The sequence below is a fragment of the Aethalodelphis obliquidens genome, unplaced genomic scaffold (assembly GCF_003676395.1).
Source record: "Aethalodelphis obliquidens isolate GAN/ISIS:26980383/991018 unplaced genomic scaffold, ASM367639v1 scaffold36, whole genome shotgun sequence".
Taxonomy (NCBI): domain Eukaryota; kingdom Metazoa; phylum Chordata; class Mammalia; order Artiodactyla; family Delphinidae; genus Aethalodelphis; species Aethalodelphis obliquidens.
Window position 1 is genome coordinate 11,388,709 of NW_020837980.1, and position 144,179 is coordinate 11,532,887.

Below are 144,179 nucleotides of genomic sequence, written 5' to 3' on the forward strand. Positions count from 1 at the left end.
CTCAGCTTCGGATTTGGCCCCGCCTTTGCGTGTAGGTTGCCTGAGGGCGTCTGTTCTTCGCTCAGACAGGACGGGGTTAAAGGAGCAGCTGCTTCGGGGGCTCTGGCTCATTCAGGCCGGGGGAGGGAGGGGTACGGAGTGTGGGTTGAGCCTGCGGCGGCAGAGGCCAGCATGACGTTGCACCAGCCTGAGGCGCGCCGTGCATTCTCCTGGGGGAGTTGTCCCTGGATCCCGGGACCCTGGCAGTGGCGGGCTGCATAGGCTTTCAGGAGGGGAGGTATGGAGAGTGACCTGTGCTTGCACACAGGCTTCTTGGTGGCGGCAGCAGCAGCCTTAGCGTCTCATGCCCGTCTCTGGGGTCCGTGCTTTTAGCTGCGGCTCGCGCCCGTCTCTGGAGCTCCTTTAAGCAGCGCTCTTAATCCCCTCTCCTCGCGCACCAGGAAACAAAGCGAAGAAAAAGTCTCTTGTCTCTTCAGAAGCTCCAGACTTTTCCCGGACTCCCTCCCTGCTAGCCGTGTTGCACTAACCCCCTTCAGGCTGTGTTCACACGGCCAACCCCAGGCCTCTCCCTGGGATCCGACCTCTGCAGCCCGAGCCTCAGCTCCCAGCCCCGCCCACCCCAGCGGGTGAGCAGACAAGCCTCTCGGGCTGGTGAGTGCTGGTCGGCACCGATCCTCTGTGCCGGAACCTCTCCGCTTTGCCCTCCGCACCCCTGTTGCTGTGCTCTCCTTCGCGGCTCCGAAGCTTTCCCCCTCTGCCACCCGCAGTCTCCGCCCGCAAAGGGGCTTCCTAGTGTGCGGAAGGAAACCTTTCCTCCTTCACAGCTCCCTCCCACTGGTGCAGGTCCCGTCCCTATTCTTTTGTCTCTGTTTTTACTTTTGCCCTACCCAGCTACGTGGGGGAGTTACTTGCCTTTTGGGAGGTCTGAGGTCTTCTGCCAGCGTTCAGTAGGTGTTCTGTAGGAGCTGTTCCACATGTAGATATATTTCTGATGTATTTATGGGGAGGAAGGTGATCTCCACTTCTTACTCTTCTGCCATCTTGAAGCTCCACCTTCCAAATTTTGATTCTTATTGAAACCTGGGAACATAAGAATTCAAAAAGGGTTGACTTTGTTCTGTTTGTGAAATAAACTATATATTTTGAAATAAAACTTTGTTTATTGGTAAGTAAACATTTCAACTGAGCATTCTGAAACAAATTTTATTTGTCATATTTAGCATGTGGCAAAACAGCATGTGTTTCTAGAAAGCATGACTTTTAGGCAACAGAGCTATTGCAAATGTACCCAAATTTAGAAAGAAATACCCTTTTTCGGAAACCACCTTCTATGTTTTGTCTCACGAGATAATCCTGAGACACAATAAAGGATATGAGAACAAAGGGAATAAACTGTCTATCTTGACCTAATTGGGCATGCAGAAAATATTTGAGATTTGTATTCAAAACTTTCCTTCCTTAAATAGGATAATATATTATTTTTGACAGGTGTTCCAAAATTGTAGCTGCATTCAAACACCAGGAAATTCATCTGCAGTTCTTGGGCTATGTGACAAGGGACAGGACTGTTCCATGATGCTCCAGTACTTTTTAATCTTGTCGGTGGTCAGCAGTTTCATCTATTCTTTATCTGCCATCCCTGGATATATGGTTCTCCTGAGGTACAAGAATTATTTTCTTTATTTAGATTTATTTCTGGTTATTTAGTAAGGGAGCTTTTTCTAAGAAAGCCACTTAAGTCCACAGTATCTAAGAACCTGGTGCTCTATATATACCAGTTATTAAGATTTTCCCATTAAGCATTGTTGAATTTTACCAAATTTTAAAGTTAGCAATAAAAATGTTTATCTGTTGGTATTTCCCTCCCTATCTTTCCTACCTTATTTCTTAGAGTTAAATTAGTGAACCTCTCATTGTTTAACACAAGAAGAGACACATTTATATTTTAGGGTAAACCATATGAAATGATCATTTTCCTAGGTACAGAGTGGTTGCCTAGCTGTCATTTCTTATAGTTCAACCTATAGGACAGCAGAGTTTAAAGCTGTAGGAAGTCTCAGTTTCACCAATTACTACCCACAGGGCAAAAGGCAGGTCAATTGATCTTTCTGAGCTCCTTTTATCTTTAATTAAAAAATGGATATATAATGAATGCTCAACTGTCTTATAAGGCTACTGTGAGACGCAAACATTGAAGGGCTTACTGAAAATAGGAAATTGCAGAGCTAGGATTCAGACTTAGGTTTATTACATGTATTTTTCCAATTACAGCAGCTTCATGCCTTGTAAACAATTCTAAACATGCCTAGTAAGCAAAGTGCATTGTTTTCTCTTTTCTTCATCTTGAAGCAGAGTTAAGTTGATCATAATTCTCAGTTCATAGTTTATCCTAGGTGAGGTAAGGTTTCCCTCTTGTTTTATTTCACTTTATTTTAATTTTTTTTCATTCCATTCCCCACTTCCTATTACCACCAACATCTATATTAATATGATAGACATATGTTCTTAAATACGTATTTTCCTTTGTAAAATATTAAGTTTTTTGTGTGTTGTGTTTTATATTCACACAAATAGTGTTGTGCCATAAATTTGTTTTGGTTCAAAAGGCACATGGATACATAAATTCACCAAGTACTGCTAGTACTTATGAGTTATTCTCGTACCATCAATGCATGGGAATTTCTACTTCCTTATAGCCTCACCAACACTTAGAATTATTGAACTTTCTGACTTTGACTCTTCCAATGGGTGTAAAATGGTAGCTCACTGATGTTTTAATACGTGATTTCCTAATTCAATGAGTTTAAGAATTTCTTCAAACTTTTTTCTAGCTATTAATGCTTCTGCCTCAAGATGCTTATTCATTATTTTTGCCCATTTTCATTATAATTCCTATACTTTTCTTGGTGAATTATAGACATTAATGTAATATTGTTTACTCGCTACAATTATCTTTTCCTGGTCTCTCATCTTTCCTTTGAATTTTTTCATAGTATTTTTTATGAAATTAAATCCTAAATTTTGTTGTAGTGAAATCTAACAATTTTCTTGCCTTAGGGTTTGTGTATTGGGGAGTCACATTTCAAAAGGGTTCCCATATTCCTAATTTATAAAAGTATTCCCCTAAATTTTATCCTACCAGCTATACAGCTTTACCTAGTTCTTTAAGTCATCACAAGTCTATCTTTATGTGTGGCTCAAGAGAGAGAGATATTCAGTGTTATTTTTCTCCAGAAAATAAAGTAGCTTTCCCAGCATCATAGCACAAATGAGAGGTCTTTATTCCATTGATTTGTGGTGTCATCTTTATCGTATTTAAAGTTTTTATATAACATGGGCCATTTTCATTCTTATTCTGTTCCACAGTTTATTTGTTCTCATACCAGTGACATTGCATATGTTCATGTCTTATACAGTAGCTCTTCCTCACCCACCCAACACTTTCACCTTCACTCTTCCTTTATTCTTTTCTTCCTAAATTGATTTAGCTATCAATGCATGGATCTTTATACTCACATATGAATTTGATTGTATGGATTCTATATATTAATTGGAGAAACTCTGACATCAAATATTTGTGAACATGGAATATTTTTTCATTTATTTAAAATTTCCTTTATAGATACTACACACACACACACACACACACACACACACATATAATATGTATATACACACACAAAATGTTACCATGTACAATTGCAAATATATATGTACCCATATATATCCAAGCATACATATATGGACATGTACTTATTTGTAATTTAACATGGTGTTATTTTCTTTTATATTTTCTGGTTGGTTATTGTTGGTTTAGAGGAATGCTGTTGAGTTTTTAAAGTTTACTTTTTATCCAGCAACTTTTCTTATTTTTCTAATAACTTGTTGATTTTGTTAGGTTTTCTATGTAGAAATATGTGCACATATGGAGAGTTTTATCTCTTCACTTCCAAACCTTACACATCTTAGGTTTTAAAAATTTTCTTACAGCATCAGGTTGGACCTCCAAAACTGTGTTAAACTATTTGGTGATAGTGAGTATTCTTGTTCTTTTCTAATTTTAATGGAAACCATGTAAAATTTTTCCATTAAATATGATGCTTGCTATAGATTTTTAGTATGAGTTTTCATCTAGTTTCTGAGTTTTTAATAATAGAATCAGTATTCAACTATCAATATATTTTTCTTCATCTAGGAAAAAATTTACATATAATCTTCCAACTCAGTACTTTTAGTGTAGTGGAAAAAAGTGATAGTTTTTTTCTACATTGAACTGCTTGCATATCTAAGAAAAACCACACTTAATCACAATATATTTTTATATATGATTTGATTTAGATAATAATTTATTTAAAATTATTATATCTATGTTGATAAGTAAAACGTACCTTTTATTTTCTATTCTTTTTTGTTTGTTATTTTTGGAATCTTTCTAGGCCCACAAAATAAATTAACAAATTTTCTATTTTTAAACTTCTGGAACAACTTGCATTAAATATCTGTTTGTTGAAAGTTTTATGAATTCACCTGTAAAACTATTTGTACTTTGGGCTTATTTGGTCAGTGATACTTGGTTATTATTTTCATTTATTTAATGTTAGTGTCTATTCACATTTTCCATATCTGCTTATACCAGTTGTATACTTGTTAGTGTATGGTGTTTATAATATTCTTTTATCATTCTGATATTCTCTGATATATATATATATATATCAGAGAATATATATATATATATATTTCTTTTTTAAAGAACCAGTTTTTGGCTTTGATAATCTTTATTTCATCTATTTCTGCTCTTTATTTTATTTATTTAAAAAATTTTTTCCTTTTGGGCTTGCTCTGTTTTTCTTTATTCAACTATTTGAGTTTAACACTTAGATAATTTGCTCATTTTGATTAATGTAAATAAAATCATACATTTCCTTGCAAGTATTGCTTTAGTTATATCTGAACTAGTATTTTCCATGAAGCTTACTTCCAACTCTTTTGTAATATCTTTTATGTTTGCTCCACCACACAAAAATTTATTTATGTGTTATATAATTTCCATATCTATGAGAAATTTCTATAGGTATCCTTTATTATTGTTATTTCATTTTCACGTTCAGAGAATATAATCTGACAGATGTGGGGTTTGGGGGGAAATATTGAGGCTTTCTTTGGGGCATAATGCATGTTCAATTTTTGAGTGTTTCATGTGTTTCTGAAAAGAAAGTGTAACTTCTGTATTTTGGATATACAGTTTCCATATTTCTTGGATTGAAGTTAATCACTGTGTTATCTAAATTTTGTAGATCTATGCTTGTTTTTGGTCTGCTTAATTCAACAGTTTTTTGAGGATGGATGTTAAAATCTTTTAAAATTGCTGATGTACTTCTTCCTATAATTCTGTCAGTTTTTTAATTTATATATTTGGAGGCTATATTGTAGGATGTAAATGTGTCTTTATCATTATACTTCTATTATTAGCAGCACTTAATTTTCTTCTTTATCTTTTAGTCATTTCTTTCAGGCAATTCTATTTTGTCTCTTATTAAAATTGCAGTACTGGCTTTCTTTTGGTTCACTGCTTCCTGTTACACCTTTTTCCTTCCCTTTCTTTTCAATCTTCAATCTTCTATGTCACTTTATAGACAATATGCTAGATCGGATTTTGTAATTTCAGATTGGTGAGTTTAACCCACTTAGATTTATTGTAATTAATGTGATAGGGCTCTTTTGCCACTTTATTTCATATATTCTATTTATTTGACTTTTTGCTTCTGTTTTTGCTTTCCATTGTATTTATTGGATTTTCTTCTGCTGCTTTAAAAGTCAAATCTTTCCAATGGCTAGCCTGATTATTGAAATTCTTAGCTACATTTCTGTTTTACTTATCAATTTCAAAACTTTTCAGTAATAATATCTACTTTCTATTAAGATGAATACTTAATCATGCTCTCATATCTCTTCATATCTTTACTCTCTTCCTCCAGCTCTTGCCAAGATCACATTGTTGGATTTAACACCTGAATTTTTAGGGATATACTTATCCTTTTCTCTATTTTTGTGGAATCTTCCTGGATCTCCTACCATGATGGTAGAGGGATGCAACATCTATGCTACTCTGCCAGTTTTTAAGAACTATTTTAATTTCTCTCAGCATTTTCCCATAATTTGAATTTTAATTTTTCTTTCTTATTTCTGGATTCTAGAATTAATGTTGTTATCAATGTCAAATAGTGACAGCATTTGGAGAACAGTTTAAACTGTTTACAATTTCTTAGCTATAAGGATTTCATACTTTTGTGAGATCATAAGGTGGTATATTAGAAATAGAGGAGAAAGAAAAATTCTTCAGTGAAATTTAAATGCCCTATTTTCTGTATTAAATGGTAACTGTGGGAGCAAGAGGGTCATGCTAGGTCTCCTGGCTTTTCTTACTTCCTTCTCAGTAAAATCCTTGATGCTGTCTAAATAACCTACGTGTTAGATAGATAATGACCAGATCAACTGTATTTCAGTCTATGACGCTGAAGAGTTATTTGAATTGGTAAAATACTTATGCCAAGAAAATGCCAATAATATGATGTTTTTGCTAAAAATGTACTACGTCCTTTTGTGAAGAAAGCTGCTTTCATTTTCTCAGCTTTGAGTTAATCAAAGAAGGGAAGGGAATACAGAGGAACTCTCCAAGTGAATTCTTGGAGCAGGTAGCCATGCTGCTGATGAAGTGAGTGGAGCACAAAAAGTGCCATTGGGGAATTATAGTCTTCATTTCTACTCATAGGAATTTCAGGCAACAGTGAAAACATCAGGGAATTTCTGGAGAGAATGGAGGAATCTATGCCACTCTTGAAAAGATACCAAGTCACTTAAAATATGTTTGCTTTGGATTTTTTTCATCACTTTCCTTTGAAAATTTTTATTCTGGCTTTCTTTTCTCCTTACATTTATTTTTTTAAATTCTTGGCTTTTCTGTATTTTGTTAATAGAAATAATTTAAATACACCTAGGGTTGTACTGTTCTTGTTTTAGGCTAAAGTTTTAACCGTCAGAATCAAGAAATACTATTCAAGAAGAGGATACTGGGGTAGAAATCAACTGATATGAAACATTTTCTTCCTTGATAACTTTATGATAGAAATGAATGAGCAAAAAGTGATGGATAAAATGCCAAGGACCAGAGGTGGGGCTCCTGTGAAGGTTATGAACTGGATAATCAGGCCTTGAATAACTAAGACCTGAGCAGGCAGGAAAATTTTCTAAGGCTCAGTGTGTTACTAGCACACAAAGAGTTCTTTTAAGAAACTGTGGTAGATTTTAAATGTCTACTTTTTAAATTTATGAATTCATTTATTTTTTAGGTGTATCAAGCCTGAAGAGAAGTCTCTTGGTGTGGGATTACATGCATTTTGCACAAGGGTATTAGGTAAAAATAGTTATTTTTCCCAACATCACATCAGACCACTATTAAATACTAAGTAGATGAAATCACTCCCTCAGAGTAACAGTCTAGCAAATATCCCTTCTGCTTGTAAACAGCACTTTGTAATTAGTGTGAGAATGAAGAACAAAAAGAAATAGAGAACTTCTCTTTTTTATTTGAAAAAGACCTATCTGACCTTAATTCTACTTTTCATCAATGCAATTTGAAAAGCAAAGGAACAGGAAATGCTTTGTTAAAGTATAATGTGCATGTGATTGGCCCAAAACATTGCAGAAAAAAAATGTAAAGAATCATTAATTCAGTGTTTTTCTCTACTGATGATTTTTATTTTGCATTTATCCTTCCGATTACTTATTTTTTATAATCTAAAAACTTTACAGTAACAGTAACTTCCAGTTTCTAAAAGTAAAATTTAAAGCAATACATGTATATTTTGTTAAACTTTATTTGTTCTACGAATAAAGTTAAAATGTTTCCAAACAAAATATATCTTCTTCCCTTGCTAATGGATTCTTCTTTCTCCCTTTTAATTGTAGCTGGAATTCCCGCACCTATATATTTTGGAGCTTTAGTGGACTCCACATGTTTACACTGGGGTACTTTGAAATGTGGTGAGTCAGGGGCATGTAGGATATATGATTCCACCAACTTCAGGTAAAGATAATTTTTTAAATTGCTTTCTAAGCATAGGCAGTGTGTAAAACGGTACCATTCATATCTAACATTTTCTTTGTCAAGGGACTAGATTACTTTTGCCTTTGTTTCCAGAATAGATAGTGGTACTGTATCTCCAATTCTTATTTATATACTAGAATTTTATTTCCTCAATATTTTCAAAGTACTTGATAAATATAAGCATGGGTGGCTTTCAAAAGCTTGTTCCTTAAATTGGTTGCAATCAATATATTGTTGAAGGTCATGGCTGTACAAAAGCTACCTATCTAAATTATATTACTCTCAAGTATCCCCATTTAATCCTACATCATTTCAACATCTTACTAGGTTAAATCCTTACTTCCTTTCACTATCCACTTCTGATCTCTAAAATGGTATTTTTTCTCCCTTATTAAATTTCACTGGCACAATATTCTTCATGTCTCTTAAAGCTTTATTTTTTTTTTAATAACAGACCTGATTTTGAACAAACCTCATATGATAATATTAACCTGTTTTTTAACAAAACTCTTCCATTTTTCTCTTTTTATGTTCACATTCTTTTCCATTTAGAGACCTGGATTTTGTTTAAATTTATATTAATTTCTCCTTATGGGGCAGTAAGAAAACTCATTTTCTAAAAATGATTTAGCATTATTTAAAATAGTCTAAGGTCTTCTCTTGATCAGTAAAAGGATATATGTCAAGAACTGTGAAGAGAGCAGACAGAATGTGATTCATGTTTTCATCAGTTCCCCTTTCCCCTAAAGTTCCACAGGGGTAATATGGAGGTGGGCACAGATACATACTGTGCATGCAATGGGTTTGCATCACAATTGAGGAAAGCCAAGGATCCCTAGTGTAGGTTGGCCTCATCCTGCTGCTTTGATTCCTGTTTATAGTAGCTTTGATTAAATGATATTTCAGACAAAATTATTATATTTGGTACCATCCTCTGTCAGTCAGGTGAATTAGAGTGACCAGTGAAGTGTACTCATGAGAAAATTCATCAGAAACTAATACAATGTAGAAACAAGAGTTACATGTTGATGGACAATTCTTCATGGGTTCCTTGAATTTTGGCATATCTTGTCAGCAGAAGCTTTTGTTCTGAACTATCTTTTCAAAGATGTTTGAACAGTAAGTGACCTTGGAAGATAAAAATGGTCTTTTCCTCTGGAGCAGAGTTTTCTGTCCAGGATGATAAAGGTAACATCCCCCTCTGGGGCAAATGTTGGCAGATTTGCTTGCAACCCATTTAAATGATAGGGATTTCCTAAACTCAGGATTGCTTAGCTGTGACCTGAACGCAGTGTGTGCACAACATCCACCTGGGTCTCCTGTGTCCCCACTTCGGGACTTGGGGGGTGAAAACTAACCTGAACATGAAGCTTGTGCTGATTGCTGTAAAAAAGTCCTTTGTCTCTGACCAAGGAGGCTTGTATCTTCTGCCAGTTTCCATGCAGCTATGGCAGGCTAACTTGTTAGCTTAAAATCCAGGTAAGATCTAGGACTCTTTTACAATTCTTGAGAACAAAATACTGATTAACTTAAAAATTGGCCAAAAATGTAAGGATGATTACTTACATTTATTACCATCTAATGAAAAGTGGGGAAAGGATTAAGGAAAATTTGATGGAAGTAAGGCATAGGAAAATAAAAACACACAAAATAATTGAAAATAAAGCCTAAATATACCAGGTTTCACAATAAGTGTAAACCAATTGAACTCGCTTCTTAAAAGATAATGCCTTTCATATTGAAATTTTCCAAATTCCAGCTACATGTTGTTTACAAGAGAGAGCCTAAAAATATAATGCAAAGAAAGGTTGAAGATAAAGGTCAGAAAATGTATACCAGACAAATATTAAATCAAGCTTCTGTGGTTATATTAATGACTGTAAGACAAAGTAGAATTTAAAGTGAAAAGAATTAATAGAATTAAAGAAGGATATTACTTAATAATAAAAAAAGCACTTCACCAAAAATATATAACAATCATGAATCCATATAAATCTGTCAACATAAACTCAAATATATAAAACAAAAATTCACAAAATTACAAGAAGAAATCTACAATTAGGAAAATTTCAACACACTTCTACAAGTGAATATAAAATACAGATGAAAAATTAGTGAGAATATAGAAGATTGAACCATCCAATTGCGCAAAAATTATCTATTGGTAGATATATCGTGATTTTTTTTTTTTTTTTTATTTGCGGTACGCGGGCCTCTCACTGTTGTGGCCTCTCCCGTTGTGGAGCACAGGCTCCCGACGTGCAGGCTCAGCGGCCATGGCTCACAGGCCCAGCCACTCCGCGGCATGTGGGATCTTCCTGGACCAGGGCACGAACCCGTGTCCCCTGCATCGGCAGGTGGACTCTCAACCACTGCGCCACCAGAGAAGCCCTATCGTGATTTTTTTTAACCCAACTAACAGCAACCATGGGAAAATAATGCAAACCTCATTGTAAAAGAGATTTAAAAAGAAACCCTTTTGCACGTTATTGCTGTGATTCTAAGGAGGGAATAAGATACAGATACATCCAAGAACTAGACCGAGTGATCTACTCCCTCTGTGATTATTCCCAGTATCACTATGAAAAGAACTAGGAAAGGCCTAAGAACCTGGGGGACAGGGAAAAGCAAAGGGAGAATGATCAAATTTGGAGGAGTAAATACAGAGAAATAGAACAGCAAAGAAAACCAAAATAATCAAAGAACAACAACAAAATACTCAAGAAGAGCTTGTAAACTGAAATGTTAAAATACATGAATAAATCCAACAGTAAGAAAGACAAGCACATAAACTACCAATTGAAACATGATTGATTCCAGATTAAATTTAATCTAATATAAGAATCTGACAAAGACTTTAAAATAAGTATGTTTAACCAGCTCGATAGGTTTAAAAATAATAAATTGATGGCATAATACCCATTAAAAAATGAATAAGAAATTATGAAAAAATTCTAGCAGAAATAAGAATATCAAAAAGAACTCTTGGAAATATTAGAGATTAAATGGATAGCAGTGAAATAAAAAGAATCCTAAATACATAATAAATTTCAAGTCAACATAAGATAAGAATTGGTGAAATGGAAGAGAGTACAGAAGAATTTATCTAGAATGTAAATCAATGATTTGAACTGATTCAACAAAAATGAACTACATAAGTAATGTTAAAGACCAATTAGCAATTAAAGGATATATCTCAGAAATTTTCTAGAACAGAGAATAGAGGAAATGGCAGAGATAAATTAAAGAACTAATGGCTTAGAATTCGTTAGAATTTAACAGAGTCATACATTTTCAGATCAAAAGTGCACTTCAAATGCCTAATGGAATAAATTAAATAGACATATCACAGTGAAATTACAAATGCTCAAGATAAAGAAAAAACATAAACACTACCCAGAGAAATAAACATGTGGCTTATAAAGAAATAACAATTAGACCAATAGCAGATAGGTCATCAACAACCATGGATCCTAATATCTTTATGGTCCTTATTGCGCTGGGTTTGGGTTGAAACAAAAACACAAACCAGAGAGCAAGAAATTATCAAATGTGACTACATATAAAATTTTTAAAAATGTTTGCAACAGAAAACACCATAGACAGTGAAGAATGATAGAACACAAACTGGAAGCATCTGGAACTCTCATACACTGCTGGCGGTGAATAAAAACTATTGAAAAGAACCTTTGGGCAATATTTACTAAGCTGCATCCTCTAAGATGCTTACACATAGTTTAGAGAAACTCTTGCTCACATGCACAAGGAGACATGGCAACAAAGGTTTGTTGCAGTTTTGTTGATATTTAAAAAATTTTGAACAAAAGCGTCCCACAGGAAAATGGATAATAAGCCGTGGTGTGTTTGCTACCGAACTCAGGTTCGGCTGCTAGCCACTCAAAAGCCAATACACTGAGAGGCAGTGTCAGTAGAAAAGAAAGGTGCTTTAGTCAGAAAAGCTGCCAATCTGGGGAGAAGGTGGACTCGTGTCCAGAGACCAACTCCGAAGATTCTGCTTAGCCATGACAGTTTTTAAAGGAAAAAGTGTTTGGGGGGAGGGGGAGGGTGGGAAGAATCTCAGTGAATCATGGAGGCAGGAGATTGTTCTGCATCATTCCCACCCAGTGCAGACTGGCTGACTCTATCTTCGGATGTTATCTTGCCTGAATGATCTGCCTGCAGGATTGCTAAGCGAGCTGTTGGGAGCAGAGAGCTAACCATTCTTTATCTATTTAATTCTTCACTCTTACTTCTTTTTAACTAGGAAAAGAATCAACAGGCTAGGCAAAGCATGGTGTGCGTTAAAGAAAGCGTTAAGTCAGGAGTTAGTTTCAATTGTTTAGTGATTTCATTCCTATAATTAGGGTTTTAAAGTTAGAGGGGGACAGAAATGGATAAACAGGAAACGGGCAGAAGAGTTGCTTTCATGTTCATACATCACAGCGTTGTTCAACAGTTAAAAATAAATGATGTAGAACTACATGTATGAGCCTAGTTTTAAAATGGTGGGCTGATAGAAAAACTTCCAAAATAAAAATATAGTATTATGCCAATTATTTAAAATGTAAAAATATATACAATAATTGTATAAATTACGAATGGATACATGCATACTTTGTAAAGCTATAAAAATAAACTAGGAACAAAATCCATAAAATTCAACATAGTGTTACACCTGGGATGGGTTAGAATGTAGTAGGATCACAGGAATTAAATATTTTCTTTTAACCTGGTCTGAAACAAAAATGGCAAAATTTAATCATTTAAAAAACCTGGATGGTGAGTACAAATATGCTTAACTCTTTTTTTCCTGAATTCTTGAAATGTTTCCTAATAAAAGAAAATTTTAGAAGTAGAACATGAATATAAGAAGCAGAAGTTAATAAATAGACTACACACCATAGAGGTAACCCCAAAAAAGCTGTGTTTTCTAAAAGATTGAAATATAATAATAACAATAATCTGGAAAGGCAAATAAAGAAAGAGAAGAGGCATAAATAAACACTATTAGGAACTAAAAAGGAACTGTAAGTACAGATACTTAGGAATTTTATACATAATAATTTGGAAACACGTTAAATAGTTTTCTAGATTAATATGTATTATCAAATTTTACTATAAATATATAGAAAACATGAATATTTTCATAGCCATTTAAAAAATTTGAATCAGTCAAAAATTCTCATCTTCCAAAGACATCAAGTCCAGAAGCTTTTAAGGCAAGTATTACAAACCTTCAATGAACTGATGATTCCTGCATTATACAAGTTATTCCTAGAAACGGAAAAAGAGGGAAAATTTCCCAATTCATTTTACGAAGCTAGTGCAACCTTGATATTGACATTAGACAAGTTCAGTATAAGGAAAAAAGTATAAGCTGATTTTACTTGTAAATATACATGCAAAAAATTATCAAATTGAATCCAAAAAGATATAAAAACTAACAAATAGAGTTTGTTATAGAATTATAATAATAATCTTGGATATTCTGCTAATTACGTACAGAAAAATGATTTAGTGATATTTTACAAATTCACAACTAAAACTCTGAGCAAACTCAAAAGAGGAGAAAGAAACTTCCTTAACCTGATTAAGATCATCTAAGAAAACACAGGAGTAAATATTATAATTAGTGGTGATTTTTGGAAGCATTCTTATTAAATATTGAAATAAAACTGCTATCCCTGTCAGTATTAAATTTAAGTTGAGGAGTCTATTCAATGTAAAAAGATAAAATAAAAACAGTAACAGAAGATTAGCAAAGAGGGAAATAAATTTCGATCGTCTGGATAAAAAAATCCCAAAACTCATTTTAACAAAATTAGAATTCATAAGTGAGTTCATGAGGTTAATTCATTAGGTTGACGTGCAAAACAATTAGCTGCTGCTCTCCTTATGAGAGTAAAATATTAATAATTAACAATATGCAAAACTATCTTTATAAGTTTTAATATGTTTTAACTTTTTTTGATAGATACATCTACCTTGGATTGCCAGCAGTGCTAAGAGGATCAAGCTATATTCCAGCCTTTTTAATCCTCATTATTTTGAGGAAGTATCGTCTGCCAGAGGAAAATGCCTCTTCAGAAACTATGCTTGAGGCCAAGTTTACAGGGAAGGAAAATGAGGGCAAAGAGACGGACCAAAATTCCAAAGTTTTGAATGATGATGAATTGAAAACTAAACTATAATGCTCTTTTATATCATGCTTCGCAGAATTGGAGAACACACTACAACTTAATTGTTTTTAAAATCAATAGAGGTACTTACTGCAGGTAATATTTCCTTGTCTTTAAGAACCTCAACATTTTTCTTTACTCAAGGTAAAAAAATGTTCACTGATGGTATTTCTGAAGGAACAGTGGCATTTGAGATTTTCCTCAGAGGGACATTTATAAACAACCTTCAAAGTAGGATATTAGAACCAGCTTTATTTTTATGTTAACTTGTTAAAACAGCAATTTCTCTTTTCACTTATGCAAAATAAGGGCATATTTCCCAAATCTTTTCCACATGATGCTAAAAATTTCCTATTATGAAAATCTATTTAATTCCATTGAATTTCTGCTTTGATATCAGGATTATTTCAAGACTGAAATTCTTATCTTCTTATGTGAATATTTAAGTATTTTATTCAAATTTATCACTTCATGTGAAAGAAGAGTAAATCTTTTAAATCTATTTTGGAATTGTTCTTTACCTCTTCCTATTCATTCCAGACATGATTCTTTTAAAATAGATTACTCACTAATATGCCATCACTTGATTTCAATTCATTCCCTGCTTTTTGACTCATGTCATATATTTGCTCATTTTGTTCAGAGTACTGACAAACTTAATCAGGTAATTAAAAATCATGTAGCAAAGATTGTTGGATTTTTTTTTCAGCAATTCAATGGCAACTGAACTCTCTCTTAAAAACAAATGTCTAAGTCAAAGTGTGAAAAGTCAATATTAGAAAATCACTAGTCCTTTTTTTTCAGTATTTTTAAATTAATTAATTTATTTATTTTTGGTTGCGTTGGGTCTTTGTTGCTGTGCATGGGATTTCTCTAGTTGCGTCGAGCAGGGGCTACTCTTGGTTGCGGTGCGCGGGCTTCCCATTGCAGTGGCTTCTCTTGCTGCAGAGCATGGGCTCTAGGTGCGTGGGCTTCAGTAATAGTGGCACGTGGGCTCAGTAGTTATGGCTGGCGGGCTCTAAAGCGCAGGCACAGTAGTTGTGGTGCATGGGCTTAGTTGCTCCGCGGCATGTGGGATCTTCCCGGACCAGGGCTCGAACCCGTATCCCTTGCATTGGCAGGCGGATTCTTCCCACCAAGGAAGTCCCGAAAGACACTAGTCCTTAAAGGCTGTTTGTATTGCCAGATGTTATCCAAAAAATCAGTTTCCCAGATTCAGGAGGCCTCCTTAGTCTAATGTTTATGTCACCCAACGTGTCCTAAGTTAGAACACAAACACAAATTTTCTTTATGTCTTCTTAGAGAATGAAGTGTTTAAAAAGTAGCTTCTGTTATGGAACTGAGGTTAAGAAAATTCAAGATGTACATTTAAAACTAGATCTACCCTTATTATTATTTTGTAGCTTAGGGATACAATAAAAGTATGAAAGGATTTTAGAGACACAAGAGGCCTTATGGGTGATATGGAGTTTCTGGTTCAAGAGAATAGAATGAACAGCCATGTTTATCTACTTATTCTCCCTCCCGCTGAAAGGACAGTCAATATAGATGCAATGATAGAACTCCCTTAAGGGTGAGGAAGATGTGGAGAGGGAGGATTGGAGAAGTGGGTGTCAATATACTCTGATTATTTATGTGTCATATGAAGGGAATGGGAGTGTCTCCAGGGATAGAACAGGGTGGCAGGAGCTGTCATTCAGGATGCACTTAGAAGGAGCCTGGGATGTAGGTAGGAACCTCTGAGTTGAAAGTTCAAAGAATACAAGTTAGACAGAAAATAGACCACAAGCTAGACAGGAAATAGGCCAGTTAGCTGAGGGACTGTCTATGTATACTTTGCAGACCAATATGATTTCCTGAGAATTGGATGCATCATTTAAGGAGAAAGCAACAGAGAGGACTGGGTAGAACAGGTTTGGGGGGGAAGATTTAAGAGTTCAGTTCTCTGCTCACGAAGTCTGAGACTTCATCAAGACTGTGATTCAAGACAGGAACAGTGTTGACACTGGAGAGAGGAGCTAAAACCATTGGAAGTGAGGAGTTCCAACTCAGGGGACGTGTGGCAGATGAGGGACAGTTCTGTGTTAGGGTCAGATGACATGAAACTTGGAGCTGCTTTATTTGGGAAGGGAGGAAATGGGGAGAATGCTCTGGAAGCTAAAAGAGGAGCAAGAACTCACCCTATATCCAGAGAGTTGTGAGAAAAAGTCAACAGTTACCACATGAGATGCTTTTGGGGGAAGCATTGTCCTCAGGAGAAACCCAGATTTTGGTGAGGCTGCAGCCGTGAAGAGAATGCTGGTTTATGAGTTTGAGAATATGGACAGTTTTGGAGATGAGGGACTCTGAGTTCCAGGGGACAAACTGAAAGGGGGCAGATTTCAAAATTGGAGTCTGAGAGAAAAAGTTGATAATTAGAGGTATATGGAAATTAGAGAATGAAAATTAGAAGAAGGGGAATGAGAGATCATCTGGAATTCCGGGACTTTTTAGGTAACTGACGTAATGAGGTTAGTCCTGATAGATTTCAAGACAGATAGTGTTGGTGAGACTGTGAGTGTCAAAATTAGGAGGGGTCATGACTGGGCTTCCTCATGACCCCTTGTCATGGAGGCAAACTGGAGAATCAAAATCTTACTTGAGTACCTGTGGGTCTTTCTTGACCTCTATTGATGGGTTTAAGTTGATCAGAGAAAGCTGAGTCTTAACTCTGTGCACAGTTCACCCACTTGAATACCCTCAGTGGAGCAGGGTAGGCCCAGAGAGACATGATTTTGGACCCAGTGTCTTGGGCTCACTCTTATCGCCTGCTGGGAATGATGGCATTTTAGTCTAGGGTTCTCTCTTGACACTTCTTGGTGGAGGAAAGAAAATCAGAGAAAGTGAGTATTGGAGTGCTCTGTGACCTCTCCTGACCTCTGTTGTTCAAGTCCATGAGGCCTAGGGAAGTCAGTTATTATTCTGAGCATTTGTCCTCCCTCAGGATAGGGTAGAAGTAAAGGCACAGCAGACGGAAGTAGAGGAGAGAAACAGCAGGAAAACCGGTAGTGGGAAGTCTAGGATCGTTCATTGTCTTATTTAATACTGTGAGGAGTCTAGGTTTATGGAATTAGAAATGGTTTAATATATTATTTATAATTCTCAATATAACTGATATTTATGGGAACTTTAAAAATAAGTACATAGAAAAACCACAAAAATTGGGAAAAAACATAAAGGGAAGGAGAGGAATTCTTCATATTTTATAGCATGGAGTTAAAATATATTTTAAGCTTAATAAATTCAGATAAAATTGGCAAACACATCTTATCAGAACTGCTGAGAAGTGGTTGTCTGTGTAGCGTTGGAAGCAGGAAGAAAAGCAAAGAACAATGCATTTGCCTTTCATTTTTGCCCCTTTTGTACTCTGATTTCTTTTCTCTTTTGCATGTAAAATACTGAAAAAAATTTCATAAAGAATACACATCAGCAAAAACAATAATAATAAAGGAAATAAAACAGGGCATTTTATAGAAAGGGAAGAACTGAGTCCTCCAATTGTGAGATTTTCAAAGGTTCTACAATGGGTGTTCATTTATTTACTTATTAGTTTAGTTTATTTTTTAACATCTTTATTGGAGTATAATTGCTTTACAATATTGTGTCAGTTGCTGCTGTATCACAAAGTGAATCAGCTATACATATACATATGTCCCCATATCTCCTCCCTCTTGCATCTCCCTCCCACCCTCCCTATCCCACCCCTCTAGGTGGACACAAAGCACTGAGCTGATCCCCCTGTGCTATGTGGCTGCTTCCCACTAGCTATCTATTTTACATTTGGTAGTGTATATATGTCCATGTCACTCTCTCACTTCGTCCAATGGATGTTTATTGAGCAACTTTTTTCTTGTTTCTGTCCTTTGTTCTAGAGGATATGTGTCTTGGTGTGTGTATGTAAGGAAGGTGGTGATGAACTAAGTTGTAGGCCTTAAAATTCAAGTGGGTGTCATTTTATTAGGGTGAATAAATATATACAGAAAACAATGACAGAATGACAAATAACAGCACAAGGTAATTTCAAACCCTATGGACATATGGTGAGTCACTAAGTAATCAGAGATTTTTGCAAAAACTTCCCATTCTGTTTTTGGGAAACATTGCAGAAGCATGCTAATTGGTAAGGGATTTCTTTCCAAAAGAAGAAGACAAAGCTTTCTAGGAAGACATTTTGCCCTTTTTCCTTCTTCCTTCTGGAACTGAAGATATTAGGCCTCAAGGAGGAGCAAGAAGCCGTCTTGCCACCAAGAGGCAAAAGCATAGGGATGAAAGATGATGAAACACGGTGTAGCAGGAAGACAGTGAGAGCCCGGCCACCAGCAGTGGAAGGGCTGAGTTTTGCGGGCTTTTAAGTTTACCAAATGTGAGAGGAAGGCCTATAAAAAATTTCAAAATGATGAATACATAATAAAATTAAAAGTGATAATTTGCTTAGAATGAGAACAAAAAATCACAAGTTCCATATGATATGCTTTCAGACATGATCATGATTTCTTTTTTTAAAAAAGCACTACTGCAAACATTAGAGTTAAGTGGGATATTTAATTTTAATAAAGCTTTCCTGCTGACGTTGGGAGTGAGAAGGAAATGGCTACTATTGCCATTTCTATTCAACATTATGTCCTAGCCACAGAAATGGGAAGAAAAAGAATTAAAATTTGTAAGGATAAGAAACAAAGAAACAAAAAGTAAAACTATCAGTGACACGTTTGTATTGCAGAAAATCCACAAGTTACTATAGATGAGCTATCAACGTGATTAAGTGAATTTTAAGAAAGTTCACTGGTTACAAGGGCAGTCCACAAAATCAAATGCAGCTGTTCATATATCAATAGCAATTAGGAAATGATATTAGTAAAGCATATTATTTAGTGTAGCATCAAAAAAACACAAAAAACAAAAAATAAAACCACATTGAAATCCTAGCAATAAATCTTATTGTGTCTAAGACCTCTATCCCCAATACTGCAAAGCAGTATTCAAAGAAATTAAGACCTACATCATGTTCATTTATTGAGAGATTTAATATTTTAAGGATGTCGGTTCTCCCAAATTTTATCTATAAGTTCAGTGAAATCTCAGACAAAATCCCAGTCGTTTTTGAAATGTGGATATTGACAAGATTAATTTGGCCTTTACATGGAAATGTAAAGGGCCAAGAAGAAATCAAAGCAATCTTGAAGGGTAAAGTTGGAGAAGCCCACCACCAGATGTTAAGACCTATAAAGCTAAAGGAATTAAGCCAGTGTGATATTGACAACCAGTCTCCCATCCCTGGTGCCACTCTCTTCCTTGCAGAGACTTTCTTCACCCCACACAGAGTCCAACACCGTGTGCTGCTGGGCTGCTCTTTTCCTACCTGGAAACCCTTCTCACCCTTTTCGGGTTCCAACACCTCACATCCAGCCTTCACTCTGCTCTCCCCCACAGTGATGTCTTCTGCACCCTATTCAGGTCTGACACCCATGGCAGGGTGCCCCATGTGTGATGTCCCCCTTATACTCCTGTGATGGTCGGTGCTGTGTGTCAACTTGGCTGGGACATAGTATCCAGATATTTGGTCAAACATTATTCTAGATATTTCTGTGAAGGTCTTTTTTAGATGAAATTAACATTTAAATCAGTAGACTTTGAGTAAAGCAGATTACCTTCCGTAGTGTGGGTGGGCCTCACCCAATCAGTCAAAAGCCTTAATAAAAAAAGACTGGCTTCCCCTGAGGAAGAAGAAATTCTCCCAGCAGACTGCCTCTGGACTAAAACTGCAACACCAACCCTTCCCTGGGTCTCTAGGCTACCCCCCTACTATCTATCTATCTATATCTATCTATATCTATCTATCTATCTACCTGTGTATCTATATCTATCTATATCTATCTATCTATCTATCTATCTATCATCTATCTCCTCTTGGTTTTGTTTCTCTGGAAAACCCGACTAATAGACCCTTCCTTGGATTCTGACACCTATGCTAGACTACCCCTCTTATGGACACTCTCCTAACACTGCTTGGACTCCTGGGCTTTTACACCCACTCAGGTCCCTGTAGTTCCCCTTAAACAGCTTTCCTCCACCTGCATCTACCTACATACCTACTTTCTTGGCCCCATCTAATGGCTCAGGATTGAATTATTCTGGAAGGAAAAGGACAAGACAAAGAAAGAGAAAGAAAAGAGAAGACCAGGAAAGGAAGGAGGGGAAGAAAACAATTGAATATTTGATAAATTTTAGAAAGTGAATATTATGTTGGATGTTATGTATCCAGAGAGTAGATGCATATTGCTAAGTGTATTTTACACTAAGTTCACCTATGTCTAGGTCGAGATTAATAAGTGCTATTACACAACATTGTAGCCTTGAAATTTATGTTGATTTCCTATTACCTCCTGCTCTAGGATGAATAGAAACAAAGAGCTTCTTTTATTGATTGTATATTTAAAATGCTTTTCCATTTGTTCAACCACATAGTAGGCATAAGAAATCTTGGAAGTGATTTTTTTAAATTTATGAACCATGTATCTAATTTTAAAATTTATTACTCGAGAGATTTGTGGATCCAACAAACAACTGCCTGAGATTATTTTTATATTTTTAAACAAGGCACTTACTTTCCTTTTAACTGTTCTCAAATTTATAGCCTGTTATATGTGTATATGACTTATATATGTGACTCATACAGGACAGAAATTATAGAAATGGCCCAAGTACTCAGAGCTTTATTATAAACAAAGCTACTGAAGTAAAGCCTGGTGTGTGATAAAAACAAAATATGAAACTTTTCTTGCAATCAGCCCTAAGAAAAATTCAAGCAAATGTTACTTTAAAATCAAATGGAATAAAATAAAAAGGAAATCACAAGACTCTTCAAGCCCTCAGATGTCTGTAATTCCTATGTGTATGGCTGTTAGCATAACTGATACCATCTTGAGCACTGTTTCTCCTGTCCTTCTGCTGACTCTACACAGGACTGTACTGTACAGTAACTCACTTCTCTGTCATGAGGGGATTCATGGTTAATAGGCACTGTTTACTAATCATTAGGAACAGGTAGCCTTTAGTCCCCAGTGATGGAAACCTTCCCTGACGTATTCTCAGCATCCACAAGACTAGTTACCCATTCATAAATCTTGACTTAGGAATGCCCGTCCTCTTTCCAAGCAACTACCCCTTTCCCTAGGTCAACTAAAATCGTCCCAGTGGCCCCTTGGCAGTGTGAGTGCAGCTGTGAACCCTTCTGGATTGTTGTCTGCCCAATCCTATCGTGTGAATGTTACCCTATAATAAACTGATCCATTAATTATATCGAGCTGCCTGCCTTGTTTTTCGGTTTCAAAATGCCTTCTCAGTTCAGTGGGCATTTTTCATTCCTTCCATCCTCCAACACTGTTGAAGTCAATTTCTGAATAAAATAATAACTTAACATATCCTAATGATATATCAAGCTTGATAGATTCAAAAGACATCCTTCACGAATTCAGAAAGATACATGCACCCCAACATCCAGAGCAGCATTATTCTCAATAGCCAGAATATGGAAACAACTTAAGTGTTTATGAATGAATGAATAAAGAAGAGGTGGTGTGTGTATATATACACACACACACATACATACACACACACATATACACAATGGAATATTTTTCGACCATAAAACGAAAATGAAATCTTGCCATTTGTGACAACATGGATGGGCCTGGAAGGTATATTATGCTTAGTGAAGTAAATCAGAGAGAGATAAATATTGTATGTTTTTTCTTATGTGAGGAATCTAAGAATAAAACAAGTGAATGAATATAACAAAACAGAAACAGGCTCACAGATACAGAGAACAAACTGGTGGTTACCACAGGAGAGAGAGGCGGGGGGAGGAGCAAAATAGGGGAAGGGGATTAAGAGATACAAACTGTCAGTTATAAAATAAATAAGTCATGGGGATGTAGAGCACAGGGAATATAATATTTTATAATAACTTTGTATGGTATGTAATCTATAAAAATATCAAATCACTGTGTTGTTCACCTGAAAGTAATATAATATTGTAAGTCAACTATACTTCAACAAAAATATACATCCTTCACCAGTATCATTTTTGATAACTAAATGAAATGACAGCAATAGAAATTATGAAGGGAGGGGAAGAGAGAGAGAGATTCTTCCCAAAGTAAAGATATACTATGCTGAGTTTCTTAGAATGGTTAGTATGGGGGAAGACATATTTAAGTGGCTTTAATATGTGTGGAAAACCTCATTCTTTTCATAGCTCTGCATGTTTCCTTAAGACCTGGGAGAAAAATCCCTTGCAGACCCAGCATAGTACACACCTAATAACGTCTAGCAACTTCGCCACATTGGAAATATTCTTGTAGTCATCCCAAACATCAGATGTATTTGCAAGATTACACCTTTTCTTCCACCTTTATTCTTAATGGCATTATTTGTTATTTTCTTATCAGTTGTCTGGAGACTTTATATTAATGAACAGATCATAAGAATATGGGAGATATTGCTGGGTGAACATCACTAGAACTCTTTATGCACAGGTGCTAGGGATAAATCTTTGGGTAAAAAATCCAGCATAACAAAACCAGACTCACTGTTTTAAAAAAATTTCCAGTCAGTCTTAAAACATTCAACTGAGAAGATAGAAGGAACTCAATAGAAACAAAATAAAAGACTTCTTGCCTGATGACTTGGCCCTGTGGAATGAGTGAGTTTAGGAAAGGTCTATTTCAGAATGATAGCTGTACTTAGAATTGTTTACCAAATAGATAATTTCCTAGTTATTGGAGAATCTATTGACTAGCATCAGGTGAGGGAAAGGAAGAGAGGTACTCTCATATAATTCAAATAGGTCTTGAAAATTCCTAAAGTTAACTGAAACACACTTTCCTTTACATCAAGGGAATAAAAGTGAGACTTCTGGTTTCAGCTCAGACATTCAGAGAGCAGGAAACAGTATTGCATCCATACTCTTATAATAAGAAAAAGCTGGAAAAAATGTAAATTACAACTTTTCTTGAACCCATCAGTGAGCTGAGGTTAGTGGATAAACAGCTAACTGGATAGCTAGAGTCAGGATCCCACAGGGAGAAGCAGGATTTGAACATTTACTGACTTGGGGCAGAAACCACTTAATACCAAATAAGTCAGTACAAGATTCAGATGGAAATTTTTAATGAGTTGCTAAAGACCAAGTGTGGGTTGGCATGAGAAAGTGAAGCCCCTGAAGGTGGCCAACAGAAGGAGGTTCACACCTCTTGCAGCTGATTCCTCCAGAACCTCCACCAGCCATTCGGGGGAGGTTAGAGAGGACACCAGGGGTGCCAGCTGGGGCAGAACAGCAGCTCCTTTTCCCATTCTGCTCAGACCAGTCTCCCTTTTCTCCTCTAAGGAATGGAAGCTTTTCTCTTCAGTGGGGATGATCAACAAAAACTGTAGCTTGAGGGTGCTGGTGAAAACTCCTGCAGCTGGGAAGGAAAGCAGGAAGAAAAGCTCCACTCCTGGGAGAGGGGCACGTCACCCGCAAACGCTGGTTTACCCAGTCTGCCTGTCTCCCTCCTCCATACCCACGTCCACCCATGGTAACAAGCATACAGAGACTTCCCTGGTGGCACAGTGGTTAAGAATCCGCCTGCCAATGCAGGGGACACGGGTTTGAGCCCTGGTCCTGGAAGATCCCACATGCCGCGGAGCAACTAAGCCCGTGCGCACAACTACTGAGCGCATGCACAGCAACTACTGAAGCCCACGCGCCCGGAGCCCTGCTCTGCAACGAGAAGCACCGCAGTGAGAAGCCGGCGCACCGCAATGAAGAGTAGCACACAACTAGAGAAAGCCCGCGAGCAGCAACGAAGACCCAACACAGCCAAAACTAAATAAATAAATTAAAATATATATATATATATATATATTAAAAAAACCCAAGCATACAGTAAAAATAAAAGTGGGATATATTGGGGACAGCAGCAAGAGACAGATTGTTTGTGGGTAACAGGGCAAAGGGAGAACCAAATCCACATGGGGAGTAGACCCTAAATAAAAGGTTTCCCTAGAGGAATTTGAAGCCCTTGATGCACTGAGGGTAACCACAGCAACAACAAACTTCAAACCCAGCCCCACTCCTGATAGAAACCCCATGCTACAGGCCTAGTAGAAGGAAAGATGTGCTCATCTCCAAGTAGGAAAAATATTTACCTCTGTGTCAACTGTCCTATACTACATTTATGATCTTCAACAAAAAATTATGACATAAAAAGGTAATAAAAAACACAGTCTGAATAGGCAAAGCAATCATCCAAACCAAACTCAGATATAAAACAGAGTACAGACGTATTATTAGAATCATTAAACAAATGAAGGGTTTTTAAAGATGAATGTGACTTGAACATTTTTACAGAGGGTTTAAAAGCATAGAATCATTATTGGTAAGATCAGTCTTAAACAAAATGGGGAATAGACAAAAGATTTTTGGTGCTAATCATCTCACTTTTCTGTTACCTTTGCTCTTGCTTTCTGAATATCTTGTTTTCCATTTCCACTCCTTTTAAAAACCAATTGCTTTAAAATGATTAGAATCTCACTTCTACTGTGAAGTACCTGATAAATATATGATCTCTTCCAATTTAAACAAAGTCTCAATTCAAAGGTATAAGCTTCTAAGGATAGAACTTGAAACAGCCTTGAGTTTAACAATGGAGACTGGTTGGGAGTCAGAGGTGTGTCTGTGGGTTTTTGTTGTTGTTGTTTTTTAGTGATAATTTTTAAATTTCTACCTTTCAACTACTTCTACCAACACTCCCTTTACAAAATATTTTAGTCTTATAAACTATGACAGTCAGGTTTGGAGTTGGTGTTGGGGAAATCACACTGCTTGTCTAATCATCTTCTTGGTTTCCAGGTGGTGAGCAAGTCTACTTAGGAAGGGTAGAAGGCACACAAGAGGAGAGTGACAATGGCCACTGCCAAATTTGTTGTGATAAATTCTCAATACTTTTTTTTGGAGGGGGTAAAATCTCCAGAAATATATATGTTGGAATTGAAACAGAGAGACTAGCATGGTCCCTATGAATGAGATACATGAACACTTTTTGATTCTATTATAGTATTGATTACAGTGTATATTATCCTACATTTATATGCCTATCCTCCACCTCATTTGTGGGCTCCCAAAGGGCCAAGATTCTATTTCATAAATGTTTTTATCTCATGCTTAGCATGTAGATGGCAGTCAAAAACGACTTTTTTGACATTTAAAAAAATTTTTTTTGTTGAAAGATATTAAAGAAAATCTTCAAAACATCAGAAATCATCACTCCCTATCCAATGACTTAATACAGCTATTTTTATTTTTGCACATTGTTTTTAGTTCTTATTTATAACATTCACGTGACTGGCATTTTTGGAGTTCATTCACTCATTTATTCTTTCAAAAATAATTGATAAAGCACCTATTTGTCTGGCACCAAGCTAGATCCTGGGAATAAAATAAGTAGGTAAAATGAGTTCACTTCCTACTTTCCTAGAGCTTATGACTGGCGGGGGAGACAGACAGTTATTAAATAATCATAATAAATGTAAAATTACCATTTTGATAAGAGCTGCATTACTACAAATATACTGGAAAATTTCTCACCAATTAAGAAGTCTGAGACATTGAAGGAATGGTGATTAAGCTTAGATCTGAATTCTGAGAAGCAGTTACATGATAAAAAAGAGTATTTCAGGAGAGAGAAATATCATGATCAAAGACCCCATTGCATGAAAATGGAAGGGAGTGTGAAGACATGGTGTAAATAAGGAGACCTGAGTCTGGATACTCAAGTCTTTCTTCAGAGCAGGAAAGCATTCTTCCACTACATCTCTGATTAATGCTTCTTTTCCAACTCTGATTTCTTCCTCAAAAATAGATTTCTTAGGTTGGTGCTTTAGTTTGTCCTCTAAGTCACCTACCTTTCTTTTACAAATTGTTTCTTTACGTTTTTCTTCCACATTTTCACAGATTTTTCAAATGTATCTTCTTTATCATGGATTTGGGGTTTTGGCCATTGTCTTCTTTCAATTTTATCCAATGCATATTTTAACTACATCTTGCATTATTTTGCTTCCTTGAAAATTTTACTTATCATATTCTTATCTCTGTTGAATTTTTCCCCCTAGGATCTGTATTCATGTTTAATAAATGCCATTGAATTAAATATTAATATTTATTTTGGATTCCTGGGTTCTGAAGTAGATCAAATAATCTACTGTATATGTGTTAATGTTCCTTTCCTTCACTGCACATATCACATATAAATATAAATTTATTCTTTTAATTTATAGAACTTTATAACATTTTATACTTTAATCTGGTTAATGTTCTTCTTCCCCTTTGAAGTGTAAGCTCATCAAGAAAAAACAAGGGAGAAGACTCAAATCAATAGAATTAGAAATGAAAAAGGAGAAATAACAACTGACACTGCAGAAATACAAAGGATCATGAGAGATTACTGCAAGCAACTATATGCCAATAAAATAGACAACCTGGAAGAAATGGACAAATTCTTAGAAATGCACAACCTTCCGAGACTGAACCAGGAAGAATTGGAAATATGAACAGACCAATCACAAGCACTGAAATTGAAACTGTGATTAAAAATCTTCCAACAAACAAAAGCCCAGGACCAGATGGCTTCACAGGCGAATTCTATCAAACATTTAGAGAAGAGTTAACACCTATCCTTCTCAAACTCTTCCAAAACATAGCAGAGGGAGGAACACTCCCAAACTCATTCTACGAGGCCACCATCACCCTGATACCAAAACCAGACAAAGATGTCCCAAAGAAAGAAAACTACAGGCCAATATCACTGATGAACACAGATGCAAAAATCCTCAACAAAATACTAGCAAACAGAATCCAGCAGCACATTGAAAGGATCACATACCATGATCAAGTGGGGTTTATCCCAGGAATGCAAGGATTCTTCAATATATGAAAATCAATCAATGTGATACACCATATTAACAAACTGAAGGAGAAAAACCATATGATCATCTCAATCGATGCAGAGAAAGCTTTCAACAAAATTCAACACCCATTTATGATAAAAACCCTGCAGAAAGTAGGCATAGAGGAAACTTTCCTCAACATAATAAAGGCCATATATGACAAACCCACAGCCAACATCGTCCTCAATGGTGAAAAACTGAAAGCATTTCCACTAAGATCAAGAACAAGACAAGGTTGCCACTCTCACTGCTATTATTCAACATAGATTTGGAAGTTTTAGCCACAGCAACCAGAGAAGAAAAAGAAATAAAAGGAATCCAAATCAGAAAAGGAGAAGTAAAGCTGTCACTGTCTGCAGATGACATGATACTATACGTAGAGAATCTTAAACATGCTACCAGAAAACTACTAGAGCTAATCAATGAATTTGGTACAGTAGCAGGATACAAAATTAATGCACAGAAATCTCTTGCATTCCTACACACTAATGATGAAAAATCTGAAAGTGAAATTAAGGAAACACTCCCATTTACCATTGCAACAAAAAGAATAAAATATCTAGGAATAAACCTACCTAAGGAGACAAAAGACCTCTATGCAGAAAATTATAAGACACTGGGGAAAGAAATTAAAGATGATACAAATAGATGGAGAGATATACCATGTTCTTGGATTGGTAGAATCAACATTGTGAAAATGACTCTACTACCCAAAGCAATCTCCAGATTCAATGCAATCCCTATCAAACCACCACTGGCATTTTTCACAGAACTAGAACAAAAGGTTTCAAAATTTTTATGGAAACACAAAAGGCCCCGAATAGCCAAAGCAATTGTGAGAAAGAAAAAGGGAGCTGGAGGAATCAGGCTCCCTCACTTCAGACTATACTACAAAGCGACAGTAATCAAGACACTATGGTATTGGCACAAAAACAGAAAGATAGATCAATGGAACAGGATAGAAAGCCCAGAGATAAACCCACACACATATGGTCACCTTATCTTTGATAAAGGAGGCAAGAATATACAGTGGAGAAAAGCCTTTATCTTTGATAAAGGAGGCAAGAATATACAGTGGAGAAAAGCCTCTTCAGTAAGTGGTGCTGGGATAACTGGACAGCTACATGTAAAAGAATGAAATTAGAACACTCCCTAACACCATACACAAAAATAAACTCAAAATGGATTAAAGACCTAAATATAAGGCCAGACACTCTAAAACTCTTAGAGGAAAACATAGGCAGAACACTCTATGACATAAATCACAGCAAGATCCTTTTTGATCCACCTCCTAGAGAAATGGAAATAACAACAAAAATAAACAAATGGGACATAATGAAACTTACAAGCTTTAGCACAGCAAAGGAAACCATACACAAGACAAAAAGACAACCTTCAGAATGGGAGAAAATATTTGCAAATGAAGCAAGTGACAAAGGATTAATCTCCAAAATTTACTAGCAGCTCATGCAGCTCAATATCAAAGAAACAACCCAAATCAAAAATCGGCAGAAGACCTAAATAGACCTTTCTCCAAAGAACATATACAGATTGCCAACAAACACATGAAAGAATGCTCAACATCATTAATCATTAGAGAAATGCAAATCAAAACTACAATGAAATATCATCTCACACCGTCAGAACGGCCATCATCAAAAAATCTACAAACGGGGAGGAGCTTCAAGATGGCGGAAAAGTAAGACGCTGAGCTCACCTTCCTCTCCTCAAATACATCAGAAATACAAATACATGTGGAACAACTCCTACAGAACACCTACTGAACGCTGGCAGAAGACCTCAGACCTCCCATAAGGTAAGAAACCCCCCACGTACCTGGGTAGGGCAAAAGAAAAAAGAATAAACAGAGACAAAAGGATAGGGACGGTACCTGCACCAGTGGGAGGGAGCCGAGAAGGAGGAAAGATTTCCACACACTAGGAAGCCCCTTCGCGGGCGGAGACTGCGGGTGGCAGAGGGGGAACTTTCGGGGCCGCGGAGGAGAGCGCAGCAACAGGGGTGCGGAGTGCAAAGCGGAGAGATTCCCGCACAGAGGATCGGTGCTGACCGGCACTCACCAGCCCGAGAGGCTTGTCTGCTCACCCGCCGGGGCGGGCGGGGCTGCGAGCTGAGGCTCGGGCTTCGGTCGCAGCGCCGGGAGAGGACTGGGGTTGGCGGCGTGAACACAGCCTGAAGGGGTTAGTGCGCCACAGCTAGCCGGGAGGGAGTCCGGGAAAAGTCTGGACCTCCCGAAGAGGCAAGAGACTTTGTCTTCCCTCTTTGTTTCCTGGTGCGCGAGGAGAGGGGATTAAGAGCGCTGCTTAAAGGAGCTCCAGAGACGGGCGTGGCCGTGGCTAAAAGCGCGGACCCCAGAGACGGGCATGAGACGCTAAGGCTGCTGCTGCCGCCACCAAGAAGCCTGTGTGCGAGCACAGGTCACTATCCACACCGCCCCTCCCGAGAGCCTGTGCAGCCCGGCACTGCCAGGGTCCCGGGATCCAGGGAAAACTTCCCCGGGAGAACGCACAGCGCGCCTCAGGCTGGTACAACGTCACGCCGGCCTCTGCCGCCTCAGGCTCGCCTCGCATCCGTGCCCCGCCCTCCCACCGGCCTGAGTGAGCCAGAGCCCCCAGTCAGCGGCTCATTTAACCCAGTCCTGTCTGAGTGATAGAACAGACGCCCTCTGGCGACCTACACGCACAGGCGGGGCCAAATCCAAAGCTGAGCCCCTGGGAGCTGTGAGAACAAAGAAGAGAAAGGGAAATCTCTCCCAGCAGCCTCAGGAGCAGCGGATTAAAGCTCCACAATCAACTTGATGTACCTGCCTCTGTGGAATACATGAATAGACAACGAATCATCCCAAATCGAGGAGGTGGGCTTTGGAAGCAAAGATATATATATTTTTCCCCTTTTCCTGTGTGAGTGTGTATGTGTATGCTTCTGTGTGTGATTTTTTCAGTATAGCTTTGCTTTTACCATTTGTCCTAGGGTTCTAGCCATCCGTTTTTGTTTTTGTTACTTTAAAAAATTTTTTTCTTAATAATTATCTTTTATTTTAATAACTTTATTTTATTTCACTTTATTTTATCTTCTTTCTTCCTTCCTTCCTTTCTTTCTCTCTCTTTCTCTCTCTCTCTCTCTTTCTTTCTTTCATATTTTCTCCCTTTTATTCTGAGCTGTGTGGATGAAAGGCTCTTGGTGCTGCAGCCAGGAGTCAGTGCTGTGCCTCAGAGGTGGGAGAGCCAACTTCAGGACACTGGTCCACAAGGAACCTCCTGGCTCCATGTAATATCAAACAGCGAAAATCTCCCAGAGATCTCCATCTCAACACCAGCACCCAGCTTCACTCAACGACCAGCAAGCTACAGTGCTGGACACCTTATGCCAAACAACTAGCAGGACAGGAACACAACCGCATCCATTAGCAGAGAGTCTGCCTAAAATCATAATAAGTCCACAGACACCCCCAAAACACACCACCAGACATGGACCTGCCCACCAGAGAGACAAGATCCAGCCTCATCCAACAGAACACAGGCACTATTCCCCTCCACCAGGAACCCTACACAACCCACTGAACAAATCTTAGCCGCTGGGGACAGGCACAAAAAACAATGGGAACTACGAACCTGCAGCCTGAGAAAAGGAGACCCCAAACACAGTACGTTAAGCAAAATGAGAAGACAGAAAAACACACAGCAGATGAAGGAGCAAGGTAAAAACCCACCAGACCTAACAAATGAAGAGGAAATAGGCAGTCTGCCTGAAAAAGAATTCAGAATAATGATAGTAAAGATGGTCCAAAATCTTGGATATAGAATAGTCAAAATGCAAGAAACATTTAACAAGGACCTAGAAGAACTAAAGAGCAATCAAACAATGATGAATAACACAATAAATGAAATTTAAAATTCTCTAGAAGGGATCAATAGCAGAATAACTGAGGTAGAAGAACGGATAAGTGACCTGGAAGATAAAGTAGTGAAAATAACTACTGCAGAGCAGAATAAAGAAGAAAGAATGAAAAGAACTGAGGACAGTCTCAGAGAACTCTGGGACATTAAATGCACCAATATTCGAATTATAGGGGTTCCAGAATAAGAAGAGAAAAAGAAAGGGAATGAGAAAATATTTGAAGAGATTATAGTTGAAAACTTCCCTAGTATGGGAAAGGAAATAGTTGGTCAAGTCCAGGAAGCACAGAGAGTCTCATACAGGATAAATCCAAGGAGAAACACGCCAAGACACATATTAATCAAACCACCAAAAATTAAATACAAAGAAAAAATATTAAAAGCAGCAAGGGAAAAACAACAAATAACACACAAGGGAATCCCCATAAGGTTAACAGCTGATCTTTCAGCAGACACTCTGCAAGCCAGAAGGGACTGGCAGGACATATTTAAAGTGATGAAGGAGAAAATCCTACAACCAAGATTACTCTACTCAGCAAGGATCTCATTCAGATTTGATGGAGAAATTGAAACCTTTACAGAGAAGCAAAGGATAAGAGAATTCAGCACTACCAAACCAGCTTTACAACAAATGCTAAAGGAACTTCTCTAGGCAGGAAACACAAGAGAAGGGAAAGACCTGCAATAACAAAGCCAAAACAATTAAGAAACTGGGAATAGGAACATGCATATTGATAATTACCTTAAATATAAATGGATTAAATGCTCCAACCAAAAGACATAGATTGGCTGAATGGATACAAAAACAAGACCCTTATATATGCTGGAGAGGGTGTGGGGGAAAGGGAACCCTCTTGCACTGTTAGTGGGAATGTAAATTGATACAGCCACTATGGAGAACAGTATGGAGGTTCCTCAAAAAACTAAAAATAGAACTACCATACGACCCAGCAATCCCACTACTGGGCATATAGCCTGAGAAAACCATAATTCAAAAAGAGTCATGTACCACAATGTTCATTGCAGCTCTATTTACAATAGCCAGGACATGGAAGCAACCTAAGTGTCCATCAACAGATGAATGGATAAAGAAGATGTACCAAATATATACAATGGAATATTAGTCAGCCATAAAAAGAAACGAAATTGAGTTATTTGTAGTGAGGTGGATGGACCTAGAGTCTGTCATACAGAGTGAAGTAAGTCAGAAAGAGGAAAACAAATGCTGTATGCTAACACATATATTTGGAATCTAAAAAAAAAAAAAAAATGGTCCTGAAGAACGTAGGGGCAAGATGGGAATAAAGACACAGACCTACTAAAGAATGGACTTGAGGATATGGGGAGGGGGAAGGGTAAGCTGGGACAAAGTGAGAGATTGGCATGGACATATATACACTAGCAAACGTAAAATAGATAGCCAGTGGGAAGCAGCCGCATAGCACAGGGAGATCAGCTCAGTGCTTTGTGACCACCTAGAGGGGTGGGATAAGGAAGATGGGAGGGAGGGAGACGCAAGAGGGAAGAGATATGGGGACATATGTATATGTATAATTGATTCCCTTTGTTATAAAAACAGAAACTAACACACCATTGTAAAGCGCTCCATGAGATAGTGTAATTCTTTGTTTTTGTTTACTGTTATATTTCATTTTACCTGTCAGATTTTTGACATTCGATAATTGGTAAAGAAATAAATATTCAAGATAGTGCCTTTATTTTCTTTGCAATGTTTTAAAACACAGCTCTGTAATTTTCTGTCTTTTTTTTTAATGATACAAGATCCCATCAGACCTGTCACATAGTAACCAGCTGTGGGTGATTTTTCCAAATTTCTGCTTTTGTGATTAATGAATCTTTTCTCAGGTTTACTGTTTGAGAATAGGTTAATATATATAACTTCCAGTGTAATTCCGAGATTGTAGCAAGCATTCATGTTGTGTGACTTTGGTATACTGAGGAACATCTTCTCCTGTCATGTGGCTTGTTTTTTTGTGTCTCTTTATCAAGGGCTCTATGTGAATTTTTTTTTAAAGGAGATGTCCTGGCTGTATCACAAATGTTTTGAATCAGAATCTCATGTGGGTGTATGATTGTGGTTTCTTTTAAAAAAGTGTTTCACAGTTGATTCTGATGACCCGCTTTTTTTTTTTTTTTTTTTGCTATTCAGAATAAAAACTACAACTTCTAGCATTCCCTATAATAAAGCTGCCATCACTAGCAAATGCAGTATTCAAATATTTGTTCTCATTCACTCTACTTCTTATCCTACTTGTGAGGGTGTGAAAGATCTCTGTGCACCAAACAGAAACACACAAAAAGCCATGCAATTGAGAGAGGGTTGGTAAATGATTTGGTGCAGACTCCATTTCTGCCAGAGAGCAGACAAACAAAATGAAGACACATCTTTTAAATGGGCTTTGCTTTCTCAGGTTAATGTCAGCGTTTCTTAATCCATATCCATGGGCTTGAAAGAAACTTAACACATTCTGTAATATGTTGTCTGACAGTTGCAGCTTGGAAATTTTCTATTCTATTTCTTCAGCAGTATTTTAATGAGAGGTTGGAAGAAGATGTATCAAGTGCTGCTAGTCAAATTAGAAATTAATAAGGTCTGGGAAATATATGACTTAACACATGAATGACAGATGTCGCGATAGCATAAGCCCTCCATCATACTAGACTTTAGGCTTGAGTAACATAGTCCAAACTGGTTTTGGTTCTTGTTTTAAAAAGAAAGGTATTAAGCTTTTCTTCTTATTTAGACTATTAATTTCTCTCTTCCTTTTTCACCTCTACCTATCTTCTAGTCACCGGTTTTATTGCGTTACAATTACCTGAGCAAATACATTTTCTTCTATTACATATTAACCATACCTTTCACTTTAAATTTGTATAGATCATATATTCTAATCTTAACCACAAATGCATAGCCACACCCTAACAATGAGTACTCCCATTTTTTCCCATTTATAGTTTGTTTCATTGTCATAAATTCATAGGTGATTCATTGTTCCATCATTAGTATAGAATGTGAAAATTGTCAGTGAAGGGACCAGGAACTGCTCAGAAATAACATCCTACTCAATTAATACAATGTTAGTTGAAAACACAGCAGCAGAAGAATTTTTTTCTCCCCTTAAATATGTGTTTCACGGTCCACTGCAGTATCACTACTTAACGGTTCTAAGTTCGCTTCGTTCACGGATTTTCTTTCATTTTCTGATGTCTTGATATCTTTTCCTTGATATTTTTTCTTCATAACAGAAATTAATACAACATATAAAACAAGAGCTGGGAGTTTTAAGCCTGTAGTCAAGCCAAAGAAAGTATTTCTGTGAAAAGAGAAAAAAAGTCAGTTTTTACTTGGAAAACACTTTACAGTGTTGCTCTGCAGTATGCAGAAGGCCTTTAAAAAATGATGTTTGAAATCTTACATAAAAACATTGAAGTAGCAATTTCAGTGATTCTTTTGATTGGCGCATAAGAAGTTTGTGATTATTTTTAAAGGACTATTAACCCACAGAAACTAAGGATGGTTCACGATCTGCCCAAGTGCTATCCGTAAAATAAGGTATATTTGGAATGTTTAACTTTCTCAGAGACAGATTAGTTCATGTGTAATGAGAACAGATTATAAAGGAAATGAACTGACTGTGAGATAATCAGATTGAATCCATTTATATTGAACCAGGAGCCAGTGTTTACCTTATAGGCTTGCTGTCTACGAAGCCCTGCCCTGTGGTCTACTGAAAATTTTTCACAAAGCCAAATAAAATTACCTAGTACACATGGTCTAGTCCAAGGATTCTCAGCTTTGATTGAACATAAGAATCACCTAAGGAGATTTTAAAACTCCCATTCCCCAGGCCACACCCCCTGACCAATTAAATCAAAATTGAAATAAGTATTTCAAAATAGAAATTAGCATTTTGGGGGAATTCCCTGGTGGTCCAGTGGTTAGGACTCCATGTTTTTACTGCTAAAGGTGCGGGTTCAATCCCTGGTTGGGGAACTAAGATCCTGCAAGCTGCATGGCACAGCCAAAAAAAAAAAAAAAGGAAAAAAATAAATTAATATTTTTTAAAGCTCCTCAGGTGATTATAATGAGCAGGAAAGATTGATGACCACTTACCTGGTACGTTGAGAAGCAGTCGCCTCATAACATTATTAACTAATAACATTATTAACTAAATGTTGAGAAGCTTTATGCAAAAGATACTTTGAACAATTATTAGGTTTAACTGAATGGAATTAATTCTATAACCTTGAGTTGTTTACAAAGTTTATTAAATGGTAGCTGTAATTCCTAATATTATTATTACACTGAAAATATCTCATTCTTTAGTAATTAACATAGTCAAAGGAAAAAATCAATTAATGAAATATATTTATGACAACTTACCCATATAATGTGGAATTGTATATCCGACAAGACCCTTGCTTCCCATAGTTGTTGACAGACCACTTCATACAAGCTCTATCAATCAGAGCCCCAAAATATATAGGAGCTGGAATTCCTCCTGCAACATAAGATGAGAAGATGTCAACCCAAGGAACATATTTCAAAGGAAAAAGTGATATTCCACACTGATATATTTGGATTATGTAGAAATTAAAAATTTTGAAAAAAAAAATTTTGGAGCACTTGTCCATTGATTTGGCCTAACTCTACTCAAGAATCAAGATTATGAGGAATCTCCAAAGCTCAAATCACATACAATAGCGTAGACATCTTTTATCTACCCTCACCATGCCAACACATGTAGGGAAGAAGGAAGATTATATGCCTGTACATTGTTCTTCTTATAATGCCAATTAACTTAAGCCTGGTTGGTAAAAAGGAGAATGTTGTCAGTAAAACATAGAAGTTATATTGGTTCATATGTAATTTTTCTTAGGCAAGGAAGGACAGCTAGAATAGTAGAGTTATAACTTCACAGGGAAAGGGAAAATCTCTCAGTTCAATTGCTGCAAAGGCAAGAGATTTTTCAACTCTATTTTTAAGTAAATTAAAAGGTGGGGGCTTCCCTGGTGGCACAGTGGTTGAGAATCTGCCTGCTAATGCAGGGGACACAGGTTCGAGCCCTGGTCTGGGAGGATCCAATATGCCACGGAGCAACTAGGCCCGTGAGCCGCAACTACTGAGCCTGCGCGTCTGGAACCTGTGCTCCACAACAAGAGAGGCCGTGATAGCGAGAGGCCCGTGCACTGCGATGAAGAGTGGCCCCCGCTTGCCACAACTAGAGAAAGCCCTCACACAGAAACGAAGACCCAACACAGCAAAAATTAATTAATTAATTAATAAACTCCTACCCCCAACATCTAAAAAAAAAATCTTAAAAAAAAAAAAAGGTGAATGCCAACACTAGGACTTCCTCCCCAGAGAAACACAGGCCCAGCTTCACTGAGTGCTAGGCTCCTGGTAGGCTGTGCTTTTTTTTTTGGCCTCAGGGCTCCACTCCCACCTTCTTGGAGTCATGAAGCATTTTCTCTCCATTGATTGTGTTCTTTTTTTTTTTTTTTTTTTTGCAGTACGCGGGCCTCTCACTGTTGTGGCCTCTCCCATTGTGGAGCACAGGCTCTGGACGTGCAGGCTCAGTGGCCATGGCTCACGGGTCCAGCCACCCTGCGGCACACGGGATCCAACCGGACCGGGGCACGAACCCGTGTCCCCTGCATCGGCAGGCGGACTCTCAACCACTGTGCCACCAGGGAAGCCCGATTGTATTCATTTTTAATACCTCCTGAAGCAGCCTGGGCTGTCCAAGGGCCTGTGGTGCTGAATTTTGCTTCTGTTGATGTTCTGATCATAATGATGCCTAGGTCTCTTCAGTGGCCTGTACCTAACCCAGTTTTTATTTGTAGTGTATGATTTTGCAGAATTTGAGGATTTTCAGGAACACACATGTTGTCTTATAGCAGAAGTGCCCATGTGCTTTTACTGCTATTTTAATAAACTCTGACATTGACTCCTAATTCTAAGCATTAGTAACTTGACCAGATTTTATAGATATGCTAATTTTCAAATTTTATATTGTTACATAAAAATGGTAGTGATTCATAGTTTACAGTTTTGCCAATTTCATTTACTTTTAATCAGTCTCAATTTTCTGAGAGTGAGAAATCTTAGAATGTCAATGAACTGGTGTCTGAGACGAATATATCTGAGGAAAACTGTTACTGAGAAACTGGATTAGGAATTCACAGGTTTCTACAAATCTAAGCCATTCCTTTGAAAAATGAAAACTATGTACCAACAATTTATTTTTCTTATATAAAAATAACACTGGTTTGATCAAACTTAATGAATTAAATGTTTCAGGTAACAAAGTTGGTCTTATATTATTGAAAATTTAAAACTTCAGATAACTTGTTTTCCAAATACCTGTTTCAGTTTAATATACCTTCCACAATTTACATTGTATTCAGACAGTTGTTTGTGACTGGACATTTGGTCCTCAGTATGTATTTCTCCCCTAGATGAGTTAGATTCCATTGGGCCATATACTGGATGTATCAAAATAGGATGCTCAAAATCAGAATAGCAAAATCCTTTTTTTCTATTTTACGTCTCTAGAGGAACTTCTTCTATTCTCAATCTCATTTCAGCATATCAGAAGGAATACTAGCTCCCCAAATTCTCTTTCTATCTGCTAACTTCTATAGCTTAGATTCTAGGAGTGAGGCATCTCCATTGGATCTAGAGGAACTGCCAGGATTGGACAGAGAGCTACAAAAGACAAGGTAGAAACTTTAATGCACATAGCTAACTGAAAGAAGGCAGTCTGAAAAACTACTTACGGTATGATTCCAACTATATGATCCTCTTCCATAAAGTTTGCACTATTCCTGCCAGCTGGAAATAACTATCCTCTTTAGAACTCTTAGCACTTTGTAGCTCACTCACAGCCCTTATCCTACAGTACCTCCATCTTCTCCTTCTCTCCCATACCTTTTATATTTTCTCCTTTTACCTTTGAGGATCTGTGATTTTCTCCCAAATATACTTGTTGGACACCTGCTCCATTGTAACTTGGCCATAGTTATGCTTCTTTCTTTTGCTTGCAAGAGTCCCAAGGATTGACGCCCTCCCATTTCCTTTTCTTTCAGCCATCGGTGGTTGCCTCCCGGCCATGATCAGTTGCCTACCCCAATTCCTAGAGCAATCATGTCCTTTTCCTACTTCCCAGGAATAAGCATATAATGTTAACAGGTCTTAAAAAGCAGTAGCACAGGGGTTAGGTTAGAAGTTGTTAAGCTACCAACAGGAAACTGTATGGTATAAATGGCAAATGGCAACAAAGGGAAAAGGATAATTTTCTAAATCTTGTACTAATCACCTCATCTGAATATTTAGAAATAGGCCTTTAGCCTCTAGATTCTATAGTATTACTATTTGACAGCAACAACAAAACACAACTTCCTGAGCTTTCTTTCATTCAGAGCACTCCCTATTCTAAGATGCTCAGTTCTAGAATTTTAGTTCCCATGAAACCAAGCAGAACCCTGTGGGCCCCTGCAAGTACAAAGTTCCCTCCATGTCCCCTGCCTCTTGTTTGTAGAAAAGATGAAGTCTCCCAGGCCTTCCTGAGTCACAAAAGAGCAAGCTCAAGCAGTTAATGATTAGGACAGCAGAGTCACAGAATCTTTCCAGTGTCTCATGTACATCCCTGAGTTGTGTTGCAGATACCATAACTGCCACCAAAGAGAAAAAGCTAACCGCCTAATGACCAGCCTGTAGCCATGCCATAAGCTGCTCCATCTATGGCTAGCACAATTCCAAGAACTGGCTTCAGATAATGGGATTAACATTATTGCTCATGATAATCTATATTTTGTGGGCATCAAAATAATTGTAGTTTACTCTGCCTGTATATGTAGGTGGGCATCTAAAATTATCAGCAAAAAGATACTACAGATCCATGTCGACATCTTCCACTTTAAGAATACAATGCCCTATGTCGGCATGAAATTATAGAAGATGGACTTTCATCCCTAATCCCATGGAATGGAATGATGTCTGACAAGCAGCTCTTTTGCTCCTTTTCTGTTTGTCTATTTCTGTTCCCCTTAAACCTTAATTATAAAAATCAGATCACTAGGTAACATTTAACCTAACTCCTGACTTGTGCTCTACTTAATGCACACCATGCGTTGCCTAACCTGTTGATTCTTTTCCTAGATTAAAAGAAGTAGGAATGAAGAATTAAGTAATTAAAAATGATTGACTCTCTATCCCCAGTGCCCCCTTGGCAAACTTGCAAGCAGACCACATGGGCAAGATAGCATCCAAAGGAAGATCAGGAGTAGTCAGCAAGTCTGCATGAAGTGAAAAAATGATGAGGAATCTGACCTCCTACCTTAATAATTAACTGAGATTATTTCCCCTTTTTCCCTTTAAAAACTATCATGGCTGAGCAGAATCTTCAGAGATGGTTTTGGGATGAGTCTGCCTTCTCCCTAGATTGCTGGCTTTTCTGATTAAAGCAACTTTCCTTTCTACCAACACTTGCCTCTCAAATATTGGCTTTTGAACAGGGAACAGCCAGACCTGAGTTCAGTAACATCCATTCCCTTCTGCATTTTAAATTTCTATTAAAGGTTATCTGCCCCAGCCTTAGAGAACTAGTCTGAGGGACTGTGAAAGTCCTCATCTGTTGTTTTGCACAATCTCCCAGGTCTCCTGAGCTGTTTTGGGCATTACGCCCCTCAGCATAGAAGGAAGGTCCTGCACTCTGCATATGGGAAGAAATATTCCTAAGTCTTAAATTAAATTCTTGGAGACCACTGATCTTTGTTTTAGAAAGAATATAATACAACTATGATGATGCCTTTTTCTTACAGATTGATTCTAAATAGAACTGACAATGAAGTTCTCTTTTAGGTCATTTAGTTCTCCTTTATCTCATTATTTTTCATTTACCACAAACATTAAAATGATATTTTACTTATACCTTTTTAAAGAAACTTTCTGATAATTGGAAATCAGTTACATTCAGTCTTTGAGCTTTGACATGAAAATTTATACCTGGAATTTATCATCTACATATTTATCATACCTAGTGTTCGAATAGTTAGTGAATGGAAACCCATGGCAAGTGATTTCAGTTCAGGTTCAACATTTCTGAAATAAGATAAAGGCAAAGCAACATTAAGCATCTCTAAAATACCAGATTGAGCTAAATATTAAAGCATTTCTCAGTGTTGTTCTTCATGATCTAATGAAAATCCTCAAGTGAAGAGCAGATATTATTTAAAGTTATATTTTCAGTTGTTTTAGAAGGCAAACATCTGAATGATATTAACAGTTCTTATTTCTTTACTTATTCAATGTGTTACAATTTCAAGACAGTTTTACAAACATTTCCACATTTGATCCTTAGAAAATCCTGAGATAGTGGTTGGAATAGACTTTATGATATCTATGAAGACAGTGATTTCATGTGATCTATTCAGTTGACACCTGCCATATGAGAGAGCAAATACTTTTATGTAGGTCTTGGTCTGAGCAGAACTCTTTTTACTACTTCATTTCTATCATTGCTCTTAACAGAAAAGTTGACTAATATGATTCATAAACTACATAATATAACCAGGAAGGTCAAAAAAGATATCTGTATTCTACTGTCTAGTGTATTTAAATGTCATTTTAAAGGTAGCAAATACACTTGTATCCTCTCACAATTTAACTCACTTTTGCATTTAGAAAGTTATTTCCACAATTCCATATTTCTGTGTTCAATGAGCTGATGATATAACCAACTCTGTAATAACCTAATACATATCAAGCAAAATAAATTATCTGACTGTAGTGGCAAGATGGGGGAGGGTGACTGAGGCTCAGAAGTTCTGTTTTTACCGAAATATTGAATTAACTGATACAAAGGTTTATTTTTTTTCTTGAATGACTGTATGTGTTCAGAGATAAGTAAATTTAGTCATTCAACAAACATTTGCCATGTGCCTCCTAGGAGACTCTATGCTAGTCTTTGTTATTGATATAAAGAGATAAATCATGTTTATAGTAACTAAATGCCTTAGATAAGTCATTCAGCCTCTCTTAGCCTCAGTTTCCTTATCTGCTAAGTAGTCTTATCTTGGGTGTTGTGAGGATACAATGTAATAAGCTAGCCCTCTAAACCTCAATTTTCTTTACACAAAATTGCCCTTTAAGCCTTGTAGGAGAGCTACCCTTGAGTGAGATTCTCAAAAGTATTCAAGAAAGCTTATAAAAGTAAACAGGATAAAAAATTAAACATAGCATAATAAAAATTAAACACAGCAGAGTTATGTATTAAGAAAGAAAATGAATGGAAAGGGTTTTTCCTCTGCTTTTGCAAAAGGCAGGGACACTTCCACTAGCCGAGCTGAGGACACAAAACACTATCCTTGAGGGCAGTGAAGCCATGCCAGTAAGTAGATGAGGTCATGTTATTCAAAGAGGTGAGTTCTTCCCTGAGGAAATTGTCATGAGGGAATCAGCCATGACAGTTAACTAGTCCAGTTAGCTGTCTCTCTCAAATATCAGATTTCTTAAAAGGGCTTTTGGGAAGAGAGAGAATGCAGTTTGTTCCTGGTTGAATTTTCTGTGACAAGTGCCTGAAGTGTCACTTTTCATTGCAGTTGATTTTTTAAAGGGTGTATTTGGCTTACAAGCTGGATGCAATAGAGGCAAAATTGAGATGTTTGTTATCAACTTGTATTTTTACCCAGGGAGAGGGCTAGTGTGTAGGAGAATTGAGCGGACTTGGGGATAGTGATAATATCTTCCTGAAAGGGAACTTGAAATCTTAGACAACTCAGTGGAAATGATAGACTTATGTGATATAATGACACACAACACACATACACACATATACAGTGACAATCACACTCCTACATTCACATGGATGCACACTTACAGACCCTCATGCTCATACTTACATGCACACTCTCAACACACACACACACACACACACACACACACACACATTTTTATCATGTAAAGTATTGGTCACTGCAGCATGAGTCCTACCTCAATCTGATAGTGATCAGCTCTGTATTTTGATCAACATTTCTCAGGATGGATTCTCCACAAAAAGCACCTCCTATCGTAGCCTTCTGTTTCCTCTGATTCTGTTCTTGCCTCCCAAAGACATATTTTCCACCCAACAGCCAGTGATCTTCTAATTGGATAAGATAGTTGTATAATTCTACTGCTCAGATCTCTCTGCTGGCTTCTTAATACAATGAGAGTAAACTCCAAAGTCTTTATTGTGACCCATAGGGTCTGTGCTCTCTGCACCATGCCTGCTCTCTCATTGTATTTCTTACCTCTTTCTTCTTCGTACAGTCCTCCTGGTCTTGTACATGTCAAGTATGTTCCACCTCAGGACTTTTACCTCCACTGCTACCTTCCCTGGATTGCTCTTCACCTGTTCATATCTGCATGATTTGTACCCTCAATCTTTATTCAGGTCTCATCAAATGACTTTCAATGGAAGGTATCTGAATTAGTACTGCTTCTCCACCCCCTCTTCTTTCTTTGCTTTTCTTTTTTCCTTTCTTTTTTCCTCATCAGGTTATTCTCATCTATGGTCTCCCCTTTCCCACACTGGGGGAACATCAAGTCAGGCTGTGGTGACAGTGGAATGGGGATCCTAAAGCAGACCCTGCCATTGCAATTTACAGAGACAGAGGGTAATTAAAACCCTAGTTAGTGAAGATGCAGTGCGCCTCCTTCCTCACCAGAATTTAGTGACGGAGGGCTCTGCCAAGGGCCTGAGCAATGTACTGTAGACTTGGCTGTTAGGCTTCTTAATGTTTAATTTTTTTGGATACATGGTGATTAGCTAATTGCATTTTACTGGAGATGCAGGCCGTTGACCTAGTGAGGCTGGAGGTTCAGATGCTCATGGAATGTCGTGGTCTAGTTTGGTGATCCATCTCTTTCAATGGCTCAGACAGGTGATTGAATAAAATCCCCAGAAATGCACTTGGTAGACTAACCACACTTTGTAGAAGTGAAGTAGGTTGTTTATCATGCACATCCAGATCATAGCTTTAGCCTCAATTATTCTATAATATGTGGATTTCTTCAAAACTTAACTATTCTTGCAGAGAGGGTGGCTTTTACTAAGAGGAAAGGGGCTCTTATGATGAGTCGTCTTCTATAACTCCTGTCCAATTTTTAAAGATTCACAGAGTTGGTTGAGCTTTCAAATTCTTGGGAGGGAACAGTCTGAAACTACCATTTCTTTAAAACAGTGTTGTAAAAAAATGCTTTTGAAATTATTTCGAAAAAAGTTTTTGAAATTAATTATTCTTGCAGAAAAGTTGCAAGAATAGTACAAGAATTCCTTCCTTATTCCTGTCATCTGTATTTCCAAGCATTAAAATTTTATTACCTTTTCTATATTTTTACTCTGATTTTTTCTTCCTAATGCTTAACACTTCTTTTTTTTGTGTATTTACATGCTTATTTATTTATTGTTTCTTCTCCTACACCCATCCACTCTCCCATCCCTCAACCCAATGAAAGCTAGTGAAAGGAAAGCCCTTATCACTTTTGTTCACAGTTCCATCCGTGGCCCCTAGAACCGTGCCTAACATATATACTGAATGTGTAAATATCAACACTCCTGCTTAGTCTAGTTTTAATAATAGCCTTATGATGTAAGCATTGGGGAATCATTAATAGACTGAAGTTTATATTTTTATTCCACAGTCTGCCTCACAAAAGTTCTCTTTCAATAAAATCGAAGAGAAATCAATAATGTTGATGTGAGAAATCAATAAATGTTGATGTGAGAAATCAATAAATGTTTTTGATAAATGGTAATGTTGATCTTACCACTTTCTTATTAAGATAAAATTATCATCAATGTTGTAACAGTTTTCTCTAAAATTCTCGTTCTCCTCATGAAAAATTTTAAATTAAGAAGCCAAGACTTGTTGAGATGCAAGCTAATTTGGAGTTTTGAGACAACTTCCTGTAATTTAATGAATCTGTAATTTGGCAAATATGGAAAGCTTCTCCTTTTGAGTAGACAGTATTTTATGGTAAGGTAGAGCTTTATCTGTGGAATAAATTAGTATAAATAATTTGACAAGATTTAAGGGTCATTGTGGAATTTAAACAACTGTAGTCTCAGTTTATAGCTTTATACTCATTTTAAAAAACATTAATATATTTGTTTTCTTTCCCTTCTAAGTCATGCTGTTGGCTGACCGTGAACCTGTTGCTAACTACTTATGTCTTAAAAGTATAACTAGAGGTTAACCCAGATCACCATATTTACACATATATATTTTAATACCTACATGCAAGTCTTTACATGCTTTCACTTTTAGGTGATTGAATGATTAACTTCACCAACAGGCCTTGTATTACCTACTCCCTTCCTAACCCTGCAGTCTTACCTTGTGCCATCTGTCTCACTCAGTATGTTCCAACCAACTGGCTTCTGTTCACTCCTCAAACACATCAGTTCTTTCCTGCCTTGAAGCATTGGCATATAGCCCCTCTCCCTGTAAAGTTCTTCACTTGCTAACTTTAACATACCCTCTAGACCTTTAGATTGTGTCACTGTTTTTGAGAAGTATTTTCTGAGTCCTCTTCCTCACAGCTCCTCACCTCAATCCTAAATTTGTTTTTCCTTTTTATTCCCTTTAATAGCACTCTTTTTTTCTTAGTAGTACTAACGACAGTTTGTAATTATGTGTTTATTTTTAAGCTTATTTGCCTTACATAAGTCTTTCCTGTTATACTCTAAACTGTATGAGAACAGGTACTTTATCTGTTTTATTCATCATGGAGTATTCTTCACCAAGTGTGGTCTAAATGTTTGTCTAATCAGTGGAGAAAAGAATGAATATTGCTCATGTATTTTTCTTTTCTCTACGAGGGTATTTGAGAGACTAGGTCAAAAGCCATTCTTTTAACTAGGATTAAAAACTTTGGAATATCATAGACTGTTTATATTATGTGATCTGGTTCCCCAATTTTTTTTTTCAATGGAATCAATAGGTGATTCACTCTGACAGGCCCAACAGGGTATAAGGCATCTCAAAATGAGAAGTTCTTTTAGAATAACAACGGGGATTCTTTCACATTGAGGCAGTTGTCGATCAGTCTCTGTCTTAAAATTCTCATTAAGAGGAGAAAGTACAGAATCTAGATTTTGTAGTGGCAAAGGTCAAGGCAAAATTATTATTAATTATGGCAGTGAAATATCACAGTAATCCTAAGAAAATGCACTCTTAGAAAATGTAAATGTAACAAAATATGAATTGGGGTTCCAAATATATTATGGAAAAATATGCACATTATTAGGTGTGTTTATAGTCTATGTAAAAATGCTTTTAAAAAGTAATACTCACTTAAAAACCAGCATGATATTTGAGGTGCTTCCCAATGCAGAAGAAAAAAAGATAAATATTTGCGCTACTATATAAACATAAAATTTTCTTGTACATTGATCATTTTTGGGGCATTCACCCAACTTCATTGAGTTATTTCTGCTCTGGAAACCATTTACTTCCACACAACTACAGTTATGAAACATCTGAAAAATAGTTTTTGAAATATGACAGAATATATTTACAAAATATGACTGGGCTATAAATATATTCTATTATATTTAAAGACATCTCACTCATCTAAGCTAAAATATTTACAGTTTTTAAAGAAAACATTCTAACAATACAGTTGTTTAAGAATTGGAAGGCAAAATAGTTTCCTGGATTCCTTTATAGACAAGAAAATGTAATTTACTATTAACGTTTCATACATCCCTAAATTAAAAATTAGGAAAGAATAGAAAAAAAGTAATGTCTGAAACTCTGTAAATTATTTTCTCATCAATATAAAATGTTTAAATATTTCTCTACCACTCACTTTTATTTTCTATAGCACACCTACTTACTCTCTTTAACAATCTCTACAGAGTGTTAGTGACACTCCCTGAGTAGGATTGCCTAGGGAATCCAGAAATTATAGTAGTTTTGGAGGGGTCAAACCTGGGTCGAGAACCACCCATTCGAATGGGGCAAAGTCCAGGGCAGAAGGGACCAGGCACGGATGCTAGAATTCCACTTTGGCCAGCAAATACAACATCTGATTGCATAATGACAGATTATAGGATAGATGATGCCATTACCAGAGAGGTTCAACACAACAGAATACCCTAAAGGTTAGAACACAGCTGGAGAAAATTTAGGAACAAATGATTTTAGAAATTTAATTTGGCAGGCAGTTTATGTAGCTAGATGGCTTTAATAAATTCTATTCTGAGTCTAGGCTAAACTAAGGTTTAAGGGAAATTTGAACCCATTAATGCTAAAGACCAATTACTGAAGGAGGAACTGGGGAAGAATTTGAATTCATACTTATCTGATGACCAAGCTTTACCTTTTTTTTACTAAGAATTGTATGGAGAAATTCTTTATGTAGCAAGCCTATCAGCCAATAAAACAAAACTTAAGTACAAAGGGCATTATTTTGAGTGATTAAGAAGGGATGACTTATTACTAAGAATTTGGTAAAAGAACTCCGCAGTGGTCCCTAAATGGTAAAGTATTAAGAAGATGATGTCTCCATAGTAGACAGAGCTCTCTTTAGGATTCTAACATCATGTCTCTTCCAGCCCTTCACGCGTGGACAAGGTGGGACCATAGATTAAACGGGGCACTCTCAATGAAAGGCACTATAGCCATGCATATGAGATATGGGTTTTTAAGTATAGTCTTTGGGCCATTTTTGTGCAAATTTATGACTCAGCTTCAAAGAATCTAGGTTCTTCAAAAAGTTCTCAGTGACCTTCATTAATGCAGTTAGTAGGACTATGGGCAAGAAAATGATGGTAAAGTTTGAAAATCAAAGACAGGAGGATGTGGTAGAGAGCAATGATCATAGCTGATAATATTGCTAATATTGGTGATAGGAAAAGGGCCCAGGAAGTGGGTCCCCAACTTTGTGAGTTATTCAGTGGATTGGAAGTAGAATAGAGAACACCATATCTGATGCCCAGCTATTGGAAGTTACTTGGGGGATTGGGGAAAACTCATAATTTGCATGGAAGGGGATATTTTGAGTGAAGAAGACAGTGGCACTTCTATGGGAGATGTTAGCAATAGGTAAGCAGAATATGAAGTTATCCTGTGTAGGAAAAGTGCCAACCTTGAAAAAAATCAAAATTGGAAGCCAAAAATTGGACAGTCAAGTGAGCATGAAGCCTTGATTAATTTCTTGGAAAGTCAAAAGGGTATTGAGCCTCAAGATAAACTCTCCAGCATCTATATGCAAGGTTGCATCTAGATGGTTGTCCTGAAAAGGCACCCAGATTGACAAGGGGTTGGCTCAGGATTTTCCCCTAGCATCTGAAGCGTAAAGTACTTCCAACCTAATGGAAATCATATCCTTTAGTCAAATGAGGTGCTTCCTAGAAATCATAAATGTTTTTAAATTTCAAAAGGTCATAGTCTTATAAACGCAAGAAGAAAAGGTGGGAGTAATCTCATGAGAATTCAAGCAACAGAAAAACCTGTTTGTGTCTCAAGCAGGATTTTATGTGAGGCTTTGTTTACGCATCACAGCCATCACAATGACAGGCAATAATGGGAATCTTTTTCTATCTTTTTACTGGTGACCTTAGTTGTAGAAACATTTGGTAAGTAATTATCAAAGTTTAAGTAAGTTAAATCAAATCTGCAGTTTTGATTAAGGAGAAGAAAGTAAAAAATAATACTCACAACAGACTTTTTACTGCCACTTGAAGATTTGCATCCTGCTAAACAAGGTGATATGTAAGTTATTCCATTGTCTCCACAGAGTGGTTCCCATTGACTTTGATCACAATTGCAGTCAGAGTTGCAATAAGAAAGTGGTACATTTATATGAGATGCCACTGGATTATTTCTGGAAATATATGATAGACATATATCAGAAAGAGAGAAAAGAAGAAAGAAGAAGAAGAGGAAGAAGAAGAGGAAGAAGAGGAAGGAGAAGGAGAAGAAGAAGGAGAAGGAGAAGAAGAAGAAGGAGAAGAAGAAGCAGGAGGAGGAGGGGAGAGGGAGGAAGGAGGAGGACAAAAAGAGAAGGGGAGGGAAAGGAAAAGAAGGAGGAGAGACAAAAAGGAGATGAGAAATAACGGAAAGGGTTGTCTTTAAATTAACTAGAGATATTTTGCTTGTCCAAAATGGCAAAGTTTATTTTTAGTGCTTATTAACTTTTTCACCCTTTATCTTTACCCAGACATGATTTATGATGTAGAAAAAATAAAACATAAAAAAGAAACCAAAGAGGATAGGTAAGACATAGACAAGAGGTCTTTGTGATTCTGTCAAAAAATTCCTCAAAAATCACTTCAGTTTTCTGAGAATTGGTTTCTGTTCAGTAGGGTAATGGCATTAGACTAAGGTTCTTCCCAGCTCACTGTAAAGTCTCATGAATCTGTGAATGTTAATTAACTAGTTTGAATTTTTAAATCTATATTTTAACTACACAAGGAAAGGATTCAACGTGGTCAAAGCAGAATCCTTAAGGATCAATTTTTAAAAATCAAGAATAATAGAATCAGGCTTCCCTGGTGGCGCAGTGGTTGAGTCCGCCTGCCGATGCAGGGGACACGGGTTCGTGCCCCGGTCCGGGAAGATCCCACATGCCATGGAGCGGCTGGGCCCGTGAGCCATGGCCATTGAGCCTGCGCGTCCGGAGCCTGTGCTCCGCAACGGGAGAGGCCACAGCAGTGAGAGGCCGCGTACGGCAAAAAAAAAAAAAAAAAAAAAAAGAATAATAGAATCAGTTGAGAAAGACTAGAAAAACTTCATATGCTTTTTTAATGAAACCATAACAAAGTTTATAATGATTTACTGTGAAACATCGTTGTATTTATAAAATATAATCTTATAATATGGCTAAAATTATTAAATGGATTATTCATATAATTAATTTTCTGCTTATAGATTTTTAAAATTATTCTTTTTTTTTGGTAAAAATCTTGATAAATTATCTTTGAATGAGAAAGTAATTTTCATGAAGAAAGAAGAAGGTAGATTCAGAAATTCTGTAATCAATGATTTTACTGAAAGCATCTAATACCTAATCCTGCTTGGGGACACACGATGGACAGGGAGTGATTTATCATAATGATTAATGACTCAGTCTGGACATTGCAATCAGACACTCCTGTGTTCACATTAGGTCTGCCATTTCACAGCAATGTGACTACTCTTTCTAAAATTAGATTTGCCATTTGTAAGTCATAAATCCTCATAGAATTTTCTTTGGAAAAAAGTTAATTTAGCTGTTCTCAAACTTTCTGTTACCAGCAGCCTGTCGATTCTTGAAAAGTACTGAGGACCCCAAGGGTTTTTTGTTCAAGTGGGTTCTACGTATTGATGTACATACTCTACTAGAGATTAATAATAAGAAAAATTTAGTACGTGAGAATGTGCAAGCACACACATCCTTAGCCAACAGACTGATATTATCATCACATATCTTGTAGCCTTAGAAAATATCTCTGTACAAGCACAGGGAAGTCTGTTCAATACTCTGTAATAACCTAAATGGGAAAAGAATTTGAAAAAGAATAAATACATGTATATGTATAACTAAATCACTTTGCTGTACACCTGAAACTAACACGACATTGTTACTCAACTATGCTCCAATATAAAATAAAAATGAAAAAAATATATCACTATATACTCATTAGAAAATGAGAATGAAAAAGAAAAATACTATCTTGGTATTAATATAAAAATAGTTTAGAATTTGTTGACCATCTGCAAAAGTCTCAGGGACCCCTGTAGATTCTCAGACCACATTCTGAGAACCTCTACAGTAATTCATACTCTAAAAACTTACCCCAGTGACTAACATTTCATAAATGCTAAATATATTGATTCTGTTAATAGCCATCACTTAGACTATGAGTTCCATGAGGGCACTGAGGTATCCTATAAATTTTTTGACCTTTAAGGAGGCACTCAGTGAAATTTTATTGAATGAAAAAAGCCCATAGAACTCTAGCTGCCTTCTTTTGAATAGATAGCACAGTTACTGTGCTTGTTTCAGGGAACTGGCTTTAGGTTAAAGCCTGTATGCTTGTGCTGTGAAGTAGCATCGTTCTGGAGTCACTGTATGACTTCAAACAAGCCACAGTTTCTCCGGGTCTCAACTAACAAAGGAAGAGGATATTAGAGGGTCGGGCTGCATAATCTCCAGGATTCTCTTCCCTCTAAAGTTCAATGTTCCAGGTACTCTGTATTTTGATATACCAGAGTGAGTGGTGGTCAATAGGAATATTCAACAACAAACAGGATTAGGAGGGAATGGGGAGATAATTCAAGATTAAGTTGGCAAGCCTCCAAGAATAGGATGATGTTTAGGTAAGCAAATGTGGGAAGATTCGACAGGTTCAAATTGACACCTCATAAGACCCAGAGTTTCAAAGCCCAAAGCCAACAATAAGCAGTGCTAAGGAGTCTGGTTACTAAACTGTGATCCAAGGATCTTTGCTTGTTGCTTGAACGTGAACATTCCTAAACTTAAATTGTTGGCTATATTCAGGAGGTGATGAGAAATCTGCACAGGAATCTTGCCCTTGATTTGGGATAGAGACTGTAGTACTAGGTATACTGCACGATGCATGATAATAATGAAAAGTAAAAGCTTTCTAGGTCTAATATGCCATTATGTATAGAGTATTTATCAATTCTACTGCTAATGAAGACAATACCAGAAGAAACAGAATTAGCTTGCAAAAAAGGAGAATTGAGTGCAGTGTACTGGTTTTCTTATAAAGATAATTGTTAAACATCAAAATTAACTGCAGATAAAGATTGTTCAGTCACTTTTGGAAAATGTCATTTATATTTCTCTCATGATTCACCCAAGATCATAGTGGTTAGGATTAAGAGTTTTGGAGTCAAAACCTTCAAATCTGAGTCAGAATCTTAACATTATTAGATATGTAATCTGTGTATCTTTCTAAGCCTTGCTTTCCTTATCTATAAAATGGGGATAAAAGTACCCATCACTCATTGTAAGCACCCCATAAATAATAACTATTACTATTACAAACTATATGGCTTTTCTTTTAAGGAAGGGAAAAAAATAACTTTTTGAGATCTTAAGAAATGAACGTTTTAAGAATTTGTAAATTGAAATTTCTCTGAGTTAAAAGTTTAGTAAAATTGCCATCTGCCTTGTTTGCCTTACTTTCTTTTACATTGGATGGTTTATATATTGTGCTATTGGTATATTGATATATATATACAAACCCATCATAAGTCAAGGTTAGTCCAGCAACTGATTTGTTTTCACAGATTAGCGCAAAATTTAATAGGTGAAATAGGAAGGACAACATATGGCTACAAAATGAAAATTTCGCAATTCCAACCAAGGTAAATTTGAATTTTTTAATGATATATCCTCCTGTAAACACTCCAGATGCAAAAGTTGGTATGGTTATGAATCCTAGAAGTAAGAGAAAAAATGTAATTATATAAATATGGTTATTCTGAATGTCTTTACACATGAAACACTGTATATCAACCAAAATCATCCTATCTTGTTACTTCTTAAATAGAAGGCTGGCAGTCCAGGATGGAGGTAGAGGGTCAGTGCACCATGTGGGGGAGATAAAAATAATTTCTTCCTGCCAATGCTGAAGTTTTAGTTTCCTCAGTAGCAAAAGTCAGTGACTAAGAATATCTGTATGTCTGAACATATGGTTTTTATAAGGTGCTTTTTGTCCCCTCCCGGAAAACAACAACAAAATATCATCTTCCTGACTCTGAGACTTTTATCCTACCATCTAAAATCCTTTGCATTTCCTTAAAACGAAGAGTTCCCATCCTTAAAAACTTACTACAAATTTGCCCAGTAGTTTAGAATTGAACACTTAAATTAATATCTCTTCTTTATTCATCTAAACACACACATACCCTAAGATGATAAACAGGTCTATATGTGATGTTAAAAACAGTTGATTCCTCTTATAACTTTTCCATTTCATTGTCTTCCAAGATTGATTAAAGATGAAGATCCCTCTAACAAAAAAATTAGGCTGAGAACTTTATTAGGAGTTAAATTTACAGTTTTAACTTTTATCTTAAGTTCAATAAGTACATCCTACAGAATTATATTTTTCTTGTTTACTTATGACCTATTCATATATCACTTGATAAATTCAGCTTAACTTATCAAATATTGGGTTTCTACAATGTGCTGGGCCATGTACTAGGTATTCTACTGCTCTTAAGAATCTTATATTATACAGGGGGTAGGGAAAGAATAATATGAGAAAACCTTTCCTTCATAAAGAAGTCTCCATGTGTCATTGGAAACAGATACTGCAGCAAAAAACCTCTCTAAAATACGAGATTTGTGTGGAATTATATAGATACCAATGATGTGTTTAAATTGATTTTTCTCCTGGAAACATCAATGTCCTATTTTTTGTAAGTATCTGGGTCCTGATTCAAAGTCCATGAAGGATAGAAGTATCATAATTATATTACAAAAGGATTTGCCTCAGAAGCTCAGCACTAGATTATAAGATCCAGTTATGCAGATATCATATCTACATGTTCCATTCACATGTCACTTCACATGTCACATGTCATTCATAATGTCACTTCAGGAATTCATCTCCTCAAAAATAACATGAGGTGTAACTTCAAATGCAGAACAATGATGATATCACAAGACCCATCGATTTGATAAAATTTGAAAAAAATAAATGAAAATTATATTTAATAAAATGTGAAGTTGCCTTCACAACAAAATGTCACTTGGAGCTCAGTGACTCAGTAGCATAGCATTTATCAAGCAAACATAAACAGGTCTTACCAAACAAAATGCTAGTCTCAGATGCTGACTGGCCATACTGCTGTTCTACATATTTGAAGACATAAGTAATAATTCCAATATGGCTGCTGGCTTGTAGCAGTGTCAAAACTAATGTTATAACATACAGGGGATTGGTAAGGATGTTTTTCAAGGACTGGAAAAAACCTATAAAAACATAAAAAGAAAGAAAATATTATAATGCAGCTTACATATATATTAATATCTTAATCTTGTAAATATAATTTATATAAGATTTAAAATTCCATAAATATATAGCACAGAAAGTCAGAATATCCTGCAATCCTACTGACAGTTTTAAAAAAAAAATTATTTCAATTTTTTCCATATGTGCATTAATATTTATTTAATTAGTTCATTTTACTCCAAAATGGGATCAAACATACATGCTGTTTTAGTCAGTGCTTTGTTCGCCTCATATTTGGTTATTCTTAGCATTCTACCATACAACTGTATACATCATTAGTTCATTTATTCATTCATTTAACAAACGTTTGGTTTTTAATTGGGTACTAGGCAATATGCTAGGCACTCAAGAAACAAAAGTGAATGAAATGCCATGTCTCTTTTTTATTAGCACTTAATAATATAATCATTATATTAATAATACAATTATTAACTGGAAATTTATCTTAAAGATAGTATAATCCAAAGCTCACAGAAATAAGAAGACTAAGGTTCAAAAATCATAAAGGTCAATTTAGTGCCAGGATTCAGATCTCTTGTTTCCTGGTATATAGCTTTTCTACCATAAAATACTGCCTCAGTAAATCTGGCAGTATTATCCATCAGCTTTCTTAATGACATATTGTGTCTCAAGTGACATTATGATAACAGTAGGGCAAAAAACCCATGCCTACAAACAGGTGTGTAACAAATCCGTAACTTCCGTACCTAGCAAGAATTATGTAATTTGGGTCTATGATCACCAGGTTAACCAGCTGTAATGGGAGTTAAAAGTGGAAGAAACCACTTAGAAAAACAGTGGGAAGTATCAGAGTCTAGCAAGACAGAACCAGATATGGTTACTGAGTTTTGGATGGTGTGGACTTTGAAAGATCTTTTGCTGTAGATCTCTAAAGGTTTCCATTAGATATGGTTAGAACCAAAACTTCTATCCAATGGTAACTAAGAAATAGTTTCATCTGCTTATAATAACAAGAAAAAAGATTAGGGAAAAGGGTATAGAAGGCGAAAAAAGAAGATATAAGGAAATGTATAGCAGGAATAAATAACATTTTAAATTGTTAGGTCAAAATGCTAAACTTCTCTCCATGGGACTCTCCAATCAGGAAGGACAATTGACTTGTGAGGCATTCTAAGTGAGTTGTGATGTTTGATCAAAAGAAATGGGGTATATGGGCTCACCAAATCATTTAATTTTTGAGGTGAGTGAGAACGTGGATGTCATCTGAACTTCTACACAATCATGATCCACTATATATCCTCAATAAACAGATCAATAAACAACTCATTAAGCTGACTATCTCAGAAAGAAATTGCTCATTTTTGGACAATTCTCCTTGTTCACAATTTTTTTTTGTAATGAACTGATATCTTTATTTCTTTCTAACCAACTAGTCTTGTTTCTATTCAAATTAGATATATTATTTTCTGACTAAATGTTCTTAGTTATTTTATCCATTCCTAGTAGCACATAATTAAGAACCTCTTTACTATCTTATTTTGGTCACTATCTTACAAACACAGTTGATAACACAGATGATGTTTACAATTGCCCTATTTTGCATCTTCATTATCCTCTCCATTTTGGGGAGGCTCACAGTCACCACGTTCCTTATTTTTAGATAATCCACTACTTTTTATGGATTTAATATGCTGCAGTGTGAAAATAGCATAGCAAATGAAAATTTATTGGAATGGTATTTTTAGTATGCATGTTTTAGTGTGCATTTTTAGTGTGCATGTTAAATTTTAAAGACTCCTAAATCAGTGGTGTGCTGGTAAATGTTTAACAACTGATTCTTGGGAAAACAACATTGATTTGAGTATTTCCCAATTTCGGTAATAAATGGTGGTAACTTCTCCCATCATGGCCAATTTCAAGCTACCAATGTGACTGAAAATTTAAGTCTTCTCTCATGAGTCAGTACAAGTCACCCCATTGCGTTCGGATTAGAGTGATGGAGAGGAGAAAGTAACAATAAAAGGAGTGAGGGGAAGAACTGATGAGAGGGAGAAATTGGGCTCCACCTGACAAGCTCTAATGTCACTTCAACTTCAACTTGAAAAGGTTGTCAAGGGTTCAGGCATTGCTCTGCTTTGACTCTTACTATTCTGCCATTTCTGTGCAATCTGAAAACTGCACTATTAACATCGTTTCCACTATCTTGCTCTGACTGCCACTGGATCGTTCCCCAAATTACTGCTCCTAAATTGTTCTCCATTAGCCTTCGGGGCTTATGTTTGAAAGGAAGGGCACTATCAAATGGTGGAGGGCTCTTATTCACATGACTGACTACAATAACCTTAACTACTACTGTTGCTTGTACTTCATTTTTTAATATTTAGGTAAGCAATTTTTTCTATATAATTACCAAGAAAATAATCTTACTCTATCTAGAGAGAAACTTCCTCTGATTTCCTTCTCCATACTCCTTGTCTCCACCTAAGAATAGTTAAGTTGCCCAATTTATAGGCACTCATAATTGTTTATATAGGCACTATATGGCAATTGTCTATATATTTTTCGGTACAACCCCATTATATTGTAAATACTTGGAAAACAGAGGCAATATTCTATTACCAGGGCATAGTATGCTTCCTGGTACTAGTTGTGAAAGGAAAGAAGGAAAGAAAGAAAGAAAGAAAGATAGAAAGAAAGAAAGAAAGAAAGAAAGAGAAAAAGGAAAGAGAGAAAGAAAGAAAGGAAAGAGAGAGAGAGGGAGGGAGGGAGGAAGGACAGGAGGGAGGGAGGGAGGGAGGGAGGAAGGAAGGAAGGAAGGAAGGAAGGAAGAAAGAGAAAGACGTTTTAATCCTCATAGTTTGTACTATGTAATTTGGAAATGAATATATACTCTTTGGTTTACAAATAACAGATATTTTTAGCCTTTGATTGGTTTCTCCCTGCTAAAGATCACAAGCCTAATCCCCTTCCCTTCAGAGTTGATATGTGTTCAGAAAATATTTACAAATTTTAGTAGGAACTTAGAAGAATAATTTAGCCAAATTTAGTAAAGAAGAAATCGAACTTTATTTAGATGACTTGAGTATGACTTATTATTTTGGAATATTCACCCCTCCCTTTCACTGGGATTAACAATTCCAAATTGACTGTGAATGTGAAATACTTACCAGCTACAGTTTCACTAACATTTTGCCCCTGCTTGGTCAAATGAGCCATTTGACTCTTTTCCTCATTTTGCACAGGCAAAGATACTGAAGCTTTTTTTTCTTTCCTTGGTTTATCCAAATTTGGGGGCAAGAAAAAGAATGGTATAGAAGAAATAATGGATATTAGTCCAGCCACAAGGAAACCAAGCCACCACGCACCAACCCAACGAGAGTCCTTAGGAGTTATTCTGATAGTGCCTAGAATAAAGAATTAGAAGAAGCCAGTCAAAAATCATTTTGAAATGTAAAAATTTGTGGTAATAATTGTGGTAATTGCTGTCCTCCATAGATGAAGAAAGTAAATGATGTTTCATCAATTCTGAGACACTCTTTTCTTTTTTTCACACTTTTTATCTTTGAAATAAGTGTAAGTCATGACATCTTACAATTGCTGTTGTCCAGGAGTCAGTCATGACATTGTTGTCATTGCCTGAGCCTGTGTGAACTTGGTGGCTTTTCTGGTGACATGACAACAGCAGCCACCATTGAACAGTTGAAGCCTGCAAACTATTTAAGGGCCATTTATGGAAAGCATGATACTCATTGTCTGAAAACTTCTATTGGCACCATCTCCTGAGGTCAAGAAACCAATGAAATTTATAGCACTTCGCAAGAAATTCTCAGAGCCAGTAGTGGGGTTTTTTCCCCCTAGAACCTGCATTTCCAACTCCTTGACAGCACAGAGGATGATAATGGTGAAGATATACGTATAATGAAAATCTGAGTTTAAAATTTAGACTCTAAATTTTAGGGATAATTTAACCATTTTATTTCAATAATATTTCCCTTTAAAGCTGTGTGAGTGCCATGTATGTGCTATATCTAAACAAGTATAAATGAGCTGTTTCAGTAAATATAAAGTTTCAGTATATATTTAAATTTATAAATATAAACATTCTAATAAGAAAACATCACACACACACACACACACACACACACACACACCATAGATGTTTGAAGCACAATAATGGTGTTGTTACTCTTTGATCTATAAGAAAACTCTTTAATGTGAGAAAACATTGACTTGATATATAGAAATAAATTATTAATTCTATTTATTGAAGTGGTTTTCAAATATATACAGCTCTGAGTTTAAAATTGATTTACATGTTCATATTATTCCATAATCAGCAACTCTGACAGACTGCAGAAATGATTGATAAAATCAGTGACTCCATCTACATGCTAAGTACTTATTCATCATCCGTCAGAAGTGTCATTTTGATAACATTTTTTTGTGTTCTATCCCTGGTGTACACATAGGAACTAGAGGTCATAACCTGGCTAGACATAGCCTGCCAAAGTGTTTTCTTTTGTTCACACATTGTTTTAAAAATTGAAAACTTCCACATGAAAATCTGGATTCCAGGATTTTCTTGAAAACCAATCAAAAGATTTTGTCAGTGCTGGATCCAAATTTCTTCATGAAAAGAATAGGTTGAGGCTGAGCAGTATATGCACTTTCAGGTGTGTACAGAGGGCAGTTCACTACCAACAATTCTTCCAAGTTTAACCGCCACACCGAACACTCTTTATTCACTTATGTTATCTCGTTGGCTCCTTTGGCATTGGAGTTTGCCAAAATGTACTTCACAATACATTTACATTATACCCATAACTGAATAAGAGAAGATATAATAAGGTCTAGACGTTCAGTGCTAGAAATGGGATCACCATGGACCTAAATACTGTGAGTAGTGATTTCTGACTATAGAAAAGAGGTTACAAATCTATCATCCTAAAGACTTTAACCATTTATTTCTGGGTGCTTAGTGATAAAAACAAGGATGAACCTGGAAATGATCGAGTAGAAACACTTGGAATGTGAACCTACTCTAATTCACACATCCAAAATAGAAGACATAACACATTCCATCAGGTCCACGTTTTAGCTTTATATTAAAACACTTTCAGATTGTGGTTATTGTTGGTCTGCTGTGATGTCTACTCTATGTAGTCCTGGTGAAATAGAAAATCAGATTTGTTTATTTCTAAACACTAATTACTTATATGTTAAGACAGATATCATACTGTTATGTTCTAAAAGAGATGGAAGATCAGTGGCACAAATATTTATGGCTTATTGTGACAAAGGCTACAATAAAGGCATGCTCTTGGTGATTAATAGGGACATTTAACTTGGGGCCAGTAGGAGGTGGTGAAGTAAGCCATCTCTGAAGAGGAGCCACATATTGGAAAAGACTTTAGAACTATGCAAATCGAGACGGGAGAGAGGGTAAATGTGGGGAAGTGACATTAGTAGGCACATTGAGAGACCTGCAATTATTTGGGGTGAAGTAATCTTAAGTTTGTTAAATTTTCTTATTTTGTGCTTAGTTGTAAAAGCCTGATGTAGATAGGAGCTGAAGTTTATTTTTATTCTAGTTATTAACAGATTACCTATTTGTAACTTTTGACAATTAGTCAGCAAAGGGCCACTGAAAGAGTGAATTCAGTTATTTGAAAGAATGGTGTCATGTACTTGAAAAGCATTATCATGTTACCTTGTTCTGATTGTACTTACTCAGATCTACATATCCAACATCCACATACATTTTAGAAAACAGGGATACGAGTAAAAAGCCAATGATTGGACCAATCATTGTTACTGCAAACAAATTACCTGAAAATATTACAAAACATTTTTATCAAATGCCAATAATACATGGTTCTTATTCAATTTTTTAAAGTAATACAATATATTTCTCTAAGTAATTTTTAAAGTAAAAGAATGAGTTTAGGAGCACTGTTATTTCAAGGTACACCCAGGGAAAGTAACCATAAAATCTAATATTTTCTGTACATTACCTAAATAAAAAGAAGAATGTCCTTCTTTAGCAAAATCATCGATGTAAGAAATCCCCAAGGGTGTTATGGGCGTTTCCCCAATTCCACGAAGCATATTACCCAATAGAATATATATCCACATATGTGACCCAGATTCCTTTTCCCAACCTACGTAGACAAGAGAGTGTTTTATCTTAAACATTAATTTTAGCATTCCTTTTGAAAAGTCAACTAACTTAACCATTTAATTATTCCATTTAAGAATTTTTTTGCTTTTTTTCTAATTATAAAATGATTTATAGTCACGTTACAAAATTTGACAATACAGAAAAGCACAAAGAAAACAAGTAAAAATTATCTGCCATCCCTCCACACACAGAGTACCACTTCTAATGTTTGTTTATATCTTTCACATTTTTAGTGAACATTAAAATATGCATAATATTCTTTATGTTCTCATTTCAGGATTTTAATGACTGCATAATGAGCTGAATAAGTTGCATCATTTATTTAATCAATTTTTTCTATGTACTCACACAATATTTCTAATTTTTCATTCTGTTAAACAGGGATGCCATGGCTATAATGATAAATAAATCCTTCTGCACATTCCTGATTATTTCCTTAAGATAAAGCAATAAAAGTAGAATTGCTGATTTAAGCAGTTATGCATATTTTTGTTCTTTACCATATTGAAAATTAACCTCCAAAAGAGAAATTTATACACTCCTCGTAACACATAAAATGTGTCTTTATCCTCTACCTCATTTCTTTTTATTTTTAATCTTTCCTATCTAGTAGGTAGGAAAATCTTTAACTAGTACTATAATTTATCATTAAAACTTATGATTTATGTTATAATAGGTAAAAATCTTGAATTGGTATAAGAATTTGAATTTTTCTTAAGGAGTAAAATTGTTTTAACATATTTATACCACTTCCTCTTCTTTATATTAATTGCATATATTCTTTGCTAATTTCATATCAAAATATTCCTCTTTTCTTATTAATTCTAGAAGGTCTTTATATATAATATATATTAACACTATGATTTTTGTCTTACATATATAAGATGCAAATGTTTTTCATATTTGTCTTTTAAATCAATTTTGCTAATGGATATCACAATCTTTTTTTTTTTTTTTGCGGTACGCGGGCCTCTCACTGTTGTGACCTCTCCCGTTGAGTAGCAAAGGCTCCAGACGCGCAGGCTCAGCGGCCATGGCTCACGGGCCCAGCCGCTCCGCGGCATGTGGGATCCTCCCGGACCAGGGCACGAACCCGTGTCCCCTGTATCGGCAGGCGGACTCTCAACCACTGCGCCACCAGGGAAGCCTCCACCATCGTTTTTTAACGATGTAATTAAATTGTTAAATTTTAGAATATTTATTAGTGACACTAATATTCACTAGTGCCAGTTCAATTCTTACCTTTTCCCACTATCTCCAGTGATGTTCTATTGAGTAACAAATTTTGATTAATCAAACAAGTTGATAAGCTTGATGTTGAATTCTCTGATGGATTAATAGGGGTGTCTTTAGAATACCTGTAACTGTAAGAACATCACTATATTTACTGAGCATTTTCACTTTTCCCAGAAATACAGCGGAATCTTCCCCTTTATTTGCACCATTCTCTTCTCCAAATTATCAGGATACTCTGTCAGTTTCCCAGCTTATATTTTAGGAGTGGTGATGGGTAACAGTGAAATGGGAGTGTTCACTAAGAAATATAATGCAGTACTCCCCAGGCAAGGTGGAGTACCATGTTGCTCTCATCCTAGCAGTGCTTATATTCTGGGCAACATATGAAATATCTTGGTTTCATGCTTTTAAAAAACTGCTAACTGTATTTATCAATCTTTTGAATTATCTTCAAAGATGGTTATAATCTAAAATTTCAAAATCAATTTATAATCACACACAGTCATATGCCTGACTCTTCAAAACTTAGTTTAAAAAGTTCTAATCCATTTGAATTTGATAAGGAAGCACTTAATAGGAACAATAGAATGGACCTAGAATAGGGACAAATGCTCATATTTAAAAATACATAAATGGACCGAAAGGTATTAAGCTTAGTAAAATAAGTCAGGCAGAGAAAGACAAATACTGTATATTTTCACTTACATGTGAAACCTAAAAAAAAAAAAAGAACAAATATAACAAAACACAAACAGACTCACAGGTACAGAGAACAAACTAGTGGTTACCGGTGAGAAGAGGAGTGGGGGAAGGGGGGAATGTAGGGTAAGGGCAGTTAAGAGGTACAAACTACTAGGTATAAAATAAGGAAGGAGACCTTCAAGATGATGGAGGAGTAAGATTCGGAGATTACCTTCCTCCCCACAGGTACATCAGAAAAACAACTACATGTGGAACAACTCCTACAGAACACCTACTGAACACTGGCAGAAGACCTCAGACTTCCCAAAAAGCAAGAAACTCCCCACGTACCTGGGTAGGGCAAAAGAAAAAAGAAAAAACAGAGACAAAAGAATAGGGACAGGACATGCACCTCTGGGAAAGAGCTGTGAAGGAGGAACGGTTTCCACACACTAGGAAGCCCCTTCACTGGCAGAGACAGAGGGTGGGAGGGAAGCTTCGGAGTCATGGAAGAGAGCACAGTTTTAGCCACAGCCATTAGAGAAGAAAAAGAAATAAAAGGAATCCAAATCAGAAAAGAAGAAGTAAAGCTGTCACTGTTTGCAGATGCATGATACTAAACATAGAGAATCCTAAAGATGCTACCAGAAAACTACTAGAGCTAATCAATGAATCTGGTAAAGTTGCAGGATACAAAATTAATGCACAGAAATCTCTTGCATTCCTATACACTAAAAATGATGAAAAATCAGGAAGAGAAATTAAGGAAACACTCCCATTCACCATTGCAACAAAAAGAATAAAATACCTAGGAATAAATCTACCTAAGGAGACAAAAGATGTGCATGCAGAAAACTATAAGACACTGATGAAAGAAATTAAAGATGATACAGATGGAGAGATATACTATATTCTTGGATTGGAAGAATCAACACTGTGAAAATGACTATACTACCAAAGTAATCTACAGATTCAATGCAATCCTAATCAAATTACCAATGGCATTTTTCACAGTACTAGAATAAAAAAACTCACAATTTGTATGGAAACACAAAAGACACCGAATAGCCAAAGCAATCTTGAGAAAGAAAAAGGGAGCTGGAGGAATCAGGCTCCTATACTACAAACTACAGTAATCAAGACAGTATGGTACTGGCACAAAAACAGAAATATAGATCAAAGGAACAGGATAGAGAGCCCAGAGATAAACCCATGCACATATGGTCACCTTATTTTTGATAAAGGAGGCAAGAATATACAACGGAGAAAAGACAGCCTCTTCAATAAGTCATGCTGGGATAACTGGACAGCTACATGTAAAAGAATGAAATTAGAACACTCCCTAACACCATACACAAAAATAAACTCAAAATGGATTACACACCTAAATGTAAGGCCAGACACTATAAAACTCTTAGAGAAAAACATAGGCAGAACACTCTAGGACATAAATCACAGCAAGATCCTTTTGGACCCACCTCCTAGAGAAATGGAAATAAAAATAAGCAAATCGGACCTAATGCAACTTAAAAGCTTTTGCACAGTAAAGGAAACCATAAACAAGACGAAAAGACAACCCTCAGAATGGGAGAAAATATTTGCAAATGAAGCAACTGACAAAGGATTAATCTCCAAAATTTACAAGCAGCTCATGCAACTCAATGTGAAAAAAGCAACCGAATCCAGAAATGGGCTGAGACCTAAACCGACATTTCTCCAAATAAGATATACGGATTGCCAACAAACACATGAAAGGATGCTCAACATCACTAATCATTAGAGAAATGCAAATCAAAACTACAATGAGGTATCACCTCACTCCAGTCAGAATGGCCATCATCAAAAAATCTACCAACAATAAATGTTGGAGAGGGTGTAGAGAAAAGGGAACCCTCTTGCACTGTTGGTGGGAATGTAAATTGATATAGCCACTATGGAGAACAGTATGGAGGTTCCTTAAAAAACTAAAAATAGAACTACCATATGACCCAGCAATCCCACTACTGGGCATATACCCTGAGAAAACCATAACTGAAAAAGAGTCATGTACCAAAATGTTCATTGCAGCTCTATTTACAATAATCAGGATATGGATGCAACCTACGTGTCCATCAACAGATGAATGGGTAAAGAAGATGTGGCACATATATACAATGGAATACTACTCAGCCATAAAAAGAAACAAAATTGAGTTATTTGTAGTGAGGTGGATGGACCTAGAGTCTGTCATACAAAGTGAAGTAAGTCAGAAACAGAAAAACAAATACTGTATGTTAACACATGTATATGGAATCTAAAAAAAAGGTTCTGAAGAACCTAGGGGCAGGACAGGAATAAAGACGCAGACATAGAGAATGGACTTGAGGACACAGGGAGGGGGAAGGGTAAGCTGGGACGAAGTGAGAGAGTGGCATGGACATATATACCCTACCAAATGTAAAATAGATAGCTAGTGGGAAGCAGCCGCATAGCACAGGGAGATCAGCTCGGTGCTTTGTGACCACCTAGCGGAGTGGGATAGGGAGGATGAGAGGGAAACACAAGAGACAGGAGATATGGGGATATATGTATATGTATAACTGATTCACTTTGTTATAAAGCAGAAACTAACATCCCATTGTAAAGCAATTATATTCCAATAAAGATGTTAAAAAAAGAAATAAGATACAAAGATGTACAGCACAGGGAATATAGCCAAAATTTTATAACTATAAATGGAGTATAATCTATAAAAATAATGAATCACTATGTTGTACACCTGATACTAATATAATTTGTCCATTATACTTCAATAAAATATATAAATTAAAAATACTGAGGTACCCTGTGAAGTCTGAGGGCAACTTACTCTATGCCAGGCATTATGCTCAGCTCCAAATCACTAGAAATAAAACACATGGTTTTTTTACTTAAAACATCTTACACCCCCTAAGGTAAACATATACAATCAAAGATATGATAAGGTTAATATACCAGGTCCTGAGTTTTCGTAAAGGAAAAAGGGATTATCAGCTTGGCTTGCAGGTTTGGAAAGGTGTGGATTAGAGAAGACTTCACAGTGAGGATTCCATATGAGATGTGTCTTGAAGATGGATAGTTTAATAGACAAAGGAAATCATTCAAAGCTGTAGAAACACTATGAACAAAGCTATGACATATTATGGCACATTTGGCAAACTGTAGGCCTAGAGTGTGGTCCTCAGTCATGGGAAGCAGTGTAAAATGAAGCTAGGAAGATGGTCAAGGACCAAATCAGTGAGTGACCTGTATATGCAAATGAGCTTAGATATGCAAATGAACCTAGATAGTAATTCATAGGCAAAAGGCTTTCAATACTTTGACTGTTACTAACAATGAGAAATATATTTTGCATCACAATCACAATACATGGATATCCACACACACACAAATTTATGTACAACCAAAACAAAAGTTTCACAGAATAATATTTATCCCTACTCTCATTGTGTCTTCTATTCTATTCTATCCTATCCTATCCTATTAAAAAATTGTTGGTCTTAATAATCTTAATTGATTTATTAGTCCATGAGTGGTTCAGGATCTGAAGTTTGAAAAATCCTGCTCTAGGATATGGGACTTCCCTGGTGGTCCAGTGGGTCAGAGTCTGAGCTCCCAGGGCAGGTGGCCTGGGTTTAATCCCTGGTTGGGGAACTAGATCCTGCATGCTGCAGCTAAGAAGTCCACATGCCGCAAGTAAGACCTGGTGCAGCCACAATAAATATATATCAAAAATAAAGAAAAATACTGCTCTAGGATATTGGGAGTTTTAAGTGGTAGTAAAAAAATTAGATTCTTATTTTTTAAATCAATACTGTAGTATAGAATATGAGTTAGAATGAAGTGGAGTTGGGAGGCAAAAAGTCCAGGCCAGAGATGATAGAATCCTCTATCAGGTTAAGGGCAACAACTATGACAGATAGCAGGCAGAATAAGCAAGATTTGGTGACCACTGGTCATGTGTATTGAAGTAAAGAATAAGTCTAGGATGAGACCCTTGACTTTAGTTTGAGTTCCTCTGTGGCTAAATGAATCATTGCTGAAAGAGTGAATGTGAAAAATCTGAGCTGGTGATGGCACAGGGATGAATTCTGTTCTGAATATATGGATGCAAAATGTTTGTAGGATGTTAGGTTGGAGATACCCATGAGGTGGTTGGTTATATAGATCTTGAGTATAAGATAAACTCACTGTGTACAGTGATAGTTGCATTTAATGCATGTACTCCACACAAATCATGTAGAATGAAAAGTGAAGAAGATTGAAGAGGGAGCTTAGGCAATACTGACCTTATGGTGTCAGTAGCAGAAGGAAAAGATGGGCATGATGGAGAAGCCAAAAGGAGGAAATAAATCAAGAGAGAGTAAGATGATGAAAATAAGAAGGAACAGCACCAGGAAGAAGAAAGAACTTATGAGGGTCAAATAGAGTAATTAATATAGTAACCAAAAGGCATTGGCGTTGAGTAAGTAATTGATATCTTTAGCAGAAACTGCTCATTGGCTCTCAATATCCATTCTTCTTTCCTTCTATGGTAACAGAACCTGGGATCTTTAGCTGGGAAGGGGACACCTGAAGTAAGGTCTATTTTTCCCAATGACTTTCTATCTGAATGTGAGGTGTAACAAAGTTCTGGCTAATGTGAAGTTGGTAGAAGGGTTATGCTTCTGAAAATATTTCTTAAGTCTCAGCCTGTGTGCCTTCTGTTTCTTCTTATTCTTCTTCCCTTCTATCCTGTTGCGAGGAACAACATTGCCACAATTTAGACCGTGAAGTCAAGGCCAGTCAAGGGCTGGGTTGGCTACAATTTTTTATGTAAAAAATAAGCTCTTATCTTATTTAAGCCTTCACTATTTTTGGTTTCCTGTCATTAGTATCTGACTCTAATTAAAACTACACAGTGACTTAGGAAGAAGTCTCAGTGGAGGTGGTAGTGGGAAAACCCATACCGCAGTGAGTTGAGTGGTGAAGTTGTAAGCAGCTTTTGGCAGGAAAGAGGTTCTGCAGGAGGCCCCTTTGTCCTGTCACTTTAGCAAAACTACATTGTAACTAACATTTAAATCAGGCGCCCCATACTCTACTCATCACCAACCCAAGTACACCTTTCAAATCTTTTGATCACACAATACCTTGCCTAACCTGTTGGTTCTTTCTGTAGATCAAAGTAGAAATGAAGAATGAGTAATTAACAGATGACCAGATCTCTTCCCTAGCTTTCCCTTCAGTAATCTCATGAACAAACTATGTGAACAAGATAGCATCTAAAGAAAAATCACAAGAAGCCAACAAGCCTGAACACAGTGGGGGATGGTGACGACTTTGACCCTCTATCTCAATGATTAACTGACATTACTTCTCTTTTCCCTTTAAAAACTTTTATAGCCAAACAGAATCATGGGAGTTGGTTTGGGGGGACATGAGTCCACCTTCTCCCTAGATTGTTGGCATTCTGATTAAAAGCAACTTGCCTTTCTACCAACAATTGCCTCTCAGGTATTGATTTTCGAGTGGTGAGCAGCTAGACCTGAGTTTGGTAACAAAGACTTATTAAATATTATCAAAATCTTGTAGGCAAAGACATGAAATACATATCATACTAAAAAGCTTATTTATTTTCTGTGAAACTACTCATTTATTGCTATTCATATTTTAATATCAATGAGAGTCATGGTAGATAAAACAATTTAATTATTACATAGAAAATATACTCCATTTCTACACACACTTAGTGGATATTCTTCTCAAAAGGGGACTGCTTATTTAAAAGGAAAAAAATAAAATTCTACCATTAATTTACAAGGAAATGATCACTGATGGCATAGAGCCACTTACTATCCCATGAAGAAATGAGGTAAAGCAGTCAAAATACTTCCAATTCCCATAACGAAGCAACCAATTCCGATTAGTTTTGGTCTGTGTAATTTGGCTCCAAAGTAACTCACAAATAAAATCACAAGCAAATTTCCTAGAAAGAAAACAAAATTATTTTGATATGATTGATTATAGCAAACAGTGACTGAGTCCAATTTTGTGTCCAGTAGAATGGAAGGCCACAGAATGGATAAAAATAGAGCATAAGACATGGTACCATTCCTCAAAGATCGGGTAATTTTTTTTTTTTAAATAGACTCTGCCTTTATTTATTTATTCATTCATTCATTTATTATTTACTTATTTATTTATTTTGGCTGTGTTGGGTCTTTGTTGCTGTGCGCGGGCTTTCTTTAGTTGTGGCGAGCTGGGGCTACTCTGTTGTGATGCGTAGCCTTCTCGCTGTGGTGGCTTCTCTTGTTGTGGAGCCTGGGCTCTAGGCACGCGGGCTTCAGTAGCTGCAGCACATGAGCTCTGTAGTTGCGGCACGTGAGATCAGTACTTGTGGCACGTGGGCTCAGTAGTTTTGGCTCATGGGCTTAGTTGCTCTGTGGCATGTGGGATCTTCCCAGACCAGGGATCGAACCCATGTACCCTGCATTGGCAGGTGGATTCTTAACCACTGCACCACTGGGGAAGTCCCCGGGTAATTTAATTACCCGGGATGAAACTCACTTACCTTAAGCCACTCACTATAAAGTTGTGTGGTGTTAATAATAAGCAGAATTGACTTTAGATAAGAACTAAAGTACTTGAATTACTTGGCGATATTAGTGAAGCAAAATTTTATGAAGAATTTGGAGTTGAGTGGGTTGTACTGGAATGGAGAAAAATGGACAAAAATACCTGAGGGAAGGTATTTATTCATGCATTTTTCATTCACTCCTAGAAATCTTTAAATTCTTATTAAGTACCTGTCATGGGGTTAGAAGCCAGAAATAGAGGAAAAGAATAAACAGTGCATGGTATCTGCTCTAAAAGAACTTACCTACCAGTGACAAAAATAGATAAATGGACAGAAGTACTCTTAGACCACAGAAAGCGGAAGCTTAAATTAATTAGAGGTTTCAGGAAAGTTTCCTGGAGGAGAAGTCACTTGAGATTTAATGTTAGCTATAAGTTATTTAGATTCAAAAGAGGAAAAAGACCAATCTAAGTGGTGGTGGTCATGACCAATTCCAGTCCATCTGGAGCTACAAGTATAATAACGAACAGACAACAACCAAGAATTACTGAACATTTGATGGAAAAAAATAACATGAAGTAAAAGCACCAAACTGAACCAGCAGATAAAGTAACCCATGAAGAAAACAGTTAAATGAGGAAACTAAGAAGAGAAGACATTTTGAAAAAATCCAGTTAGTATCTCTAGAGGTACAAAGGTATGTTGCATCCATAAAATAAGAACTAGCAGACTAAAAATAATAAGAGAACAATAAAGTATTGTTGAAAATTTTAAATACTCTACAGAAATGTACATATTGGGACCTGATACAATAAGATGAAAGATGGCATCAGCAAAGACTGATGGAGTTTCAAGAAAAAAAAAAGGTCGAATTTTAGAAAGAAAAACTTAAAGTGAAAAAATAGCCAGAAAATTTAATATTCATATATGTTTCAGAAGAAAATAGAGGGGATGGAACAAATTTAAATATAGAAAATAAATTTCCTGAGGTAAAGGAAGGCTTAAGACATCAGATAAAAATTTCTACATTTCTCCAGCATAAATAATGTAAAAGAGACCATCCTAGGTATATGTTGGTAAAATTTCTGAAATTCAGGCATAAAGAAGAGGTCCTATCAGTGCATGACAATGATACTGGTAATGATTTCTTATGTATAATATTGTGTTATAACACAGTAGATACATGTTTTTAATGTTCTGAGAAAAAAAGATTCTGAAGTTTTAATTTCATACTCAAATTATCAGTTGACTATGATAGTAAAATAAATACATTTTCCAACATGCAAGGGCTCAGAAAATATGTCTTATGTTCAATTATTTCTGGAAAAAAAAAGCTACTTGAAGATATACTCCAGAAAAACTAAAGATGAGACTTGAAGTCATAAGGTTCAAGAAATAGTGTTAAGAAGGAAACCAGTAAAACTTATAACCATGTCCAACTAATTGCTTTTAAATAGCTACAAAGTTTAACAAAGATAATAAGAATCAATTCCTCAATATAAAGAGATATACAATGAATTAGAATTTAAAGCTAATCACAGTCTAATACTAAAGTTCTAGATGGTTTCATTAAACCTAGAAGGTGGAAAAGTGAAGGATATGTATGGTGTAATAGCCTCTGAATCATGAAAAGGCAGAATTCATGACCAAAAGATAGATGGGTCTTCCTTTACACAATTATTTTTTAAACATTCAATAAACAAGTATATTTTTAAAAGGTTAAAAGATAAAGAGCAAACTTGTAAAAAATATGTGCAATCTATACAACAGACATACATTTTGAATCCCTTCAAATCATTAAAAGGCGGGGGGGGGGAGGAAAATGGGCAGAGGTAATCAGCGACCAGTTCATAAAGTAAGAGAAAAGAATGTTAAATAATTATATAAAACCTCACTGTTATTGGAGAAATCCAAATTAAAATGAAGACAACAAAACAATATACTCAATGTTCTAAAAAAAAAGACTTTTAACCCCAAATTTTATACCCAGTTCAACAGTAGACCCTAACAAAGATTGCTTCAAAATTGTTCTCCTCTCCTCAAATCATCAGAATCATAATCCTCTCTCCAACATTTTTTTGCACTAGGACATCTTGAGAAAGAGAAGTTTTAGCCCTGCAAAATATTAGTTTGCAGGAAACGAGTTTGTGTAAATCAGGGTTTTCTAACTTCTATACTTTTGACATTCTGGACTAGGTAATTCTTTGTTTTGGAGGCTGTCTTGTGCATTGTGGGATGTTTCAAGGCATCCCTGGCCTCTACCACTAGATGCCAGTGACATTCCCTAATCCTCAGCAATGACAACCAAAAATATCTCCAGATATTGCCAAATTGCCCCTGGGCAGGGGGTGGGGATGGGGGCAATTTACCCCTGGTTAAGGATCAGTGGTGTAGAGCGTATGTGAACACTTTTTTACCTCTGCAAATCTCGTTACTAAGTAATAATCAAAACAGAAACAAAAATTACCCATTTCAAAGCTTCCATCAATTAAGCCAACAGTAGAAGATGATATGTCAAATCTCCTTTCTATTTGAGTGATGGAACCTTTCATAATGATTGCACTTAGTGTCTTAGAAATAAAGCTGAGTGACAGGGCTGCCAAGAACATCTAAGAAAAAGCAGAAGGAAAGGGAAAAATAATTAATCATAAGGTCACATAATGCTTATATATGCATAGAATTAAAATAGCGTTTCTTCTTTACTTAGTAATATTTTTATTATAAAAAGCATACCCACCTTTCTTCTATTCCAGTTGGTACTTCTTAGTCCTTTTAACATTAACATCAGTGTACCGATAAAGTACCATTTTCTTTCTTCCTTTCTTTTTAAAGCCAATTTAGTTAGTTATTCCAACTGTGCTGCACGGTATGTGGGATCTTAGTCCTCAACCAGGGATGGAACCTGCACCCCTGCATTGGGAGCACGGAGCCTTAAGCACTGGACCGCCAGGGAAGTCCCTCATTTTCTAACTTGGTAACAATATCAGATTATTAGAGCAGGACAGTCAAAGTTGTTATTTTTTAATTAATGTCATTAGCTGATTTCTAAGAAGCTAGATAATGATGTGAGATGGCCAGGATGACAAGCTATTCTTTAGTCCCAAATGAACAGCAAAGGCGAACTGTGAGGGGAGTCGCTAGACATTCTCAAAGGTAGTATTTCCAGGAAGTCAGCTGAAAAAATTTTCATTTATAAAACCTCGCTAATATTGGAGAAAACCAAATTAAAATGAAGACAACAAAGCAATATAGTCAGTGTTCTAAAAAAAATAGAAGACTTTCAAGCCCACTGGTTATAGATGTTTTATTTTCACTTTGATTTTAACAAAATTTATCTATTCATCTTTCTTACAGCCCACACTTATATCCATAAGTAAATTCCTTTTACATCCAGTATTATTACCCAGAGTCACAGGATCATCATAAGATTCAGCAATCCCACTTCTGGGTATATATCCAAAAGACTTAAAAAAAGGATCTCAAAGAGATATTTGCACATCCATGTTTACCACAGCATTATTCAAAATATCCAGGAGGTAGAAGCAATCCAAATGTCCATCAACAGATGAATGGATGAGGAAAATATGGTATATACATATAATGGAATATTATGCAGCCTTAAAAGGAAGGAAATCCTATCACATGCTACAACATGGCTGAGCCTCAAAAATATTATGCTTAGTGAAATAAACCAGTCACAAAAGGACAAATATTGTATGATTCCGCCCATATGAAGTATTTAAAGAAGTCAAAATCATAGAAGCAGAAAATAAAAATTCAGTTCCCCAAAACTGGAAGAAGACAAGAGAGAGTATTAGTATTTAGTAAGTATAGAATTTCAGTGTTGCAGGATGAAAAAGTCTAGAGATTTTTTGTACAACAATATGAATATACCTAATACCACTGAACTGTACCTTCAAAAATTGGTTAAGATGGTAAATTTAACATTATATGTTTTACCACAATAAAAAATGCATTTTCCCGTTGAAAAAAATGTGGGTGGTCTTTTGCTGAGAGAAGTAACATGTCCCACTGGATATATTCAGAGTGTTACTGGCTGAAGGGTAATGGTACATTACTACATAATTTCATTTTTTTCCCATAACTTCACTGTTGTTGTCCCCTGACCTGTGAAGTTTTATACAGATGTAGAACTTCTTGGTAAACCTTCCCTCCTCCATTCCTCTCCCCACCCTTTACTTAAAGTTCTGTTCTTTTATATAAATATAAATAAATAAATCATATATATATATAAACATATATATTATATGTGTGTGTGTGTGTGTGTGTGTGTACAGCCATGGGAGAATTTTTTATTTTATTGAGTTTGTTGCCTCCTTTCAAGAGTGGTGAATGAAAATATCTAATACCTAGTGATTCTTGCCTATCTGCTTTGTTTTACATATGGAAGCTCCCGTTTCCTTGTCTCTGAATATTCAGTCTTTGTGAAGCCTATCTGGGATGGAGAGGCAGAAATCTTTAGCAGTAGGGTAGTTAAGAGTTAATCTGCATATGGGCACCTCACTTCTTCATGAGTGTTGCCAGCCACTTGAGACACCGTTCTGCTCCATATGCCCGGGAGGGCATCCGCCCACGCTCACTACCTCCTGCCCAGGGTAGATGTCTCTGCAGTTTGCTGCTTGCACTAAGTGGGGGAGGGTAATTTGATGATCAGGGAAGATGTTAAACAAGGAAAGAAGCATGTTTTCTCTGATTGAGTGGAATAGCCTATACAACAACCTGTCGGTGGTCCCTGGGACCTCTCTTGATCCCATTATCTGTGGCTTTTGCCTTTGAAACATGCTTGGAAGCCATGTCCATTTTTTTTCAGGTTTCTTTTCCTGCACTTGTCTTGGGCTGTGATTTCTTTCTTTAGCCTAATTCTTTCTACTTCTTACTTTTTAGAAAACTCTCATACTTTCTGATTTACAGAATGTATCTCTTCTTGTTTTCTAGCACATCTACAAGTTGCCTTTAATACATTTTACATTATTTATTAAAATTGGAGGGGGGAGGAGAAGGCTTCAACCTTATTATTCTGTCTGTCTTATTGAGCTAGAAGTCAAGTTCTGCCCTTCCTTCTCTAATAAATAGAAAAAAAATGTTATCAGGCTCCTATCAAACTCAGATGCCTGACACATAATGAGTAAGTATTCAATAAATGTTTTTTGGTTGTTGAATAAATTGTTATTCCCCAAATTTAGGTTATAAATCTGGTACAGAGCTTACATGTAGTGAAACCTCTCATTTCCTAGTTTCCTCAGCTTTTAGATGGAGATAATTACAGTAAAATTGTTGTGAAGATTAATTAAAATAATATACATAAAATTTGGGGCACATAGTATTGAGAAATGTCTGTTTTTATTATCACTTTGAACTATCATCATTCAGCTTTTGGCTGTAAGTTCGGTCAAATAAAAATAGGACTCTGATTATTTAGCCAAACACATTTTTTGTCAGGCACTATTTCAGGTGCTGCAGAATCAGTAATGAGCATACTGGCAAAATGATTTATTGATTATTAAAGAAATACTGAGGCAAACTTTTACCTAAATCCTTATCATCAAAACACTAATTGGTAAAATCAAAGAGGAGGGAGTTTCATAAAGTAACAGGACATCTCAGTAAGCAGATACAAGCATAACCAGATGTAAAACCTGTCCTATATAAGAGCAGCTTTCTAAAAGTTCAGAGAAAGATTTTGTAATGTCCATGTCTTCAATCTTAAAAGGAAGATTAGCTCAAGACAAAAGAGAGACTCAATAAAGTCAAAATTCGTACAGTATAATCCTAAATTGGTTTTACAAAGAAGAAAAGGGTAACAGATGCAAACACAATGGCTACAGTAGGATTCCTCCAATAAGCTAGGATTTTAGAAGGATATGAAATGAGTTAATATAGACAGATTTATAAATGTGCTTTCTTTTACTCTATAACCCTGGGAGATGGGCATTTTTAACCATGTTCCTAATGTGAGGCTGAATTTCAGAGAAAGAATGATATGATTTTCTCAGAACATAAAAAATTAAATAATAATAAAACTGAAATCTCCAATGAAAAATATTAAAAGACAAAAGCATAAGGATAGAGAATTTAAGATTGAGAGATTTCAAAACAGAGATACGAATGTTCACAATCATCAAATAGATTTTAAAATATCACAGGCAGAAAGACACAGCTAGCATTGAGATAAGAGGTAAAGTCTATATTTACCTGCAGTCGTGGCAGGTCAGTCCTTTGTTTATGATGGCAAGAGTCTTAGAATTAAGGTCAGAAAACAGTTCCAAGTTTCTACATTGCCATATGTACAGCCATGATTAACTCAGTTAACTCATAGGAACCTCAAACAAATTTACTCAGCAAACATTTATCGAGCAGCTACAATATGGCAGTTCCTCCACTAAACCTTGGAGTTGAGACAGGCACAGAGTAAGAAAGGAAATAAAAGCAATTAAGACGTAATAAATGCCCCCTAAGAACTAATGTTTCCCTGGGCCAATAAACAATTAATGCCAGTATAATAATGTAATGAGTACTGTAATTGCTATACAGTTCTAAATCTATGAGTACACAGAAAAAAGTGATTAATTCTTGCTACACAGGTCAAAGTTTCTATAGATGTGCTAACATTTAAACTAAGTCTTTAGGGCTTAATAGAAGCTTAGAAACCGAAGAAGAAATAAACATTTAAAACAAAATAGGAAACACATGAAAAGCCCCAGAGTAGTGAAAGAACACAGATCATTTGAAAAACAAAAAGAATATCTGTGGGTGGAATATAAGGATAGAAGTATGCCAACCATTGGGAGATCAATATGTATTTTTAAATGTGATGTAAGGAGATTAAATTTTAGAGGGCTAATTCTGGTAGCCATGAGGAAAATGAATTTATGGCAAATAAATTAATTAGAAAGCTGATTTCAGAAAAAAAGATGAGCAGAGATGGGAAGAGAGGACTAAAAGGTTACAGACACACTCGGAAGAAGTTTAAGAGGAGAACCAATAAGATGTGGGAATAATGGAAAATAAGTATTCTGATTTTGTTTTATAGTTTGTATAACTGTATGTAGTAATACTATTATTGGGGATGAGAAAAAGAGAAGTCTTAGGGTTAAAGACAATGAAATCATCTTTTCAAAACTCAAATTTGAGATGTCTAAAAATAAACATCTACCAAATAGACACAACTAAGGCAGGGTTTGTGCTCAAGAGAGAGTTTTGTCTGGAAGTAGTTTTGAGATTTACCAGGGAATAACTGTACAATTAATCCATATTCAGGCTTATTCCATTAAAAAGCTTCCTCCTGCCCCACTGCATCCTCACTTTTCCATAACTCTCTCTCGTTTTTTCCAGTCAAATCTGAGAGTTGTTTACGTTTGAATGAATCAGATCTTATTTTTTGCATCATTTTTCAAACTATCCTCAGCAGGCCTAGGATACTTTAGCTATTCCAAACTTTATTTCAGGGTTTTGTTTCAAACTCTCTTCTCTTTTTATTCTACATACTCTTTCTGGAAAAACTCATAGATTGTCATTGTTTTTATTGCCACCTAAATGCTGATGATTGCCAAATCTATATTTTAAGCCAAGCTTGCTTTTGCTGAGGTTTAGGCTGCTGTTCCAAAGTGCCCGCATTAGAGCTCCATTTTGGTTTTAATGTCCAGATTGCATCCTTTTCTTCCTCCCCTTTCACCTCCCTTCCTCTGTCACCACTTAGAATCTACTCTCTTATATATCACATCCAATCAGTCCCCCAAAGCTAAATATTTAATCTTATAAACATCTCTCTTTTTAATATGCTTCACTTTATATTCCTACCTCAAATAACCATCATCTTACACCCAGAATACTACTATTTCTAACTGGTGTCTCTTTCCTCACTGTCAACTCTTTTTCACACCACATCCAGGGTGATTTTTAAATACTTATAACTATTTCCACTTCCAGTATAGCTGAATAAATTCCCACTGGACTGATCCTGCAGCAAACAACCATTGTAAAGTCTGAGGGGAAAACAAAAAACACCCAAAAGCATGGGAGAGCAAACAAAAGCAGTCAGATTCTGGACAGGGGTTGACCCTTAAAAGAAGGAAATGCCTAAGGTTAATTTCTCATTCTTATGGCTTTAAGGTAAGGTCACAGTTAGCATTATTCACAAAAGCTAAAATTCTTTTAGAGAAATCACAGTCCTTGTGGCCTGAAGAATGAGAAAGAAGAGTTTAGGTTAAAATTTAGGGGAGAATCTCATGAAGGAGAGATCCAGAGAATGGGGAGCCCCAAATTCTGCATATAAACTGTCCACATTTTTTTTTTCTTTTTTTTTTTTTGTGGTACGCGGGCCTCTCACTGTTGTGGCCTCTCCCATTGCGGAGCACAGGCTCCGGACGCGCAGGCTCAGCGGCCATGGCTCACGGGCCCAGCCGCTCCGCGGCACGTGGGATCCTCCCGGACCGGGGCACGAACCCGTGTCCCCTGCATCGGCAGGCGGACTGTCAACCACTGCGCCACCAGGGAAGCCCTGTCCAAATTTTTGACCTTTGAACTATTCATGAACAGGGCAACTCAAGTTAGCCCTATGGATAAAGTAATTTAATTGAGATTTGAACTATTTCCTAAGAGAGAGAGTTTGCAGTTTAAGGTCAACAAATTTAATTGCCTTGTAAAACAAAAAAAAATATCAACACCCTTTGGAAGAATGTAACAATGTTCAAAATTACCAACATATGAAGAGCCAAGAAAATGTAACCATTTCTCAAGAAAGATAACAGTCAACCAAGACTAACCCTGAGATTACACATATGTTAGTATTACTGGACAAGAATTTTTTTTTTTTAGAAGATGTTGGGGGTAGGAGTTTATTAATTAATTAATTTATTTTTGCTGTGTTGGGTCTTTGTTTCTGTGTGAGGGCTTTCTCTAGTTGTGGCAAGCGGGGTCCACTCTTCATCGCGGTGTGCGGGCCTCTCACTATCACGGCCTCTCTTGTTGCGGAGCACAGGCTCCAGTAGTTGTGGCTCATGGGCCTAGTTGCTCCGTAGCATGTGGAATCCTCCCAGACCAGGGCTCGAATCTGTGTCCCTTGCATTAGCAGGCAGATTCTCAACCACTGCGCCACCAGGGAAGCCCTGAACAAGAATTTTAAAGCAACTAATCTAACTGAGCTCTTTGATGTAAAGGAAAGTTATCTCACAATGAATGAAAATAGAAAATTTCACACACAAAAGACTGTAAAAAGAAGCTATGAGAATGAGAAAAGATACAGTATCTGAAATAATATGCATAATCAAGATGTTAATTTATGCCACATCTTCTGGATAGGTGTTGTGTGTGTTCTCTCTTTGTAACCTATGCTTTCCTATGACATAAATCTTAGTTAAGTCTCCAAACTTTCCTAAACAGAAACTATCAATAGTCAATATAGCTTTCAAAAATATTTGATAGCAGAGATAAAGATGAAGGTTTGCATCAGACATCCTACAGAAAACTTAATATCTCCCCATCCACTGGATATTTCTCTTTCCAATTAATACAGGAAGGATATGAATGTGAATTATGTTATGTGGGAGCTAATATTTGCTAGGGCTGTTCCAGATATTCTAGAAGTATTATTTCTAATGCTCACAAAATCCTTGCATGGTATGCATTACTCTCTTCATTTTACAAGTAAGAATAATAAAGTTTAGAGATGCAAAGTTATTTAACTAAGAGAATAAGGCTAAAACTGTTGCAGAACTGTGATTTGAACACAAGTATTTCACATATGAAAAGCAAAACAGTTCTTGGATCTAATATACTAACCCACTTTTCCTTCATCTCTTTATTTTCCTAAGTCAGATCCTTGTCGCATCTCACTTGGTTTATTTGTAGTAGTCTGCCTGCTTTTCTCCATTTGCAGCAATGGGAATACTGCATGCAATTTTATTTTTCCAACTTTATTGAAGTATGATTGACAAATAAAATTGTATAAATTTAATGTGTATAACATTGCAATTGACATGCATAAATTGTGAAACGATTAGAACAATAAAATTAGTTAATACATTCATCACCTCACATAGTTACCTATGTTTTATTTTTGGAGTGAGAACATTTAGATATACTCTCTTAGGAAATTTCAAGTATATAATACAATATTGTTAACTAGAGTCATCATGCTGTACACTAGATCCCCAGAACTTATGTATCTTATAACAGAAAGTTTATACCCTTTGACCAACATCACTCTGGTTCTAGCAACCACCATTCCATGCTGTTTCCATGAATTCAACTTTTTAATACTCACCTCAGTGACACCTCTTTAGTGAAGCTGTATATTGCCTAATAGGAATTTGGTTTGTATCTCTCTTATATCTAGTGTAAATATATAATTTATCATATAAACTGGAATAATTTTTAGAGCAAAATGAGTGATAAAAAATAATTAAGCTTAGAACAGTTTTTGAAATTTTATTGATGAATAAATTACTTGTTACTATTGTTCTAATTTTTTCAAATAAAAAATACATATCCAAGTAAATTGAAGGAAACATTAAATTTTTTTCTTTTCATTGCTTACTTTAATATTTAAAAATAATACACAGTATAATTATTCTTGGTGGATATATTAGTATATTTTTATGTATACCAATATGTATACATGTATATCCATGTATTTTATTCAGTTTCTTATGAGTATCTCCATTACTATGTCACTATTATTTTTCTGAAGGATAATTTTCAAATTATTCTTAGACATTTTAGTTTATTTAAAAAATTATTTGAAATCTTCATCAAAATTGCATTTTATGATTACTGAAAAAATAATTGCATTTTATGATTACTGAATTTGAAATTGTCAATATTTCAATTGACTCTTCTCTGTAGCTCATAATATTTTTAATGAAGAAAATATTCTCTTAATGAGCCCACAGCAAATTGTGCTAACTGGAAATATTCTCAATTCCTTTTTAAAAATATTTACCTATGTACATTTTTTATTCTAAATATCACAGTTGCTATCATTTTTGCCTCTCTTTAGAGTATCTTTCTTGAAAAATATTTATATAAGAAAAATTTATGTTTTCTTTAACATTTGCCAATTTTTGTCACTGGAAAATTATAGGTATATTCAGTTACTTTTTATTCAGATAAAGAATATACGTTTATCCAATTCAAATAGTACATGTATTGGGCTTCCCTGGTGGCGCAGTGGTTAAGAGTCCGCCTGCCGATGCAGGGGACACGGGTTCGTGCCCCGGTCCGGGAAGATACCACATGCCGCAGAGCGGCTGGGCCCGTGAGCCATGGCCGCTGAGCCTGCGCGTCCAGAGCCTGGGCTCCGCAACGGGAGAGGCAAAAACAGAGAGGCCCCGAAAAAAAAAAAAAAAAAAAAAAAAAAAAAAAAACTGTAAAGGGGCTGAATGTATGTTTTTTTTAAAAAAAATGTTTTTTTCTGTGTTTATTGAGATGAACATGTGATTTTTATTCTTCCTTTGTTAATATGGTGTATCACATTGATCGATTTGCAAATATTGAACCATCCTTGCATCCCTGGAATAAATACAACTGGATCATGGTGTTATGACCCTTTTTATATACCGTTGGATTCAGTCTGCTAATATTTTGTTTAGGATATTTGCACCGATAATCATCAAAGATATTGACCAGTAATTTTCTTTTTTTGTAGTGTCTTTGGTTTTGGTATCAGAGTAACAGGGGCCTCATAGAATGAATTTGAGAGTGTTCCATCCCTTCAGTTTTTTGGAATAGTTTGAGAAGGATAGTTACTAATTCTTGTTTGTATGTTTGGTAAAATTCCCTGATGAAGCCGTTCAGTTCTGGACTTTTGTTTGCTGGGAGTTTATTATTATTATTATTATTTTTACAAACAATTTCACTGCTACTGATTGGTCTGTTCAAATTGTCTATTTCTTCTTGATTCAGTCTTGGCAGGTTGTATGTTTCTAGAAATTTGTCCATTTTTTCTAAGTTACCCAATTCATTGGCATGTAACTATTCATAGTATTCTCTTATGATTTCTTGTATCTTTCTTGTATTGATTGTTATTTCTCCTCTTTTATTTATTATTTTGTTTATTTGGGTACTCCCTCTCTTCTTCTTGATGATCCTGGCTAAAGGTTTATCAATTTTATCTTTTCTACAAAAGATAGGTTTCATTGATCTTTTCTATTGTTTTTTGATCCCCATTTTTCCTCCTTGATCTTTATTATTTCCTTCCTTCTGCTGACTTTGGGATTTGTTTGATTTTCTTTTTCTAATTTTTGTAGATGATAGGTTAGGTTGTTTATATGAGATCTTCCCTGTTTCTTGAGGAAAGCCTGTATTGCTGTGAACTTCCCTCTTGGAACTGCTTTTGCTATCAATACATTCCATAGATTTGGGAGTGTTGTGTTTCCATTTTCATTTGTCTTGAGGTATTTTCTGATTTCCTCTTTGATTTCTTCATTGATCCATTGGTTTTATAGTAGCATGTTATTTAGTTTCCACATGTTTGTTCTTTTCCCATTTTTCTTTCTGTAATTGATTTCTAGTTTCATACCATTGTGGTCAGAAAAAAAGGCTTGATATAATTTCTATCCTCTTAAATTTGTTCAGAATTATTTTGTGTCCTAGCATGTGATCTATCCTGGAGAACATTCTATGTGCACTTGAAAAGAATGTGAATCCTGTTGTTTTGGGATGTAATGTCCTATAAATATCTATTAAGTCTAACTGGTCTATAGTGTCATTTACGACCACTGTGCCGTATTGATTTTATGTCTGAATGATCTGTTCATTGATGTAAGTAGGGTGTTAAAATCCCCTACTACTATTGTATTATTGCCAATTTCTCCCTTTATGTCTGTTAATATTTGCTTTATATATTTAGATGCTCCTGAATTGAGTGCATATATGTTAATGAGTATGAATCCTCTTCTTGTATTGATCCCTTTATCATTACATAATGCCCTTGCTCACCTTTGTTATAGTCTTTCTTTTAAAGTCTATTTTGTATTGCTACCCCAGCTTTCTTGTTTTTGTTTGCATGAAATATCTTTTTCCTACCCCTCACTTTTCAGTCTGTGTGTGTCTTTAGCTTTGAAGTGAGTTGCTTGTAAGAAGCATATAGAAGGGTCTTTTTTTTTAATCCAGTAAGCCACCCTATGTCTCTTGATTGGAACATTTAGTCCATGAACATTTAAAGTAATTATTGATAGGTATGTACTTATTGCCATTTTATTACTTGTTTTCCAGTTGTTTTTGTAGTTCTTCTCTGTACATTTTTTCTTCTTTTTATTTCTTCCCTTACAGTTTAATTTGAAATCTATGATAAAAACTCTCATTAAAACGTATATAAAGGGACCATATCTCAACATAATAAAGTCCATCTATGACAAACCCCCAGTTAACATCATACTTAATGGTGAAAAGGTGAAAGCTTTTCCTCTAAATTCAGGAGCAAGACAAGGATGCCTACTCTTGCCACTTCTGTTTAACATAGTATTGGAAGTCCTAGCCACAGCAATCAGACAAGAAAAAGAAACCAAAGCCATACAAATTGGAAGGGAAAATTAAAACTGTCACTATTTGCATGATACTTTATATAGAAAACCCTAAAGCCTTCACCCAAAAACTGTTAGAACTAATAAATGAATTCAGCAAAGTGTCAGGATACAAGATTAACATACAGAAATCTGTTGTTTTTCTATATCTAATAATGAACTATCAGAAAGAGAAAGTTTAAAAAATTCCATCAAAAAGAATAAAATACCCAAGAATAAATTTAACCAAGGAGGTGAAACAACTATACTTTGAAAACTTTAAAACACTGATAAAATTGAAGATGATACAAAGAAATGAAAAGATGTCTTGTGCTCTTGGATTAGAAGAATTGATATTCTTAAAATTTCCATACTACCCAAAGAATCTGTAGATTTAATGTAATCTTTGTCAAAATACCCATGACACTTTTATAAAACTAGAACAGGTAATCCTAAATTTCATATGGAACCACAAAAGACCCTGATTTGCCAAAGCAATCTAGAGAAAAAAGAACAAAGCTGAAGGTTTCACTCTCCCAGATTTTAGACAATACTATAAAGATACAGTAACCAAAACAACCTGGTACTGGCACAAAAACAGACACATACATCAATGAAACAGAATAGACAGTCCAGAAATAAACCCACACATCTATGGTCAATTAATCTTCAACAAAAGAGGTAAGAATACACAATAGAGGAAAGACAGTGTCTTTAACAAGTGGTGCTGGGGAAAATGTACAGTTACATGCAAAACAATGAGATGAGAGCACTTCCTTACACCATACACAAAAAAAAATTAAAATGGATTAAAGAGCTGAGTGTAAGACCTGAACCATAAAACACCCAGAAGAGAACATAGGCAGAACACTGTTTGACATATTATAAATTGTAGCAACATTTTTCTTTTTTTTGTTCTGTCTCCTAAGGCAAAAAAATTAAAGCAAAAATAAACAAATGAGCCCTGATTAAACTTAAATCCTTCTGTACATAAAGGAAACCATGGATTAAAAGAAAAAGACAACCTTTGTAATTGGTGTTAATATTTGCAAATAATATGACTGGCAAGGGGTTAATATCCAAAATATATAAACAGCCCATGCAACTCAATATAAAAAATAAGTAAATAATTGGCAGAAGACCTGAGTAGACATTTTTCTAAAGCAGACATACAGATGGCCAACAGACACATGAAAAGATACTTAACATCACTAACTATTAGATAAATGCAAATCCAAACAACCATGAGATATCACCTCACACCTATCAGAATGGCCATCATCAAAAGATCTACAAGTAATAAATGTCAGTGAGGATGTGGAGAAAAGGGAACACTGTACACTGTCAGTGGGAATGTAAATTGGTGCAGCCACTTGCAGTATGGAGGTTCCTCAAAAACTAAACAGTATGGAGATTCCTCAAAAAACTAAAAATAGAATTAACATATGATCCAGCAATTCCACTCCTGAGTACATATCTGGAAACCTCAAAAACACTAATTCGAAAAGATATATACACCCAATGTTCATAGTAGTGCTATTTACAATAGCCAAGATATTGAAGCAACCCAAGAGTCCATCAACAGATGAACAGATAAAGAAGATGTAGTGGGTATACACACACACACACACACACACACACACACACACACACATCAATATTACTCAGCCATAAAACAGAGTGAAAATCTGCCATTTAGAGTAATGTGTATGGACCTAGAAAATACACTTAGTGAAATAAGTCAGACAGAGAAAGACAAATACCATATGATATCACTTATATGTGGAATCTAAAAAATAATACAAACAAATGTATATAGCAAAACAGAAACAGATTCACAGATATAGAAAAAAAACTAGTGGTTACCAGTAGGGATGGGGAAAGCAGGAGAGGTACATTAGGGGTATGGGATTAAGATATACAAACTGCTATGTATAAAATAGATAAGCACCAAAGATATAAGGTATAGCACAGAGAATTATAGCCATTATCTTGTAATAAGTTCTAGTGTAGTATAATCTGTAAAAATACTGAATCTCAGGTATATAGAGACTATATACCTAACACTGATATAGTATTGTAAGTCAACTATACTTCAATTAAAAAAATAAAAATTAAAAAGAAACAAGACTCAACTATGACTTACGTATAAGAAACTCACTTTAGATCTAAAGACACGCAAAGACTGGAAGTGAAGTGATGGGAAAAGATATTCCACACAATTGGTAACCAAAAGAGAGCAGGGGTGGTTGTATTTATATCAAACAAAATAGACTTTAAGTAAAAAATGTCACAAGAGACAAAAAGGACATTATATAATGATAAAAGGGTCCATTGACCAGGAAGATTTAATAAGTATCTCTATCCCTATCTGTCTATCTATCTATCTACCTCTCTTTCTATCCCCAACATTAGAGTACCTAAATATATAAAGCAAACATTTACACAACAGAAGGGAGAAATAAAGAGCAATACCATAATAGTGGAAGATTTTAATACCTTATTTTAAATAGTGGACAGAAATAATAAGGAAATGGATAACTCAAACACCACTATAGACCAAATTGACCTAAAAGACATATAAAAAACGTTCCACCCAACGACAGTGAAATACACATTCCTTTTAAATGTACTCATATCTTTCTCCAAGATATATCACGTGTTAGGCCACAAAATAAGTTTTAACAAATCTAAGAAGATTGATATCATCGCAAGTATCTTTTCTACCCACAATGGAATGAAACTAGAAATCAATAGCAGGAGAAAAACTGGAGAATTCACAAATATGTAAAAATTAGGCAACACCCTCTTGAACAACAATAGGTCTAAGAACTCAAAAAGGAATTTAGAAAATATCTCAAGACAAACAAAAATGAAATCACAAAATACCAAAACATATGGTATGTACAAATACAGTATTAAGAAGGAATTTCATAGTGAAAAACAGCTACATAAAAAAAGAATGATCTCAAATCAGCCACCCAACTTTATATCTCAATGTGCTGGACATTGATTTCATTCTCACATGTACAGCAAGATGACAACAATCTGGCCAAAGCAAGTAAGAAGCAATAAAAATAGTAGTAGCTAGCATTTATTGAGCACTTACTATATACCATACATTGTTCTAGTGTTTTACTTCTGTTAGTGGATTTATTCCTTACCATAAGTCTGTCAGCCAGATGCTGTTATTTCCCTTTCACAGGTGAAAAAACTTAGATGCAAAGAGGGCAAATGACTTCCTCTAGGAAAAATATATATATTTACAGGTTTTGGAGATTAGGACCTGGACATCTTTGCGTGCCATTACTCTGCCTACCCATGAATATATTAGGTAGCCCGGCAAGGGGGGTCTTAAGGTTGCAAGTGGAGTTAAGGCTGCTAATCAGATGACCTTGAAGATGTTATCCTATATTATCCTGGTTAACTCAATGTAATCCTAAGGGTCCTTTAAATGTGGAAAAGGGAGCAGAAAAGTCAATGTCAATGTGAAAAATACTTGACTGACCATCACTAGCTTTGAATATGGAAGAGAGCTATTAGTCAAGAACTTTGGGCAATTTCCAGAAGTTGGAAAAGGCAAGGAAATGAATTGTCTTTTAGAGTCTCCAGAAAGGATACCGCTCTGCCAACGTCTTGATTTTAGCTCAGTGAGACCTATTTCAGACTTCTCAACTTCAGAATTGTATGATTATTACAGAACTGTGATAAATTTGTTTTGTTATATTAAAGACATACATATACATACACACCTATACATATGTGTGCATTTGTATTTCAGTGTCAGGAGGTGATAAATGCTATGAAGAAAAATCAAATTTGGTTCAAGGGTTATGGATAGGAAATGCTATTTTATATGGGGTGGTCAGGGCTGAGGTAATGTTTAAATAGAGATTTGAATGAGATGAAAGAGCAAGATATCTGGGAGTCAGACATTTCAGATGAAGAAAGAGCAAGTGCAAGCTTCTCCAAGTCAGAAGTGCACGTCACATCTTGAGAAATAGCAAAAAGTCTAATAAGCCAGAAGAAGCTTAGCCAGAGGAAAACTGTGGGGTAGGGATACTGTTGGTGGTTACAAATGGGATGGTTATCCTAATGATTTCCGGAAGGGGAGTGGGAATGAAGGTAGAATGGGAGACCTTTTACTTTTTCCCTATTATTTATGTTTTTTGATGATGATGCACTGCTTTTGTGTTTTTAAAGAATTTTCATTACAACGCAGTGGTACAAGAAATCTGAAGCACAGAAATGACAAGTGTAAAGATGAACAATGTACTTGCAGGGTTTATATAACCTACTTGGTTCAGTTCAAAAATTGAGGGAAAGGGGTAAGAAAGAATCAATCTATGCTGTTGTTATTCTAAATTATTATCTATTTGCACTTTTACACATTTTTCCCTGCTGAGTCTGTAAACCCACATCAGTAACAACGTGTATTTGTGTGTGTGCAGGCAAATATGCTTGCTTGAAACTCAATTATTCAGTATAAAGGGGAATTTTTAGAAGTACAGAATGAGGAAGATTATTACGTAGCCCACTTACAAATCTGTGCTTACCAGAATATCTTGAGGGTACTAATATTATGGAAACCCACAGGTACTTTAGCAACATGGAGTACAATTGAGCTCACGGGACTTGCAATCAGACTGCCTAATTTCAGACCTTGGCTCTACCACTTTCCAGCTTAGGGACCTAGAGAAAGTCATTCACCCTCTAAGTTTTTTTCATGTGTAAAAGGGAGATAATAGCATATGGCTGACTGAATTGTGGTAAGGAATAAATCCATTAGTAGAACTAAACTACTAGAGCAGTGTCTTGCATTTAGTAAGTGCTCGATATACTATTACTGTTATTGCTTCTCTGTTCTTTATTATTGGGCTGCAATTCACATACTTTATACACACTGACAACTTGCTAACTCGAAGCTTTTCTCCAAATATGCTGCAAGAGACTACCCAGGCAATTTTATTTGCTTCAGCTAGTTTGTTGTCACCTTGAATGCATGTGCAAATGAATCACTGTAACCCTCCATATTTAAAAGCGAAATAAGCCAGCACAACCTACTACCCCTAGGCAATAGAATGTGGTCCAGTTGCATTAGCCAGTACTTTCTCCTGGTGACTGCTTTTCTGTTTAAATATTACTTAAATATTTCATCAGAACTGATTTTACCAATAATCTCTGAAAAGCAAACAGACCTCATGTTCCCTGGACAAAGTTAAAACAGACTTTATATAACATGATTGCAATTGAATCTGATCTCTGGTCTTTATTCAGCTAGATAAGACTATAACTTTGAGGAAAACATTTTAAATATTGATCAAAGTCAGCCCTGATTGGTTTCTTGATTTCCTCTAGTCTTCTCTATCGGGGTTTAAAGGCTTTGATTTAGTTTTAAGAGTTTTCCATTTACAACCTAGATGACTTCACAAAAACTTCTCAACTTCCTTGAGTCTTGGTTTCCTTGACTCTGTGCTCAAGGATTGCTTTTTCCTGTCTGTGAAAATCGCAATACAGTCTGTATCATTCACTGTCTCACCGTTTTGTGACAAAAGCAAGAGACAGGATTATCACTTTTACCCACTTGCATATGGAAAAATTAAATGACTTTCCTAAGTCATCAACTAGGTCTTCGGGCCAGGTCTTTTAGTTCCCTTCAGACTATATCATTTAAGTTAATAGAATAACAAATGCTGTTCTTTAAAAAAAAAAAATTAAATAGGTCAAGACCACAAAGTGATTCACAAGACTGATAAATCTTCTCTGTTATAGGTCAAATGTAAGAATTTTTTTTTACATACTATCCATTACACAGAGACTGCTTTATTTTAATCACATTTATAAGTATCTTTTTGTCCATCAAGAATCAAAGAGAAGATATCAAAATCTTTCTAAATTTTCAACTTTAATAAATTCTTAACTAGAAATGTCACCAAAGACCTTTTATTCAGATTTAAAGATTGATTTATATCAAGATATATATCATTGTGTTAATATTTTAATGTATGCTTCAGTTGAAAACTCTAATTTGAAATATAATATTCTTTTAAAAAACTGGCTGCCTTTTCTTTAAATCAAAATTCTCCCTTTACTTATTTTAGTTTGAAAACATGAAACGCATTCCACCTTGAATCCATTGCAGTAGTTTCTAGTTTTCCTTTTCTCAGAATGTTGTGCCTCTGCTGTCTTACTCAAATGTTGATTCTGGTCCATCATTGAAATGCAGATATCATGTGAATGTTTTCAATTTTTGTCGATGTTTCGTTCAAAATGATCACCTTTTTGGAGAGGAAAGTTATAATTTATTTCACTTTAACAATTCAGAAATGAGAAAAGCCTCAAGGTCAACATCAATCAATCAATAATTCCACTAATATTCATTCAGGACCTACCATGTCCTGAGCACCGGGACACAAAAGGAAACACACACTCACACACACACTCACACGCACACTCACACGTATACAAATTTCTAGCTTTAGCGAGATTGTAATTTAGGAGGATAAATGTATGGAGGGGAACTTGAAACAACAAATAAATAAAGTAATACAGAATCACACACTAGATGGGATTAAATAAATTATCAGCAATTACCTATTGGAAATAAAATTTTGTTATATTTTCTGTATATCTACATTATAAGGTTTAGGAAGACAAATAAGTGTTTAATTCATCTTTCTGGTTTTACAAAATGCCAAACAGTACCTTGCATATAGTAGATAGTCAAAATGAATAGAAAAATAATGTAATTAATTATAATTAGAGTGGCCTAAAAAGGTTTCAGAGAGAAAATATTAATACCTCTGGAACCAGGCTCAAAAACCAGAGAAAGTTTGGATTTGTTAAAAAGAGCTTAGTGTACTCCAAGTACCTGGCAGAGGGACTATGGCCGTGCTTGAACTTACCATCACCATGATTCCACTTTATTTTAATTTTGTTTATTTTTGAAGAGAGAGTATATTTGAAGTTGAAAGCACAAAACATCAAAAATGACACATAGGAAAAATTCTTCCTCTAACCCTCATCCAGTTTCTCTTTCTGAGGAAGAGTATTATTAGCTTTCAATGAATCTTGTCCAGAAATACGATATGCATTTTTAATTAAATACACAACATGTTCCTTTTTTAACACAGATGGCAGCATACGTTACTACAGTTATCTGCCTTTTTGCTCTGCTTTATATACTTAACTTTATATTAATGTGGCTTACTCAGTTTTCTTATGGTTCTAGGGTATTCCACTGTCTATAGTTTATCTACCTAGTTTTATGTCTAGGTAGCATCTAATTTAGATTAGGTTGCATCGAATTATTTCATATTAGAAAAATTTCTTAATATGTCTTTTGATTTATGTGTGATCATTTCTGTAGGATAAAATTCCTACAAGTGGAGTTTTGAGGTCAAATGTAAGAGAGATTAAAATTTTGAGAGTTATTAAGCCCCTATCTTAAAGACTAGTAAAATGAATCAACTTATTTCTTAGATTTGCTCTTTTTTGTAGAATAGTATGTTATTCACTGAGGTTTAGAAAATGTATTCTTATTTATTCATATGTGCATAATACATATTTATGTAGCAAAAATACCTATTTATGTATAGAAACAAGCATAAACATAGATATATGATTTAATAGGGCACTAATTATACAGTATATTTAATACATGTTCTATATACAGTTGATTCTCATTATTTGCAGTAGTTGTGTTCTATAAAGTTCTTGCAAATGCTGAATTAGCAATGACTAAACATTGCTCCTAGGGGAAATAGAGGGTTTGGTTCCTGTTTATCTGTGGTCACAACATTTTTGTCAACCAATGAATACATAACCTTGTTTTATGTTTCCTTCCTGTTAGACACCTTATTTAATTCGTATTATTGATCACTAACATTGAATCTGTGGAGAATAGCACTTTGCAGCTCAAGCCTGAAGGAAGCTTATGTAATTCATGTATCTTTTCCGTCAGGCACATCACAGCTCTCTTGAACTTAGGAACACTAGACAGCACTTCAGCATTATGCTTGAGAGCCATTTTAATAGCAAAATCACCTACAGAAAGCACACAAATGAAAAAAAATGGCTCTAAGTAGACTGTGAAAAGGTCACTTGTTTCTATTACGAGAGCAAAAACAAGAAAGCAGAGCCATATCTTATATCTTGTCCAACCTCAGCTGAGAACGTTCATGTGGGAGAACTCAAATTTTTTGCCACTCTCTGCAGGTTTGTGAATGACCATGAAAGAGCAGCAGTATTGATTTAAGGGTTACAAATCCATTTTAGTGAGTAGGAAAATTCACAAATACAGAATCCACAAATGATGAGGATCAACTGTATATTCTATTCATTAATTCATGCAGTAAGAATTTATATATATATAAAGTCCATCAATATACATAATGCATATTAAATGGCTAATGTACAAATACAGAAATGATAAATATCTGAAGATATTATCACTTGTGTGTATATGAATGTATATAAACATACACATGAATGCAGAAACCCACACCCATGTACATTTAAGTGAATCCTAGTTATTCTATATTTCTGGCATGTGGTCCATATATACCTGGGCCTGTTCAGTTACTGAGTGAAGTGGAGTGAGGAGGGAATCAGTAGTTCGGTCCCAAAGTCACAGGCAGCCTTTTGATAAGTTTTATGTCATTTTTACATGAACACCTCTTTCTGTATCCTTTGTTCAGGACTTAAATGTTAGGAAAGCATTTTTACCACTTAATCCTCTGAATTATTTGAAAGGTAGATAGTCACCCTTTAGCTTTAGTTTTTTGTTTGGTTGGTTTGGCTACTCAACAAACATTCCCGAATGCTATGATCTCACCACTCCTATCCTTGTTGATTGCAATTGATTAAATTATTGTCCTGTCTCCCAGCCTTCTCCCTTTCCTATGCATATCACTTCCATCCTTAGAATCTTTCAGAGGTCTCTTGTACCACACAAAATAAAACTCACGTATAGTATTTGATATTCTTCCTGAACTAAAACCAGCCTTTGTGTTTAGTCTCAATACACCCATAAACACTTTCCACCCTGTGGAACCACTGTCCCCAGAAGAAAGGTCTCTGCTCACCTGTATGTTTCTTCTTAACCTGTAATGTTCTTCTTCATCTCTTGTTTGTAATTCTGCCCCAACTCACCCCTCTTAGATATTTTCCCGTTGTTACTCCCAGTTGAAATAACCTTTCCCACACTGCTGCTCCACTGGACAATATCCCTTGTAATGTAGTCATTCCTTTTCCCTGTATTTCTACTACTTTCCCAAACAGATTGCTAGTCCACACCTCTCTCCTACATATTGGGGAAAAGTATCCAGATAAAAAGTTGGAAATGTAGGCACTTTTACCTTATTTCTGAAAAGGATTAAATTATAACAAATCACTACATAGTAATTAAAAGATTGAAATATCAATTCAGGGTTGACTCTAAACACCATATTTTCCACATCCCCACGGCATTTTAAGCCTGACTTGAAGACATTTAACAATTTTTTCTCTGGACATATTTTTTTTCTCAGAGTTCTAAACAGCTAACATGTAAATGAATTTTGGGGATGCAATAAGTTTATAACATAAACCACGATGTTCTGTAAGACAGGCATTCAGATGTAGCATTGCAACTCTTCCTTGAATAATAGTACAGTCCAGTTCTGCTCCCTTTTGATTGGGGTGGAGCAGAGGGAAGAATCTCACCAGCCTCTGCTTATCTGTGCAAGCTTTTCCTATTTGAGTGATCATAGAAAAGCAGTGCAATCCAAGTGATCTACCATGTACAATACATGTGGTACTAAGGAGGGAAAAAGGGAAAACAGCATTTACTAACTTCTTAAACCTTTTATGGGTCTGTAAATAATTTAATACTTTTTAATTAAATAATATTAATAATAATTATAAGGGTAGCCACCTTCCTGAGTTGGAGAAGGGAACTAATATTTTTGAGTCCTTAGTTTGTGCCAGGAACTGTGTTGAGGCAGAAGTTTTTTCTCATTTAATCAGAAATAAAATCATCTAGAAAACCTCTTCTTTTGACCTCCCCTTGAGTCAAATTTGAGTTGAAACAAGGAACGTTGAGGTGAGTAAGTGGCTATGAGGCATATCCCATTTCTTGATGTTTACCAACTAACTCTCCAACTCACATTATTTTTTCAGACTTGAAGTTCCACTTGAATAGAAAGTAATAGGAATGGGATTTCAGTCTTTATTTTTAAATTATAAATGTCTGATTTTCTGTATTTTATTTTTAAAAACATCAACCTGAGGCTCAGCTACCTCTAGAAGGGATAGTTAATAAGTTTTAAAGGTTTAGAACATAAGGGTGTAGAAGACACATAACATAAAATATGTAATATTTATCATGTCCATCAAAACAATTTTTCCCCTTGAAATTTCTGGAAGTTTCTCACATACAGGAAACATTGAAATTCGAGAATCTCAAAGGTTCTTACCTGGACTTAGGATCCTACAGCAATGGCCACAGGTCCGTCCCTTTATCTGTTGTTATAGTCTCTTGTTAAATAGTTGGCTCGTTATTTTTTTTACAGTCCAATGATGATTAACTACCTTCTTAGGTCATTGTCCCAGGCAAATAGAAGAAAATTAACTACTTATCCTAAGAATCTCCTCTGCATGCCTGTAGTTTAAAGATTATGTTAATAATTTCTCATAATTTACAAATTATTTGTATGTAAAAGTTCAAAAATTAAGCTTTACTTCTGAGAATAATTTACATTTGCTTACTCAATTAAGTTGTTTGCATATTTTTCTTTAAAAATACAAATACAACAGATTATCCAAAGTGATAAAACAATTCCACATAGAAAAGACTACAAGGCAATTTAAAAAATTTGTCTACACAAGGACCAACTATACTATACTGTACTATATAGTACAGGGAACTCTGCTCCATGTTATGTGGCAATCTGGTTTGGAGGGGAGTCTGGGGGAGAATGGATACATGTATATGTGTGGCTGAGTCGCTTTGCTGTGCTCCTGAAACTGTTACAACGTTGTTAATTGATATACTCCAACATAACATAAAAAGTTTAAAAATAAATAAATAAAATAAAAATGGGGAAAAATTTTGAAAAATAAAAATCTGTCTACAGGTTCTTTTAGCATTCAAAAAATCAAATGTACTCTTTTGTTTGATATTTGCATGCAATTCTAATATGATGTGTCTGGATACCGGATGTCCCATATGGAATAGTAAAGTGCCAATTCATTGCAAGACAGGTCTTCTAAGTGACAACATTTTTAAAGATGATGAAAGTCAAGACTACATTGCATAATAGATGTCTTATATCAAGGTATACAGAAAGTAGGTCACATTATTTCTTTCTATTCACTTGATTTTTAGAGACGGGGAGACCTTGACACAATTGAACATTTTCTTGGGGTTCTTGAAGTTTCATGCCCTCACTTGTTCATTCAGCAACTCAAATGTTTTTGAATCCCTGCTATATCTCTCTACCTCAGATATTGGGCTCTGTTCTGGAGGTGTACTAATGCAAATAAAATTCATACCCTTCTTCTCTCACATGAATAAATAATGTATATTATATATGTTTTATACATATATGTTATTTATTCATTATAGTTATATATAGTATATATAATATATGTGTATGTAGAGAGACATGTGTGTGTGTATATATATGGCTATCATATATAGATAGCAATGTGAATGTATATACATGTACATAGATATGCACATACACATATGAATATATATATGTACATACATATATAGCAATGTGAAGATGCATATGTGAAAACACAGTTACCCCTTATCACTCCTGCAGGGCAATCCTTGATACAGCTGCAACAATATTTATTTAAGTCCTATATCTCAGTTATTTGATAAATTGGTTCAATCCTTGGAACTGTTGGAATCATGGGAAGAATCAGAGACTGTGGAGGGGAAACGTTAGGAGATATTAAATTTCTCTATTAAAAGGAACTGAGGAATGAAGACCTGGGCCTGGGAAGGTTAGGATCCAGTCATCTATAGCAGACTGGGGCCCACACTCAGGAGATTCTGATTCAGTTGACCAAAGATTATGATGTTTTAATAAGCACTTCAGTGAACTTTTATGTTATGCCAGATGTTGAGAACCACTGTAGCAGAGCTAGAGAACATTTTCAGTTGATTTTGTGAACTTCCTTTTCATTCAGAGTAGGGATATAGTCTAGGGGTTCCAATGCTATTGATTTTCTCTTTAAATTTCTGTTCTACCCAAGTCACATCACTTGGTTTTGAGACAGCTGTGTTGAAAGAATGAAGGTAAAACAGTACAAATTAGTAGACCCTTTTTTAATCCCTAAACGAAAGCTTTCTGTTGAAATTCTGGAGTGTTTCCAGAGATCAAAGAGCATTTGCTCTTTTTCTTACATGACTGTTTTAAGTACTTGAACTGTTCTTCTTTTGTGACTTGTGGAAGAATATAGGTGGTCAGGAAAGACGTTGCAACAGCTCTTTCAAGATCAATATTATGCTAACATCCATGAGTCAATAGAATTGCAAAATTTGCTAAAAATAATCTTATTGGTATTTACTTCAGAGATAATCATCCCAGTTCTGATGATATATGGTCTTTGCAATCTGATAGATTTTGATGCCAATTTGTCTCTGCTACTTGCTAGCAGTATGAACCTAAGTAGGTTATCTAAACTTTTCTGAACATGAATATCCGTATCTGTAAAGTAGGAAGATAATACTTGGGGTAAGGATTAAATAATGTGTGCAAAGTGCTTTGCATAGTACCTGACAAATTACAGATTTGATACCTAATAAGATTCAGTGTATGACATTAGTGTATTATAAATACTCAAAGCAATTAATTCATATGAAATGAGTAAAAATAAAATCTCCATGACATGTACCCAGCAGTTTTTATTTCCAGAGTACTCAGAGGGGTCCGCAGGCATTCTTGAAGAGGGAGACTTTAGGTTCAAGGACAACCTGCAGCTGTCTCCTGCCATACTTCTCTTAGTAATGGTCAAGAGGCAGCCCCATAACACATTGTAAATCAACTATACTCTGATAAAATTCACTTTAAAAAAAAAAGAGGCAGCTCTGGGAGGCTGCAGATGACTCCTGGAAAGAACCTCACATCTTTCTACCCACTAGAGTCCTGGCATCATCATGACTGATCTTATTGTGGCCATCATTTCTCTTGTGTTGGTCACCACCATGAGAAGTGAGGGATTCCCTGATCACTTTCTTCAGCTCCTGTCTAATCCCCATATGGCTCTGCACCCTCCTGTATTTGCCCTCATCTCCTATCCCTCCCCCAGTCCTGAACTGAGATACTTCTCTTGAGATGTTTGGAACTCATGGTTAATCACAAGTAGAATTCCCTCTACCTTTAGCCTCTTCCCTGACACATTTTGCTTCACCTTCTTGCTTTAACTTAAACCTGGCCCTTCCCTGAGGACATTGCCTTTCAAAGCTCCTGTGATCAATGGGGGCTACATTGTTCTCCATTTTGCTCCATACCAGATGCCTTGGTCTCCAATTTCCCTTACTGCGCTACTTCCTTTCTGTTTTCACACCCTCTTCTCTCAGAATCCATCGTTATGAATCTCATATCTAAAGACTCTATCACTTCGTCTTGGTGGAATCATCTACCAGTCCTTGAGTCACTCCTACTTCTTCCATGAGTTTTAGCTCTTGATTCAAAGCCAATCTTTCAAAATATTCCTGCTGTAATAATTATCAGTAATTGTAATGACCATGAAGAGAATACTTCTAATTCCCTGACTTCTTAGCTTTTCAACTTTCTCTTCTTTGATAGCCTTGCTTCTACTCACTCCAATGGATATATCCTAGACTTTGTCACATCAAAACTGCAACTTCGGGGCTTCCCCAGTGGCGCAGTGGTTGAGAATCCGCCTGCTAATGCAGGAGACACGGGTTCGAGCCCTGGTCTGGGAAGATCCCACATGCCGCGGAGCAACTAGGCCCGTGAGCCACAACTACTGAGCCTGCGCGTCTGGAGCCTGTGGTCTGCGACAAGAGAGGCCACGACAGTGAGAGGCCTGCGCACCGCGATGAAGAGTGGACCCCGCTCTCTGCAACTGGAGAAAGCCCTCACACACAAACGAAGACCCAACACAGCCAAAAATAAATAAATAAATAAATTAATTAAAAAAAACCCTGCAACTTCTCCATAATACAAGTTTCAAGAATTGGAGTTCCACTATCTGTCTTGCCAGCTCACACACTGTAGTGCCCCGGATGCTTCCACTGACCAGGATCTATCTGTCCATTGATTGATTTTACCAGAGGTTTCACTGTGCCTTATTTCACGTTGTCATTTCCCTCCATATCTGGGTTAAATTTAATGGTCATGGTAATCACTTTCTTCCATATATCTTCAAGTCATTTGTGACCCTGGCATCATTTTAATTGCTTGACAAAACACAACCTGGATTAAATACAACTCTCAGACTACTCTGTCCATTCATCCATGCTGCTGAACGTGATTGAAGAAAAACCCTCAGCCGTGTTGACTTTAAATTTAGGATCGTGAAGTTCAAATGGGTCTTTCTTGGGCTTAGGTATCGTGTTGCATTTTCCCAATCCATGTCGTCTTGCTTTCTCAGTAACTATCTTTTGCTTTCATCTCTCTTCTCAAAACTCTAACACATCTTTTCCTATCTCCACCTTCAGCTGATGATGATTTCACTAACAAAAATGAAGCTCAAAATTTCCCGAATCTTCTTTCACCACATCTGTCTACCTATAGCATCAGTACCACATACTCTGCCTTGATGAACTGTCTATGCTCTAGCTAAGGCCAGCCTCCACTTGTGCACCAGATTACTTCCTCTGGCATTCCCAAGGATAGCAGTTTTTCCTTTCTAGAGAAATGTTCCCCTCAGCCTATAATCATGCCATCACTTTCCCATCTTCAAAAATCCCTCTATTGATCCCATTCCCTTTCCTGGTATTAACATTATTTCTGTGCTATTTTTACATTTAAAAAAATCTTCTCAAAATGCTTATATATAATTAATGTTTTCCATACCTTTTCTCATATTCTCCCTTGCGGACACTTCAATCAAGTTTTGCCCCCAACTCCTCACTCAAACTACTCTTGCCTAAGTCATAAATTACCTAAATGCCACATGTAATGGTCTTCAGCTGACTTGACCTATTAGCAGCATTTTTTCAGAGCTGATTACTTTCTACTCAGCACACCATCTTTTATGGTTTTCCTCTTAACTTACTACAATACAATTTAATGCAAATACAATTTGATGTTTTGACATATGTATTCACTGATGAGACCAAAATAATGAACATAAAAGTCACTCCCAGGAGTTTTCTCCTGCCTTCTCTACTATTCCCCATCCTAGACCAAGCCATTGATCTGTTTCCAGCACTATGGATTAATTTACATTTTGTAGAATTTTATACTAATGTAATCAAATTGTACATACTGCTTTTTGTCTGACTTCTTTAATTCAAAATAATTATTTTGAAATTCAATCATGTTGTGTATATCAATAGTTTCATTTCTTTCTATGCTGATTAGTATTCCAATTATGAATATGTCACAATCTATTTACCTGTTTATAGAAATTTAAGTTGCTTTCAGTTTTGGTCTACTACAAATAAAAGTCTTATGGGGCTTCCCTTGTGGCGCAGTGGTTGAGAGTCCGCCTGATGCAGGGGACACGGGTTCATGCCCCGGTCTGGGAAGATCTCACATGCCGCGGAGCAGTTAAGCACGTGAGCCATGGCCGCTGAGCCTGCGCGTCCGGAGCCTGTGCTCCGCAACGGGAGAGGCCACAACAGTGAGAGGCCCGCGTACCGGAAAAAAAAAAAAAAAAAGTCTTATGAACATTGGTTTATAAGTACTTTTGTGTACATATGCTTTCATTTCCCTTAAAAAATACCTGGTAGTGGAATGCCTGGCTTACACAGGAGGTGTGTGTTTAAGTTTTTAAGAAATTGCTAAACTATTTTCTAACATAGTTCTATCATTTTACATTCGCATCAATAGTGTATGAGTTTCAGTTCCTCCACATCCTCACCAACAATTGGTATAAATAATCTTTTTAATTTTAGTCCTTTTAGTAGATGTGTAGTGGTATCTAATTGTGGTTTTAATTTGCATTTCCCTAATAACAAATGATGTTGAGCATCTTGTCATGTGCTTATTTGTTGTCCATCTCCCTAAATATAATTTTCATTTTGAGTTGTTTTTCCTTGTGAAATGTCTGCTCATATCCTTTGCCCAGTTTTACTGGAATGTTTGTCCTCATTATTGAATGGTAAGAGTTTTTTAGATGTCTTCAAACAGGCCTTTCTTGGATAAATGTTTGCAAACATTTTCAAGAGCAACAGTTTAAAATTTTGATAGAGTCTAATTTCTTTTTTCTTTACAGTTTGTGTTTTTTGTGTTCTATGTGAGAAATCTTTACCGAAATGAAGGTCAATGAGATTTTCACATTTTGTTCTAGAGGTTTTATATTTTTAGCTATTACATTTAGGTCTATATTCTAGCTTGAATTAATTTTAGTATAAGGTGTGAGGCAAAGTCAAGGTTCATTAACTTGTTCATTGTTATCTAATTTACTTAGCATTGTTTGTTAAAAAGATTATTCTTTCCCTATTAACTTGACTTAGAATCTTTGTAAACTATCAGTGAAACATAAATGTGTTGGTCTATTTCCAGACTCCTTATTCTATTCCATTGATCAATATGTCTATCTATACATTAATACCATAGTATCTTGATTACTATAGCTTCAAAAAAGTCTTGAAATGAGAAGTGTTAAGTCTTCCTACTTTGTTCTTCTTTTTCAAGGATGTTGTGGCTATTTTAGGTCCTTGGCACTTCCATGTAAATTTTTTGATCTGCTTGTCAATTTCTGAAAAAAACCTCTGCTGGAATTTTGGTCAGGATTGCAGTCACTGTATAGATCAGTTTTGGTATAATTGGCGTCTTAGCAATATTGAAACATATAATTCGTGAACATGGTATATCTCTCTTTTGTTTAAGTCTTGTTTAATTTCTCTCAGCACAGTTTGTAGTTTTCAGTGTACAAGTCTTTCATATCTTTTGTCAAATTTCTTAAGCATTTCATATTTTTATACTATTATTGTTTTATTTCAATTTCTGACTGTTCAGTGCCAGTATATAGAAATAAAATTGATTTCTGTATATTGGACTTGTGTCCTGCAATCCTGCTAAACTTACTTTGTAGTTCTAGTGGATTTTTAAAAATATGTTTCTTAGGATTTTTAATATATGTTACCATGTTCTGTGCAAATAAAGACACTTGTATTTCTTTCTTCCTTTCCAATTTGGATGTTTTCCACCCCTGCCTTAGTGTACTGACTAAGACTTCCAGTGCCCTCTCTGGGCTCTCATATCACAAAATAAAAGTGGTGAGAGCAGGCATCCTTGCTTTGTTCCCAATGTTAGGGAATAGAATTTTCAGTATTTCACAATTAGGCATGTTGCTACCTGTACGTTTTTGTAGCTGTAGGTTAAAAAACTTTCCTGCTACTTCTATTTTTTCTGAGTTTTTATTCATCATTAACAAATGACTTAACATTCAAGAGTCAATCAAGGTAATTCACTGCATCAGTAGGATAAAGAGAAAAAAAATCCTTAAACTTATATCATCTCAAAAGATGAAGAAAAAGCATTTGATGAAATTCTTCATTCACTTATGATAAAAACACTTATCAAACTATGACTAGAACTTCCTTAAAGTAATATAGAGTTTCTACCAGAATACCTATATAATTATCATACTTCATTATATTTTTATTGGACATCAAGGTATTGATGGATAGGGAGAAATAGAGGGTCCAATAAATTGGAAGTCCAATGAGTTAGGAGAAAGGGTATTTGAGAGAAATTGAGGGAATGAGATGAAGGAAAAAAGTGGAAATTTAAATACAGTATTTTGGAGCAGTTCCAGGTGATGACAAATACCAGAATATGGCTACAGGATGGGGTGACTGCAGTTGAATAGAGGTGTGCATTTTCCCACTGCTCAAAAAGGCATAGAAATCCTACTCAAGGCTGTCTGTGTTGAGCCTTCAGGGCAGTGTTGTACAAATACACCTTCTGTGATGATGAAAATGTTCTATAAGTGCATTCTCAAATGCAGTAGCAAGTAGCTACACATGGCTATTAGAAACTGAATTTTTAACTTTATTTAATTCAGATTTAAGTCACCACATATATTTAGTGGCTACCTTATTGGATAGCATAACTTCAGGGTGTCAGTCTGTACCCTGGTGGAGCAGAAGAAGAATGGCCTTTTCCCAAGACTGTCACAAAATCTCACTTAAACAATTCCTAAGGCTTTTACCTTGAACCTAACTCTTTCCTAGGACCAAAATACCAAATCATTAGGCTGTTAAGACACAGAGGGGATAGGAAATGCTCTATTACTTCTATTTTCATATATGATTTCCTTCTTTCTCCTCTATTTTCTCCCTTCAATTTCCTGCTGTCTCTCAGGATCAAGGATCAAGCACAATGTCAGATATTATGATCACTCAATATGTGGTAGCTATTATAATAGACTTTTCTAATTATAAACAATACCATAATGAACATCTTTTAATGTAAATATTTGAAAACATCTATGATTACTTCTATGGTGTACTATTTTAGCACCAAAATTACTGACTCAAAGAGTGTAAGCTTTTAAAAACTCACTTTTCAAATAGCTTTCCAGAAGGATTCTATCAGTAACAGTCCCTCCATATATATTGCACTTCTCAATTTATATCTGTCATATCTTTTTTCAATCTTAGATTATTAGTTGCAAAATGGAAACTCACTGTTGTTTCATTTTTCACTTATTTGATTATAGAACATATTTATGCTAATTCCATAAGACCTTATGATAAAGTCCTCTAATATATTTCATATGACCCAGGTATTATTTCCTTCATCTCTTTCTAGTTATCTTTGGCTCAAACTTAGAATAATATTTTTTCATCCTCAAATGGCAAAAATGTGTGTCCTCTTGAACAGCACCAGTATAGCATTTGGTTTTCTGTAATAGGAATCCTGATTAGCCCTATTTTCTGGTATATTCTTAATACTACAGGCCACACAATAAACATTTTTTTTCTGGAAATTCTAACTTTACTGGATAATTCTCAAGTTATTTGCTCTCACATGATATAACAAAGACCAGTCACAATCCCCAACATTGTCTTTGGAGCAAAAGAATTACAGAATTCTCCTGTTCTCAACTACTGCTAATCAAGAAGCCCGTGAAATTCCAGTTATGACCTGACTTCCTTGAATCATCTTGTCCATTTTCCTCAGGCTTCTCTAAGTGTGTCGTGTCCCATGGACTTCATGGCTTCAGATGTTCTCTTGGATATCTGTAGCTGCCTAACAATCTTCATAACACAACACACTGGCTAGTTTAATCAATCATTCCATAAGCGAGGACTAGAAGAGCTGGTAGGTTTGGGAGTAAAGAAGTCCCAGGTAGATGGGAGCTGACGTTATGGCTACAAATCAGAAGCACATACCAAGACCCAAGTGGAAATTACCTGTATAGTACTGATGATTGTGAAATTCTTCAGCCAGTAGGTGGAAGCAGACTCCTGTCTGTAAAGAGCGAAACTATAAACAGCTCACATATCTGAGTAGTTATTTAGCACTTTGCAGTGAAAGCAGCTTTCATTCTCCAGGAATCCGCTCTCTTGGGCAATATTTATGCAGCCACTAATCCCTATTCAAAGGAGATTAGGAGCCTTCACAAGTTTAACCCATGCCTAGGATATTCCAATATTTTCTATGCAACTTCAGGTTAGGTGAAGTAAACATAACAAAAGACTAAAACATCATCTGAGTAGGTTTTTAATGCTAATAAGTTAATCATTTACCTGGTAAATGAATTCTATCCTTACCTCATTCTTCTAAAAGGACAGTGCTATTTGACTTAGGGTCTGGAAGGCAGGATTGGACTAGGAAGGGCAAATCCACAGAGAAGGAGGTAAGTGGGAGGGCAAATGTGATTTAGTAATGGGGATGATGTTGATAACTATCAGGGTTCTTGGCTTTCCCCAAGCAATAGAAATTGATAAGAGGCCAGACAAGAAATTCAGGCAAGGTTCTATTGGGGCTCCTGCAGTGTCGGGGTGAGTAAAAAACAAGTAACAGTTTCCCTTGCTCGCTCCCCTAGAGGGGAGAGCTGGTTCATTACATGGGGTGAGGGTAGGGGTGTGTCAGGTTGAAGGGGGCTACTTGGGTGGTTTGCCCACCCCTTTGGTGATGTTCTGTGCAGGGGGCATGGGAAGTACCCTGCTTTTGCTCCTGGCTCTTCAGAAGTGGCAGTTGGTTGTTTTTGGTCTTTTTGTATCTTGCTGTCCATAATTTACCCCAACTGTGAATTCACACAGTTTTTAGTCCCTTATAGTTTCTTTGCATTCTGTTGTTTGAGGAGACTTTTGTCCAGGTGGAAGCACTGCAGCAAAGGGTCCCGGGTCCCAGGTCCCAGCCTGTCTCAGTGTGACCTTTGAGCTCCGTGAGGGCAGGGATATATCTACAATGTTTGCTTCAAAGGCTAAGATACAGTTCCAGATACCTAGTGGATACCCGTTAAATATTTGTTAATAAAATTGTGAATAATTAAATAGACGTTTGAATGGCGTCTCTTCTCAGGATTTGATAGCTCAGCAGTATCCCTTGTAAAATGTATGTAATAAGAAGTTGAAGGGCAATGGAGAACGATGATGTGGGAGGCTGAAGAATGATCTCAGAAGATATCCACATCTTAATCCCTGGACCCTGTGAATGTTAATTTATATGGCAAAAGTCATTTTACAAATATAATTAAGGATCTTAATGTGAGGAGAGTATCCTGGATAATCTGGATGGGTGCTAAATGTAATCAAAAGTGTCATTTAAGAGGCAGGCAGAGGGAGATTTGAACATGGAGGAAAAAGGTCACGAGTCAAGGAATACAAGAGGTCACTAGGACCTGAAAAAGCAAGGAAACAGATTCTCTCTCTTCTGAGGTTCCAGAAGAAACCAGCCCTGCTGACACCTTGACATCAGCCCAGTGAAACTAATTTCAGACTTGTGACTTCAGAGCTGTAAGAAAACACATTTGTGTTGTGTTAAATCATTAAGTTTGTGATACTTTGTATTACAGTAATAGGAAAATAATACAGGTGGTAACCGTCATCTTCATCCCTCATCTCTCTTCCTCTGCTGGCGTCCAAGGTTGGATATAACCAATGGAATATGAAGTCAAGGCCATCTAGTCAACATGATCTGTCCTAGAAGGAAACACACAGCCAGTGGATAGGCAATGTCAGAGAAAAAACTCTGATATTGGAGTCCCAGCCAGGTCAGCCTCAGGGTAAAGGAGTCAAGTCCTTTAACACATAACTGAATTTTGGAACACGATTACAAATACATTAGTAACTTAAAGGCTGGGGAAAGTCAACTTTATTTCCATATGTTGAGAAATATAGGCTTGAGCTGATCTCCGATTATTTGTGTCATCTTTATACATAGAGAACTTTTACATCAGTCTTGGGATTATGGAAAGTAGCTGAATACTGGAGACTGAATACAACCTACTAGTGCTGAAGACTCAACTCATTCAACTGACACAAGTTTATTGAGTAGTACTAATATGCTAACCAGTGTATGCAGAGCTGGGCATCGACACAAACAAATAAGTTATGTTCACATCCTCAAGAAGCTCACAGACTGATGGTAGATAAAATGAATGACCTTGGGTTGTGCTACTCCCTAAGTAATACTCTTGATCATGCATGGACAAACTATCAAATCCTTAAATTTCATTGAATGCAGTTCGAGAGTCAGTAAAACGTTCAAACTAAATGCTAGAGGATTAAGAATAGCAGGGGCTGGGGGTGGTCTTATAGTAATAGCTTATTGATCATTACTTTCTGTTCCTCTAGATCAGTGGTCAGCAAATTACATACTGAGGGCCACAAGTAACCCCTTGATGGTTTTCTCAAAAAAATGTTTTATTGGAACACAGCCATGCTCATTCATTTATGTATTGTCTTTGGCTGCTTTCATGCTACAATGGCAGAGTTAAGTGGTTGTGACAGAGATCATGTGGCCTACCTCGAATATATACTGTCTGCCCTCTTTTTAGAAAAAGTTTCCTAACCCCTGCCTTTGTGAATTTTATCCCTTTCTAGCTGTTGGTGTTACTCTCTATGCTGGACTCCATATCAAAACCTATAATGAGTAAAAACCTATAACATCAATTATTTGGTGACTAGACTCAGAGTGGAGCCTGAGACTGACCTACATTCCACTCTCTTAGTCAAATTTTCTGTCTAACGACTCCGTTTTTCCCAGGTTAATGACATTAAAACCTACCTTATCCTTCCATGACCCAATATAATAACAAGCATAGAAGTATTTTCCTTATAGGTCTTCCCACTTGCAAAAGGCACATACACATAGTAATGTTGGGGTAATTTCCTCACAGGCAAATTAAGTTTGAGACATCTATGGTTAAATAAAAATGTGTCCAACAGACAGCTCTAGATTAGAGAGGTCACTTTTAGGAGACATGGTAGAAAAAAATCTTTGAATACAAAAGAAATCATTCAGGGGAGGGTGCAAGTATGAGTATAATAAACGTAAATTCAGAAGAGATAGAAATGAAGGAGAAGCTGAGAGCAAGCAGTCAGAGAAGTAGGAGAGGGTCCAAAAGAGAATGCAGTCAGGGAAGCCTAGAGAGCTGATGTCATCAAGTAAAAAGAGTTAAAGGTATTGAGTGCTGAAGAAAGATTGAAAAAATGGCTAAGGGACTTCCCTCATGGTCCAGTAGTAAAGACTCTGCCTTACAATGCAGGGGCTGTAGGTTTGATCCCTGGTCAGGGAACTAAGATCCCACAAGCTGTGGGGCAACTAAGCCCACACGCCACAACTACTGAGCTCGCATGCCTCAACGAGAGAGCCCACGTGCCGCAAGCTACAGAGCTGCCCACGTGCTCTGGAGCCCATGCACCACAACTGGAGAAGAGAAAACCCGCATGCCACAACTAGAGAGGAGCCTGCACGCCACAACAAAAGATTCTGCCTGCCTCAACGAAGATTCCATGTGCCACAACTAAGATCCGACGCAACCAAAAATAAATAAAAAATAAATCTTTAAAAAAAAAAAGAAAAAGTGGCTAAAATTCATATATTGAGTTGGAACTTTGTTATCTGGAAATTGGATTATAGTGTATTGTAGGATGATTACGTATTGAGCTTGAGCATATCTTGGCCATCTTAGAACATGGCAGCCTTGTAGCAAGTGTGTAGATTTGAATCCCAGGTCTGCTGTGTACTCTCTGTGCAACTTTGTCGAAATTTGTTAACCTCGCTAGGCCTCAGTGCCCTCCTCATTTTGAACACAGGGATAAGAGTTGTACACACATCTAGACTGTCCTGATCAGTAAATGAGGTGCTATATTTACATCAGTTAGCACAATGCCTATGCATAGTGATTAATAAATACTTATTAATATTCTACAGAAATATTTTTGGAAGCCTAGCTACAGTATAAGAAGAGGGATAAAACAGAAACTAGAGGGAGCTGTCGGAACTAGAGACTTGTTTTACTTTCTCTTGTCTTTTTTTTTTTAATATTTAATAGCTGGAGAGAAAGGAACTTACCATCTGGTGGGAATATAATGTAGGAGAAAAGCTGAAAGCTGGAGCAGTACTTTATTTCACACCCAGAGCTTTTATAAATTTCCTGTGTCAATTTCTTGAGCGGTCTACAAGTTGGAGGACCGGGAAGCATGGAAATAGCAGGAAAAAGGAAGAATGCAGGTCCAGGGACTCATTAACAGCAATGGATGTCCCTGGCTATTTGGGAAATTCCTGAGGACTGTAGAATGTTTTGATGAAGGCAAAGAATGAGTGCCCCTGTAGTGAGGGTGACTGGATTCCCTGAGGTACCGTGAAGTGGGGAGGAGGGTAGGTGTTGTCTAAGTACTGATACAGCACTTGCCCAACTCCTAGGTGATCATGGCCCAGATTTAGAATGGCAAAGACTCCATTTCAGAATTGCAGTAAACTATATACTTTCAAAATGGCCAGGGTTCTGGCAGGGTGTTTTTTTTTTTTTTTTTAATATGTGTTTCTGAATAAGGCAAAAACAGATGCACTTGTTCACCTCCTGAATACTTTTCTGTCTTGGAATTGGAATCTTTCACTACTTTGGATTTTGCTTATGAAGCGTGGAGTAGGTTCCAATCACAGTGGCCCTAGGCATGAAATAAATCAATGCCTGGATTTTTAAAATGTGGATTTAACCCAAACCAGACCTGGCCTAAAGCACTGTATAACCTAAGATTTAGTTGTACTGATGTTGGAGGCTGAATGCTAGAAAATGCAGTCTATTAAAGGGTCTTATGTGTAGATGCACCTGAGTAGCCTCAGTTGTAAAGTCCAATTAATTGTAAATAATACCTTAATAAAGCCTTTCTTTAAAGAGTAACTTATGTAAAACTTTGGGTAAAATGTTTGTTAGCTTCCAGTATGTAACATCTATTTACATATTTTTCAGGGACAGATTGATTCTTTTTTAATGGAGAAGAAGTCTTCTACATCTCTAGATATTTCTCCATTGTCCTTCCTACCTCTTTCAAGTCTGGGATGTTTTATTCATTCAATCTTTGGGTGCTTACTCTGTTCCAAGTTCATTACAGTGGAGAATAACAACTATTCCTTGACACTTTGTGGAGCTTGCAGACAATAAATAAATTAGCAAAAAGATCTATATTGGGGCTTCCCTGGTGGCGCAATGGTTGAAAGTCCGCCTGCCGATGCTAGGGGACACGGGTTCGTGCCCCGGTCCGGGAAGATCCCACATGCCGCGGAGCTACAGGGCCCGTGAGCCATGGCCGCTGAGCCTGCGCGTCCGGAGCCTGTGCCCCGCAACGGGAGGGGCCACAACAGTGAGAGGCCCGAGTGCCAAAAAAAAAAAAAAAAAGATCTATATTGAGGAGTGATAACTGCTATAAAGAGAAATGAGTAAGGTTAAGGGGATAAAGAGGGCCAGTGCATACTATTTTAGAGAAGGTGGTCAGGGAAGACCGCCGAAAAGCTGATGTTGGAACAAAGAAGGAGTGAGGGATCAAGTTTTAGGTGGAAAAATATTGCAGGCAGAAGACTCAGGAGGTGCAAAGACCCATGACTTAGGGGCCGCTTGATGTGTTGAGGGAACAGAGAGGGGGCCCAAGTGGAACAGAGTATGTATAAGTAGAATGAGAGGAAATGAGATTTGAGGGGCAGCTGTGCTTAGTTGATGGAAGGCCCATGAAAACATTAAATATATAGAATCAACCATTATATGCTATATTACTGTGAGTGCTCTATTTACAAAGTTATCAGAGTTTCTCAGTTTTATTCCCAGCCTTGTCCACCTTGAATTTCAAAGTCTTTGATTTTCAACTCAGGTTGATCAATGGCGGGCCTGGGTGACAGATTACAGGACGTCAGGTGCCCAGCCTGCAAGCTCAGCACAGTCAGTAAGTAACCGGATGTTTTCAGACTATGAGACCTTTCACTTCCGGGGCCCTCATCCTCCTATCTGTTCGCTAACAATTTCTGAGATGCCCTCTAGTGCTGATACTCTAATTACCATGGTGATAGGTGCTCTGTGTTCATTAGCCAGCCCTAGGCTGTTACAGCGTTTTTTGCAGGGTGTGAGCTACCAAACATTCTTCTTTACCCACAAATCAACCGTTTTAGCCAGCCCAGAAATCTCAGCTAGAAAGAAAAAGGAAAAAAGAAAACAACAGGAGAGGAAAACTAATTTTGTTATTTAAGTACAGGAAAAAATTGTGGAATGGAGGTAAAGTTTGATTTTATCACAATCAAAACGGAATATCATGACTATGGCATCATATCACGGTCTCTGCTGGTTTGGGACTTTAAAAAAGTTTCAGTCAGGTTTGGTAAGTGTCTAGAACACTGGACTAGGCATCAGAAGATGCAGGGTTTGTCTCTTGCTCTACCAATACCTGACTCTGTGACCTTAGCAAGTAAGGTTAATTTGTGTAATCCTCTTATAGTCAGGTTTTTCATGTATAATGGGAAAAAATATTATCAATCTTTATGTGAAATTAAGAGAAAAACTATATGGTAAAATGCTTTATAGACTTAGAGAAATGGGCAAAAATGAAGAATTATATAGAGGGACTTCCTGACGGTTCGGTGGTTAAGACACTGCGCTTCCACTGCAGGGGGCATGGGTTCATTCCCTGGTCGGGGAACTAAGATCCCACATGCTGCACAGCCAAAAAAAAAAAGAAAAAGAATTATATAGAAATGATAGAAATGCTGCAAGATAAAATACATATCTAAATTAAAATTGAGGTTTTTTTCAAAAAGTGATTTGTAGAGTTCATCAAATATCTAGCTGCTTAGGTAATAGAAAATAGTGTTTCCTTATTGGTTATGTTTTTTCAGTGTGGTCAAAATTTCAAAGATCCAGAAAAACTTTAGAGAACTTAACCTATTTCTATTTCCATATTCTATTTCATTCTAGTCTATTCTTGCCAAATTCTTCCTGCAGTGAATTCAGTAAAGAATATAGAAATTTCAGGAAGAATTATGTAAGGTGTGATTTTATTAATCTTGTTCACAATTCCTAAAGGAAGTTTATTTTTCCTATATCATTTGTTCATTCATTTACTCAACACTGAGTTTGTAACACGTGTCCAGTAATATACAAGATGGTATAGATTAATAAAAGAATCTCTACCATCAGTCTGTACTGGGCCACTACCTGGTACTTTGGGGGTGCAGTGAGGCTGAGGTCCAGGGAAAGCTGACTAGAGGTGACTGCACTAAATCATCATGGAGGAGGAGGAATTAACAAGGTCCTTGCTCAGGATGTGATGCTGCTGGTCGGTGGGGCTAGTTAGAAGTGCAGAATCTCAGGCCTCACCCCAGAACCACTGAATCACATCTGTTTTTCAAACAAGATCTCCAGGTGATTCATAGGCATAATAAAGTTTGAGAAGCCCTGAGCTGGGTAAAAAGGTGAAAAAAAGGAGAAAGTGTTTTCTAGGCCAAAAAAAATAGCAGGTCTGAACAGCACATTTAGGAAACTACAGGTAGTATAATACAATAGGCCACGGGATCTAGTGAAGAATTTGAGTGAGGGTTTTTGTGGGAGATGGAGTGAAGAGGTTGTCATGGACCAGATCCTGAAAGGCTGCGTTTTACCAAGGATGTCTGAGGTTTCCTGAAAATGTTGGAAGGCTACCAGATGATATTTTTAAAATTAATTGATTCATGTATTTTATTTTTGGCTGCATTGGGTCTTTGTTGCTGTGCGCGGGCTTTCGTTGCGGTGAGCGGGGGCTAATCTTCGTTGCAGTGAGTGGGCTTCTCGTGGCGGTGGCTTCTCTTGTTGCAGAGCACGGACTCTAGGCTCACAGGCTTCAGTAGTTGGGCACGCGGGCTCAGTAGTTGTGGCACACAGGCTTTGTTGCTCTGCAGCATGTGGGATCTTCCCAGACCAGGGCTCGAACCCATGTCCCTGGCATTGGCAGGCAGATTCTTAACCACTGTGCCACCAGGGAAGTCCTTACCAGATGATTTTGAATAGCAGATTTAAATCATAAGCAGATTTAAATTTTAGTTGTATGACATATATATCACTGGCTTTTCTATCAGACAAGAATAAAATGACGTAAGAAGTATCAACTTTGAAAAGGAGTCAAAATAACACTCTTTCATAGATACTCTCTCTGATCACCTTCCAAGAAACACCTAGAGAATCAATTGAGCAAACTAAACCAATAATGGACTTTGGTAAAGAAGGCCAGTTAAAATATTAACATGAAGCTCCTAATAGCTTTGCTAAATCTGTTACACAGAAAATAGAATAAAAGATCCTAAATAATCTTTTAGAAAATAAAATAGGCAACACTGTAAAGCAATTATGCTCTAATTGAGACGTTAAATTAAAAAAAAGAAAATAGAAGAGAATAAAACATTCCAAATTATATTAACAACATAAATATTGAAGACTATAAGTAAACTTAGTTAGAAATATTTGGTGTGTACATATTTTTTTAAAGTATAAAATTTTATTGAGAAACATAAACCATGTTGCTAATGGGAAGATTCAATGTTATAAAAATATCGGTTTCTAGGGTTGGTGCTACGAGATTATGTGACATTGTGATTTATAATAAGAACAGAGCTCCTAAAACCATTGGAATTTCCTAAGTGATAAAGTTGAAAGGGGCATTTTTGTTCTTCATAACAAGCCCCTTTCAACCACCTGAGTTTATGTTAATGAGGTAATTTTAGGAAAGTCCCTAAGGAAGTGGGGCTGGTTGCCAGGGGAACCAAATACTTGAACCACTGCAACTTTCAGTCTTGCCTCCCCACCACCTCCAGGGATGGGAGAGAGGCAGGAGGTTGAGTTAATCACTAATGGTCAATGACAATCAATCTTGCTTACTTATGAAACTTCCATTAAAAAAAACCCCAAAACGATGCGCGGTTTCAGAGAACTTCCAGGTTGGTAAACCCTTGGAAGAGCTGGGTGATGTACCTGGAAAGAACATGAAAGCTACATACTTGGCTGTTCTTTTTTTTTTTTTTTTTTTTGCGGTACGCGGGCCTCTTACTGTTGTGGCCTCTCCCGTTGCACAGGCTCCGGACGCGCAGGCTCAGCGGCCATGGCTCACGGGCCCAGCCGCTCTGCGGCATGCGGGATCCTCCCGGACTGGGGCACGAACCCGTGTCCCCTGCATCGGCAGGCGGACTCTCAACCACTGCACCACCAGGGAGGCCCCATTTGGCTGTTCTTGAGAGGTATCCTCTCATAATAAATCAGTAATCTAGTAATAAGTCTTCCGGAGTTCTGTGAGCTGTCTAGGGCATACCTCGTTTTATTGTGTGTATGGTCAGGCCACTCACGGTGGCTGTACTCTTGCTCTCTGTACATCCCGGGCTCGACCAGTAAGCGTCTGCTTCACCTACACCCTACTCACTTGACTGACTTTCCTACATACTTGCTGCAGATTCCAGCCAGTGATTGCTCTTATCAAAGGGGCAGTAAGGGGCGTGCGCCTCCGCTAGTTTCCCTGGTAACTGACGAGCCAACCTGATGTCAATTCCCACTATAACTGGCAGTCTCTCCCTCCCCGCCCCGGAAACAAGACTGCCGCCATGTCACGCCGTCTGTCTGCTTCACTGGGTGGGGTGTTGTGTCAGGACCTTGCTTCAGAGAGGTAAGCTTCCCCCCCGTCCCCCCATTCCGTTAAACCATTGATGTCTCTGCCACTAACTTCGGGCTCTTTCTTCAATCTTGAAGCCGGGCAAGTAGAGGTCTTGGAGGCCTGCGGCGTGCAGCCCAACTTGTGCTTCACAGATAATTGCGTCTTTTACAAACTGAGGGTTTGCAGCAGCCCTGTGTCAAACAAGTCTACTGGCTCTGTTTTTCCAACAGCATTTGCTCACGTATGTCTCTGTGTTACATTTTGGTAATTCTTAAAATATTTCAAATGTCTTCATTATTTGTTATGGTGAGCTGTGATCAATGATCTCTGATGTTACTACTATGCATGACTTGCTGAAGGGTGTTGGTTAGCATTTTTCTAGCAATATAAAATATTTTTAAATTAAGGTATGTACATTGTTTTTTAGACCTACTGCGATGGCACACTTAATAGACTATATTCACTTTATGTCTGTGGTCTGGAACCGAACGCGCAATATCTCCGAGGTTTGCCTGTATTGAACCTGAAGCGGTGGTTGTGGTCATCTTTGATTTATAGCCAGATGGTTAGAAGCACAGGTGATTGTCCTCTGAAGGCGGGGCCCAGTCTTGTCGGATGAGCTCTTAATCTGTGGGATCTGACAATTACTCCAGGTAGATAAAATTGAGTTAAATTGTAGGACACCCAGCTGGTGCTGGAGAATTGGTCGGTGAGCAGGAAAAAAAAAAACCCTGCTTGAGAAAAATGAGGTTTTTCTTTTAGTTTAAATATTGTATATAGTACAGAGAAGAAACAGGTAGTTTTTTTTTTTTTTTTTTTTTTTTTTTTTTTTTTGTGATACGCGGGCCTCTCACTGCTGTGGCCTCTCCCGTTGCGGAGCACAGGCTCCGTACGCGCAGGCTCAGCGGCCATGGCCCACGGGCCCAGCCGCTCCGCGGCATGTGGGATCCTCCCGGACCAGGGCACGAACCCGTGTCCCCTGCACTGGCAGGCAGACTCCCAACCACTGCGCCACCAGGGAAGCCCAAACAGGTAGTTTTTGTTCTCTCTTTTAGATTAGTAGTCTCAATTGGATATTTTTGGAACCTGACAAAATAATCCTAAACTTATTCAGAAAAAAAGAATGAACATATTTAAGAAATTTTAGAAATGAATCATATGAAGGAAGACATGAGTTGTCAGAAGTTAAAATGTATTTTTACATTTTACAGATATAATTCTTATATAGAGTGACCCTAGACAGAAACAGTACCTTAGAACATGAGTGTATTTGGTGATAGGGTCTTTAAAGGTGTGATTAAGTTAAAATGAGGCCATTAGAATGGGCCTGAACACAATTTGTCTGGTTCTTATAACAAGAGGAGATTAGGACAGAAAAAGAGACATCAGGGACGCATATGCACAGAGAAAAGACCTTGTGAGCACAGTGAGAAGGCAGCTGTCTGCAAGCCGAGAGCCCTCAAAAGAAACAAACCCTGCCAACCTTGACCTTGGGCTTCTAGCCTCCAGACTGCAAAAATAAATTTCTGTTGTTTGAGCCACCCAGTATGGTATTTTGTTATGGCAGCTATAGCAAACTAATACAGCTCCCGAATTAGAAAAATAATTATTTTACATGGGACACCATAATGTGTTATCTTATCATTAATAAGATAACTACCAAAACAAACATATAAGCAAGGCTGTGAACACAATCTCTAAAAGAAGAGATATGACCAGTACACATATAAAAGTTTTAACTCACTGGCAAAGACATGGAAATCAAAACATTGAGATGCCATTTTTAATTTATAAAATTGATAGATTAGTGAAGTTTGAGGAGAGCTAATCTTTCAAATGCTGTTTGTGTAAGGCTCTACTGTCTTTGCCTTTTGGAATGCTGTTGGTTAATATGTTTGAAACATTCTATCCCTAGGAGTCTATTTTAAATAAATAAATAAAGATAAGGAAAGGATGCATGCATGAAATTTTCCTTATAAATTTGTTTATATAGCAAAAAGATTTAGAAAGTAAAAATAATTTATTAATAACTTAAGCCTTAAATCCTTAATTACATTAGTAAAAAAAATCTTGGACTTGTGGGTAGGAGATGAGATAGGAAGTAAAAACTTCTTTTTAGTTAAAATTTTTTTGTAAGTTTAGCTTTATTGATCTGTAACTGATGTACATCCATTCATGTGTGACAGACACGTAGTTGTTTTCACATCTTGTCTATTGTGAATAATGCTGCAATGAACATGGGAAGGTAGATATCTCTTTGAGATATTGTTTTTCATTTCCTTTGGCTATATTCCCAGAAATGAAATTCCTGGATCATATGGTAGTTCTATTTTTAATTTTTTGAGGAATCTCCATACTGTTTTCCATAGTGGCTGAAAACTGTGTACATTCCTACCAACAGTGTACAAGGGTTCTCTTTTTTCCACATCTTTACCAACACTTGTTAGGTCTTGCCTTTTTTGATGATAGCCGTTTTAACAGTTATGAGGTGGTATCTCATTGTGGTTTTGATTTGATGGTTTCCCTGATGGTTAGTAATGTTGAGCACCCTTTCATGTATCTGTTAGCTATTTGTATATCTTTGGAAAATGTCTGTTCAGATCCTGTGCCCATTTTTTAATCATATTGTTTGTGTTCTATTGAGTTGTATGAGTTCTTTATATATTTTGGGTATTCACCACTTATATGATGTTCTTCCATTCCATAGGTTGCCTTTTCATTTTGTTGAGGGTTTCCTTTCCTGTGCAGAATCTTTTTAGTTTGATGTAGTCCCACTTATTTATTTTTGCTATCGTTGTGCTTGCTTTGGGTGCAAATCTAAAAAACTATGCCATGACTAATGTCAAGGAGCTTACCCCAATGTTTTCTTATAGGAGCTTTATGGTTTCAGGTCTTACATTTAAGTCTTTTAAATTTAACGTTTTAAATGTCTAATCATACATAAAGAGAGTCAACAGACAGTATTTATTATCTGATTCTTGGAATTTTTAAAAGAGAATATCAAAGTATATTTTTATAATTTTGGGATAACCAATGGCAGAATATTTTTCAGAGTGCGAAAGAAGAGGCTATGACTTCTATAATTCTGAGAAATAAAAGCAAAAAGATAGTACATATAGCATATGGAAGAATGAAAGGAAAACATAAGGGAAAAAATTTAATGAACAATATAGCAAAAATAAAGCCAAACATTCATGTGATAAGTATCTTATTAATAGACAAAATTTTAGATAAAATAAAATTCAATTCTGTACTGTTAACAAATATCGAACCTTAAACAAAACACAGGAAATTTTAAAAAATAAAGCTAGGACCAAAGATATATCAAGTAAACACAATCAATAAAGAAAGCAGAAATGGCAATGTTAATTAATTGAGAATTCATTTATTTAAAATACAATTCAAAGAAAAATTATTAACTATGACAAAGTTTTAAAAATCAAATATATGCATTATAAGGATACAATATTTATGAAACACAACATTCAATTCTACAAATAAACCCTTTTTTAAAAGTGGGAGCAATTCACAAAAATTCATTCAATTGTAATCGGAAGATCTTGACTCTCAAGCCTTGAAGAGAAAACAGGAAAGAAAATAAGTGTCAAAAGATGTGAATGGGGGCTTCCCTGGTGGGGCAGTGGTTGAGAGTCCGCCTGCCGATGCAGGGGACACGGGTTCGTGCCCCGGTCCGGGAAGATCCCACATGCCGCGGAGCGACAGGGCCCGTGAGCCATGGCTGCTGAGCCTGAGTGTCCGAGGCCTGTGCTCCGCAACAGGAGAGGCCACAACAGTGAGAGGCCCGCGTACAGCAAAAAAAAAAAAAAGATGTGAATGGTATAAAATTTAATTGATTTGGTTTGGTAAATAGATACCTAGTATTATCATCTATAATCAGTGAACATACTTTATTTTTAAAATCTGGACATTTTCACAAATTGATGATTTGGCTTAAACCCTCAAATTTCCAAAATAATAAATTGAATAGGCTACATTCCCTAATTATAAACGTAATTAATCTAAAAATTAAAAGTTTAAACAAATATCTGAACACAGGGAAATTTTAAATCATTCTCCTTTTAGAGCAAATAGGAATTTTGAAACAAATAGAAAATCAAGAATGCATTTGTAAACAGGAAAACATCATTGGTACTACAGCATGGCAAACCTTTGAGTTATGAACAAAGCTGGACATTGACATATTAAAATTTTTATTACTAAGCTAGAGCATACAGTTGTAAGACTACAAATTAAGTATTTAGGTAAAGAGTTTTTTGAAAAGCATGCCTAAAGAAAGCAGAAGGAAAAGAAGTAAAGTAAAATACAAAAATTAAACAATTAAATAGCAAATCACAACTGCCATTTCTCTGAAAAGTCCAATGGAATAAGTTCCTGGCAAGCATAATATGCAAAAAAGACAAACCCAAATACACAAAATTAAGAAGGGGAAAAGGGTATAATAAGTATAATAATTATCTTAATTGCTCTAAGTTTATAGTAATAAAAATGTCTTTTAAAAATCTGGAAGATTTTTATAGAAAAATACAAATGTTGAAAGTTGAATCAGTAAGCTGATTTTTTTTTTAAAGCTACAATAACCAATCAACAACTTTTCAAGGATTATTTCTCAAAAAGGCTAAAAACATTTTTTCAAATGTAAAAGGAACAGAAAATTCCTATGTTGTAAAATCTTTTCCAGACTTTTAAAAACAAAATAGCTTTCTAGTTAATTTTATAAAACTGCATAATCCTGACAGAAGCTGATAAAGATAGCAAAAGATTTTACAAAGAGAAGGATAAACTTGTGTTTTCCAAATATATTGTACTGAAAATTAGGTCCAAGACTTGTTAATAAAACAGTGGATTCAATGCCAAATAAGTTTGAGATACACATCCCCTTTAGTAGACTGGCAATGTACCGCATCACATTAAAGAATCTGAGAGATTCGGCAATCATATAAGAGCTATCATTAACTCAATATATTCCCAAATTATTCAAACATAAAACACTTTTAAACATCACACTTATTAATATTTAAATATGCTAACGTGCCCCTAATGCCTCATTAAATATGTTTTTCCCTCTTTTTCATTTTTTTCTAACAGTAGGTTTCATGACTTCAACAGTAGATGGCATCGGTCATGATCATAACCACTTAGGCCTTTCCTAGATTTAATGGTTGCAGAGTTGACTATAATTGTCATCATTCTTAACAATGTAAAAATAAAGGTACTTTACCCAGAAAGAGGGAGATGGGCCAGAGTTTGGAGACACGGAGGGAAGGGAGGGAACCTCTAAGGTCTTCATTTTGAGAAATGGGGAAACATATGATACTCAGTGTTTATTGAACAAGAAATGGAGGTATTGGTGTGACATTTGAGGAACTCAGAACAGTGACCCCAGCATGTACAGATTACAGGGGGAAGAACAACGGGGCATGAGTAAGTGACATTAGTTCTAATCTATCAGAATAGAGAGTCAGTAAACATTGCCCACGTTAATAAATCAGGAAATTGGTATGTGCATATTATTTAAAGATACTGGAGGTGACCATCAGAAAAACCAACAAACCAAACTGGTTAGAAGTAATTCCCTTTGAGGAATAGAAGTGAAGGTGGTGTGAAGGACTGTTACTTCTCATTTTAAATCATTTTGTACCATTTGATTTTTTTTAACCATGTGTGTGGTTTAGCATGCTAAAACTTCTCTAATGTCTATGTACAAAATTTGACTTTCAGCGAAGTTAGTGGAAGACAACAATTTAGGATCTAGATTAATATGGGGATAACGTCGCTGTTTGAATTTGATAAACCTCAGTTTAAATCTTGGCTTTACCAGCTACGAGAAAATATTGGCTTTGCACAAGTAACTAAAACTCTTTAAGCTTCCTCTGAACATACCAGTACTCATATCTAACACGTAAGGTTATTTTGACCTTTGAAATTGAGATAATGTGTCTACAGCACTCAGCACACATAAAGAGAGTGCTTAATATTATATTTAATAGTTATTATAACAATTATAACTGTACATGCTACAGTCAACTTATTCTTTCAATCTCCTTTTATGTCTGAGTCTATAAATTTATAATAAGTGGGGATTTCTTAACTGGTCATGGTCACAAAAGTTCTTCCAGCTGTTTTTAGAGGTTTCAGATTGTTTGTTTTTATTACCTGCTTTAGAGGCATCATGATGTAATGGAAGAACCCAGCGTTAGTTTGACTGCCTCCACCTTGGGCAAGTCTTTTAATCCAATTGAAGTCACTCCACTTATAAAATGATATTGCTGGAGTGTTTCCTGTCTGAAGGTTAGAGTGACTCAGATGTTCATTTGAGGTGCTGGTCACCTCCAGGGGTCATGACTGTATAATAAATGAATAAAGTGGTGCAACTGTGGGATCCCACATGTCCATCAAGGCCTTACCTCTAATGTCTGGCCCTGGGGCTGAGGGAATTTTTTTTTTTTTTTTTTTGATGATGAGAAACAACGTCGTATTTTATTTTATTTTATTTTTTTGCGGTGCGGGCCTCTCACTGTTGTGACCTCTCCCGCCGCGGGGCACAGGCTCCGGACGCGCAGGCTCAGCGGCCATGGCTCACGGGCCCAGCCGCTCCGCGGCATGTGGGATCTTCCCGGACCGGGGCACGAACCCGTGTCCCCTGCATCGGCAGGCGGACTCTCAACCACTGCGCCACCAGGGAAGCCCTGAGGGAATTTTTTGACCTCTGAAATGGGGTTTGGTTTCTCAAAAAAAAAAAAAAAAAAAAAAAAATGTGCTTTCTGAGGCATGAAAAGCCTGCTTACTTCTGTCAGCTGAATTTACTCATTTAAAACGTCAAGGTTCCTTTTAGTAAATTCACTTTGCCACTAAATGATACCCTCATATGCCATACAAATGAGTTTAGTATGTATAATTCCACTGTTGAATTAACGGTTATGCATAAAAATATGCTTTTCATTAACAGTTGGTGCTTTTATGAAAAAAAATCATTTTAAATATGCTTTATGCTAATTTTTATTTTTCAAGTCATTCAAGAGTACATTGGATAGGATCCTGTTTAGAAATTTACTTGCAAAGAAGTTATTTTTCAGGATATTGCTACAAAAGCTTTAGAAAATAAAGAGGATGTGGGAGACAGGATGAGGAACTTGAATTTCAATTATATCTCTACAAAGAAAACTCTTGACAAGTGTTCCCACTCACCCATTCAGTAAATATCCGCTATGGGTAAGGCTGATACTGAGATGACAAAAAGGATTCCTGCTCACAAGTTAGTACAGCAGCAGCAGGTCTGAAGTAGGCCTGCTGGAAACAAACCAAGTCTATTTTCATTTTTAAAAATAGTAAAATATGAAATAATCTGGCACCACCAATTCAAATAAAATGGCAAAATTAATATGTATTTAAAGGAAATTTTCCCTGCTCTCCATCCCCACACTTTTCATCTCTAGTTTTTTCCATTCATCATATTCTTAGGACTGGTATGTAAGGGGAAAATTTATTTGATCCTTCCATTGTGTGAGTAAGGCGACTGCATTTCTTTTTTATTTATTTATTTATTTATTCATTTTTGGCTGCGTTGGGTCTTCGTTGCTGTGCGTGGGCTTTCTCCAGTTGTGGCGAGTGGGGACCACTCTTCGCTGTGGTGCACAGGTTACTCTTTGCAGTGGCCTCTCGTGTTGCGGAGCATGGGCTCCAGGCGCACGGGCTTCAGCAGTTGCAGCACACAGGCTTCAGTAGTTGTGGCACACAGGCTCAGTAGTTGTGGCTCATGGGCTAAGAGCACAGGCTCAGTAGTTGTGGCACACAGGCTCAGTAGTTGTGGCACACAGGCTTAGTTGCTCCATGGCATGTGGGATCCTCCCTCTGGGGCTTGAACCTGTGTCCCCTGCATTGGCAGGTGGATTCTCAACCACTGTACCACCAGGGAAGTCCCACGACTGCATTTCTGAGCTGGAATTTTGTTGGACTCAGGCTCCCAAGAAATAACTCAAAAGAGACTCCTTGTTGGGAGTGCCCTGTTTTTGTGTTCTAAAGGCTGCTAAGAATTGTGGCAGTGGATTCCAAGATTCCAATGCAGGGGAGGGGTGGATCTACCTAAGTTTGCTTTTCTTGGGAAGGTCAGGCCCCTTCTAGGGTGCAGCAGTGGTGGAGGAAGAAAGACATAACACATAGTAGAGCTGAAGATTAAAGATGGTGGACTGCTGAATCTACTAGTTCAGTGAGAGCAGGACCAGGAAGCCAGTGAACAGGAAATGCCTGGCATGACATTTTCAGTTACAGAGAAACAGAGAGCCATCTGGCAGACTGTACCAATGGCATCACCCTGCCCAGAAGCCTTGTGACGATGCCAGGGAGAGCACCAAAAGGGACCACAGCATCACTCACCCCATCACCCTGTGTTCCTGTTATAACATCTAAGTTTATTGTGGACTTTCAGAAATTCACTATCAAATATATTTTAGGACCACATCACAAACATAAGTCTGGAGCTGCTTATATACATTAAAATATGGGCAGTATTTAACAATACTTTTTACTCCACTGAATTCATAGAAAGACAGGAAAGCATATTAAATATTAATTTTATTACTTTACAACTATGGTCACTTAAAATCTCACACATAAAATACATGCAGAAGAGTTCGTAATGGTAGAAGAGTTAGTAATTCAAAATTCGAATCCTCCAAGATCATTTACAAATATACATTTCTATATCAATTATTGTATTTCAAAAGAAAGAAGGAGCTTAAAACAAAATCTTCCTCTACATGTTCTGACTCCATCCTAACATCATCATTAAGGTGATATTTGAAGGAGACCAAGATGTCATTTAATTTTTTTTAAGTATTCTCTTATCCTAGGCAAGTATCTCAGTTTAGAAATTACTTTACACATAGCCATTAAACTATAGTGACAATTGTTCTACTAGGAGTACAGCTAATATATCAATGGGCACAGGCAAAGTTAAGCAGAATGAGTAAATAATATAAGGAATTGGTTTATAAATTAAAATATTTAAGATTAACTTTACCTTCTACACCTTCTGAAACATGATTAATTGTATTTGTTATCACGTACATTATCTAATACTTAGGATCAAAAACAAAGTAGACATCTTTTTGAAAGGAGAAAGAATTTACACATTTAAAACCCTTTTGATTAAAACTTGCTTGCAGAATTTCCAGAAATTGGAAAACATGGCTTCAAGTCATCATTTGTCTAAAGCTGCGTTTCTTTGCCTGGCCAGTAGCTGGGTTGTAGCAAATGATCACTCGTCGTACAGTTTTCCTTCCTGATTCTTGTAGACACCATTGTTCTTTCTCTCTTGGTTCTGAAGCTTCTGTGTTTTGAAACATACTTTTTCTTTAAAGTGAAAAGTACTGCAATACTTAGGAAAATGGACATTGTGCCAAGGATCATGGTTAGTCCCAGATACATGTGTCTAGAAGAAGAGAGAATGTCCATCTTAATTATGGCAACTATCCAACTTTAAATAAAATGTAATAATATCATCCAAAAATGTCAATATCAATAAAACTATCATGAGGATGGTTTTAAGAATGCAGATTCAGTGGCTATGAAAGACCTTTCTATGAACATTTGACAGACTATGGAAGGCAGTAAGCTAATATAAAGCAATTTTAGTAGTACCATCATTTTCAGTCACTGATAATTATATAATCCATCCCATCCTCTCTGTAAATTATTTCCTTAGACCAGGTAACTGTATCCCTGTTTGCCCAGAACAGTCCCAGATTATGCTAGTGTTGTCCCAGTGTAGTTTTTAATAGTGCCCCCTTTCACTCTCAGAAGTACCCAGGTTTGCATGATAAATTATGTGGTTACCCTCCCCTTGAAGCTTGCCCAAATTCACTTCTACGGAAAAACTGCAAGAAGCAACATTAAGGGGAAATCAGAGCTCTCAGTGGAGTAGACTGACTTAAGAGCAAACCAGAGGTTTCAATCCATTTCTTCCATGAGTAGCCTTTAGTTCTACATTAGATTATAAGACACAGAGGTTTGAAAGGACAGGTTAAATGATTCATGCTGGTTACCTTGTATGTACACTCATAGTCTCTGATTGAATTACATTGTCTTTGCACTAAAATACAGCCTTAGTAAATGTGAATAAAGTGCCAATTCTCCTCATAGATCAGGTCCCTTCCAAAGACCAAAATAAACTTCTCACATAACATCAAAGCCTATTAAGTCAAGCAAATTTATTTGAGATGGTCGGCTAAATTCACAGCCAACTTCCAACTTACACAGTTCAGCACCAAGTTTATTTCTCTAGAGAATACTCAGCTTGTAAAGTGAAAAAAAAAATCCTTCTTGCTTTTAAGCCATTGAAGTATTGCTTTAAGCAATAAGGAAACTAAATGTTTGATGAATTGAACTGAATGATACCATAGTGAAAAAAACCCATGCCCTCAACCCCATACACACTCACACACACAGAGAAAACCTTTTACTTTTATGCATTTCAAGTACTGGAATAATTGAACATCAGTTTGGCAATAAAAGCCGGACAGATTTACAGCCAAATCCAACTCTTGCCCAGAGGGATTATATCTGACGTAAATGGGACAGTTTGGCTCAGTTTGAAAAAGAATAGAATTAAACCCCAAATGTGACCTAGATTTAAATGCTTCTGAGTTTCAGGGAATTAACTCACTTGTGTGCACAAACTTTGAAAATTCTACTCTATTCTGAAATCTTATGTCATATTTTTTTAAATGATTACTCATTTAAAATGGGAGTCAAGATTAAGAATGGGGGAAAAACGAAAGATCTAGCCAAATAATCAGATAATAATAGAATTATTCTATAAAACAGAACAAACTTTTTTTTAAAATTTATTTATTTTCATTTTTGGCTGTGTTGGGTCTTCGTTGCGGTGCGCGGGCTTCTCATTGTAGTGGCTTCTCTTATTGCAGAGCACGGCGCACGCGGGCTTCAGTAGTTGTGGCACACGGGCTTAGTTGCTCCACAGCATGTGGGATCTGCCCGGGCCAGGGCTCGAACCCGTGTCCCCTGCATTGGCAGGTGGATTCTTAACCACTGCGCCACCAGGGAAGCCCCAGAAAAAACTTCTTGATTAGACTCTCCTTTTCCTTACAAGCAATGAAACTACATGAGGATTATTAGTGCCAATTGCATTGTGCAAACCTGGGATGTGGTAGCCGTGAGATGTGGGAATGAGTTTGATACGGTACCTAAAAGCATTTGAGTCATATAATCTGCAGGATCCTCTACTTCCACATCTTTTAAATCCCCATTTGAGGCATGAAGTATCAATCAAAACTCCAAAATATACGGGAGCTGGGATTCCTGCTGTGAGAAAAACAAATAATTGCTACTAAAAATATACACATATCTTTTTGGTTAGCCTATAATTAATGATTCTCGGAAAACACAGTCAGTCCAAAATTCACTGCTTTGGAGATGACAGGGCATCTGTAGAAAACCAGAATATGTCACCCCAAAATATGCCTCTGGTATAAAGATTATTTTGAGCTGATAATTTTGAGAAACAGAAGTCATAGGAGAAGCTCTGAAGACATAGCATAAGTTTCCTTTTTGTAAGGAAGATGTACATTTACAAAGGAAAATATTTGCAAGGGTCTCTCCCTTTCTGTACCAGGATGAGAAGAATTCCAGATTCAAAAAAGAGCTAACCGACCCGATTTTGCATAAAATCCTGTAAGCAAGAAGATCACATAGATAAAGATATCTAACAGTCAGTTTAGATTATTTGGTATCTTAAATAAAAATTCTCTTTATGTACATTGTCCATCTAAATAGATTATTTGCCACTGAAAAACATTTAGGTGGTAACTAACTTTACGTTGCTCTTAATAACGTGAAGATGTTCCTCAAGATTCAAATGCTCGCCTTCTTCTGTATGTTTTAAATTTTTCATAATGGGAAATTCAGACATTCACAGAATTAGAGAGGATGATGTAATACAACCTCATGTACCGTCACTAACTTTAACAATTATTGATATCAATATCTTGCCACCCCTGTGTTATCTCTCTCCAGTCCCACAACCCGACGTGCATCCAGAAACTTTTTTTTTAATATTTTAAGAGATACCTCAGATACCACGTCATTCTCCTTATATGTATTTCAGAAATCATCTCTGACGTTTTAAAAAATATATCACTCTGCCATTTAACACATGACACATTTTATAATTTCTTTAATCCTATCAAAAATCCACATTCAAACTTTTCTGAATGTCTTCAAAGCATTGTTTTAGAGTTGGACCATTCTAATCAGGATTCAAACCAGGTAGGCAGGAATAAAGAGGTAGACATAGAGAATGGACTTGACATGGGGTGGGAGGGCGAAGCTGGGGCGAAGTGAGAGTAGCATTGACATATGTACACTACTGAATGTAAAATAGTTGGCTGGTGGGAAGCAGTAGCATAGCACAGGGAGATCAGCTCTGTGCTTTGAGATGACCTAGAGGGGTGGGATAGGGAGGATGGGAGGGAGGCTCAAGAGGGAGGGGACATGGGCATGTGTATGCATACGGCTGATTCGCTTTGTTGTGCAACAGAAACTAACACAGTATTGTGAAGCAATTATACTCCAGTAAAGATCTATTTAAAAAAATTTAGTTGATGGCTCTTTATATCAGCTTCTTCTCCAACTTTCTTTTTTCATACTAATGACTTTTGAAGACATTTGTCCTGTAGAACATGCCACAGTCTGGATTTGACTGATTGCTTCTTCATGACGTCATTTACTTTGTTCTCCTGTCCTTCATTTCTCCAATAACCTGGTAGTTAGCTCCTGCATAGACTCTGGCAGGAACAAGGCACAGGTGGTTCTGTGTGTTCTGGCAGAAGTCACATGCTGTCTACTTGCCACTCTTTGTAATGTTAAAATGGATCTGAGACTCAGGCTATGCCCTCCATTATGAAGTTTTTCATCCATTTTCACCTATAGCTCTCAGCAAATGTTGATGAGGTTGCAAAACAGATGGTTAAAAATTATATTATTCCTTGTGTAAAATTATTTAGGATTTTTCTATAAAAGAGAATTTTCCTTCATGACTATTTGATTACTTCGAAGTATAGTTTATTTCGAAGGAAATATAGAAAGAAGGCAGGATAAATGCTCAATTCTTTCCATTTATCAGTTTTAAAAATAATGAATTGATGCCCTAGTATTCTCCAAAATTATTTAGGTATCATTACAGATTTATGTCTTTTTATATATTCACTGTATTTCAAGACATGGCAGATATTATAATGATTAGTTATGTTATATATTAATTAATATAATAATATTGTTTATATTACGTATATTATTTTCAAGTTATCTCACCTTAGGCCAAGCTCCTCAAATTGGTCCTGTGTCCTTTGACATATCCCTTTGATAGCTTTCTCACTTTCTTGCACAAAAGTTGTCCCACAATCATCTTATGCATTTTCTACCCTAGACCTTGGTCAGTTCTCCAAGGTGCTGTGGTTTCTTTATTGAGGAATGATATTTAGATAACACAGATTCATTGCTATGGGTGCTCATTTCTCCTGGGTTAAATAGATTCTAGATTCTTCAGGAGACAGAGTTATAAGATACACATTATTTTAAAATACAGCTATATGAGTTCATATTAACATTTTAAGTTTAAATTAAGAATGAGTTTTACTTAAATATTTTATGCTTTTATCGCTTTTCTATTATGCTGAAAATATTGATTCCTAATGATATTAACATAATATCTTATTTACTTTAACCTGAAAATACACAATAGTTTTAACATAACAATGCCAAAGTTAGTATTAATGACAAGACCATAAAATGTACTGAAGCAATGGGGATTTGGTAATAATTCTGTTTTCCATGTAGTTTAAAGTTTTTTTCTGTATGGTTATGTCACCCATATAATATAGAGTTAGTTTTGGTTTGTTTTAAGAATTTCTTTGTTTCTGTTAATTTAATTATTTTAAATTATATAAAATTTTTGCATGCTTTCAAATTAAAAATTATACAACAGTTACATTTACAAAATCTCATTTCCATCCTGTTTTCTCTCCCCTTTTTCCTTTCTTCCCTAACAGGTAAAGTTTTTATACAAATAGTATTAGTTTTTAGTTTATGCTTCCATTGTTTCTTTTTGTTAATAAGAGCAAATACCTCTGCGTGTGTGTGTGTATAATATTTCCACCTTTCTATACTTACACCAAATGCATCACTATATACATGGTTCTACATTTTGCTTTCTTTCACTTAAAAGCATATACTGGAGATCACTTGATATGAATTGTGTCCCTCCAAAATTCATATGTTGTAGCCCTAACTCCCAATGTGATTGCATGTGGAAAAAGTAAGAAGATAATTAAGGTTAAATGAGGTCATAAGGGTGGGGCCCCAATCTGATAGGAATGGTGTCCTTATAAGAAGAGGAAGAGACACCAAAGGTCTCTCTCTCTCTGTGCACTGAGAAAAGATCCAGGGTATGAACAGTGGGAAAATGGCCATCTGCAAATAAGGAAGAGAGGTCTCACCAGACACCAACCCTATTGGCACATTGATCTTGGACTTTACAGCTTTCAGAACTATGAGAAAATAACTTCCTGTTGTTTAAGCCCCTCAATCCAGGGTGTTTTGTTATGACACCCAGTACTGACTAATATACTTGGTAACATTAGAGAGAGATTTTCCCCATTTGTCCTTACAGCTGCATAGTATTCTATTAGGTGGGTTTACTATAGTTGATTTAACCAGTCTCCTACTGATGTACATTTAGACTGCTTGTAGTCTTTTACTATTATAACTAATGTCACAGTGATTGAACATCCATAAGATTAGACTTACTTCATACTTTTGCTAGCACATTTTTGACATCAATTCCTAGAAGTGGGATTGCTAGGTCAAAAGATAAGTAAGTCTATATGTAATTTTGTTAGTTATTGCCAAATATCCCTCTCCAGAAATAGTATAATTTTCACAACAGCAGTGTATAAGTGTATCGATTTTCTGTTTGTATTGTAATACATGACAAACAACATTTGGTAATTTGCCTATCTGATAAGTAAGAATCAGTATCAGTGTAGTTTTAATTTGTACTCTTCTTATTATGAGGGGTCTTTACCATCTTGTTATATATTAAGAGGTATTTATATTTATTTTTCCATGAAATGGTTGTTTATATCTTTTACCCCATTTTCTCTTAGGGTGTTGATCTTTTTGTTCTCAGTACTTAGGCATTCTCCTTATAATAGGGATATTAGCCACCTGTCTGTTACATAAATTGAAAAAAAATTGTATGTAGTTTGTCGTTTGCTTTATGATATTTTTGTCATTTTCAAGTATATATATTTTTTTATTTTTTATACAATTTTGAAGGTTACTTTCCATTTATAAAATATTGGCTATATTCCCCATGTTGTATAATATATCCTTGAGCCCATCTTATACCCGGTAGTTTGTATCTACCACTCCCTCACCCCTATATTGCCCCCCCACCACTGGTAACCACTAGTTTGTTCTCTATATCTGTGAGTCTACTTTTTTGGGGTTATATTCGCTAGTTTGCTGTATTTTTTAGATTCCACATATAAATGGTATCATACAGTATTAAGTATATTTTCATTTTTATGGAATCAACTTTATGAATTATTTCTTTTACTTGAGATCTTTTTCACACTGTAGGTTGTATCTGTGTTCTCAAAGGGAGGTAGATAGACTAATTACAGCCAGGGATGTACTTCAGACTCAATAGCCTTTTTTCTAGATAATCTCTGTTTTTGTATTGTAGAATTAGAGCCAGACATGATGGCATAAACCTCCATTTTTGTTGTTTTCCCAATTTTATCAGGATTATATTTGATCTTCACGTATATCCATTTTTATATCAAGATTTATGTAAACCACATTTATTTAAAGTTCTGAATTTGTTTTTCTTCCAGGTAGTTCCTCTCTGTCAAGTTACAGGGGAACATTTACAATGGTTTTACTATCTTCTTTATAATATAAACTCTTTAAGGACAAAAACCTCATCTAACTTAATCACTCTTTTTTATGGGTTTTAACTAATGAATATTGAAAAGTCTGGTAGTCAGAAGAAACCATTCCTATTACATTTAACAAATTGTGAATTCAAAACCACACTTTGATTGTTTGAATTATCTTATCTTTCTACCAATGATATATCCTAGTATTGAGAGTAGCTCAAAAGAATTCCTTCCATCTAATAACTTAAAAAATTATATTTAGACTTCAGCTTTTCTTACTGATTCAATTTTTGCTTTCCTCTCAGAGGGCTCTTTTATAACAGCAATGGATTTTTTGACACTAGACCCATGCTAGAAGAGACAAGATTGTTAAAAAAATGTCACTACTCTTATAAGATCACTTTATCATGGGTACAGCATTGGTTCTCAGTATTTCTGAAAAAAAGGAAGAGAGTAGTCAAGGAAAAGAGGGAGGGAAGAAAGATATGAAGGAGGGAAGAAGATTAAAAGAACAGGGATCTACTACTGACATCATTTAGTTATGTGTCATAATTCTGTAAAAATATTTAGAAAATTATTCAAAATACACTTGTAATGGCTACCATAATTAAAGCATAGATTATACTTACCAAGAACTCTTACTGCTAAGGTGTAGATACCCAGGGCAAAAGACTTAAGTTGTGGCTTAATGCACCTAAAATCAACAAAAGCATTATGACAAACAGTATAATAGTACATTAAAGCAAATAGTAATGTCAGTGATAATCTACTGAACACACATGAAATGATGTTAGAATTCAAGTAGCATTTATGGAGAACCCACTAGTATTCTAGCATAGGGAAAGCAAATTATGTAAAAGCCTTGTTCCATTATATGCAGTGTATCGAGGAATTTATAGTTAATATTTCTAAAAGGTAAATCACTCTTACATGACATATTCAAATGGTGTTAAAGTAAAATCAGATTTAATCAGTAAAATAACAAGGACTCACCGGGAAATAAATTCTAAGAAATTATAAGAATTTGAGGCACAGTAAAGGATTAATAACCTATAACTAGTTTTTGTGGGGTTTGGTCTAAAAGCACAGGACGCTATTGACTCAAGTTGAATCAGAATCATTGTGACATGCTAAGTGTTTTTGCTAAATAGTGGGGACCTGAATTTACCAGTCAAGTACAAAAGTACCTAAAATAACAAGACCATCCTTAATATGACTGTATAACTTTAACTGATGGATTGGCCTATAGATTTTAGATGTATAATCAGGATATATAATAACTACTGAGTGTTAACCATGGTAGTAAGTTCTTCATATGTATAATATTTAGTCTCTGCTTTAAAAGAGTCAAAAATTACAACTCTTCCCCTTGAAGCAAATGACATTTCCTTCTGACATCAAAATAAAGTGTGGTGCATTTGAGGGACTGGTGGTAAGGAAAATTCTTCCTCTATTGGCCTGATTATTCACTTGGCCCAGGTGACTACTTGGCACAAGGTAAGCAAATGTTGGAGAAATAGGTACCCATGAAGAATGATCCTGGTCTGAGAATTCTGGGGCAATGCTTTCCCATCAAACCCATGTTTCCATTTGAAAGCATCAATATCTCATGTTCTCCTTAAACCCTTTTACAAAAACAGATTTGTGGATGTTAGAACCTATCTTCTGTAGATCTTTCCTAATCAATTTCTATAATATAAGTTGTGGGAAATTAAAGCTATATGCAATATTTTGATTAGTTTCATTTTAGAAAAACTTAATATCCATCTTTTGGTATATGAATTAATTTCAAAATCACATAATCCATCTCATAAAAGATTGATTTACAATAAAATTTGACTTTTCATGTTTAACAATTTTATCAAAATTTGTAATATCTTTAGGTGATTTCAATCAGTTGTTTAACAGTAATACTTGCAACACTAATTCAATGAGGAGGAAAATTTTATCACTGAAAATACTTGTTACAAAACTTTTTTTTTTTTTTTCCCCCCCGCAGTACGCGGGCCTCTCACTGCTGCGGCCTCTCCCGTTGCGGAGCACAGGCTCCGGGCGCGCAGGGTCAGCGGCCATGGCTCACGGGCCCAGCCGCTCCGTGGCATGTGGGATCCTCCCGGACCGGGGCACGAACCCGTGTCCCCTGCATCGGCAGGTGGACTCTCAACCACTGCGCCACCAGGGAAGCCCAAAACTAATATTTTAAAATTTGAATTTACTTATATATTTTATTGAGATCTAGGATAGGAGAGCCAATAAAAAATGTTCAAGCATAAATTACAACAGAAAAACTTCTATTCAACCACATTATCTATATAAAAACCTAAAGTGGGAAAAGCATAAAAGTAGAACAAGTTTCCTAAGAGAGCTGTAAGGAATCATAATGATTCCACAGAGCAGAGTTTGAAGTCACTGCTATAGATGATCACAGTATGTCATGTTAAAATTGGGGCAGGGAGAATCAATATTCACCTCAGAAGCAATATGTATCCAGGTATCCCACCTAGAGATAAAGTATAGGATGTGATGACTGAAATTACAAGGAAATACAGAAACATTTTGGGGCATCCATTATCTTTTTGACATCTGCCCACCATGCCTGAGGAATTTCCTGATTTTGAGGTGGCAATTCCCACACAGGTGCAGTTATTAAATATCTGTAACACAATAGGGAAAAATCCAATTATTGAGGTAACTTGTATATAAAATTAAAGGCAACTATTTATTTTAAAAGAATTTATAGTATACATTTATTTCATAAACAATGGGGAAATTTTTATTTTTCTGTGTTAGAATATATCAAGCAAAGCAAAATCTAGAGAGACAACATTTCATTATCCAAAGAGCAGATGGTCTACAAACTATTGAACCTATAGAACCATCTCCAAGCAAATCCCACCAAATCCAACAGTACCTTATGTTCTTCTCTACCACCTCTAAGTCTAAGGCACCATGTTTGCTTGCTTTGAGTATCGCAATGGTCTCTTCATGTTCGACATGTTTCTACTCTCTTTTCCACGATAACCCAAGTGAGCCTTTAAAAATAGCAGTCAGATTGCATCACTATTCTCAATGACTTCCCACTGTACTTGGATAAAATCCCCAATCCTTATAGTGGCTTCCACACTATCCATGATGCAGCTCCTGAATCCCACTCTGACCTCATCGCCCAATGATCTTCCTCCTCTCCCTCTACTTCAGCCACACGCGTGGGTGCCTATGCCCTCAAACATGGTGAGTCTACCCAAGCCTCATGGCTTTCCTATTTTCTCTGCTGAGCCATTCTTCTAGGGAGTTACATGGCCAGCACACACACTTCAGGTCTCTGGCATGCAGTGTTTTCAATAAATGGAAAGTCTGGTTAAGAAAAATCTTCCAGTGCAACTAGAGATTATCATATTAAGTGAAGTAAGTAAGAAAGAGAAAGAGAAATGCCATATGATATCCCTTATATGTGGAACCAAAATGTGACACAAATGAACCTATCTATGAAACAGAAACAGAATCACGGACATAGAGAACAGACTGGTGGTTGCCAAGGGGGAAGGGTTTAGGGGAGGGATGGAGTGAGAGGTTGGGGTTAGCATATATAAGCTATTATAATATAGAATGGATAAACAACAAGGTCCTACTCTATAGCACTGGGAACTATATTCAATATCCTATGATAATAAAGGAAAAGAATATTTTTTTAAAAAGAATGTATATATATGTGTAACTGAACCACCTTGCTATACAGCAGTAATGAACACAACATTGTAAATAACTGTACTTCAATTAAAAAAAAAAAGTAAATCCAAAGTAAAAGAGAAAAAGGAAAGAAAAACCTTCAAGCAGTTTGGGCCAAGGAGTAGTGGCCAAAGATCGGGCTTGGGGGAGGAAAGGAAAGAAGGAAGAAAAGGAAGGGAAGGTGAAAACTCAGATTTCAGATGGGTAGGTGGCCTTATATCACTGTTGCTAGAGACCAATCCTTTCTTCTCTGAATAAAATGTCGAAAATAACAATAAACAGAAAATCAACAAGGATGAATTTGTCTACAGAAGTGTTTGCCTAAGCATTCTTATCTAGTTGATAAAAATACGTAAATATATGTGTGGTTTAATTTTCAGCCCTCTAGGACTGTCAAATACAGGCAGATTTCATCAGCCACAAGTATAAAGCCATCCAGTCACTGTGCCATATACACAACGAGTGTAAGGAAGAGTCTCTGCTTGGGACAGGGATGTAAAGGTGTGATTAGAGGGATGAACCTATTAATGATCGAAGTACATAATATTCACAACTGGTTTCCTACCTATAGTTCCAACCTCATCTTCCTCTTACACCCTATAGGAACCCTTCATTCCAGCCACCTACTCTTTTAATCATTACGCACATTGGCTTGATATCTCGGGCAGAGCTGTCCCAGAACCATCAACCTCCTCACAATTGGACCCCTGACCCCTGGGTCTAGACCTTTTGGGCTTGACTTCCTAATACTGGCCTCTGTTTGCCCTGTCCTCTAAAACCTGCAAGGACCAGGGGTCAGGAGAGATGGATCCCAATGCAGATGTTATTATATGATCTTGTGACTGAGACTTTCTCATTTGAAGCTAACATTCCTTATAAACAAAATGAGAGAACTAGATTATATAATTACAGAGTTCCTCCAGCCTATTTCATTATTCTAATTCTGACGCTAATTCTTCCAACAACTCTAGTTCTACTAGCGATGCTTATATTTCCTGTCTCCACACAAAAGAACAAGGGCAGAGTCAAAGCCAGGGATTCGACCGGTGTGGTCTGCTCCTAGGTTGGTCCCCGAGCCCCCATAGGATTGTATAGTTAAGCATTGTCGCAGGCCTGTGGTCACACACTTTAGAGAAGATGTCTTACAGTAGTCTTTCCACTCCCGGTGGAGGTTTGACAACCAGCAAGGCAAGCCGATGCGTATGTAATTCCATTTGCACCACACATGGGTTCCCATTTTGTCTCTGAACATTTGCATCTTGAGTTGCAATCTGAAAAGAGAGCTCGTTCATGATAAGAGACAGGTTTGGTTCTGAAAAGAAATGTAATGGTATAAAATATTACCTCTTAGTAGGCAGCACCCTAATACTTTCAAAAATCAATGTTCTTGGGTGACATAAATGGCACTGCCAACAACGTTTGCTTTGGGGGAACACAGTTGTCATCAGAAATGCCAGCTTCTGATCATTAAATGTGAATCCACTATTGAATAGCTTTCTCTTGAAAGTTAACTTTCTAGGTTTACAACTTCACATGATATCCAGTTCTTGGCTGATGGCTTTTACTAACATCTACTGACTCTAGAATCTTCTAATATTTTTCTGTGCAGTGATGTATGAAAACGACTAACGAGATAGAAAAGTAAAGTAAACCTTAAGAGCAATTTATGACATTACTCTTATTATATATCAATGTAATAACTTATATAATATTCCATCTCATAGAACTACTATGGACTTTGTCACCTCAAATGTAAAAGCAAAAGACCTTTGAGATGTCTTCTAGCAGGATGAAAGGGGATTTAACTGCGCCTCCTGAGAAGTCATCCAGGAATATGTCATCTTATTCTCTTCTCTAAGGCATTAAGTTTTAACTGAGACTGTGTTGTAGTATCTGAAAGTATAAATGTGTCTTTGAAAGCCTAGAATCAGGCCACTATGGACACTGGTAGGGCTGAGATTTTAGAAGGTTAGAGCTGAAAGAACTGTGGGTGTGATCTAGGCCAACTTCTCATTGGGCAAATCAGGAAAGTCAGGTCCAAAGTAGGCAGATAATTTGCTCAAATTCACGTCTGTTAGTGACAAACCCAGAATTAGAACCCTTCCAGGCCTCTGGATTCTACATTTTTGTCTTGCGTCAGACTTATTCTCATCATTGCAGAAGAAAAATTTCTTCCACTATCATATCTAAAGCTTATCTATAGTGTTCCTGTTTAATGTCCAGAATCAAAACAGCCTTGTGGAACAAAGAAACTCTGGATAACCCCTGGAGAGCATGTTTATTTTATAAAGCCAGTTCTTTTATATTACTGAAGGTACATTAAATTTATCACTTAGGGCAATCTTGAAGCAGAAATTAATTGCATATATGTTTTATGTAGGATGTGTTGACAGTAGAGTTGTTATTTAAATTTTTAATTATGAGTTTTATCAAATATGCCAGAATGTTTATGCTCAAATGAGATTTTTCTTTCAAAATAGCCATGTTGGGAGGGGAGAGATTTCCCCAGTGATGTTGCCTTTTCTTTGGCTCCTTCCAATAACAAAGCTGCTCTTAAAGGTTAAATCTTTGCCACTGTTGAGAATATTCTAAAAAGACATGGAAAGCAATTTCAAAAGAGGAGTTTTAAACAATGATAACATTATTGCAATATAGTTATAGTCTTTTGAGATGAACTGCTTTCAGGGGCTAGTATTCAATGAATAATTATTTTGTATAAAAATATTTAATCTTTTATTATCATCTGAGTATACTTTTAATGTAAATCTCAAAATTTTTCTGTTGTTGTCTACTTACATATTTGCTTTGGCTTAAAGATAGCATAATGTCGTAGAAAGAACATTATACTTTGAGGAAGTTACTTGACCTTTCTAATCTCAGTTCCCTTTAAACGCGGGTAAAAAAACTTACTTCATAAAGGCATCTGAAGGTAGAAGTGAGATAATAAAACTAAGGTGTTTTCTAAATTGAAAAATATAAAGTACTTTACCACTGTCCATCCACCATGAGGATCTTAGGGATAGTAAAAGATGGCACAGGGCTTCTCCTCGCTCCAGAATCTTCTTGCAGCTACAACTAACATTCTTAATCTACATTGCTCACTGTTACCAAGGCAACACTACACTCCATTAAGTCTAACTGTTGCTTTGATAACTCTTAGAAGCAACGATATATGAACTTTGCATTCATTAATTTTCCAAACATTTTAGATGGCAAAAGTATAATTGATGTTCACTTAACAGGGGAAACCAGGATAGTGAAGATGATGGAACATGAACACAAGACAGATAAATGTGGAAGGAAGCTGGAGAGCAAGCAGTGAGCAAGAAGCAACTGAACCATCAGGAAACAGAACATAATGTCAGGAGTGTTGGCCTTTGAACCACAGGTCGAATTTTAGGCAGTCAGGCAGATACAATCAGGGAGGCTGGCCTGGCAACTAGTAGCAGCTCAATAATTTTTTTTTAAACAAATAATGTATAGATAGGTAGAAGGATGAAGAGAACTGCCTCTGGTAACTCAGGTTCAGGGTAGAGTGATAGCAAGGACTCTTGGAGGGGAAGGGTGAAGTAGTTTTAAGACCCAGCCTTTAGACTCTGGAAACTAATCACCCACCCCAGGCAGGATGGCATAAGTCTGAAAGCATCAATAAATGTTCTTGTGATCAGCTGCAGAGAGCTAAAGAGAGCTGGAATGTGGGTCACTGGGTTGAGGGATAGCCATTTTCTCCTGAAATTTCCCTTGATTTGAGTAACAGAGACTATAAAGTGTGGCACAGAGACCATTCCAGTTATCTAGGTGTTCAAAGAAAAAAAATACAATTGTTTCCATGAGTGGCACATCTATTTTGTGCCAGGTAAGAACTAATCACTTTCATGTATATCATTTCGCCTTACAAAACCTTAAGAGGCAGTTATTATTTCTATTTTTAAAATGCAAAAGTTGAGGCTACGTTAAATAACTCGTACAATGTCACTTCACTAAGAATGGGCAGAGGCCAAATTCAAGGTCTGTATTTTCCACTATCAGGTTGCTGCCCTAAAGTAAGATGTGGATTTGGCATTCTTTATATTTCTGGAACACATTCAAATTCAAAGGAAATGACAGATTTTGGTGACAATAACAGCTTACATGTCATAAGCATTGTCCACTATTCCATAATATCCACTATCCCATAATAAAACATTAACTTCTTTTTCTTAGTTACAATGCTTAAAAATTAAATTATCTTATTTTGAAACTCTATCAATAATTTGATTAAACAAGGCAATCTCCTCAGATTACTTAATGAGTGAACATACCCTTGGTAGGAGACTGTTAGTCCTGCCACATCAGTATTTTCACAGCCCAATGCAAAAAGGGAAAGGAATAGGAGGTACCCAAGGACAGATGATCCCAAGTAGAGCTTTGCGGCTCCACACACACTGATTCTGAATTTTTTCATGACTATCCCCCCAGAGAATATTCCAAAGGCCACTGCAGGTATATTGATGAGCCCTGAGGAAAAAGAAAATTTTGTGAATCTCTAAAAGAAATATGGGTACACTCACACAAACTTTCTAAGGGATTATACAAAATTATACAATAGTTTCTGACTTATTATTAACTACTTGGTTAATTTAAGTTATAGAAATATAATAATTAGTTAATAGTTACTCTCCTGTTTCAAGACGACTGAATTATGACATGACTTCAAAAAAGATTACTAGCACATTTCACATATACTGCCAACGTGATTCTCCCTTTCAAGTTCCCTAGGATCTATAAGCTGTCCCTGAAGGGCCAGTGTGATGGCGAAGTTCCTGAACAGCATATGAGATGTGCTCCTTGCCTCCCAAAGCTTCTTTTCTTTCATCTTAGGTATTTTTGAGTCATTTAATGAGGTAGAAATTTCACATTGATTTCTTCATTGCACACTTTTTCCACTCACACCATAAAATATGTTGCTCCTACTGTGTTGGTCAAAAAGTTCATTTGGTTTAAAGTAAAAATAAGACATTTTTCATTTTCACCAAGAACTTTATTGAACGACGTATTCAGTAACCAAACAAACTTTTTGGCCAACCCAATAAAATCTTTACCATCTAAATATTCCAACTGGAAATATTAGCTATAATTTAATCCTAGCACCTACAGTTTGTTTCAGTTTATTTTATATGATTTCTCTTGAATTTAATATTTATGTTTATCCAAATATCAGGAAAGCTACAAGATAGTTTATTATTATATATTTTAGTATTATTAATTACTATTATTATTTCAGCACACTTGTTCAAGTTAAAGACCCTATTCTTTGTTACTATCCCAAACAAGAGTTATGAGGAATGTGTAAACTGTTTCGAGATGCTCAGCAGAATTACGATATAAACTGGAAACTTTGATTCCCATACAGGTGCATGAAAGCCTTAGCCGTTAGGATGAAACAGTAATGAGTTATAGTAATAATAGTACTTTAGGATGTTTTTAAAGCTTTTTTCCCAGTGAAGTAAAAGTCTTGGTTATATCATGGACCCTCACAATATTACTCTAATGTTAGAAGAAATAAGTATTAAGATTTTTATTTTACAGAGAGAAAAAAAATGCAAGAAAAATTTACATATTCATATAACCAGTTGGGTGTAGACAAAGAAGTAAAATTAGCCATCCTTCTTGGGCATAATAAGAGGGTTTTTTTTCCCCTCACAAATTAAGATAGTTTTCCATCACCTCACAGGTTTTTACAGTAACTTTACTTAATTCTAGAACACATCATAATACAATTCTAAATTTACTATGCTAGCTTAGCCACAAAAATAATAGTGCTTTCTCTTATGATCATCTTTTCTCAAACAATTCTCTTAATTTTTCCTTATTTGTCTGTGTAACATCTCCAAAAATTGAGAATGATAATCATTGTCAATGATAAGTCAGTGTTGATGTATCTTGTCTACTACTTACTATCTTATTTAATCAAAAAATTTCAAGAAATTAAGCAAAAATAAAGAATTGCAGTCTGTGTATTAAGAAGGAAAAGGAAAGATCATGTCCATGTAACTTCATAGTGATAGGAAAAGCCTAAATGAAAGATTCAGCTGTCTAATCAAATTTCTTTCAGTAGAAATTGGAATGGAAATTTTTTTAAAGCCCATACCCTTTAAAAACAAAACAAAACCATTTTATCACATACTTTCTAGTCCCTGACTTTGAAAAATTATTGTTGTTTATTTTTCTTTCATTTTATTTGCAAAATTAACACAAGAAAATGCTATTTCTAAACTTTAGAAAGAATGTGACCAACATATAAAAACATGTACAGTAAAATAAATTTTCATTGGATCAGTCGGCCCTTGAACACTTTAGGGAAATTTCTGTTTATTCTTTCCTCCATGTCATATCAAATGCTTTCTCTGAGAGAAGGGAAATGTGTCTTTTTTGTGCCTTTCCCATATTTTATTACAGAAAGGGTCATTCTCCCATAATCCAAAGAAAAAAGCTGAAGGAGAAAAGAGGGGTAGGAAAGAAAAAGCGAAGAAAGGGAGAAAATATATTTGTTGAATGAGAGCTATGTGCATTTACAATCCATTTTATATGTCTTTTTTCATCTTTATTTTAACCCAGTGATGCATTTCTTTTCACCATTCTACGGAAAATCAAAACAAATGTTAGGGATGTTGAATAATTTACCTACTTCCCTTACTCTGCTGTATCCCATACTTAATAATTTAAAATTACAATGCACTCAGGAAAGTATCCTAGTTATAATGACGTGGAATTACTAAACATTTTTTACTTAGCTCTCACAAAAGTACCTGAATTATCTATAGATATGCCAGAAACTATGAGGAATTAGAGTTCCAGGCAACCTCTGATAGATGGCTCAAAAAATTCTGATGATGAGTTTGTTTGGCTCTCAGAGTCCATTTCAGTATACAGAGTAGGGTCATAGATTAAAAGAAATCAATCAGCCACAATTCAAAAGATAATTATTAATCAGATTCTTCCTGACAGTTTTCCAAAAATAATTATGCCCAGTTAGGAAATACAACTCAGAAGCTCAGGGGAAATAATGTTATTCCTGGCATGTTATTCATGCATGTATGTATGTATGATACATAGGCATGATATTGGGCAGACCATTGAATCTCTCAGAATCTCACATTCTTTCATCTGTGCTAATTACTCTTAAAGATAATTTTACAGGTAAAACATATTTCATTTATTATCTACTTAATAAAGGAATGAGATTACATGTAATTTCATTTCTTTTCTAAGTAACTTCCCCCCCAAAGACCCTTAATTTTCCTTTATGAAATGAACTTTTCAACTGGAAAATTTTAAAGAACTTATTCATCATTCTAGTGGGAGCAATCAAAGGCCCCCAAATCTCTAAGTGTTACGCACATGTTGAATAATGAGAAATAAACATATACTTAAAGGTATGTTCTTCACTACAATTCATGGGGAGAAGATGGTCTCTTCATTTTGATAAATGAATGTTGACCTCCTTCACATAACACAAAAATACTTTGTATTATGTGAACATACTTTGAAAAAAATACTTTGAAATGGATTATAACCTAAATGTGAAAGTTAAAACAATCTACTAGGAGCAATATTTTTATTTTATTTTATTTTATTTTACATCTTTATTGGAGTATAATTGCTTTACAATGGTGTGTTAGTTTCTGCTTTATAACAAAGTGAATCAGTTATACAGATACATATGTTCCCATATCTCTTCCCTCTTGCGTCTCCCTCCCTCCCACCCTCCCTATCTCACCCCTCCAGGCAGTCACAAAGCACCGAGCCAGTCTCCCTGTGCTATGCGGCTGCTTCCCACTAGCTATCTACCTTATGTTTGGTAGTGTATATATGTCCATGCCTTTCTCTCGCTTTGTCACAGCTTACCCGTCCCCCTCCTCATATCCTCAAGCCCATTCTCTAGTAGGTCTGTGTCTTTATTCCTGTCATGGTATTTTGATAGGGATTGCGTTAAACTTATAGATTGCCTTGGGTAGTAAGGGCATTTTAGCAATATTAATTCTTCCAATCCAAGAGTGTGGGATATCTTTCCATTTTTTGTATCATCTTCAATTTCCTTCATCAATGTTTCATAGTTTTCAGAGTATAGGATTTTTACCTACTAGGAGCAATATTAAGAAAACATTTTCATAACCTTGGGGTTTGACAAAGATTTCTTAAAACAGGCTCAAAATACCACTAATGAAAGAGGAAAAGATTAAAATTGGACTTGATTAAAATTAAGAAGAGTGAAAAGGCAAATTGAAGTCTGTGAGAAAATATTTGCAAAACATATATTCAATAAAGAACTTGTATCAAGAAAAAATACAGTACGCCTACAAACCAATAAGAAAAAGATTGACAATCCAATTAAAATGGGCAAACGACTCAAGCAGAATTAACAAAAGATAATGAAATGACCAACAAGCCTGGGAAAAAATGCTCAACATAGTTAGTCAGCAGATGAATGCAAATTAAGCCACAATAAGATACCATCACACTCCGTAAGAATGGTTACAGTGAAAAAGACTGACAATACCAAACATTAGAAGGATATGGAGCAATTGGAGCATTCTTACACTTCTAATGGGAGTGAACATTTGCATGACTCTTTGATGAAATGTTTTGGCAATATCAGCCAGATCGAAACATATTCCCTATGATCCAGCAATTCTACTCCGGGATATAGCCAAGACAAATGGGTGAATCTGCCTACCAAAATACGTGTGGAATGTTCACGCAGTGTTACTTATGATAGCCCAAAGCAGTAAACAACCCAAATGTCCATCAACAAGAAAACAAATAAACTGTGGTATATTTGTGTAATGGGATATTACACAGCAACGAGAAGAACAAACCACGACTACACTCAGTAACATGAATGAATCTTGTAGATCTCACTTCCACTGAAAAAAGCTAGTTACGAAAGAGTACATAACTTACTCCATTTATATAAAGTTCAAAAACAGGCAAGACTGATCGATAATGGTGGAGCTCAGAATAGTTATTAACTTGGAGAAGAGCATTGGGTAGGAGAAGTTTTGAGGGAGCCTTCTGGGGAACTGAATTGTGCTACGTGTTTTGGATAACGATCCACCGCACAGATAATACACATGTAAACATTTATCCAGCTGAGCTATACATTTAAGGTCTGTAGACCTAACTTGCTTATAAGTTATGTCTCTAAACACAAAAGAAATGTTAAAAAGAATGTCAAAATTTCATTCCTCTTCTAGTCTTCGTAAAGTCAGTATAAAGCTTTGATTGGCATGGATGGGGTGTGGGGTTAAAAAAAAAAACGCTAAAATATCAATATTTCTTCAGGTCAACCATTAAATAATAAAATTAAATTAATTGGAACCAATTAATGTTGAAAGTAAAATTCAACAGTGATTATAGCCTTCACATTTAGAATTTAGGGGAAGGACAGCAGTTCAAAGAGTCAATTAGAATTGCGTCTGCTAAGTGCCCATTATCCAGGTTTATTATAAGAAATTTATACATCCCGAAATATGCTCAGCTGTTTCCTCACACACACACACACCCTGGTCTCTTTCAGAGATAGATGAATAGAGCAATTTTTAAAATATTTTATGAAGAAGAAATTATTTTAAGCCATTGGAGTCTCCTATCATAAAGGAACATGTCCAAAGGAATAGAATATGTTTTATACTTTGAAACAGTAGCATTAAATAACACTTTTGTGGACTAAAGGAGCTAATCCAGGTTTTAAAGTATCCAATTGCTTATAGGATGGTGGTTATATATTTGGAGATTCTGGTTCTTCTTCATTCATCTTCTTTTTTTTTTTTTTTTTTTTTTGCCCTTGAACATGTCTCTTATTGACTGTCCTGCTGGGCTAGAAACACAGTCCTTTTAAGTAACCCAAATGCCAGGAATCAGAGAAGTCTTTCAACTCTGAGCAAACACAAACTTTGTTTTGCAATGCACACCTTTTAACCTGTCTGAATACTCACCTTTTGTAATCCTAGAAACTGTTCAGGTGAAATGGCCACTGTTATGAGGTTTCAGCTACACTTGAAAGAAAAATATCCAGTACTAACAATCTCCTAATAAAATGCGTATTTGGTCTATGTGATATTCTCGTGGTCATTCACACATAGTTCTGAACAATTTTTGCTACAAAGTCGTACCACAGACTATCTAAATATTTCACTCTGCTAGATTTTTTCGCTTACTTTTTGAAATGCCACAAGTTACCTTCAGTCTAAATATTGGAACAATTTCTCTTAAATTACTAAGGATTAACAAGACACAGCTGATATTGCCTGTTGGAAAGCAGAAGGACAGAGAAGCATACCGATAACAAAGTTGGCCTTAGAGGATGACTGCCCATACTGTTGCTCAATGTACTTCGGTTTATAAGTCACCATGCCAAATAAGGAATTGAACTGAACGGTGCTTGCACACAAATATAAGAAGTACACTGGATTTCCAAAAAGACTCTTCAGTGATGGAAGAAAATCTATGAGACAAAAATAGCATGGAGTAATTAAAGACAGTGTCACACTTGGCAGAAGATACAGCCATGGCATCAGGACTTAGAGGCCGAGTCTCATTGTCATGGTTCTGAGGAGCATTTATAGCGTGGTGCACACACGCACTCTAGATATTAAGCCATTGGCACAAGTCAGGGCTGAGTTCCGGCCAGGCTCAGATCCAGACATAAGCACTCACTTCTACAGGCATAAAATCTAGATTATAAATTAGAGTGTCAGACAGGAACAGATTCCACTGATGTGGCTAAAAGACACAAGGGATAAGAATACTCCCTCACCATTGAGCTGGGAGTCATGGACAGGACATTAAGAACTTGAGTTTTCTGGTCTCTCTCCTTCAAACTTGGGTCATAGGTGCAGAGAAGGGAATATGAAAGTTATCTCCAGTTAATTATTGTTGGAAATGAGCTTTGGCATTCTCCCTTCTTCTTTTACACAGCCAAACAGAAATGTGACGATTTTCTATAAATGTCAGTATTGCTGGGCCAGTTGAGGGGGACCAATCTTTCTCATGGCCACCCTTTTCCATGTGGAGGGTATTCACTAGAACATGTCTGACCTTTGGCCGTATGCCACGCTCCTTTGATCACTAGTGGGACACATGCCCTGGAGCACATTTTCAAGTGGGTGGATGCCATCTGTTAAAAGGCCACAAGCCCTGAAGATTCACTCTTTTCTGTCCACCCAGGTGAATGTGAAACAGCCCTCTCAGGGAGGGGCAGTTGCAAGGTCTACACTGAGCAAGTGTAAAGGTGGGGACAGCAGCAAAGAAGGTTACCAAGACTCTGGGTCAAGTTCTTCAATCAGTTCCCCAGTAATAAAGCTGACTTTTTAATAATCTTCATCTCTGCTTCCTGTAGTTTCTCAGTTTTTTCTGAACACATGAAGTGGAGAGAGGGGTATCATTTATAGATCGCCTATAAAGTTTCAACAGGAAAATGTTTCAAAACCAAGGAGAATCTGGCTCACCTCTTGCCATTTCCATGATTTTTGCTTTTTCTCCAAGAGGTGTTTGGTAGTCTGTGTGATCATCCGTAATAAACTTCGATTTCTCAGAGGAGGAATTGGAATCCTCTCTGCTCCGGGGTCTTGGTAGACTCTTTGGTAAATACCAGAAAGGCACAGCTGCCAGAAGACTTACGCTTCCTGCTATTAGATAGCCAAGCCACCAGGCACCCACCCACTGTGGATCCTTTGGGGTGATGGTGATATGATCTGAAAAAGAGAGAGGGTGGCCAAAGAGCATATACAGCAAAGCTAGTGTGTTGAAGGGTCCTCTTTTTTTAAAAAAAAAATCCAAATGTTACCTCTATCACATCATAAAAATACCTAATAATTCATACATGATAACCTTTTCTAATCTGAACATTATTGTTATCTTGCTTTTTGAAGAAAAGAGGGTGTTTTCAGAGCATGATTATTTCTCCTTTTGTTTCTTTGATTAAAAGTATAGAGTCTACGTACTGGAAGGGGTCTCACTCTGCTCTGGGCTTCTGTCTGGACCCATGACAGGGAAAAAGCAACATGTGAGAAAGAATTATGAGGGCTTCAAACCTTCTGCCAGCTACCCCACATGAGTACCACTTTCATCTGATTTACATATTGAATGTTTGTCTAAGACTTTACTGGAAGAAAAAGTTACGCCCTGTGCCCTCTGGCCCAAATCTAGTCTGAGCCACTCAGAATGTTATTTATTAAATGATGATTGAGAATACTTCAGAGCTATTCTAGGTCCAAAGCAAGATTTGTATATGTAATTAAAACATCAATATCTAATCATCATAAAATTTTATTTTTGATACTATTTCTTATTTGACTAAAAGGTAAGCATTGACAAAGTTTTTTAACCAAATCAAGTTTTTTTTCCTATATAAGAACCTGTGAAACATATTATTATACTCTACCTCTACAACATTCTATGAGAATCCTTTGACAACTAGGCTCAATTGGAACTACGTTATACTCACTACAGTGTTTTAACTAGTTTACCACTGCATGTGCATTGCTTCCCTTTCACAATTTTTCTCTGTACCACTCATCACACCAACACTTTCTTATGTATATCAGTCTCCACGACCAGATTTTAAACTTCATGAAGTAAAGGAATGCAACTATTAGGTTGGTGAAAAAGTTCACTCTGGTTTTTCCATAACATCTTACAGAAAAAGCCGAGCGAACTTTTTGGCCAGCCCAATATCTTGTTCGCTGTGGTAGAACATCACTTGAGATAGAGTAGATGTGAAATAAATTTGGTAGTAATAATGAATAAACGAATAAATAAAATTTTCGGAATGTGTATTCCAGCTGATTTGATTAAAAAAGAACAACTAGCCCAAGAGTTTTGCATTCTTTTTTAACACACGATAATCATTTATAATACACATTAATGACAATGCAATTCCAGAATTTATAAAAATGAAACTTGTTTTCTCGTTTTTTAACTGCTTTCTAGGGTGTCTTTAAAAAAACCAGACGAATTTTATCTATGTCAAGGGACTACATCTTATATAAGGAAAGAAACAAATTAATAACTATGGAAAGATGAGGCCTCCATTTATTCCCTCCACAAGCATTCGCCCAGAAGGAAAGTTAGTCTCACTATAATATGCCTTCTACTAAAAAAGACTCGTACATTAAATCAGGAAATTTTAGTTGCCAGAAGACTTTCAATCTTTGGCCTTTCTGACAAGTCCAGAAATATGTTATCAATTGATGCGACTGCAATAAATGTTGATTGACCTGAAACCAACAAGAGCCAACAAGTAACCACAGTTGTTAGTCTTAACTAAGCTGGAATACCTTTGAACTGGGAAACCAGAAGTGGAAACTAATACATCCGAATAACAAACTATGGGTCATCCGGTTCTAATCACCACCTATTTTTCATATTCCATACACATACAATCATGTGTGATGATTGTATCAGTAATAAGTTTTCCATGGATTATTTCCACTTTATGAAAGACTACCATCCTGTCATTTTATAAAAAGGCAACTTGATATTTTCTATACTATTCCTATTAAAAAATTACAGTAACTAAATAAAGTAAATGAATAAATAGAAATAAACTCCCTTACCTAGATTTACAAAGCCAATGTCAACATACAGTTTGGCACATAATGAGCCTAACAGGAAGCCAAAGATTGGTCCTATAATTGCAACCGTCTGCACACACCCTGCACCAAAAAAAAAAAAAAAAAAAAAATGCAATTTCTTTGCTCTTGTAAAGTAGTTTTTAAACAAGAAATGTGCATAAGATTCAGTTAGTCACTGAAA

The 144,179-nt window shown here is 36.3% G+C and overlaps 3 protein-coding genes across 7 annotated transcripts in view; 1 reads left to right on the top strand and 2 right to left on the bottom strand.

Annotated features, from left to right (window-relative positions):
• SLCO1A2 (solute carrier organic anion transporter family member 1A2) overlaps window positions 1-14,589 on the top strand; it is a 47,771-nt gene extending 33,182 nt beyond the window's left edge. Inside the window, exons 10-13 of one of the 3 annotated variants that reach the window (XM_027129242.1) lie at window positions 1,489-1,661; window positions 7,347-7,411; window positions 7,966-8,083; window positions 14,079-14,589. In XM_027129242.1, the coding sequence (XP_026985043.1) occupies window positions 1,489-1,661; window positions 7,347-7,411; window positions 7,966-8,083; window positions 14,079-14,295 (573 nt within the window). In that variant the 3' untranslated portion in view covers window positions 14,296-14,589. The remainder of the gene's footprint in view (window positions 1-1,488; window positions 1,662-7,346; window positions 7,412-7,965; window positions 8,084-14,078) is intronic. The other 2 variants (XM_027129241.1, XM_027129243.1) reach the window with 2 other exon arrangements.
• Window positions 14,590-34,362: 19,773 nt separating this feature from the next.
• On the bottom strand, window positions 34,363-91,942 carry SLCO1B3 (solute carrier organic anion transporter family member 1B3). Its single transcript, XM_027129244.1, has 15 exons — window positions 91,883-91,942; window positions 87,552-87,703; window positions 70,373-70,514; window positions 67,182-67,314; window positions 60,657-60,778; window positions 59,248-59,394; window positions 58,964-59,062; window positions 56,401-56,637; window positions 53,068-53,232; window positions 51,495-51,690; window positions 47,958-48,123; window positions 45,588-45,772; window positions 40,286-40,350; window positions 35,629-35,746; window positions 34,363-34,558 (listed from the first exon to the last, which is right to left on the bottom strand). The coding sequence occupies exons 2-15, from the start codon at window positions 87,639-87,641 to the stop codon at window positions 34,363-34,365; spliced, it is 2,061 nt and encodes a 686-aa protein (XP_026985045.1). The 5' UTR covers window positions 87,642-87,703; window positions 91,883-91,942.
• Window positions 91,943-119,612: 27,670 nt separating this feature from the next.
• The window catches only part of SLCO1C1 (solute carrier organic anion transporter family member 1C1), a 58,164-nt gene continuing 33,597 nt past the window's right edge, over window positions 119,613-144,179 (bottom strand). Inside the window, exons 7-15 of one of the 3 annotated variants that reach the window (XM_027129246.1) lie at window positions 143,981-144,079; window positions 141,872-142,117; window positions 140,704-140,868; window positions 134,684-134,879; window positions 131,529-131,694; window positions 129,126-129,310; window positions 127,286-127,350; window positions 121,899-122,016; window positions 119,613-120,124 (exon numbers count right to left, since the gene is read on the bottom strand). In XM_027129246.1, the coding sequence (XP_026985047.1) occupies window positions 119,902-120,124; window positions 121,899-122,016; window positions 127,286-127,350; window positions 129,126-129,310; window positions 131,529-131,694; window positions 134,684-134,879; window positions 140,704-140,868; window positions 141,872-142,117; window positions 143,981-144,079 (1,463 nt within the window). In that variant the 3' untranslated portion in view covers window positions 119,613-119,901. Of the gene's footprint in view, window positions 120,125-121,801; window positions 122,017-127,285; window positions 127,351-129,125; window positions 129,311-131,528; window positions 131,695-134,683; window positions 134,880-140,703; window positions 140,869-141,871; window positions 142,118-143,980; window positions 144,080-144,179 lie in introns of all 3 variants that reach the window. The other 2 variants (XM_027129247.1, XM_027129245.1) reach the window with 2 other exon arrangements.

What these genes read in the sequence shown, in the direction of transcription:
- SLCO1B3 (XM_027129244.1), bottom strand. Translation starts at nt 87,641, where the DNA reads ATGATGGACCAGAATCAACATTTGAGTAAGACAGCAGAGGCACAACAT. An exon ending in ACTACTGCAATGGATTCAAG is followed by an intron (nt 70,515 to 87,551) that starts GTGGAATGCGTT and finishes GCTTTTTCTTAG; the next exon opens with ATGTTCTTGGCAGCCCTGTC. An exon ending in CTAACCTTGACTTATGATGG is followed by an intron (nt 48,124 to 51,494) that starts GTTTGTATATAT and finishes ATATATTTCCAG; the next exon opens with AAATAATCCAGTGGCATCTC.